At 38.2% G+C, this 124863-nt stretch overlaps 5 protein-coding genes across 5 annotated transcripts; 2 read left to right on the top strand and 3 right to left on the bottom strand.

The window, feature by feature from the left end:
- Positions 1-4590: 4590 nt before the first annotated feature.
- LOC140228813 (protein lin-54 homolog) lies at positions 4591-28994 on the bottom strand. Its single transcript, XM_072309087.1, has 11 exons — positions 28937-28994; positions 16119-16972; positions 14732-14945; positions 13541-13662; positions 12611-12790; positions 12132-12247; positions 10781-10855; positions 9649-9889; positions 8095-8294; positions 6275-6450; positions 4591-4690 (listed from the first exon to the last, which is right to left on the bottom strand). Exons 2-11 carry the CDS (start codon positions 16872-16874, stop codon positions 4674-4676), a joined length of 2097 nt encoding a protein of 698 aa, XP_072165188.1. The 5' UTR covers positions 16875-16972; positions 28937-28994; the 3' UTR covers positions 4591-4673.
- A 217-nt stretch (positions 28995-29211) lies between these two features.
- LOC140229230 (COP9 signalosome complex subunit 4-like) lies at positions 29212-43139 on the top strand. The gene is made up of 10 exons (XM_072309503.1): positions 29212-29291; positions 29831-29910; positions 30489-30640; positions 31605-31708; positions 34317-34470; positions 35090-35240; positions 37030-37200; positions 38352-38467; positions 40177-40261; positions 41042-43139. Exons 1-10 carry the CDS (start codon positions 29218-29220, stop codon positions 41170-41172), a joined length of 1218 nt encoding a protein of 405 aa, XP_072165604.1. The 5' UTR covers positions 29212-29217; the 3' UTR covers positions 41173-43139.
- Positions 43140-46189: 3050 nt separating this feature from the next.
- Positions 46190-69117, bottom strand: LOC140228812 (long-chain-fatty-acid--CoA ligase 5-like). The gene is made up of 19 exons (XM_072309086.1): positions 69040-69117; positions 68290-68404; positions 67552-67619; positions 66955-67056; positions 66442-66541; positions 64885-65099; positions 63369-63420; positions 62091-62164; positions 61320-61397; positions 60352-60486; positions 57474-57559; positions 57031-57085; positions 56135-56230; positions 54079-54240; positions 52736-52852; positions 51535-51678; positions 47171-47272; positions 46663-46734; positions 46190-46327 (listed from the first exon to the last, which is right to left on the bottom strand). Exons 1-19 carry the CDS (start codon positions 69115-69117, stop codon positions 46190-46192), a joined length of 1989 nt encoding a protein of 662 aa, XP_072165187.1.
- A 2894-nt stretch (positions 69118-72011) lies between these two features.
- LOC140229229 (uncharacterized) lies at positions 72012-83486 on the top strand. The gene is made up of 3 exons (XM_072309502.1): positions 72012-72874; positions 80948-81213; positions 81351-83486. Exons 1-3 carry the CDS (start codon positions 72187-72189, stop codon positions 82668-82670), a joined length of 2274 nt encoding a protein of 757 aa, XP_072165603.1. The 5' UTR covers positions 72012-72186; the 3' UTR covers positions 82671-83486.
- Positions 83487-96692: 13206 nt separating this feature from the next.
- On the bottom strand, positions 96693-114456 carry LOC140228811 (long-chain-fatty-acid--CoA ligase 5-like). Its single transcript, XM_072309085.1, has 19 exons — positions 114271-114456; positions 112207-112321; positions 111502-111569; positions 110679-110780; positions 110035-110134; positions 109385-109599; positions 108900-108951; positions 106295-106368; positions 105592-105669; positions 104853-104987; positions 103122-103207; positions 101399-101453; positions 100728-100823; positions 99878-100039; positions 99296-99412; positions 98662-98805; positions 97957-98058; positions 97738-97809; positions 96693-96836 (listed from the first exon to the last, which is right to left on the bottom strand). The coding sequence occupies exons 1-19, from the start codon at positions 114454-114456 to the stop codon at positions 96693-96695; spliced, it is 2103 nt and encodes a 700-aa protein (XP_072165186.1).
- Positions 114457-124863: the final 10407 nt, after the last annotated feature.

Genomic DNA, 124863 nt, shown 5'->3' with positions numbered 1-124863 from the left:
TGCAACATTGCACATCCGATTACAGCCAAGTAGCGAAGCAAAACTGGCGTGGACGAGACTCACTTCAACAACTTGTTGGACTCTAAGATGGGTTTAGGATGCTCTGAATATTAGCCGAGTGAACAGGGGAATGGTGCAAACAATTCCGATAACAAAACAGGACATGTCTGAATGCAAAGGACAAAAATTCTCCACCAAAATGGTCAATGACTGAAAATATCTGTATGCCTGCTCTCAAATCTTCTCAAAAAATTACCAGACACTTGATTTGCCTATTCTCCTTTCCTCCAATATATATAGGATCTACAAAAATTGCCCCGATAAGAGTACATGTACATTTCCATTCACATAATAAAGTTAGATTCTCATAACTATTTACATCTGGTAGTTATTTACATTATTTTTCAGCTGTACAAACTGGGCTTGCGTATTATTGTACAAGCCCTATGTTGCCAAAGCAACATTTCACTTTATAGACAAGTCACAGAAATATACACTTCTAGATGGTAAATATTCTAAGTATGTGAAATGCCACTGGAAAATGTCTTTATCAAGAGTACAATATTACATTGTAATCATACAAAAGACTAACAAAGCCACACATCTCTAGATTAAGGGTACTGGATTTGATGCAAAGAGTTCTGTAAAGAAAATGGAAGTCCTGCCAAAAACAAGAGTCACTTCTTGCTGACGGATGTCACTGGGATTTAGCATGTAAAATAGATGGCAATAAACTGGAGTATTTTTGTCTCGTAAGTTGCGCAAATGCTTGCTACTTACACAAACGCTGTTTACACGCACACAAACCTTTGGTACAAGTGCAACCCGTAGAACTGATTCTACTTCAGGCAATACTATAAAACCACAAATGTTTGTGTGCACGACACTATTGAGAATTTTGTGACAAGCCAAGATTTGCAAAAGTAAAATGCACTGTTTTGTTGGTTTTTTTTCATGCAATGCACTGAATCCAAGTGGCAAATTACAAATATTTCATGCCATAAATGGTTCTGGTTTTACAGTAAATGCCGTATCCCCCTCAAGGCCAGTCCATATTTTTTCATTATTATCATCACTATTAGGTCAAAAGAGTAATTGTCTTCTTTACAGTGCCTTTCTACATTCCATCATGTGGTGTTGTTGAACGCACTTCACGAGAAAGAAAATTAAATCAATGGCAGCTTCAAACATTGACTAAAATATAACATTGAATATAACATTGAATGTTATAGTGTTATCTCAATTATTAATTTTACTAAGACTATGCAAGGAAATTCAAACTGCTATCAGAACTCAAGAAGAATGCCTTCAATTTTTCGTTTGGGACCTAACATCCGGAAAGTCGGACAAAGTCATCCAGTGCACTATTTTGTTGTTTTCTCCAAATGCCACTGCCATTATGTGCAATGAGATGATTTTGTTGTTGTTGTTGGTTTTTTTTGTTGTTGTAAAGTAGGTAGAGTTACAATAATTTAGGTAATAACTCTCACGTACAAACAACTGCTAGGGACTTTGATCAGAAAAGGCCTCTACAACATGACAGCATACATGCTAGTAAATGCATTATAATACACTGTATTATACAATTGACTGTGTTGGTGCACAGAAGCTAACTGCCATAGTACAACAGCTATCAGAAGGTCAGTAAAAACACTAATAAGCATTCAAAGATTTCACTGTGAAAGTCATTCTTTTTTACCCCTGCAAAATGCAGAAGTAAATTGAGCGGACATACATCTTCTTATTGAGGTATCCAACCCAACCTGAGAGAAATATCTGGTGGGAATTGGGAAAATTGCAAGTGCAAATCGTATCACCCTGAAGGACAGAAAGAGTTTTGCTATCTTCTCTGAGTCTCCTGATGACAACTATAAGGTGCATCAACAGAAGACACTTCTCCCACGCATGTTTATTACATTCAAGAAACACTTGACATCTTCTGTTCCACCTTGTGTATCAATTAGACATAACTGTCCATGAATTGCATGCTGAATGCCTTATTCTTAAGCTTTCACAAACAAGTAATGATAATACAATAATGTAATTTGATACAATATACAGGCTTCAACAAAGTGGCACATTTATGACTGGGTTTGCAGAAATAAAGACACCTACACTTTTATGATGGGGTTAAATTCTTTGTGTGCTACGTTGTAAACCCACAGCCTGCCACATATTTCTGAGACCACAATGTTAAATGCTTTTGGAAAACATTCTGTGTCTTACAAAGCCATGTACATTTTCATACAAGCATTCATGCTAGAAATGCACTACAGGAAAGTTATAGAGAGAAAAATTTGAAGATTTGCTGTAATGTAAATATTCGTGAGGAATGGAATTGCTTGTGATGCTTTCAATGTACGGTGCACTCCTGTTATAACGAACACGGTTATAACAAACTTCTGGTTACAACAGTAAAAATTCAGAGCTCAACATTATCCGTTCTTTGTTTTTTATCGTTTATTTGTTTGGTTATAACGAAATTTCGATATAACGAAAGAAAACTGTGGGTTTCGAGGACTTCCTTATAACGGGAGTCCACTGTAGTGTGGTATATAGTGATTTATCAATCTGTTTGTGCACTGTTGTGTGTTTAAGCAAAATATGCGAGGCTGGCAAGCTGTCAACTGAGTCGAGCGTGCAAAAGCAGCACACAAAGAGTCAATATGCTTTGTTATTAAAATTATATTGTTTGTCCTTCTGGCATGCAACTTCTGGTGAATGATCTCTTCCTCTTTTCACAATGAATGATATCAACCCAAAGCCCAGATTTTATCTGGACACAATGTGGGCAATTGAAAGGTCACAATGTCAGATTGACATTGTCAGAAGGAAAACTTTTCTGCATATGAATCCCAAGCCATGAACATTAATAGGGCTGCCAAGTTTTACTCAATACAATAAAGGAGATTCCAAAGGGCATTCAGGGAGATACTTGTGTATCACATGCATATCAATGGACAAAAAATGATCGTCACTCAGGGAGACTTTAAAGGGATGGTATAGTTTCAGTTGAGATGGGGGAATCAGATATTAACTTCTTGTGAGATAATTAGAAGCCACTTTTGAAATATGAAAGAGCATACAATTCTAAGAGGTATTCAAAATTTGTTGGATGAAAATTGATTTTGAAATGGCTGAGATATCCAAACACAAAGTCAAACAAAATGGTCCTAATAAAAGGTGTGCCACCTTCTATTAGGATCTCTTTGTTTCTGGATATTTAATTCATTCAAAACCAATTATCATCAAATAAACTATGAATTCCTCTTAGAATTGTATGCTCTTTCATACCTATCATAAATGATATCTAATCATCTCACAAAAAGAAAAAGGTGACTCCCCAATCTCAGCCACAGCTACATCATCCCTTTAATGTGCTCTTGCCAGGACATGACGAGAAATGTTCAACTTTTCTGAGAGCCTCCTGCACAATCAGGAAGACCTTGGCAGCTCTGCATTACACTTGCACAGAGACACTGTAAGAACATATTTGTTCTCCTAACAAGCCATATATTATAAACAATTCATTCCCATCTTCATGTGTGGGCCCTCAAATATACTCACTGGAGAAGCTTATTCTCATTACATGTTTCACATGCTAGAAGATCATGAGAGTGTGACATACAAAGCCCCATGGAAAGATTCTTTCCATTTTCATATCATGTACATACAGTGGGAGTACAATCGCACCGTTTCCCTGTTTATCTCAAGCGATCAGGCAACATGCCTAAAGCTGGTTTCCCACTGTCATGGAATCCGCTACGCAAACCATAATTGGCCATGAGTAGCCAAACGAGGAGTTTTTGTTTAAATGTGTATCACAATTTGCGCCACAATTGAAATTGTGGTCTAAATCGTGGAGTATTCATGGTGATAGTATCAGATCTTATCAGATCATTTCAGATCTTGATGTCAGTTGTGGCAATCGCGATGATCGTAGCTAACTTTTGGAAAGTTAAAAAACTGTCTTCAATCAACACGACTGCCGAGACTGACCTCAAGATCTGATAAGATCTGGTACGATCACTGCAATTTCTCCACAATTCAAACCACGATTTCAATCGTGGCGCAATGATAGACATAAATAAAAACTCCATGATCAGCTACTAATGGCCAATTGTGGCTGCACAGCAGATCGCGCAACAGTGGGAACCCAGCATTAGTGTGTATGAGACCAGTGCTATAACACGCGACCTCCTCACAGAGTACTGTACACAAAGAAATTTCAGTGCATTTAAGTTTGTCTGATTTGTAGTCAGGGCTCCTCAACTGGTTTTTCCTTTGTGCTCCGCCAGTGGGTATGGCATGACTTGTATTTGAAATAGCACAATCATCATAGTCCAAGGGAGCTACATATTGGTGTCTTGATGTTAACTTGGTAAAAAATGTGCAAATTTCTCTCAGTGTTTCCACTGCAAGAAATATTCCACATTAACACATTTTCCTACATGAACTTGTCAACAGCACAAGGGTGCATGAACTCTAATCCTAATCAGGCACGGGGATATTGAGCAAATCATGTCCAGTGATATGTACTCCTGTCCTCAAAATGTTGACGAGGTTCCTGGTAGTTACAGAAAATAATTCTGTATCATTTGCCTCCAATTCTAGTCATGCTGCCATCTCTTTGAGAAAATTGTCTGATGCTGCATTTTCTGAAATGCATGGGCTTATTCTGGATTCATTCCTGCAAAGACAAGAAAAGATAAGAAGAAATAAAAAGTGCAACTGGCAATATACAAATTTTTAAACTAGAGTTTGTAATCATGTGACACATTGCATGGTATGGTGTAACACTATATTTACCTCTGCCACGGGAGGAAGTTATGTTTTTGTTACCGTTGGTTTGTGCGTGTGCATAATAACTCTCTGGCCCGAATTCACGAAGGTGGTACAAATGAAACCATGGTTTAAACCATGGACAAAAACCATGGTGCGCCAAGTGTTGCATGGAATATTTCGTTACGAAATTGGTAATTTCGTCAACAAAATGACCGTTTCATTAATGAAATTATCATTTCGTGGACGAAATGTTCATTAAGTTACAAAATGTTGTCATTTCGTTACAATATAATCATTGCATCGACGAAATGACTGATTTCGTAACGAAATATTCCATGCGACACTTGGCGCTCCATGGTTTTTGTCCATGGTTTAAACCATGGTTTCATTTGTACCACCTTCGTGAATTCGGGCCAAAAAGTTGTGAATGGATTTGGATGAAACTTGCAGAAAAGGTTGAGAATGACACAAGGAACAGATGCTTAAATTTTGGTTGAGATCTGGGAATTTTTATGGATTTAGTGAAGGATTTTTTATATTATGGCAGGTAGGGTTCAAGCTGCATATTTTTGAGGTTTTCATACATGCATTAGAGTGCGTGCTTTAGTTTCTGGTCCAGGGAAAGGTGCACCGCATAGATGACACTGATGTAATAAAAGGCTTCTATTTTATTGGGAAATCAGATGAGTTTCAGCATGTATGGGAAGAAGTCACTGATCTCTGTGGAAGAACAAGATCAGTGGTGGAAATGAGCTGCTTGGTAAAGGGCTGCGCTCTCAAGAGTGCTTCTCTGGTTTTGTACGTTTTCTTGTATACTGGGTTATGATTTGCTTTAATACTGAAAGTCACTTGCACTGCCTGATATCAAGGCACACACAAATCAGATGTACCATGGCCTACTTGCTGTGTACAGCAAACAATCATATTGTTCCTTGAATTCTGTTAGGTAAGCAAGATCTTTATATCTTATATTTTCAGTGTGGGGGCAGAAACCGGAAAGACAATTTCTCTCAAGTCTGTTCAATATACCAAGTTTGTAAACCAAATTTTTGGATTGGTCCCCAAACATAAATGGCAAATAAGACAAGACTATGCATACTGCCTAATGGTGTCTCCACATGTATACCTAATTCTCAATACAAAGTGGTTAGAAAGTAAACATTGCACTTATTACCCTACACTTGTTTAAATTTGTCAATAACTGGTTGAGTCTTTTTATTTTTCCTCCACTGTAATTGTTCTACGAGTCACACTGGCACTTTTGTGACAAAGTCTTCATATATGTTTCTACAATCATTTAGTATATCACTGGGGACTGGTGTGATCCCTTCATACTGGATCACCTGAAGAAAAGACACCTCAAGAATCAATCCACTTTGAATGATACTCAGAATCTTTCTCAAATGTACCACGTAGGTTAAATTCCTGTGTTGGATGTGGACATAATATCACCCATCCCAACTAACTTCTTCATGTAATAATATCCCACCTTTAGTTTTACTAGCTGAGTGGATAACTTGGAGGATGCATCTGCCGAATTCTTCCAGGATGAGGGACTCGGCCAGATTTGACGGGTGACTGCTCCTCTCGCTCTCATCAGCCTGGGCCATCAGACACTGCAGCGTCGCCTCGGCAACCTCCTTGGTGATGAAGGAGAAAGGCAATCTGTGGAGAAGAAGGGAGAAAATCTCACTCTTTCAGTACCATCAATGATTTCTGCCACCCCCCACTATTTTCTTGCACCATACATAGGAATACATAAGGTGTCACCACTTTGCCCCCCCCCCCCCACACACACACACACTTGTGGCACTTGAAAAATTAAACCTTGATGTGTGAGCGCGGTAAGGGTAAGGCCTTTGAGTTTGTGCTGAAGACCTTTTTCATTTTTGCCTGTCAACTGATGAAAAACGGAAGCGCCCACCCCCCCCCCCAACCATCACTTCTGAAAACGTGGCTGTATACCTATGAGGGCAAAGGTCAACTACCAATCACCCATCACGTCCTGTGATATTTTTGCTGTAGAAATTATCGCCTTGTCCTCATTCAACTGTTAACTCTGATTTTTTCCTCCATATCCTATGTTTGAGAAATTTCAGATGGAATTGGTTACTTTCGACAAATTTGCACAAGTAAAAATAACGAGAGACCCGGGGGTCTTGCGCTCACCTGAGTATCGCAAATTCACCTTCCACACAGTCTCTAATCTAAATTACACATAGCACTACCACAGCTTATTGCTTACAATTTGAGAAAAAGAAGACTTAAAAAGATTCCTTAATTTGGGTTTTGTCTGCCTCTCCCCCACCCTCTTTCAGGCATTATGCTCCAGTTCCCCCCTACCCCACCCTGGTGGGGAATTGTGCCCATGTATTTTATATCACCCAAGTGACAATACCTGCCAAGTTTGTGAAAATTTGACCATGCATTCTAAAGAAGAAGATGAAAATGTACACTTAAGGCCCCAATCTTTGCAGTACATAAATTTTTGCATTATTTCATGCTACTTCCGGCTAGTGCAATTTCTAGAACATGAAAAAATATCTTCACAATTTTCTCTGCACATTTTTAATTGGTTTAAACATGGGCATCGTCAGTGGTGCCTCCATGGTACGATTGCATTATTTCATGCTACTTCCGGCTAGTGCAATTTCTAGAACATGAAAAAATATCTTCACAATTTTCTCTGCACATTTTTATTTGGTTTAAACATGGGCATCGTCAGTGGTGCCTCCATGGTACGATTGCATGTGTGAAAGTGTGTGTGTGTGTGCAGTACTTGTAGATTCTGTGCAGGCTGTACACTCAAATGGATCAGGCAGCACAACTTTTCTGTGAATGGATGAAAATATACGAGTATAAAGCAACTGCACTGCGCAAATTCAAGAACTTGCGAATCTGTTCACGAGCTGCTCAGTGCAATAGATTAATCATGCCTATGCAAAAATATCGGCATCTATAGTAGTTATTTTTTTCCCCTCAATATCTACTGAATGAGGTGTGACAATATTCAAATGACGCACAGGTCTCAGTACGACAGTCGGAATTGTGCATAAGGCAACTATGGAATGCTTAACCCACGAGACAGTCGAGTGGGTTTAGGCTAAATTCCATAGTTACCGCTTACACACTATACTTTGACTGACGCAAGAAAAGACATGTGCGTCATATGCGTTATAGAATGGGTCATTTTCTTGCCAAAAATCAATTTTCCTGCACTGCTGGTACTTAATGACAGTAGACTGTGAGGACATCCTGAGAGGGTACAAAAAATATGTATCAACACTAATCACATCTACCAGTGCTCACCTCTCCCCTGCATCACTAAACTCCTTGGTCTTGGTTGGGTAATCCTGCAGCTGTGAGGAGAGCTTTGTGCGGGCGGCCGTCTGTTGCTGAACCCTAACCTCTGCTGCATCGGCCAGGTGCATCAGGGTCTTGCGCTCGGGGCTCTCTTCAAAGTTCTTGCAGCCGACACACTTACAGATCGACGAGCACAGGATTTTTGCCTGAGTGGAATCGATCATGAAGCCTTCATGTTAGCTCCACGTCTGGATTTATCTACTTACATCAGCCCTATGCAAGCTATGAACTCTAAAATTAAGTCCTCGGTATTGAATCAGTAACAGAGGTCCAACCCAGGTTCTGAATATGACAACATTATACATTTATAATGCAGGCTAGCAAAGCTGGAATAACTAGAACTATCACTCAATGTGATTAATACCCCCACCTAAAACTGAGGGAGTTAGCTCGACCAGCAATTATTTTGTATGCTTTTTATCTAATATATGTATTTTGCTTACTGTTAGTCACATGTGCCATATCTCAAGTCCAGTGCTCAAAAACTGAGTAAGATAAATAAACTGGAAATTTCTATGATTTTCATCTAAAAATGCTGTTACCATGGCAACACCATGCTTGACATTAACAAAAAATGATGCTTGCAAAACTATATATATCACAGCCATCACATGCGAGGGGCGGACATAGGCTATGAAGAACTAAACAAACAATGGATAAGTGGTATTATAATCATTATTGCTTGTTAAAAAACAAATTGTCAATGTGTTCCTGTCCAAACCTCATTCACATAAATTATGCAAGGTATCATCTCTCATTTTTGTAATGACAAAAATGTTATGCTATGTTTATCAAATATTTTCTGACTACTTTCACCAAATACACACCTGCTCTTATTCTAAATTGTCAACTGAAATGAAGCAGATCTTCAAACTGACATTAATGATAAAAAAAACAAACAAGGCAAGTGCCATGATGTGTCTCGCCCATTCGCGTACAAGAAATTGTACGTGAATGGGATACAACAGGTAAAAAAAAAGAGATATAACAGATAAAAAGAGACATAAAAGGGTAAAAATTTATGGCAAAAAAAGAAACGTGCCATAAAAACTTGACATTGGGCCCTTAAAGTTCATTGACCCCTGCCTGTGACCTTTGACCTTGTGGTGACCATCCACTCCCCAAGGGACATCTACCATCCAAGTTTGGTCACAAACGGACCTATGGCTCAAAAGTTATGACCCATAATAGAAACGCGCCATAAAAACTTAACATTGGGCCCTAAAGTTCATTGACCCCTGACTGTGAGCTTTGACCTTGAGGTGACCTTCATGTATGGTAAAATGTGAAACTTTGCATGACCCCTCTTCCCTCGAAGTTTGATTGCAATTGAAGTCCAGAGTAAAGAGTTATTGAAGTTTTTGTAGCGTTACGGACAGATGACGGACGGATGACGGACGGACAGACGCCGCAGGCGATCCGATCCCTTAGTCTCCCCGCACCTCCGGTAGGCTCGACGAAAAATTAGAGAAATCAATCTACTCCTCTCCATTCCTTTACCTCGTAGCATTCACAGTAGTTCTTGAGGCAGCCCGAGCGCTTGCAGTTGCAGCCCTTGTTGTGCCGCCTGTTGCTCTCCCCGTTCTGGCCCTTGCCTATCTTGGGATGGAAGGCCAGCGGGTTGCGATCCAGGCAAGCTTTGACAGCCTTGGTTCGCTCCTCTTCGTGGTCTAGGTTGTTCAGGCAGTTGTGGCAGTTGCAGTTGCGGCAGAACTCACCATTGGCAAAGCAGTCACAGTACCTGTGTTTTTGTAGCACAGTACGAGAATAGGATATCACTCTCACAATGGTCGACATCATTAAACCCGAAAACATTGCCATACTGGTATAAATTTTGTTCATCTGGGTAGGCACAGCTGGTGGCATTAGATGGAAGTGTTTTTCTTGAAATAAGCCAAACCTTGGCAGAGGTGCAGGTGCAACATTTTTACAAAGTTCATAGATTCTATTAGCTACAGTCTGTATCAAGATTAGGAGTCTAAATCATAAATTACAATCAGAGAGACAGTATTCTCCATCATCACACCTGATGCTGTTTGGGATTTTTTTTTCTCACTGCTATCTGATGAGTCATAATGAAGTCAGTGGAAATAAGATTAAATCCATAACTTCCAACTACAAAACATCCCATCTACACCTCTGCAGCATCACATTATGGTCAGAACATTCTCATTATCTGTAAATAGGTCAGGAGACTGAGGTATTTTGAGGGAGTTTCTTGACAAATTTGTTCCTTCTGTACTTGTCTCACAGTCAAAAAAGAAGTAAGACTGCTACTTTCATGCATAATAAAAAAAAAAAAATGGATATCCATACAGATGCCAACTGACAAGCTGTTACAACAGTCTGCATGAATAAAACTAAAAGATAGGACAATATTGAGTAGCATGATAATTTAAAACAGTTCTGCAGTACATGTATTGAAAAAAAAAAAATGGGAAAACACCATCTTAGCATATTACCAGAGACACATCAGAGAAAGAAGAAATGAAGAATCACATGTGAACTCTGTTGACTGAATTATATTCATATTGAATTTATTCAATTTTGATCAAGGCTATGTTCTGCATAATATTATAATCAGACAGATAACATATGATGATAAAAAGGTCTGCTGAGACATGAAACTTACAATTTGAGACAAGCTGACTTTGTGCAGTTGCATGGTTTTCGAGGCCGGTTTCCTGATGCATCAGCTGTAAGAAGCCTGTGGAGAAATACAACCAGAATGTAATAACACACAAAAAGATAATGATGATAAAAAAGTGGTTTGTTATGAACTTTTCACAACTAAAAGGTCTATCTGATTATTACTGATGAACAAGAAAAATTACATTTATCAGCATCTCATATAATGGAAAAGTGTGTAATACTCAAAATATGAGATGTAGTCTTGGCTGCTTGTGGTAAAAGATTAATGTTTTGGTTGGATTAGAAATTGGAACTCATATAATCTACTGTTCAAGAAGTGGCACATTCTGTCTTTTGGTTTAGGAGACATTCACTTACACAGTGAAAACCACTAAACATACATGTACATGTAAATTTATAGAGACATTAATGATGTAATAGTTATGAAATTAACCTTGTGATGTCTGTTGTGTTTAAAAGTGCTCAAATGATAGCCAAACACTCCCTTTTTAAAAATTTGTGGCTGAAGTTACGTACATCTAAAAGCAAAAATGACATTCATAAATCAAAGTGCTGTGACCTTTGACCTTGGCTGCTGACCTATCACCACTCTCATCATTTTCACATAAATGATTTTCTGTTTATTTCTACAATGCCTACCACCTTACATCACTGCTGGACATTTCTTACCTCATCACTGGCATTTTTTTACAAAGTAATAACTGGGAATACCCCCCCCCCCCCAAAAAAAAAAAAACCCAACAAAACAAAACAAAACAAAACAAAAACAAAACAAAACAAAACAAAAGCACTGTCATCTTGACCTTGACTTTTTACCAACATTATTTCACGGAAATAATTGCCTATTTACTCCTACTTGTTCTACTAAATCATATTATCACTGGATATTCCTGGATTAAGTTATTGCTGAACTTATGTAATTTGTGAGCAAAGTCAGTGACCCTTGACCTTTGACCTTGAGGGATTTTTGTCATAAGTCTAATTCACTCATGAAGAATACAATTGTACTTGGTCCAGGTATAACTATCTTTGTTGAAATAACCTTACATCCTTTTATCAAAATGATTGAAATTCAGATGCACGCTAATGGTATCGAAAAAAAAACACATTCAGACAAACAGCCAAACGATATGTAAAACACAACATCTGAAACATCCGTCATTACACAAAATTCAATAGGTAACACAGAAATATAATTTCCCCCTCTAAAAATGAACATCATACACATTCCTGCATAAAGAAACAATATAATCCGTATGAGCAAAAGCTACGATGTTCATGTATACACAGTGATGCCCAGAGAGGAAATATATTGTGATAAGGAAACTCACCCATTGCTTGTGGTGTGTTTAGCTGGCGGTGGTGGGGCTGGGGGCTGGCTAGGTGCGCCACTTGACTTGGAGGACGCAGCAGGGATGACTGCCTGGGAGGATTGATTGCCAACTTGCTGCTGGGTTATGAGAAAAAAAAAAATGAGTCATCACGTAAATATGACATTGATACATTGCTGACAGCTGACAGCCGAGAGTAGATATTGGTTTTGTCCAGTCAGATCTTCATTCAGACTATACAAATATGCACAGAAAGACAGGTTCATATTTGGAAAGAAAAAAATAAAACAAAACAAACCATGACATAGATAAAATACACCAGAACAAAACCTCACACAAAGTGCCCAAACTCTACCAGGTTTTACAACATCTCATGGCGACATTACGAGAAGGAGGTATAGAAATTCCATAAACATCGTGCCTCGAAGCCTCTCTGTGTAATGCCAGATTAGAAGCAACATCAATTCTTAACTACTCACCTGGGCGAGATATTGTGTGGGTATTACAGCGTAGCCCTGGAGTAGATTGCCACCTGCTGACATGAGAGTGGTGCCTTGCAGAAGCTTCCCTGGATTGATGATCTTCACTTGAGCGTTGGCAGGCATGATGAATCTCGGCTGGTTACCAGACTGAGCTGGTGCTGTGCTCTTGGCTGAACTCTGGAGTGAAAGTACAGAGAGCAGTACACATTGGTTTTGAGATGATTATTTTAAAAATACACACACATGAAATAAAACACCTCTTTATCTGAACCCTTTGTCATTCCTAGGAGATGGTGCCCGAGGGTGCCTCTTAGCTAAATACATATTTGGTATTGAAATGATTCTGACTGCCAATACAAAGTACGTCTGATTTGTGTCAGATAAATCTAACTGCAATGAAGATGAAGAAAAAAACAACAACAGAATTCTGATTACTTGATACTCAAATAACATATTAATTAAATAAAAGGTCTGTGTAGCCCCATAGATGCAAACTGCTGTGTAAGTGTGGAATTCAGTTTGTCTGCTTTATTTATCCAATTGCATGAACGAAATCATTATGACAAAATCAACAATGTTCACATCAAATCAATATTGCAAACAAGAGTACTTTAAAAGGCATGGATATGATTACATGTATAACACCCTGGTATATAAACATACTAATTTCCTCCCATCTCAAGATATAAAGGTGGAGTAGACCACAATTGATAAGCAGTTTGCTTGACTCCGATAAAGCCTCTAGGCGATCTTATATTCTTTGTAATTCTCCCTTATTTTTAACTGAAGGAATTCTGTCTTCATGGTATTGAGAGAGGATTTAAAGTCACCCTCCCAATTTCTGTTGTTGGCTTTTTTTAATGCAACAATCACAAGTGTTTGACGGCTGTAGCAGCTTCACGACAGGAAAGGAATAGACAGCCATACCTGGGCAGGTGCAATAGGGACGTTGACTGTTCTCTGTGAAGAGCTGCCGGCTGATGACACCGTTGTGACAGCAGGGGCTGGAGCTATTGGTTTAGCATTGGCCAGTTGTATCATGGATTTCGCTTTGTGTTAAAGTAAAATGCATACAACAATAATCATAGAGGCTTTGGCATACAAAACATTGGCAGTCCAACAATACACATACAGTGGAACAAAATTGATTCTTAATTCCCAAAACGACATTTGAAAAAAAAAATCTTTCCTAGATAATACACTTATTTAAATGAAAGGAATATGAAGCAACATAGACCAGACAACAAATGGAACAGGAAGGACCAAATGCTACAAGTACTGACAACTTCCTCCGAATCATGCAAATATAATCACAGATTCTAAACAGTGATGGGATACATATAGAATCGGGTACACTACTTCTGGAATTCAGAAGACACTTCCATCACTCAGCTGACTAAAGTTTCTTGAAGAAGGGCATTTTTGTCCATAATATCATAGAGACACAATTTTAAAAAGAGTAAAGTATAACACAGATATTCGGTAGATCAATTCAATCAAATGTTATTTCTAGTGCCATAAATCACTCAACATTAAGTGAATTGTAAAACAATGTGAGAAACTAATGGAAAGGTTCTATCATGACGAACATATCATCTGTATCACTACAGAACACATTCAGAATTGATTTTAAGGCAAATACTATTTGAAGCTGATCAAGAACTGTCACAGAAAAACCCTATCGGTAGGCATGACAGCATAGCATTGATGAATTTCTACTTGTATAACTTTGCATAACAAATAATTTCTAACTGAATGACAGTTGGATGATCATTCACAATTAAACATGAGATCCTCAAACTTGAAGTATTTACCTGAAGTATTTACTTCACTGTAGCTGAAACTTTGTAATCTTATTTTAGATTTAAACAGCTGACAACTGTAAAGAGCCAAGAAAAAGTATACTTTGAATTCAGATTTCCATCAATGTAAAGCACTTTTTTCATCTGGATAATGTCATTGCACCATGCATGTTCATGTCTGAGACAAACAACAGAATAATGAGTAGATTATTTTGTACTAAGAGTCAATGGTACACTTTTATTGCTGTCTTGATAAAAGTACAAGTTGGTTCTCATAAACTGCTTCACGTCATCTACTCAAGGAATGGACTTGTACCTTGTGTAGTTGTGGTGGTAGCATTCGTAGACACCGTCACAAGTCTGACATATGGGAACTTTGTCCCTGACATGTTGACCGCTTGGACATTTGCCGGAGTGGTCAAGTTTCCTGTTGGCCTAATTGCTGTCACTCCAGGAGCCAGCTGCTGCTGCGGTTGACCACTAGGGTGGATTTGAACTGGTACCGGTGATGCTGCAGCAATGCCAGGAACCTGAAAAGGACAGCATTCCCAGTTAAAAATGTGCAAAACATTTGTTATGCTGTTTTTTTTTTTTTGTTTTTTTTTTTTTGGGGGGGGGGGAGGAGGACATTGAATTATGTTTGTATGATATCATGTTTTTTTACACAGGATATTTTTTAACCATCCTTGTCAAAAAGATATCAACAACAACAACAAAATTCTATACTTAACCTGTTGAAGACGAGTCCTGGGTATACAGTTGAACCTCTCTTATCCGGCCTCCCTTTATCTGGATCTCTCTATTATACGGACGCAATCTCGCCGTGATTTTTTTTTTTTTTTATAATTACGGGAGGAAAGGGGGATTCCCAACTCCTTGAGAACTCCTACACAAACACACATGAATTACATATACTTGATACATTTCTTAATGATTATTTAGGGAAATCATCCCAAGAATTTATAAAAGAAAATGATTTCATTCTTGCAAACACAAACCTCTATTTTGGGGTCTGTTACTGAGTGTAACAATGAAAAGGTTGCAGTATACACATTACTACATGTGGTACTACAATGGGCTACATCAGTACATGTGTATGTATATGTACATGTATAAAGCATTGAGTCTCCCGTATCCGGCCAAATCCCTTATCCGGATGAGCCCCGGTCCCGACTTGTCCGGATAAGAGAGGTTCAACTGTACTCGGGTAAGCGTCTATTGGAAATGCGTGTTGTTACAAAATCAGTCTGTCCTCAACGGGTTAAAAGTATTAATTCACACTTTCTTCCCATGGCCACTATGGGGTACTACCAATGCAACATTTACAGTTGTACTATGACCAGAAAAAAATGATGACATCTTGAACTTCATATGACAAACATCATGCACAAAAGCCAGGAGCATCACAAGAAAACCACTGGTTGGTAATCCTATGAGTAAGGATGCCTTTAGGATAGGAATATTATGAAAGCGTATCTGGGCAATTACCCCCAGAGGGCAATTACCCCCCGGCTAAATATTGGTTAGTGGTAAGGTTAGAGTAAAGACTAGGGTTGGGTTTAGGGTTAGGAGTTTGGGTAAGGGTTAAGATTAGGTTCAGGATTAGGATTAGCATTAGGGCCAGGGGAAGGGTCCGGGGTAATTGCCAAGGGGGTAATTGCCCTAGACCCTGATGAAAGTAATGAGAACTTGATTGTACTTACAGAAGAAGCACCTGCTGTACTTATTACATTGACAACCTTGGCCACGGCTCCAGAACTTAAGGTGATTGTCCCTGGATTACCGGTAGTACCTTTCACAAGAATGGTCTGCCCCACTGGAGCGGACGCCGGCGCAATCTTCTTTGGCGTCGTCGGACTCGCCAGCGTGATTGTCTTGCCAGGGCTTTTGGCAGGAGGTAGTGCGATCTTATTAGCGAGGGTGCCAGTTTGTTTACCAGGCGACGAAGACAAAACAATGTTCTTTGGAATGGAGCTCCCTTGTGACACAGTTATGACCTTGATGGGTGACCCACTGGGAATTATTTGTTTTCCATCTGCAGTTTGCAGAATTTGGATCTTTGTCCCCGTGCTTGGTCCCGACGCAGCCGCAGCAGATGCCGAGGGTGCTTTGGTCCCAGGTGTCCGTGTGATAACCACTTTGGTTATGTTTTGTTCCGATCCCGAGGAGGCAGAAGCAGGAAGAGCTCGCTTAACTGCCTGCAAAAGGGCCTTCTGGTCACCATCGCTCTGAATGATCATCCGCTGGCCAGACAGATTTGCTAACATCTGGGGTGTCAGAACTTGGACCGGTGTTGGCTGTGATATTGGCACTGCTGCTGTTGCATTAACTGTGACTGTAGAGCTGTTCTGCACCGCTGCCTTGTTAGGACCCTCATCCTCGGTCTTTATGATGATATTCTCGGGCGCTTCGGTGCCACCATTCGTCTCTCCCGTCATGTTCTCATCCGCCGATGACATGCTGAACGCGTTACGGAAAAACGAAGTAGACTGGGACTGGTGCAGACTTGACAGATGTCATCTGGTCATTCTTCACCACAACTATCTCATATAGTTACCTGTAGAATGTAAGATGGAAAATCAACACGTTTTATGTCATTAATCACCATTTGTATTCATCCCTAGCCCAGTTTACTGTTATTCTACTTAGCATTGACCATTTTCACAGCTACAGAGTACATGTAGTGCAGTAGAAATGCAACCACGCAAAATTAATACTGAACCACAGAGAAGTCTATTCATATTTAAGTCCCGTTGATTAAAAACACACTATTGTACATGTAGGGGTATAAGTAACTCCTACCACAAGGGGTGAAAAGGCAGGTTAAATATGAATGCAGAGCACAAGATTCTGTATAAATTCTCAATGGCATCAGACTCTTGTAATGTGTGTGACGTGAAGTGGGGTAATCGCAGCAATCTATAATGGAATATTGTACACATATATATGTAATATCTCATTAGGAGCTAAATAGATCATGAATTTTACCTCCGCCCAGGAAGGAAGTTAAGTGATTATCAGCGTTGGTTGGTCTGTTTGCAAAAAGTTTTGAACGGATTTGAATGAAATTTGCATGAAAAGTAGATAATGAAAAAAGGAACAGATGATTAAACTTTGGTAGTGATCCAGGAATTTGTGTGAATTTTTAATCTTTTGGCATATTATATGTAAGGTCAATGAACTAGAAAAGTTCTAGGAGGTGTACTGGAAGTTTACATAAGCTTACTACAGCGTGTGCTCTGCTCAGGCAAGGCGCTGCATAGCTGGAAGCTGATGACATATTAAAACAAAAGGCTTCCAATAAATATATTGGGAAATTGCATGCATGTATGGGCAGAAAAGAGTTGCTTGCTTAATGGAGGTCTGCACCATCAGAGTGCTTTTCTAGTTTTCTTGGTGGCTTTTCTGTTTGCCAAAGAAGGAGATAAAATAAGCCATGATTCATTTCAATTAGATAGGGCGATCAAATTTCTTTGAAAAGAACTATTATGTGCATGTGAGATCTCACTACTGTCACTTGCACAATTTGTACTTATAAGTACATTACGTTCAATATGAATATTTTGTTCTATATCTTGGACATGAAGAAGAAGCATGTAAAGAAACAACTAGAAATGTTGCTATGGCTACATGTATGCCTCCAACATATTGTCGCCGGTCACACGAACCGACGAATCCCTCAGGTTTGCGTAAGAATGACAATTCGAGAAAATCGCGTTTGAAGTTAACCCATTTTTGACTTATGGTTGCTACACTTTCATGTCTATAATTTCCAATTATTTTTGTAGTACATCAGACTTCAATTCTTGCTCTAACTTGTGAAGTTTTTATCGAATTGTATTGTTAACAAATAAGCGGGAAATCGTCAAAGAGCTGCATGCATGTATTTTCGGTCTGCACAGAACGTTGTCATTTTCCATGTGTGTCCATATGTACATGTACATTGAGCGTTGTCATTGTCAACGCATGTATTACATAGTACGCGCACTGTGCGCGCGGTCAATGAACTGTTGAATCTCAAAAACTACACGCAAGTCAATGCGCACTGATTCGTCGGTTCGGTGACCGCGCGTACTAGTACGTGCGGTCACCGAACCGTCGAATCGCATGATTGTTTAACACACGCGTCTATGGGGAAAAAAAATAATTTTCACAAATGGAATTACATACTTCTACAAAAGTGATAACTACGTAAAAATTACACCGAATTACACACTGAGAATTTCAGAATATGTAGTATGGAATGTCTACTATCGAAATGAGCGAAAATCTCAAAATCGAAAATTTGACCCAAAATCGAGTGATTCGTCGGTTCGTGTGACCGGCGACGATATTGCAATCTTCGCGTAATAGGTCTACAGTACAATATATTGCCAATCATGTGGGACAACAATTTCACACGTTTTGCAAATAATCACTATCTGGTATTAAATTATACACCAATTTTCATTACAATACTTTGAGTCACTTTAATAAAAATATGGATAACAGGTAAAATTTCAGCATGTTCACTTGACCTCTGATCCCATGGGAATGGCCCAAAATTTTCCACACATAATCACCGTTTGTGCAGTAATGCACACACAAAATTGTTAAATACATACCAAATTTAGCTGTAACGCTGCTCAGTGTACACACAAACAATCATTTCCACAGCATGGGGAATCTAGTAAAATTTCAGCATCAAACAGTGTACGATTTCAGCCTGACTTTTGACCCTTGATCATTGACCTCTGATCCAAACGTTCAAGGAGAATCAATGCTAGGAATGTCAGGCAAATACAATGTAAATGTATAAGCACCAAGTGTCATGAAGATACCTTGAGCCATTTCAAAGATATTGAGGAAAATATTGAAATTTGGCATTATAACTTGACCTTTGACTTGTCAAGTTTGACTTTATGACCAAGAGCTTTCCCAAGAGAATCCCAATCTGATAATACATTTACACACTAAGTTTCATGAAATTGCATTCAAGCACTGTTGAGATATTGATAAGCATAAGAGGAAATACTGAAATTTGACCTTGACCTCTGACCCTATTACCCAAAACTTCCCTTAAAGAATCTTGATCTGGCCATACATAAAAATAGCAAGTTTCATGAAAAATACATTAAGGCACTGCAGAAATATATGGGAAATAACAAAAATTTAGCACTGGACCTTGATCATTGACCTTGAGCGTGCATGCCCAAAATGTACATACAACTTTGTCCATCCATACATCCTCTGTATACAGTGTACATGTGCGCAAGTTTCATTTGGATTCCTCAAGCAGTTCATAAATTACGTGTTAACGGTGTATATCATCAACAAAATCAATTACGGACAGATGGATGGACGGACAACCCAAAAACATTATATGCCACAAGCGCTACTTTGTGGTGCAAACATTAAAAAAGGGGAGGGGGAGATCCAGTGAGTGTAGCACTCACCTTGGAGTATTGCCAGTTCACCTTCTAAGCATTCTTGCAGACTGATACCCTCAATAAGAACTTGGAGTTTTTGGTGTTTTGTTTTGTTTTTTTTTTTGGGGGGGGGGGGGGGGGGAGAGGGCCTCCAGGGGGCATGGTGTCCATTCACATATTGTACCACACTGTTGATACCTGACAAGTTTGTAAAAATTTTCACCATGCATTCAAAAACGAAGACCAAATGTGAAAACTGGTCCCCAATATGGTGGTAGCTGCAAGGGGTTCACCCCTGGATCCATCATAAACAAGCTCCAAAGTACACTCTCTAGTGTACATTTTATTTCTTCAGAGCATTTCTGGTTTTAAAGAAAACAATTATTTTTATAGCTTCTCTACTTTGGGGGCTCTGGGCTGCCAAGGAGGTTTTCAAGAAGAACTTTGTAAATGTGAAAACTGGGCCCCAATCTACTCCCCTCCCCCTCAAACCCGAGGGAGGCATCCAGAGATCTGCCATGAACAAACTTGGAACTACAGTCATCAATGTACTTATTCAAAAAGCACTGACTTAGCTCTACTTATAGATCACTCCTAGTTCTTTGGAACTTTAGAGCTTTTTTTTTTTTTTTGTGGGGGGGGGGGTGCTACAAACTTGAACACATTGAGATCTTATCACCATAGGGATGCTATATGCCAAGTTTGGTGAAAATCCATTATGGGGTTTTCAAGAAGCTGAAATTGTGAAAAGTCTATGCACGCTTGACAATGCATTAAAGGCACAACGCACAACACATACAACATCAGACTATGAATGATTGCAATAGCTTGGCTTAGGACAGCTAAGAACCAAATCTTTCACTGTAAGAACTTTATAACTCAGCTACCACTTCCCAATCACATTAAGATATTCACAAATATACATTTACAGTATCAGTAAAACAGGCTGCAACCAATGTCATGCAGTTATTACCATAAAGTACAAATGTACCATACAGTCGAGTACATATTACATTTCTAAACTTTGCACCAGTGGCATGCACCAAACTATGAATGCACTGAATAGTTTCCAGTATGTGAATGCCACCATAACGTGTATACTATGCTATCAAGTACCTCAGACTACATTTGTTTGATGTGACAATGTACTGTGCTATAAGATGTAGTCTCAGCCATTAAAGTGATAGAGAAACAATACTAGTAGCTCAGTTTTCAGTATCTACAATTACAACTTTGTATGCACAGTGCAGTACACTGTACAATTATGTATGTGTATACATGTACATGTAATTATGGAGGATCCCACCTCTGTGGTACATCTGTATGTACTGTACATATTATGTGTATTAATTCATCTCACTACATTGCCTCTTTTCCAAAACTAGAAATGTCGCTGTAGCGACTGGTTATACCCCCGCCAAACAACATTTCATAAGCTTTGGTCAAAAAACTGAGGAAGTAGTTAAATCCGCAAGATCTTTCCTTGATCTTCTGCCATTAATATGCTGTTACCATGGCAACGTACTTTCGGGTACTGTCGAAAAATGCGTCTTGCACATCTACAACCAAAGGCACACATCTGTACCAAGTTTCATGGAAATTGGGCAAAAACTGAGGAAGTAGTTTGCAACACAAAATTTTCATTCATTTTGGCTCATAATATGTGAGCTGTTACCATGGCAACATACTTTTTGTCACTGTCAAGAAATGTGTCATGCTGACCTATATCCTAAGACAAACATTCAATCCATGAGAATTGGAAGAACACTGATGAAGCAGTTTTGCCATGAAGCATTTTGCCCTATATTTTACCAATAACATGCCGTTACCATGGCAACACACTTTTTGCCACTGCGGAAATATGTGTCTTGCACATTAACATATTCAGATGAACATCTGTACCTAATTTCATAAAAATTGATCAAACACTGTGGGAGGAGTTCGCGACGCAAGATTTGTACCCATTTTTGCCCATAATATGCCGTTACCATGGCAACGTACTTTTGGGTACTGTCAAAAAATACGTCTTGCACATCTACAACCCAAGGCACACATCTGTGCCAAGTTTTATGGGAATCGGTTGAAAACTGAGGAAGTAGTTCGCGACGCAAGATTTGCAACGGACCGACCGCCCGCCTGACCACCCCCCCGACCGCCCGACCGTCTGCCCGACCATCCGCTGATTCCTATATACCCCCTTCAAACTTCGTTTGGTGGGGGTATAATGATAGAAAAAAGAAATTTTGCAACAATGCATCTTATTTGGATTACTGAGTATACTGGGTGATTCAAATATTCCACCTTGACCTCGGATCACAACCTTCACAAAAATGGGTTAATTAATTACCTCCACAAAGGGAAGAGGTCATGTTTTCATTGGCATTAGTTGGTTCGTTTGTCTGTGCGCAAAATAACTCAAAAAGTTGTGAATGGATTTGAATGAAACTTAGGGCGGACGTCCACTTGGGCGCGGACAAGCCCCGGAAGGGTTGCGGAAGCAAATTTTGTTATTTCGGCATCCTGTCCGCGACAGACGTGGAATAACTTTGTGAATCGCCTTGTCCTGGGACATTCCTAGGACTGTCCGCGGACTGTCCGCGGACTGTCCGCGGACTGACTGCGGACTGTCCGCGGACTGACTGCGGACAGTCGTAGGAATCACTCCGGAATAACGCGAAATACCTCGGAATATGCTAATCGTAGCCGGGCAGCGCGGAAACATCTAGGAATGCACCAGGAATGAACGCGGACAATCAGGATACCTTCCGGACAACACAAGTTAGGCATGCGGACAAACTGCGGACAATACCAGGAAAATGGAAAGGTATAAATTTGGGGCTGAGTTTGACTTTTCCTCATTTGACTGCTAGCCGTCATTGATACTCCTTGTTGTGCTTCCGCAGTAGCTGCTGATATTATTGATAATGATTGGTCAATATTATTTTACAAATATGACCACCAAAAGTCGAAGAATAGGATTGTCTGCATGTCGGCTGAAGACTCATTTGTATTGTTTTTTATTTCATCTGGGAGAGCAATCTTTTCTCTGCCTACAGTCACATGAATGATATTCGCAAACTTTTTGAACCATATACGTATATATAATATACTTTATTCCCTTTTTTTAGACCTGTGCTTTATTCATTGTGAAGTAGATACTTGTTTTGTCTGATACTTCTGCAGAGCATGCCAATTAACTGACCCTAATCATAAAATTTGTTTTTCTTTCTCTCATTTTCACTCTTGTGCATCTCTAACTCTCTCTTATTTTGATCTCTTTTGAACATTTTGCAATGATTCAAGTCCGAGAAGTTTTTTTTTTTTTTTTTTTTGTTTTTTTTTTTTTTTTTTTTAATTCTGAGAGCTTACTAGCCTATTGTCAATGAATTGTAAAAATGGAGAAATATTTTTAACTTACTTTAATCGACTTTTTTTTTTTGGGGGGGGGGGTTCAGGTGGGCTGTCAAATTGGACAATCGAGTTTATTTGCAACTAAAACAAAAAGAGAACATAAAATCATTAGGTTATAACAACTACAAAAATCATTCAGGTAAAGAATATTTCTGAAATGATTTGTGATGCTTAGAGTGTACTTAAGTATATACACTAAGCAAAAAAAAAAGAAAGAAAGAAAGAAATTAAACAATTTTTCGAGTTCATAATTTATTGCTTTTTCTCCCATATTACTTGAATTTTATTTGATAATAAATTCTTCATTTTCCTACATTATCTTTAGCTTTCATTGTTAATTTGAGCTTCAAAGATATTACATTGTAATGAGACCACAGGTGTCTTTTTTCAATTGAATTCATGCTTTTTATTATGATGAATTTGTCTTTTGTTCTAATATATTGTATCATTAGAGAGCATTTACGTATGAATAACAACTTGTTCATCTTTATATAATACATTAACATTTAGCAAAAAATTCTATGCTTTTTTTTCCGAGTGTATTTCCATCTACTTTTGTGATTTTTCAGCTGGGCTAGCTGTCACATGGGACAGCCTATTTTGTTTGCAAATAAAATAAGAAAACAACATGAAGGAAAATGTACCATAGTAAGTAATGGGAACCATGAAAGTCACTCAGATGAAAAATAATTTCTGAAAAGATCAAATCAACATAAACTTACGAGGAGGTTAGGAGGGCTGATTTCACTTCATTCAGGTTGCTATTGGCACAGTCTCTACTATACCTTCTTCTTTGCCTTCTGGGACCGGGAACTCCTTAGATTTACCTGTTCTTCATCAATAGACGACAGGTGTGCCTGTGATGGGGATATTTGCATGGGGGCCTCGCCTCCCGCTTTCTTGCTCTTTTTGCGTTTCATCGCGGAAAGTGTCGACACTTTCGTGTCTGGATCACAAAATTTCCGCATCGGTTCCGGACACTTGCATATATAGATCCGCATCGGCTCCGCGCTGTCCTAAAACATTCCTGGTGTCTTCCGCTTTCATTCGCGAAGCTTCGCCACACCGCGGGATTCTTTCCGGAGCGTGTGCGGAAGGAGCGGAAGGGTTCCGGACATGCGGGACATCCTCAGGACATTGTCAGGACAAGTCGCCGAAGGTGTCAGGAAGTTCATTTCCGCGTCCAAATTTTGGTCTCGATCAAAATTTGGACGCGGAAATTTTTCTCTCTCCCGAAGGTGCGGAAACGCCCGGACATGTTTAGGACAGTGAGCGGACACGTTCAGGAACGTGCGGACAGGTTGCCGAAGGAGTGCGGAATACCAAATTTGCATTCCGGGTCTTGTCCGGGTCTTGTCCGCGCCCTAGTGGACGCCTGGTCTTACAGGGAAGTTGAACATGACACAAGGAGAACAGATGATTAAATCTTGGTAGTGATCATGGAAATTTTATGGATTTTATGAAGGATTTTCAATATTTTGATATATAGACTTAATGAGCTTGTGAGTTCAAGCTGAATATTTTTTTTAGGTTTGCATACTTGCACCAAAGCATGTGCTTTAGTTTCTGCTAGGGCGAGGCATGCCCATGCAGCTAGAAGTTGATGTAACAAAAGGCTTCTACAATGTATATTGGGAAATCAGGCGATTTTCAGCATGCATACATATGGCATACCTGCCAACATTTCAAGATGAAATATCTTACTTGTGGATTGCAAAAATCTTATTTTATATGCAAACTGAAGTTAAAAATCTTACTTTTGGTCAAATCTTCAGAAAATACACATGAAAGGTATATCTAAATATTTTTTAAAAATCTGATTTCTCTGACAGAAAATCTGATTTTGCTATTTTTAACGTAAAAAATCTTACTGAATCTGATAAAATCTTACTAGTTGGCAAGTATGATATGGGTGGAAATCACTGATCTCTATGGAAAAACAAGATCAGTTGTGGATATACATGTAAGCTACTTAGCTGAGGTCTGCACTCTCAGAGTGCTTCTCTGGTTTGTTTTGAAATACTGTTGCTACAGTACTTACAAAGTTGTAGCATGCATTGTGAGACTTCAACATACACTGTACTGTACATCTAATGTAAGATTGTAATGTAAAATACTTTGTATGATACACAAGATATCTATGGATTTATTTTGCCAAACAACAAATGACATGGAAGAATTTGATTTTTTTTTTAAATATATAATTGCTTGCCTGATTACATAATAAAAAATATTGCCCAAATTCTGAGTGCTAATGGCCTATTAACATGTTCATAGCCACATGCATTACACAATGACTACATTAAAGGACAAGTTCACCTTCATTAACTAAAGGCAATGGGAATAATATTACCCATAACATATATCAGTATTGAGTCAAGGGAATGTGTACTTTTTTCAAAAGATGAAATTTTGTGAAAATCTCTTTATACTGTATTTTCCTTACATTGTTGTACGCATGTGACATCATACACTGCAGTAGTCTTCTCATCCAGCGGTGACTGCACAAAAACTTCAAAAATTCATAACTTTTGAACGGATTGTCCGATTTTCCTCAAACTTTTAATGATGTGTTCTACTAATATTGCTACATTCTCTCAATCCTTATGTTAATGAAGGTGAACTTGTCCTTTAAAGACTCTTATCACTGCACTGATATGTATACACACTGTATCATCAAGGGAAATTACAGGATTTGCTCTCAATACTTGTACCAGTATACAATCGTACCCCTTGCTTTTGCCATAGTTTGTGTCATGGCCAAGGGTTAAATGCCCTGTTATTATACCATGTGCATTATTTTCCGAGTTTGAGTCTGATTGCATGGTATAAAATACTTCTTGAGCAATTGCACATACAGTAAAATTTGGACCCCAATGGACCAGTGGAAAGTTGTGATCTAGGCTCGGAGGTAAAATTACACACAGTCAGGAGTGCAAGGCCGAGTATAGAATATTTGTATGACACAAACATGTTCCCAGGGTGTAACTTCATGCATTCACAATCTGCAGTGAAGCTCCAAAGTGAGCAAAGTACATTGTACATGTGAGTATTAAAAGACAATATTGTACTTTGTTTCCCTGGTAAGAATGGGCAAGTAAAATGTTGCTACATACAGTAACTGTACTTCATCAACAATGAGAAAATTGTAAAGCACTGGCATATTTCACGCCCATATAGACTTGTAGTTTTTTTGGAGGGGTTGCAGGAATTTAGTACAATGTAGTACAACTTTTGATATGATGATGCAGTTTTCTACAGCTTTCTTTGGTTCATATTGCCTTCATTTTTTTTTCCATTTAAACGATGAACATTTGTTGTTGCACACTGAATTGAACATGGTACAAACAACATCCTTCTTTTGTTTCTTCGAACCTCAGAGGAAATATCAAGATCTTTACAAAGGGGTATAATACCTGTGCTGTGTGAAGTGATTCTACAAAGATAGATTTACAATGTTGTATAAGTACACTGTATAAGTGAATGGTCATCTATCACAGAAATAACCAGGTACATGGCAGTTCAACTGGACTGGATATTTTCTTTTCAGCATTTAAAAGTCTCAATATTAAATGAAAGCAAGATATCATTCAGAGGGGTGAAGATTTAGCATCAGTATTTTTCAAACAAATGGGAAAACCTGTTAATTACTGCATAAGTATCACCATAGTCACTAGAGAAACTTCAGATCAATATTTTATATTAAAAGCAGCAAATACAAAATCAGTGTTGGTTTCTCTGCATGTGCATGCTGCATAGATGCATAATAAAATTAGTCCAAATCATCACTATGTAACATGAAATCTGGACAGGGTATTGGGCACCTTGGACTCTTTTCATGGCATTGGTACATGAGGTTGCTCATACAATGTACATCTGCACTCAGACAGCAGTCTTAACATCTAATTTATCCCTGCCTGTTTCAGCAATGTACAATGTTTAAACATCAGAAAATGTTAGGTTGACAAACAAATGCAATTAAAATCTGAAAGATTTTGTTTTTCATAAAATTGTGTGGTTTTCTTTTTTTTTTCTTTTTTTCTAATCCAAAATTATGAGAAAAGGCAACACTTTTGATGGAGGTTGAGTAAAAATGGGGCTTGATATACATTGTATTTAGTGGAAACACTACTAAAGATCAACTCAAACCTACCATGTAAGTCTAAAAACTAAGGGGTCTGGAATCCAGCAAAGACTGTATTCTTTTTTCAAGTTTCTTACCTTAATACAAATGTAAGCAATATACGTGTACAGGATTGGAAATGTTACTTCTAGCTCTGTGTGTGGTACTTTGTGTGTGTGTGTATGTGTGTGTGTGTGTGTGTGTATGTGTATATACATTATACAAAATATGTACACATTTGAGTATTTCACTTTATGGGGAAGGAAAAGGTACAAAGGGTACTCTAACTTAAAAATCTAGTACTGGAATATTTCTGCCATCTGAGCCACTGAAGATGGATAGCAAACAATTATATTTGTACCCTCTCTCCATAGGACTTTAATACTATTAAATAACTCCCCTTTTTAAGGCTTTCCGTCACCCAGGTACCCCAACCCTAACTCTATCTAGATTATCTACATATGTAAGTACAGTAGATATCTAGAGATCTATATCAGAGTTGTCCAAAGGACTCAGAATATTGCATGAAACTTCTCACCTTTTTCTGTTGTTTGTTTCAGTCTGAGATCCACTTAGAGTGTAGCTTAGGCTCCTACACTACATTTACAAAGTTTTTTTTTTAGGCCCAGTTACACTGAATATGATTCTTCTTTTTTAATTCTCCTTTAATTTGGGAAGACACCGCAGCCCATACATGTGCGAGATCTTCATGGTCCACAGCCTGGACGTGCCCTGGCCTGGTGGTTGAGAAGTACTGTCCCAACGTTTAGGTCGTTAGAACACTACACTACAGTCACTAGGCGCATAGGCAAGGCTTGAATATTGTAGGGTTTTTCTTGAAATAATTTTTAGATCTCATGTTGAACCTGTACCTGGATATGTAATTCTAGACCTCTTGCCAGAACATTCTAATATGTAAACATCAACCTTGTTCAATTTTTGTATTTACATCTATACATTCAAAACAATGTAACACGTTAGTCGTTACATGTCCCTACCCGCTTCTTACAGACAGGCAGGGATGTATTATTAAATTGAATTTTACATGTGAAAATGGTTTGTGATAAGAAATTGAAATTGAACTGAATTGAATTAAATTTTAAAGATTAAAAATGCGGACTTATATGGCACAACCACAAGCAAGGGACCACAGCAACACTCGAAATGATACACATTATATTAGCAGTGGGGAGGAGAATACCCTCGGCCTCGGTGTCTTCTTGCACACCAGTGGTCACCAGACTGATCAGTACAGTACGTTACCTACCGACGGTCTATACACGACCTGCTGTGTCACTGCCGGGTACCACCGGTGCAGTCACCAACATGACTGCGGTCAGTTCGCTCCCTCGCCTTCTGGGCATACACAATACAATACACTCGATGCACTCCAACTTCCTTTTACGTGGCGCATAAGGCACCATAAAAAACGAGCAAGCCAGTTATTATTTCATGAATATTTACTTTCAGATATTACTGATTAGTATTTTAGTAGGTGAAAGCGGTAATCATATCTATGATCAACCAAAAAATAACACGGTAAAAAATAAATAATATGAAGACAAGGAGAAAATCTTACGGAATTTATGGGCATCATCGGTCAACATTTGTTCAAAATCACGCGCCGCCTATTGAACATATCCCATTGTAATAATGTTGAGGGTACAGATGATAGTGTAGCCTCGAAAGAAATAGAAAATAGTTATTTTTTGTAATTTGAAATTAAGTTTCAAACAAAATTCTCACATTATATAATATAAAATGTTTCGAAATATTAATTTCATTCGATTTCTTTCAGTTTGTAGGGGAAAATGATTTTATATCTGACCAATTTTTCCCAGAATTACAGACTCGTTCAAGATGGCAGCTTCCATGAAGCAACAATTATCAGCTCTTCTTACTGCCGGTGGTGCTCCTAAAGATCTTACTGACAAGTACGTCATGATTTATAATCTTTTGTAAGGCAGAGTGTATAAATCTAAGGATTTTGAGTATATTAAGTCATTTTGTCCTTTTGTTTAGTGATACTACGAGATTGTATTTGATATATCACTTCTATGAAGGCGTTTTAGCTAGTCCCATCAATGTAAATATTTGTTGTAATCTAATATAATATTGCTGATACATGTGTACATTGCATCTTTTTACATTAATCATTGACAAGATGTTCACGGTTTTAGTAGGAAGAAAATGACAGCATGTGCTTGGTTTCCTCCCTGTAAAGTTACTATCTGTGTCTCTTTTTATACCAGGACTTAAATTGTAATGGCAAGTTGTTCAGTTCCCCACTTTCACACAAAGTAGTAAAATTGTACTCTGACTCGGAAGAGTTCCGAAGAGAAGATATCTCGATAGAGAAGAGAAACAACCTTGCTATTCAGTAAATTATTTATTACCTAGGGTCTATAGGATGCGATTGACTGTCATGTAGTCATGATGACTTTTGACTTTGTATGACTGTTCACTTTTGCAGGTACAGAAAAATTTTGCATGATATTCTACAGCTGGCAGAAGATGACCTGGTCAATGGATTGCAGTTTTTCATTGAAACAAGTGAGGCAGCTTTTTTTTTTTTTTTTTTTTTTTTTTTTTTTTTTTTTTTTAATAAAGGCAGTAGGGTTTATCATTCGTACAAAAATGAATTTGCATTGAACTTATGTAATTTGTTTTTCTGTGCTCATGTAAGCATAGTACAGATTAGAATGAACAACACAGGATTAATAAATGAAAGTTGATGGTGTTTCTTTTCTCTGAACCACCTCTTAGAAATTCAAACATAGGCCGTCTATGTGTAAATCCATTTAGTAATGGCATTTATGGAATATTCTTTTTTATGTGTATATTATCAATTATTGAGATTTATACTGATCCTTATCAGGGGAGGGGGTGCAGTCACTGCTGCTGGTACTTATTTTGTTATCTCTCTTCTTTTGTAAGTTTTCATTTTCCTTGAACACATGTATGTTTAGTGCATGATGAAATCATGTCTTCTCTGTGAAATCATATTATAGTCAGAGGGCATAACAGGTTTAAGTCACTTTTCTGTCATGACTCCTTCTATCATCCACTCTTACTAATTCCAGTGGCGGAGTCACAGTGTATTAGTATGCATTTTGTTTTCTATTGACCAGTGGTGAAGGAGAGCGTGAGTTTGGTGATTTCCAGACAACTCCTACTGGAGGTATGCAACCAGCTCCCTGAGCTCCCAGATCCAGTGTCACAGAGAGTGTCACATTTCCTCTTGGAGAAGGTCCATCCTCGGGCAGTGTCTTTTGAAGAACAGGTGACTTTACGTTTCTTGATGTGCAGGTACAGTTTCACGCTAGGTTTTAGAGCTCGGCAGACAGGGCATGCACATGAAGAAAATATTCTAATAAATCGATTGAAAGGTATAAAAAAGTAGGTAAATTATGTTTTATTTGTATACCAGTTCTTAAACTACAATTTAAGATAAGAATCCATAACATACAAGTAGAATATAGAGTTTTAGGGGTATCTTTCAACTACTTCACAGGGAGAGGGTACATGCAGACATGCTCAGACAAGATAGTCAGCTGTGAAAGAGTGCACCAACAGTGAACTAACTTGCATTTGTAGAGATATCAATAGATAATCAACAGATATGTCACCCTATATTTCAAGCCTTGAGTCAAATAATTTCAGCACTCCATTCACAAGAAATCTGGATTGAATCTGATCACAGGAACTTTTAGTATACCAATTCTCAAGAAATGTCAATTCAGTCAGACTTTTCCTTCTTTGGTCATGTGTTAAAGGTACTAGCCCACATTTGCAAACCCATGAAAATCAAAACTGCATAAAACAGGTCCAATATGACTTCAAGTACAAGTTATAACAGTAACATACCTCACTTGTTGCTCTTTGTCTATACCATTCGATAAAAGAGAGAAAATCATCGTTTTAAAATCAATTTTCAAACCGGGTCAACCCGACCCAAAATCAAATTACGAGCGCGGGCTAGCTACGCACATTAACTTACACATGTATCGCATGCATGTAGTACATGCGTGGACCGGAGCTAGCGAGCGTTTTTATACGCATGCATACGGTGCATTTTCATTTATTTTTATGAAAGTAATGGACTAATTGGAACGAAATTTTGCACAGGTGTTACTGCAATCATACCCAAACTCCATGCTAACTATGAGACCAATTGCTGCAGGTTTACAAAAGTGGGCTAATACCTTTAAGATGTGTTTGCATCTATGCCATTTCCTTCATGTCAGATGGGAACAGTGCGACAACACTTATCTTCAATTTATGAAAAGGAGCAGAACTGGAGGGAGGCTGCCAGAATTCTTGTAGGAATTCCTCTTGAGACAGGCCAGAAGTAAGTTTCTGTTGTGTCAAGTCAAATCATACAACAAAGTGTCACTTAGCCTATCAGGTATTGGGCATTTTGTAGATATATCTACATAATCATGCACACACACATTCATGTAGATAGAATGATAGGTACGTGGATATTTGGATAGATAGATAAATAGATAGATAGATAGATAGATAGATAGATAGACAGACAGACAGATAGAAAGATTGAAAAAAAATAGATTGAGAAATAGATAGAGACTTAAAGAGATGTATCTTGTAGATAGAGGAAAAGATATGTACATAAATAAAGATATGTAAATATTTAATCAAATAGTTTGGTAGTTATCTTGATGGATAATTTGTACAGAGAGAGAGAGAGAGAGAGAGAGGCTGGTAAATTAGCGAGAGAAGGGGGGATACAACAATCAATCTGAAGCAGCCAAATGTTCAGTTTTACGGGATTTGATGTGAGACTTTAACTGCAAATGTATTGAAATTGTAATTTCATATTTGAAAATTATATGGGGTATTAACCTCTTATGATATGAAAAATGCATACATATATGTATACAATATATATGACCTCACATAAGTCAACATTGCATGAGTCAAGAGATCACTTAACCCTAAAAAGACGGGGGGGGGGGGGGGGGGGGGGGGCATGATGCCCCCCCCCCCTGGATATTTTGCAATAACTTCCAGAATTTATAAGATCTCACCGTGACACTTCATGACTTTTTTTCTTTAGAGTCTTACACATCTTTTGATACCTAATTTGCACATAAACCTGCAGTGGTTATGGTGTTAGGTAACATTTTTACGATTACATGTCAGTCAAAAATGGCTTATTTGTATGTGTTTACGTATGTGTAGAATAAATGAGGTTTTACAAGATTCTAATGTGTTTCTTTTGTTTTGCGTGCACAGTCTCTTTTTTAGCTATTAAAATCTGACCTGAAGTTGAAATTAATTGTTCTGAATATATGAAACCATAATACAATAGAAAACATAAGAAATAAAAACAATAATTAACATAAGAAATACCAAGATACTCGAGCTTGGTATGTACACTCATCAAAAAAAGAAAGTAAACGCTTTTTCAAGTTCAGATTTCTCATAGAATATTTGGCTGAAAGCTCATGTATTATGTACCATGTTGAAGGTAATTTAATTGGCTATCAACCTGGTAGATCATCAAAAATGGAAATTTTACGCAAAACTGAACAATTTGCCATTCATGCGTATATGCTCTTCCATATAACAATAAGAACAAACAACAAATTTCACACAAAAAGAAACATAAATTAAGTTGCAAAAATAAACATTTGATCTCTATGATATCTTCAAAGACCAAAAGATCAATGAAGACTAAAAATAAAGGGGAAAAATAAAGCATCGTATGTCAAATATAAATTGAAATGAAATGAGAAAAGAAGTAATAATTAACAAAAATGGTAGAAATTTGAGCTTTTTTTCAAATTTGGAAATTGTAAATAATGTTTGGTTCTTGAAATTGTCACATGGATTCTAAAATCACTAGATTGAAAGAAACAGATAAAGAAATTCTGCTCATTTAACCATCTTTATGCTTATTATTCCCTATGTCATTTGAAGTTTGACTTGACAGAAAATTTTTGTTTTTCCCCTTTAGTTTCCCACTTTGTTTTCTTAGAGGTTATGAAGAGATAAAGAGAACAAAAACTTATTTTTCCTATTTCATTCATGTCTGTCATTGTGTTAAACTGGTCTTTTTTTTTTGTCAATGTTATCGTGAAGGGCATTTGCAAATGAAAGAGAATGTGTCAATTTTTTGCAATTTTTAATTTTGTGCCTTGGAGGACAAAAATGACTGTGCTTACTCATGCGTAAAGTTTTCTTTCTAATTAACCTATTAGCTTAATAGGCAATTAAATTACCTTTAATATGGTATATAATACATTGATTTTCATAAAAATATTCTATGAAAAATATGACCTCGAAAAATTTTTTACTTTCTTTTTTTTGCTGAGTGTATAAAGAGTATAATTGTCTAATTACAAAACCTCCAAAATAACCCAGTCTTTTTAGGGTTAAGTCAAAGGAAAAAATGAGTCCCAATTTTTTTTTTTTCTAATTACTTCTCATGAAACTCTCTGTGTTAGGAAAATTGATATCAACAAGTCGACAAATCACTGGTGTTAACATGATTTCTTGGTCCCAAGTGGAGGAATCCAATGTTAATTGCCCCGTGTGAGTCAACAAACTTGTATTTTTTGCTTCTGTAGGACTAACTAGTAACAGAAGGCATAGCAACATGTTACATGTAGATACTCAAGAGTTTTTGTGTGATCGTATCAATATAAATGCAAATGTGTCTGTGCGTAATGCTCCTTGACTCACACTGCAAGATCAGCCATTTCTGACTCTTCTGAAACCTGCTGTCAAATTGGAGTGTGGGGAATAATTAGAAGAAGAAAAAAAAAATCTTGCTCCTTCATCTGTGATGATGATGACTTAATGTATCATGTGACATGCTTATCAACTTAGATGAGGTTTATGTGTGTTTACTTAGATATGTTTGTGTGTTTACCATTGTGAAGACTAGTTACTGTTCTGCAACATCCATGCTTACTCACATGCTTATCCAGGCAGTACCCTGTCGACTACAAACTCGAGACATACCTCAAAATAGCAAGACTGTACCTTGAGGATGATGACCCAGTTGAAGCTGAGGTCTACATCAAGAGAGCCTCCATGCTGCAAGCAGAGTCCAAGAATGAGCAGCTTCACATACTCTATAAGGTCAGTCTAACCAACACTGTATTGAACTTTGAACTCTACCCATAACTGTGTATGTCATCCTAAGGCAAAATGAATGCCTTATCGATAATAGATATTTGCCTTTCCAATGTTGCTACATTTATAAGTACATTTATTATGCTCATTAGGTAATTATTTAACTTTTAGCAGTCAGTTCAGATGAGTTTAACAATTTGTATGTTTTTACGCTTGCTTGGATTTGTAATGATTGTTGAATTTCATATTTGTTTGGTTGTTGTTTTTTTTTACCTTTATTCATTTATGTATGTGTGTAATATACAAACTTGTTGAAAATAGCGTCACTGCTGACTGCAAGCTTTTAATTCCTATCGAAATAAATAGAACAGGTAAACCAATATTATAATCTGTATGGAATAATGAAATGCCATTTGACTCAAGAAGAAATGATGACTCATCAGATTAATACCGTGCCTAAAGGTTATTTTACTTGTTGCACATAAGAGTTTGCACAAAAGTTGAGTTACTTATTTGCATTCAGTTACATGTGGAATGAGTACATTTTGTGTAGCATTTAATTGTGTGTGTTTGTGTGTGTTTAAATGTTGCCATTTTCATTTTTCATTTTCCTTTGGAACTGAAGGTATGCTATGCACGTATGCTGGACTACAAAAGGAAGTTCATAGAGGCAGCCCAGCGTTATAACGAGCTGTCTTACCGAACCATCATAGCCGGGGAGGAGAGGATGGAATCCCTCAGACATGCCCTGCACTGCACCATCTTGGCTTCAGCTGGTAAGTCATCAACAGTGCTGCCCCTTACAATGATAGTAATATTCATCATCAGTGATAATCATTGTCATCATTTACCTCCTTCCTTTTTTCTTTTTATACCCCCGCCAAACGAAGTTTGAAGGGGGTATATAGGAATCAGCGGACGGTCGGGCGGTCGGGCGGTCGGTCGGGCGGTCGGTCGGGCGGTCGGTCGGGCGGTCGGGCGGTCGGTCCGTTGCAAATCTTGCGTCGCGAACTACTTCCTCAGTTTTCAACCGATTCCCATAAAACTTGGCACAGATGTGTGCCTTGGGTTGTAGATGTGCAAGACGTATTTTTTGACAGTACCCAAAAGTACATTGCCATGGTAACGGCATATTATGGGCAAAAATGGGTACAAATCTTGCGTCGCGAACTCCTCCCACAGTTTTTGATCAATTTTTATGAAATTAGGTACAGATGTTCATCTGAATATGTTAATGTGCAAGACACATATTTCCGCAGTGGCAAAAAGTGCGTTGCCATGGTAACGGCATGTTATTGGTAAAATATAGGGCAAAATGCTTCATGGCAAAACTGCTTCATCAGTGTTCTTCCAATTCTCATGGAATTCATATTGAATGTTTGTCTTAGGATATAGGTCAGCATGACACATTTCTTGACAGTGACAAAAAGTATGTTGCCATGGTAACAGCTCACATATTATGAGCCAAAATGATGGAAAATTTTGTGTTGCAAACTACTTCCTCAGTTTTTGCCCAAGTTCCATGAAACTTGGTACAGATGTGTGCCTTTGGTTGTAGATGTGCAAGATGCATTTTTCGACAGTACCCGAAAGAACGTTGCCATGGTAACGGCATATTAATGGCAGAAGATCAAGGAAAGATCTTGCGGATTTAACTACTTCCTCAGTTTTTTGACCAAAGCTTATGAAATGTTGTTTTGACCAAAGCTTATGAAATGTTGTTTGGCGGGGGTATAACCAGTCGCTGTAGCGACATTTCTAGTTTTCTTTGATATGATTCATTAATGCATCTGAACGACATCCTGCTATATGTCCTGTTTTTATCCTTGGTGTATGTCTGCATTTTTTTTTTTTAAAGGGAGGGAACAGATTACCCTCTTATGACAATATATGACAGATATCAAGAGGACATAAAAATCTTTACAGGTGACATATACAAGCAAGTAAGAGTCCTTTCTTCCACTCATTTATTTAGAACACTGCCATTCTCATATCCATTACACAAGCAAACCCATTTCCCTCTTATTTCTTTTTTTTTTTTTGGGGGGGGGGGGAGAGGGGAAGGAACACTATGATGGCTGCTTGGCAAGGAGAAAGGAATTAAAGTTATTAAATACAATAGCATCAATTCATGTCACAGACTAGGGATTTATGAAAAATGCAAATGGTGTCAAATTTTTTAAAATCAAGTCCTGGAATGATCACCAGGTTAACAGTGGTTCAAGTATCTTGACATGTGTTTACTGCAGGATAAGATGTTCCTGCCCTGAGACCTTGGTAAACTATGCCTTTGGGATTGGAATCATTAGCTCATACACTGCATTGAGAATACTGCAAATTATGTGAAAAATTCTTGTGACTACGTCATCGCCAACATGTCTGTGCATGCAATCTCTGATTTGAAAATCACTACAATCTTTCATTGACCAGAATTAAAATACACTGATGTTTTTCCTGGGTCAATTCTGAAGTAGTATATAGGTGATGGGAAACTCATACCATAGAAATAACAAAGTTAAAGAAATGCAATGCAAAATGACTTCGGTATAAAACTTTGTGATGCAGGTCAGCAGAGATCAAGGATGCTTGCCACATTGTTCAAGGATGAGAGATGCCAGCAGCTCCCATCCTATGGGATTCTGGAGAAGATGTACCTGGACCGCATCATCAGGGGCAACCAGCTCCAGGAGTTTGCCTCTGTCTTACAGGAGCACCAGAAGGCTACTACAGCTGATGGTATGCTATATTCAAAGAATACCAAAGTGATGATGTCACAGTCTTTAGAAAGCTACAAGAGCTGATGGTATGCTATGGTCAAAGAGTACAATAGAGTACCAAAGTGATGATGTCACAGTCTTTTGTTACAGCGTAGGTTGGGACCAGGTGCGAGCATAAACACTCAGGCCAGATGAGGTTGTTTAGAACCAGTTACCATGGTGATGAATGGCTGTGACATCACACTTTGGGACTCTCTGGATTGGTGGTACTGCTGGTTTGTGAGGAGGAAATGCGGTGATTACCGGTATATGCAAGATGACAGTGTATGATGCAAGTGTGTATAAAAGAAATAGGATAATGCGAAAGAAGAGTGAAGAAGAGTAAGCCTGAAACAGAAAATTATTTTGAATGAAATTGGTCTCATGACCAAGCCCAGTAGAGATATTCATTGCGAGGTTTGTTAGGTGTTGTTTTAACATTCATGATGTCCAAACTTTCATGTTATTTATGTAACCTTTTTTATCTTTTCAAACTGGTCTGTTTTGATGTCATTTCATGTGATGTGATTAGTGTAAGCTGAAAGGATGAGATATTTTGATGATAAGGAACATTGTTTAGATGAAATTGATGTGATTTGATAGTTGCTGCAAGACTGAATATGTGTTTACATGTATCTGTTCATTGTCTGAATACATACTGTGGTATTGCTGTAATTATATGTGGTGATGCCATGTAGCACTGATATGATATGATTTGATGATGATTTCACACACGTTCAGGCTGCATTGCACTGGTGAAGAAATATTGATGGATTATGATGTAACAATGGATGGAAAGTGATATCACGGGGAGATTAGTCGGTTTGGCGAGAGAGTTTTTCTCCGGCTTTTAATCTATGACCAGTAGAATCAGTAGGATGTTAAGCATTGCATCCAGCCCTTTGAGTTAAATCCCTTCTGCTATATATCTGACGAAATCCATATGGATTTCTTTACAAATTGCCTTACTTTCTTAGTCATGTAGGTGCAGAATGCTATAACTGGAATATCATGTAATTCTTACAAGTGATTCCACCATTATGTAATGCCCAGAACATGTGTAGAGACTTTGAATGTGCAGAATTTCTTAATGATTATTTCTCACTGACATATTATTTTCTTTCTCATCAGGGTCAAGTATACTTGACAGAGCTGTGATTGAACACAACCTTCTCTCAGCTAGCAAGTTATACAACAACATCACATTTGCAGAACTCGGCTCTTTACTTGAGATTCCTCCGCCAAAGGTATGCATTCTATTTTTTCAAGTAGGCAGAATGCTCTAAGGATGTATGATTTTTTATGCCTCCGCAACGAAGTGGCTGGAGGCATTATGTTTTCGGGTCGTCCGTCCGTCCGTACGTCCGTCCGTCCCGTTTTGTTTTTGTCGATATCTCAAGAACCGTGTGGTGGTTTTACATCAAACTTGGTATGAGGGTATATCCTTGGGGGATGATACTTTGTGTGGATTTTAGGGTCACAGGGTCAAAGGTCAAAGGTCACAGGTTATTTTGTGAAAAAAACATTGAAATTTCATGTTTTTCTCCATATCTTGCAAATGGTTCAAGGTATTCTCATGGAACTTAGTATATATGCTTGTACCGATGGGCAGTGATTATCTAGGGAAGTTGGGGGTCATGGGTCAAAGGTCAGGGGGTCAAAGGTCAAGGTCAACTCCTCAAAATATCACTACTTTTCTTAAAATGCAATATGCCTGAAGGTTTTTTGGTTTTTTTTTTAACTTGATGTATGGCATGTATTACCCAATATATATTTTTGGGGAAGTTTCTTGCCAAAAGGTCAAAGGTCAAAAGGTAAAAGGTCAAGTGAAAGTGCTAAATTGCACTTTTTCCTCCATATCTCGAAAGTAACTCAAGGTATCATCATGAAACTTACATATTTATGCATGTTTAACCTAACAGTGATTCTCTTTGGAACTGTGAGGTCAAAGGTCAAAGGCCAGGTTTAGATAATGCTATTTTCCCATTTGATACTGAAATTATACTTTTTCTCAATACCTTGAAAATTACTCAATGCATAAACTTATAAAAGGGTCCATAGTCAAGTAAAAATCATCAGTTCCCCAAAAATCTGCACTCTGACATTTTAATCATTCATCCAATTGAACCTAGTTCTAGGAAAGTGAACATTCAGCACATTTGTGTCAAACCTGTCATTTTATTATTTTGCCAATTATGTTAAACTGTCATCACACATTGTCAAGACATTGTACTATAGACCTATTAGGAGAACCATGCATTATGGCGGAGGCATATCAGTAGCCGTAGCGATATATCTAGTTTTTTAATGCATGGGAATGAATAAAACCTGATAACAAACCCTATATGGGCACTCTTTCAATGACTGCAAAGTATATAATGATAATGATAATAGTTGATAATTGTAAAGGGCCTTTTCCTCTGGATACAAAGCACTGTGAGATGTCATCCGTATCCCTGGTCACCGTAGGAGATAAAATATGTGCAAATTATGAGGCAGGGACAGTGCAAGTCCAGTGCATGCATAGGGATTTCAGAATATGTAGGTCTTCAAATTTTGATTGAAGTAATCTAGTGTTGGTGATGCTTTCAGAGGATGATACAGAATATGTACTTTATTTTCTATGTATTGTTCTGACAGTAAAGTACAGAATTTGATTACTCTTTGTCAAGCCTAGATACCAGGATCAAAGGATTAGTTCTGAAAATTTCTATAATTGCTGACACCTTTCATAAGATTTTGGAATAACTTGAGCACTGTGAAATATTTTTTGCTAGGGTTAATCAACATTGTGGTGAATGTGAAAATAACATTTGATCTCTGCAGTGCTGGTGTTTTCGTTCCAACCTTTGTAGCACAATTTCTATTAGAAATGAGGTACACTCAGGGCTGACATTTCTTAGTAATTTGCTGGATGTTCTTTTGTTTTTTTCTTTTCTGTTCTTTTATTTGTCAGGCTGAGAAAATTGCCTCCCAGATGATCTCAGAAGGCAGGATGAATGGCTATATAGATCAGATTGATGGCATTGTTCACTTTGAGTGTAAGTCTGCTTCCTATAATAGTATACTCATTGTAATGAATACTGTTGGAACAAAATCTCATTATAACAAAGTGTTTCATTAGTTTCAAAGTTTGAAATGTGTGTGTTTTTCATTGAATTTTTTTCCCCACCCTCACGTAACAAAATTTCATTAGAGCAAACAAATTTCTTAATCCCAAACAGTTTGTCGTAACCACACTTTACTCAGGTAGAGACCTTGTTAGATGTACTATTGTTTCAGACACATATGTCACTGTTTGAGTATCACTAGTTGAATTGACTTTTTTTTTTAATACCGGTACTCATCTTTATCAAATACACGTGTGTCATGTGTGATAGAAAAGATTTGCTTAAATAATGTCCATTTGCCAAGTTTGCTTGTATTTCAGCTCACAAGTAGGCATAGATGTAACATCAATTTTACTGTTTTCCATAGTTTTCTCAGGTCTTTCATAAACATTTTAGAAAATATGAGAGAATTTCAGTAGTAAAAATCTGTTTGTGTTTCTCTGTGTCAGCTGGAACATTGAGCATTTCACTGAAAAATACCCAGCGATTTTCACCATCATTGCCCATTACGTCATGTTGTGAAAACTTGCTCATTGACTTAGTCTTTTCTCTTACTTGCCAGAATAGACTTTCCTATGATCGTTAAAACACCTTTGGTGCATCTTACAATCTCTTTCATGTAATGTTTTACTTTTTGTGATTCTTTTTTTTTTTCTATTGATATTGTAAGTTATGTATTAGTAAACAGACTCATTGTACTTTCCCTACCAGCAACGGATGTCTTGCCCCAGTGGGACAAGCAGATCCAGAGCCTGTGTTTCCAGGTCAACAACATCATTGAGAAGATTGTCCAGACTGCTCCAGAGTGGACCACATCCATGTCTGAGAACCAGATGCAGTGAACCGCGAGGAGCTTACAGAGCAGGAGAGATATCTCCACCTTTAATCTTCATATAACAAATCCATCAGCACAGAACTAATGTGTACTGTAAAAGTGGATATTTCCATGTGAGTATTTCGTGTTTTGTTTCAGTTTTTTGACCTCTACCAGGTAAGATGAATTTCACATGTTTATAATTCCCTGAAAACAAGATGTTAAATACTTGAACATTTATGGTGAGCAAAAATATTTGCATGGCTTTATTTTCACAATAGTTTGTGGTAGAGCGAAATGTGCAGAAATTCCCGTACCTTGAAAATTTCCACTTATACAGTAATCTGAATCTAGCTTGTGTTGATGGTGTACAAATTCAAGTTGTGTTTAGTGCAGCCTGAAGCAATGTAGATTTGCAAACTAGACATTGGTCTGCAATGGTGACTAGTTATGGATGAGATCTCATGATTAAAGGCCATCCACAGACATAGCTGCAGCAGACATAATACACTTGTATTGTTATCAGGTACAGGAATATTTCATTTATCGACATGAAGCATTTTAGTGCTCCTAGTTATTTATACATTTTCAATAACCAGAGGCAAACTACAAAACAGCTTTCTCACCCTATAAAGTTATTGCCATGGATTCAAGTTTCAATTCCTGTGCTATTCCATTAGTCAGTGGAAGATTACCAAGCAGTCCAGTTGTACCAATTCACATTGACAAATTATGCATGTTTGCTTAATTTTAGTCCAAACAGTTATCACTTGCATTGTGAGGTGAATGGTGTACACTCGAATGGTTATTTCTGAAAGATATTGCAAATTTTAATAAACATATTAGATGTCTGTATTGATAAAGTGGAAATGCTAAGCCATTTTGTCCAATCTAGAATTATCTGTGTCACATTCAACAAAATCTTAAGTTGTAAATCTTAACCTTTTCTTGATAAAGATAGCAAAGTATTTTCAAAGAACAATTTCATTTATACAGCCGTAATTGTCCATCTACATGTGACATGAACAAAGCTCTAAATGCTTTTACAGAAATACCCTGTAGAATGATTTGGAGTACGTTCACTGAAATTTGTGGCCAATCTTTCAGATCATTTCTATTGACATAAGTTGAGAAGAGACTGTCTATATACTGTAATCACTTTACTATGTGCATTTGAGTTCCCATCCCAAATACGCTGTTAAAGATTTCTCCTTTTTGTCATGGTTGTTTGTACCATTTATGTCAAAAGTTCATTGTCTTCAACCAGATACATGTACTGAACTTGGTAACAGGAACTCAAACAGAAAAATTGACATTGTGAAACACATGGCTTGGTCAGAACAATACGATATACCAAGATGCAATTTGTACCATTTCTGTGATTGAGTATGTTAGACTCTTAAGCACTTGGTATAGAAATGGCTGTGAGAATAACTAACGTGCTATGAAGGCTATGAAGTCTGTGGCTTTGTTAAAGATGCTATCTCATGTCACACAAGCTGAAAAATAATTATTGCCGACATGTGATGTATGTATTATGTATATGTAAATTGATGAGTAAAGTTTCTTTCAGAGAAATGTAATTTGCAGTCTGTAGTACTTTACTTGAGCACATAAGGGTATGTAAATGGTGAAATCCCACTGGGTTGGACTACAGATTGTCATAAGTAATCATAGATGCACAGTTGAATGTAAATAATTGCGTGCACCATTAGGTTGCTAACATTAGGTTACCAACAAAAAAAAAAAGAGGCAAATACCACCAAAATATGTCATAAATTGCATTGTATATAATATGTATCTTGCCATCCATTCCATTACCTGTACATTACTGTAAACAAATTTCCAATGAAACTTCATTGCACAACAATTTTAAGTCAATCTTTAAATACAGTCAACCTTGCATAAGTCGATTTCACATAAGTCGAATAATCACCTAACTCGAAGGTCTTTTCAAGTCCTCTTCTCTTTATATTCTATTGATTTTAATCCCTCATCATAAGTTGAATTTTCTCTAAGTTGAAGCTATTTCTTCAGTCAAAATGAATTCGACTTGGGCAAAGTTGACTGTATTTAGACTGAAGAAATGGCTTCGACTTTGACTTAGGAGGGATTAAAATCAGTAGAATATAAAGAGAAGAGGACTGAAAAGAACCTTCGACTTATGCATGGTAAGCAAGGTTGATTGTACATGTACATTTGTATTATCAGATTTCTATTCAGACACACAAACTAACAAATGCACTCATGCCCTTGGACACACTAGCACTCACACAGTCATTTTGAATGATGTAAATATGTGTATGATGAGATGGAAGAGAAAGAGAAGACTAAAAGATTTGAATACGAAGTAGAGAATGTAAAAGCATTATATACATTACAGTATATCAATAAAGTACTCAGTAAAACACAATAGTGGTGGAACCCCAGTCCATCTAACTTTTAGTAAACAAATTATTTTGGAAAAGCTTTCATTGCAAGTTCAGTCGATATGGTCATGCTAAGACTAATACTGTAATTCGTTATGCTATTGAACATGTTCAAACTATAATTCTACAATTCCATGAGGCACACTTGGTATGATACAATTGGCTTGTATGATAGGTGGACACCTGACTCCACTGAAACAATATCAACACAATGCTAAACAAAGAAAGACATACAAAATCAGTGATTTTGTATGAACGCTTTGGAAAAAGCAAGGTACTTTTCAGGGGCAGATCCAGGAATTCTGTAAAGGGGAGGCACCTTTACAAAATAAAAGGGTGCGCACGCCCCCTCCCCCCCTACACACATTTTTTTCTTTTGTATTTCTTCTGTTTTAACGAAAAATAAAGAGGGGGCTGATGCGTCCCTCTCTGGATCCGCCACTGCTTTTAATCTATAGAACATTTATGCAATGAGACAGAAGACAAACAACTTGTCATGGTTGACAGAAGACAAACAACAGTCATGGTTGTTTAGTTGTACTGCACTTGGGAGATATAAAAGAATAAAAAATAAACACCTAGTTTACGATGTTGTGTACATACCAACCCAACAAATCATACAGAAATAAAGCCAAATATTTAGCAGCGATAGCAACTCTGGAAAAAAGACAAACTTTTGAAAATGTGTGACAGTACTGCACACACGAATACAATTTTGTTTAACTACAGTATATTGTATACGAAGGCTGTGAAATTCTATATTTGAACACACACACACAAAACACTACTCTTTGAATACGTATAAATGCCATAAAAATAGCATGTACAGTATTTAGAAACTCACACTTGCCCTGCATGACTTCACGTGTTGTTTCCGACATTTGGTAATGCTCAAACACCGATTCATGACACACACGGTAGTGGGTTGAGAAATGAATACACAGTGCCAATGTCAAATGTCTGAATACTGAGTACACTGTCTAACTGAGACTTGACAGTGACATACACTGTACCTGGTTCGCCATTTGCAGAAGTCATCACAACCTTGTTATATCAGTACATTTTTACATATGGTAAGATAAAAACTCCACCTAGTTTGTCTATACACCTACCGCAATCAGAATGCTTCTTTGTGCATTCAAAATATGAAACTTAATTTAATTTGCCAAAAAAATATTTCAATGCATTACAGCATGCTATTAAAGAACTTACATGTACATTGTTTTCAATATTTGACCAAACTTTGTTACTGCTTTTGCCTTCTTTTTTTTCTTCATTATACTTATGGTACATGTGTATCAGTATGATTTTCCCCCGACTCCAGAGTGGCCATGAAATTTTATATACAAAACAGACAGCTCTTTTTTAATTTCAGCTCTCAACAAAATAATGATGGCTACATATAAAAGTAATAAATCATATCACTGATTTATGTCGGTGTAATTTTATGTAATGTAAAAGTAATAAATCATAATCATTGATTTATATCAATGTAATTTATAGGTGTTGTGATGTTCAATGCTTTTACCTTGCTCACTTTGACATTTTTCAGTACTAATGATGATGTAGATAGTATACTCAGTATAGTACCTGTTTGATAGTTAAAATTTTTATGTGGGCTCGAGTATGAAAATACACAAATATATATATGTATATATATGTTGTTTTTTTTTTTTTTTTACAAGACATGTTTCTGAAGACGCGCCCTGAATACAGTGCAATAATTATCAATATCAAATTTTTACAAAATTCATTACTCAGTACTCAAAACACACTGCATTATTAAAATATTACGCAATATTTGTCTGTGTGATTTACTAACATTAACGCAAAAGAAACAGGGGCATTGCATAACCATCCCCAGTGAAAGCATTAGAGATATTTCAGATCTAAGTCACGGTGATATTGCATTGTATTTCAGTAATACCAAACAAACGCACTCATCTTCTGTCATATTGCTAATGTCTAAACATCACGGAAAAAGCACTGTGATCCGTGCCACGCAGGAAATAATTCAAAAAAGACAAAAAACAAAAAACAAAAACCCACAATTTCATACAAAAGTTATCATTTTATTTCACAGGCGCTCTCATAAGAAAGACTTTATCCTGATAATATCAACATCCTTATCACAGCTCCTCGCTCGCATAGAAACTACTTTATTTCATTAAAGCTACTTCGAAATAAAAAAAAAACCACATTTACAAGTTGTCTCCTAGTACTTAAAGGGATGTATATAAATGGATTATTCCGATGCAATGTCATGAGGTTGCCATCATCGAAGCCTGAAAAGGTTGTCATCGATCACACATTACCTCCGACCTCAGTCACAGATTCTCAACAGACCGTCATCTCACGGGACTTCGTCCAAACTTAGCAGGTATAGACTTATATCCCGTACTTTACTTGCCTAGACAATAGTTTCCCGCTACACCCTCCTCTGTCTGCTCGACCGCACTGCCAATGACGCTCGACACCTGTGGACTTCCTTCAAGAACTCATACATCTCCTCAATGGTATGACCCAGATGGCACAACCCGTGACCTGGTTGCCATGCAGCCTGACCGTTCCCATCATTCATTGCTATAGCCTTTCGAGGTCATTATTTTTATCACATTACTTGCTCTCTTCATATATTTGTGCTAACTCCTCGGCGAATAATTTCTCGATTACGTTTCGCTTGTTCTTCATCGTCGGCGTCTGTAGTCCGTTGCTCTCGCTGAGTAGTTCCGAGTGCAAGTGGATGTTTTTGACCTGCAGGGGAATATGACGTCATATATCTCTTATTAATTGCGACCTTCTTGCTGAGCGTTAATTGTTTATATAAGGTACGTACTTTCAACCCTTGAATATAGTATATCGAATAAGCCAGTTCGTAATTAGTTCATGATGTGCATTGCGTGGTACAAATCAATTTTCTTTTTGTTCAGTTGGTTAGGCACTTCACTCGTTCTCAAAGCGACATCATTCATATGCTTAAACAGTTAAAACTTATGAAATTAATGCACCACCACCACCTATTCGCCAACACTTCTTACAATATGTTTTCTGCTGTTACGATTCTCGATGCGATCATCTTAACAACATACCTGTTCATAGGACGCCAGACCACTAGACTTCGCTTGCTTCTGCATGCGAGTTAGGATGGCTTCCTTAACGATCTGCACGGAATATATAGAAGATAAGGAAGAAAGGAAATGAAGAGTTGGAATCACATTCAGCCGGATTGTCCTTCACTCTTGTCGTTTAGCTGATCCGATGTGTTCATTTTGAAAGTGACAGTTTGAGTTTATAAACTAAAATCATGGTACAGCGTGTACACATTTACCCGAGAGGAGATCGCTGCTGACGCACCTGAAACTGTCTTTTCCATTTCACTCCAATTCCACGGCCATTATTTTGTTAGTTAGCATAATTACCATTTTTGACACCCCACACAACACGATGAAATAGATGAGAGTGAGAATCCTTCATAATTATAGACCAACTGGCCTAAAAGTATCTTATTTGTAAACCCCTTAACTATTCCCCAATATATATTATGATATATATAGAAAATAGAAAATAAGTGAAAAGTGAAATTATAGAAAGTCTTACCTTATTCTGGCACAAATCCTCGAAAGTTCCAGGAATGTTATTCTGCTTGGCAAACTTCTCCAGTTCCTCTTTGTCGGGTATGGCAATGCCAACGATGGAGTCCTGAACAGGTGATAATATATCGACTTCAATGATAGCAAAATAATTGTAAAAATTTGATCTATGGGCCATCTGCTTTTCATTGTCGTCAGGTAGCAGTAAAGACAAGACTACATCGTCTTTGAATAATTTTCATACTACCAGTGATAATGTTTATACTAAAGAAAACAGGAGTGGAACCAATGAATATCAAAACTATGTGAGGTTTGAATGAATTGTTGCTCTAAACTGTTGTAAACGGGGTGTAGGCCAATAAAGAAACGCTTTTTTAATGGACGCATAGACCGGCTCGAAGGCGACATAGATGATACACCTTAGCCTCCATAACTTACTCTTTCTTTGGTGTTGATACTATAGGCGTAAATCCCGGGGGGGGGGGGGGATGGGGGGGATATATCCCCCCCCCCCTGAAATGGAGGAGGGGGGGATGGCCTGTACAATCATCCCCCCCTGAATTTTGAGGAAAAAAATGGAGGAAGCAGAAATGTGATTGTAACAATTTTGACATAATCATTGCATGACGTTTGTACGCCGGCCTTCAGGTAACATAGCTGAACAGTATTCTATCTTGTAGGAAAATGTATACATAATTTTCTCAAGCGCTCGCCCGCTTCGCTCGCTCGCGAAGAAAGTAACATCGACATACAGTCACTGTAAGGTATGGCTCAGACGTTGACAACGTCAAATAGTATAGGCCTACATGTAAACATGCTATGACGCGAGTAACTGGGGACCATCTGCAAAATATGTACGAAAACAAACAAACAAACAAACAAACAAACAATAACAAAAACTACATCGTCATAATTGAACCCCCTCCATTTCCTGAATCATTCCTGAGAAACGACAGTGACTGATTACTCAGTCAGGATACATCTATGAGCATTCCCAGGGAAGATCAGGGGCGTCAAATCTATCTCGGGGGGGGGGGGGGGCAAAGGGGCATTTGCCCCGCCCCTTTGGAAGTGTTTAGGCAGACAAATCATTTATCCCCCAGCAATTCCCGAGATGAGGACAAATCTCGAACTTTCTTAATGGAAAATTGTCCAAATATCCCCAGAACTATGCACCAGATCGTTGTATTGCAATCGTAAGCATGCGAAAGCTCCGCTAAACAGGATCCCTTTCGATAAACTTTGTACACTTTTGACATTGACGTATATATCCCTAATTCATCAAAGAGTGCGCAGCAGATCTTTCACTTAACAAAAGCACCCTCACATGCAGAGGCGTCGATCGGGGGGGGGGGGGGGATGGTTCTCCCATAAAAGTGGGACAAACAAAAGCGAAAAATATAGCTACAAACGGCAGTTTTTGGAGTGTAAAATATCAAAATTTTAAAGCTCGCTCGCTCCGTTCGCTCGCAATCAACCATAATGCCATTCTCCTGATGTTGCTGCCAGTGACTGACAGCAGTTTTCAGCCGGTGCGCCCCCCTCAATTTCCAAAGCGAAAAATATAGCTACGAACGGCAGTTTTGGGACTGTAAAATGTAAAAATTTTGAAGCTCGCTCGCATTCAATCATTATGCCATTCTCCTGATGTTGCTGCCAGTGATTGACAGCAGTTGCGCCCGGTGCGCCCCCCTTAATTTCCAAAGCGAAAAATATAGCTACGAACGGTATTTTTTGGACTGTAAAATGTGAAAATTTTGAAGCTCGCTCGCTTCGCTCGCTCGCATTTAATCATTATGCCATTCTCCTGATGTTGCTGCCAGTAATTGCCAGCAGTTTTCGCCCGGTGCGCTCCCCTTTATTTCCAAAGTGAAATAATATAGCCACAAACGGCAGTCTTTGGACTGTAAAATGTCAAAATTTTCAAGCTCGCTCGCTCCGCTCGCTCGCATTTAACCGCTATGCCATTCTCCTGATGTTGCTGCCAGTGATTGCCAGCAGTTGCGCCCGGTGCGGCTCCCCTTAATTTTCAAAGCGAAAAAGTATAGCTACAAACGGCAGTTTTTAGACTCTAAAATGTCAGAATTTTGAAGCTCGCTCGCTCCGCTCGCTCGCATTTAATTGCTATGCCATTCTCCTGATGTTGCTGCCAGTGATTGACAGCAGTTGCGCCCGATGCGGTCCCCCTTAATTTCCAAAGCGAAAAATATAACTACGAACGGTAGTTTTTGGACTGTAAAACGTGAAAATTTTGAAGCTCGCTCGCTTCGCTCGCTCGCATTTAATCATTATGCCATTCTCCTGATGTTGCTGCCAGTAATTGCCAGCAGTTTTCGCCCTGTGCGCCCCCTTTATTTCCCAAACGATAAAATACAGCCACAAAGGATCAGTTTGGGGGACTGTAAAATATCAAAATTTTCAAGCTCACTCGCTTCGCTCGCTCGCATTTATTCGTTATGCTATTCTCCTGATGTTGCTGCCAGTAATTGCCGGCAGTTTTGCCCGGTGTGTCCCCCTTAATTTTCAAATTGAAAAAATACAGCCACAAACGGCAGTCTTTGGACTGTAAAATGTCAAAACTTTCAAGCTCGCTCGCTCCGCTCGCTCGCATTTGACCGCTATGCCATTCTCCTGATGTTGCTGCCAGTGATTGACAGCAGTTGCGCCCGGCGCGGCCCCCCTTAATTTCCAAAGCGAAAAAGTATAGCGACAAACGGCAGTTTTTAGACTGTAGAATGTCAAAAATTTCAAGCTCGCTCGCATTTAATCGCTATCAAATAGCGGCCATTCTCCTGATGTTGCTGCCAGTGATTGACAGCAGTTGCACCCGTTGTGCCCCCCTTAATTTCCAAAGCGAAAATATAGCTACAAACGGCAGTTTTTGGACTGTAAAATGTCAAAATTTTCAATGCAAGAAGATTTATACCCCCCCCCCCCCGTTTGCTTCGCTCCCTCACATAACCGCTCCTCCTATAGGTCAAATCCTGTCTACGCCGGTGATAGGTCTCATTATTTAGTAGGCCTTCACAGTGATGTCGCACAGGCGGAGCAAGAGCTGAAATACCACGATTTAGTCTTTCACTAATATATTGTGAATATTTCATTTTCTTATTTTTCTTTTAAGAAAAGAAAAGAAAATTTTCACCAAAAGTGTGCACCAGATCGCTGAATTTCAGGTCTGAAAATGCAAAATCTTCCTCGTGTGGGAGAGGGATACCCCCCTACACACCTTCCCCCCGTTCGGTCGCTCCGCTCCCTCTCACAGATATTTAAAAAAAAAAACAAAAAAATGTCTTCATACTTTTAAAGGGTGTGTACAGTTCTGGTCGAGGTGTAGATTTAGCTTTTAACGTTTTGCGAGATATCCAGAAACCACTCTATGAGATGTCAAAGAGCATGCAGTTCTAAGGGGTATCAAAAGTTTATTCGATGAAAATCGGTTTTGAAATGGCTGAGATATCCAAAAACAAGATGAAACAAAGAGATCCTAATAAAGTTGTGGCATGTCGCCTTTTATTATTAGCACTTTTTTTGATATCTCAGCCATTTGAAAACCAATTTTCATCAAATAAACGTTGAATCCTTCTTAAAATTACATGCTCTTTCATATTTCATAAGAGGCTTTTCATTATCTCACTTAGGAATGTTCAAAACATGAATTCCTACCTAAACCAGTACTGTACAGTCCCTTTAAGGTCTGATTTTCCGCCGAAAGTCATCTGACAAGCAAAAAAAAAAAAGCAACAAGAACAAAAAGTCTTCATATTTTTGCTGCCACTTTCCTCCCACTTTATATTTCATGCAAAAGATTGGGACATCCGGTCCCTGTAAAGTGTGTGTGTGTGTGTGTGTGGGGGGGGGGGGGGGGCACCAAGCTTCTTCCCCCCCCCCCCCCGGGTCCGGTTATGGGCTTGTAATCGTGGTGATGGTGACCATCCCCCCCCCCCCCCACTCCTCAGTACGGATTTACGCCGTTGGTTGATACCTTTTTACATCCCTGTTCATTTTAATACGCACAATAATGTATAAACTTCTAAAGCCGTAGTTACTTAGTGTGAAAATCAATATCAATGTAAGTGCATTTGTTTTCCGGTCCACACATGTACCTGCCAAATTTGCGTCGTCGTCGTAATATATTGTGGGAATATCGGCTCAAAATAACACGATGAGGATCGATGCATGGGACTTGGTACTATTAAGTTGAAAGGTACTCGCAACTCGGAGTAGCATGCGTTGCGATAGATTCATCTCAGCTGGCAAATTCTTAGAAACGAGGAAATGTTTGAATAATATGACCATGGTAATTGTGAAGCATATTCCCTGTACTACACCCTATGCATTGCTTGGAACAAGATGACGTTATTGGAATACCCAAAGGCCATTTCCTGTGACGAAAACCTGGGCCAAGAGCGGCTCCCTCAGATAAACATTTTCCACTTTCTCCGGAGCGACGAACACTCCCTGTGAGAGCTTGAAAATGTTCCTCTTTCTGTCAATCACCGACAGGGTGCCATTCTGATGGGGGAAAAATAATGGGACAAGATCACAAGACTGGAATTTGAACAATATAAGAGTGAAAATACCCCGAGGAAAAAAAAAATCGGTGAGGCATCTGGGGACTACATTTTGGCCTCCTGACTTCCATTACCGAAACATTGCTCGACTATGATTTATATATAAACATGCATAAATGAATAAGCTTGCAAGAGAATAAGTCTTTACTATATTATCTAGGACGCATCTGTACACTTTCGCGCAGATGCTTGTTTCCTAGTAGCCTGTTCCGAAACTCTTGAACAATACTGACCTGTTTGTGATACACTATTTATTCCGAAGGATCTTAATTCTTAACCACTGTCGACGTACCATTTTTCCAGATATTAAGTCTGAAAACCATTAAAGGAAACCAAAACCCAAAGAGAAATGTGGATTGAGTGAAAGAAGCAACATTAGTAGAACACATCAGTGAAAGTTTGAGGAAAATCGGACTCTCGATGCAAAAGTTATGAATTTTAAAAGTTTTGGTATTGGAACCACTGGATAAGGAGACTACTTGAGTTTATGACATCAGGTGTGGATAACAATATAAAGGAAATATTAAGAAAATTCAACATGCTTTCACTATTCTAGCGTAATGAAAGAGCACTTGACTGACCACTTTTAGAAAGCAGGGGGAATAATTACTACCCTTAATATATGTCAGTATCAAGCTGATGGAATGTGTAATTTTCATGAAAAATAAATATTTGTGGAATTATCTTCATATTTTCTGTATATTGTTGTCCACACACGACGTCATGAACTCTAGTAGTCTCCTTATCCAGTCATTACAACACAAAAACTTTACAAATTCATAACTTTTGCATCGACTGTCCCATTTTCCTCAAACTTTCACTGACGTGTTCTACTAATGTTGCTGCTTTCACTCAATCCACATTGCTCTTTGGGTTTTGGTTTCCTTTAATGATATTGATAATAACAGTGCTGTATTCTCGCAGGGTTTGAACAAATTTAAAAGATTGAAACAGATCCTCCTTTACGTACATGACGTAGTTCTCCAATTAACCCTGACCTTGTTCCATTGTCCGATGTCTCCAGTGTGCAACCAGCCGTCACTGTCTAGGACTTCCTTCGTCCTTTCGGGATCTTTGAAGTATCCGCTAAATATGCTGCTACCCCGAGCACACACCTACATTACCAACGAAATCATTTGCATTATTTCGAAGTATTACGTCCAGAATAAACTTTGTCGTCGTACTTGTCACTTTGTGCCAAAACAATTCCTCTGTCAATAATTCCATATAATGTACCATTCAGGATTTATGCACCCTCTTTCCCTGGAAAATAAGTATCCACCACTCTCACAATGAGAAACAAAATGTGAGTATCGGTCTCATTGTCAAGATCCATGTTTATAACACATTTTTATCAAAGTGCAATCATATTAGAAGGAACAGAAGGACACCTTATGCATTCAAACAAACAGACAGAGATCAACAAGCAATAATATCTCTCACATCTTGACCAGTTCGCGTTTTAAGATTTGCCATTGCATGAATATCAAGTTTCACCGCCAGGTGAAATACTGCGATGGATGATGCATGAGAGAACGTGAAGGGGAATAGATGTTCCACCTCTAAAACATAATAATTTTTTTTTAGCAAATTAGCCTGTATGCATGGGATACAAGTCCACGGAGACGCACTTAAGGACAAGTTCACCTTCATATACATGTGGATTGAGTGAATGCAGCAATATCAGCAGAACACATCAGTAAAAGTTTGAGGAAAATCGGACAACCTGTTCAAACGTTATGAATCTTTAAAGTTTCTGCGCAGTCACTGCTGGATGAGAAGACTGCTATAGTGCATTGATGCCACATGTTTAGAATGATATAAGGAAAATATAGATTATAGATACAAAGAAACTCCACAACATTTCTTTTCTTTAATTAGGCCTACACATTCCCTCGACTTGTCACTGACGTATGTTAAAGGTAACATTATTCCCCATGCCTTTTGAAATATAGGTAAGCTCTTTTATAATGCGAGAAAAGTGAAAATATGTTGAATTTTCATTATATTTTCTTTATGCGTTCTACGCATATCACATCACAAGCAGTCTTCTCATCCAGCGATGACAGCATTGAAATTTCAAAAACTCATAACTTTCAAACGGATTGTCCGATTTTGCGACTCTCACTGATATGTTCTACTAAAATTGCTGCATTCTCTCAATGCTTATGCATATGAAAGTAAACTTGCCCTTATATTAATTTGTCAACATTGTCTTTACGTTTTAGAATAAAGACCACACATTAACACACACAGCATACTCATGTCCGCCAACGTCGCCACGGCCATAATCGTCACAATGAACACCATCATTGTTGGTCTTTCATCTTAAAACATTCACCTCTCCCTGGTCATTCTTGGCGTAGTAGTTCAATTCGGGAACGTCGATGAGTTTCAGCTGACAGTCGCCTCCGGGGATACCCACGTGACCACACGTGAGGTCGTGTTCCACATTGTGAGCGAGACTGAATGTGCTTTCTGTCTGTCCGTAGGCCTCGACAAACTGCGATTTGGGTGAAAAGGTTAGTAAGTTAAACAACGTGAGTTATAGTCCTTCACGTGAAGAGGTGTATAGAAATTGAGATAACAAGAATACTATCTGAGATGTGTTCATGTAATAAACGTTCAAGTGAAGAAAAGGGAGATAAAAGAGAGAGAAAATGAACATTCTCAGATGGCTTCTTGCTTTCTTTAGAATTTCCTTCTTTTCCAGCAAAGTTATTTCAAGCCAGCACGTTCAGTTCCTTGTTCCTCAATGAATTCATGTTATTGTGCACAAGTATATGAGGTTGATTGTTGACTGGTTGAATGGTTATCCTTCGTCGACCTTTTTTTTTTTTCATTGATTTTCCTCCACATCGTTTTTAGCCCTTTTCCTTTTTTGTGTCCTCTTTGTTAGGCTGCAACGCTAATCCTACGACGCACCTATTGGGTTGAAAAAAAAAAAAGTTGTTCTGTGCATGTGCGAAACGGCTGTTCCCATTAGAGCTCAAGTTGTCCAACCACTTGTCATATCATATAAGCGTCTCAGGTCTACAGCTGCATGAAAAAGCTGTTCTGTGCTTGGCTTTTTTCACTCTCTTTCTCCCTCCCATTTTTTTCTCAATTCATAATTATGTTATCATTACCTTTAATAACAAAAGTACCTTAGAAATACACGATTTATATGACTGATCTCAAGTAGCGTCTTTGTATCTTATATGATACAACGTATACCACCATCCATATATTACAAGTCTACACCTAAAATAAATTCGTTCCATTATGATTTGTATCTAGGACATGTGTTTGCTACAAGTTTTTATAAAACTGAGATGCAGTCTAAATCCAGTCACAGTAAAATGTTCACATTCTTCTCGCATATGAATATCAAAAGGTATACAATTTTGATAATACGCTTAAGAACATTTACTGTTTACCATATTATTTTGACCTTCTGTTTAGAGTACACACACACACACACAAACATGTTTATATATATATATATATATATATATATATATATTCATATATAGGGGCCTTTTTTTTGGGGGGGGGGACTTGAGAAACTATACAATTTCATAGCTTTTTTGGGTTTTTTTTTATTTATGGAACTTCTTCCGTTCTAATCGTTAAAATTTACTTTTATCATCTAAACCAACTAAAACGTGTAGCGAAATCTTCTCCTGCCGGGGGCGTTAATCCCAGACACCCCCCCCCCCCCACCGTCCGCCGTTCCACAGCAAACTAAAAAACAACAACAACAACAACAAAAAACAAAGAACAAAAACACACACAGAACTGTCAGTGGCTCGGGGTAGAGAATTCTAATGATAATAGTATTAATAAATAGTCTATAGTCTTTTCATAGCTCATTTGCAATGATGATGATGATAATAATAATAAAAGGAAGAAGAAAAGAAGAAGAAGAAGAAGAAGAAGAAGAAGAAGAAGAAGAAGAAGAAAGTCTAATTTACTCAGGGTAGCCTCTTCAGTGTTGCCACTGCTCTACCCTGCCATTATTATTACCCTATCTAGCGTTGCTAGGTACCCAGTTATACACCTGAGTCGAGCGGGACGTGGTGGGTAAAACATCTTGTCCAAGGGCGTAAGCACTGGGCAGGATTCGAACTCTCGTCCTCTGATCGGGAGTCGGGAGTCTTATCTGCTATGCTACAATGTGCATAAACTGATCAATAAACTGATCATTATATTCAAATCCGTCTCAACAACAAAATAAAAAAGAACAAATGAACTTTATCAAAATGTTTCTGAATATCAAAACCGAGGGTGAAGAGTTCCTTTTGGCAAGTTTATCAACATTTATTCATTTATTTATTTATCTATTCGTTTAATCATTCATCCATTTACTTATATAGTTATCTATTCATTTATCAACTTTGATAAATTTAACTCACGGTACACCCCATGGACACCCTGAGGAAAGCGGCGATTTCTGGGGCCAGGGGAGCAGCGCCAGAAGCAATTAGACGCATCCGTCCTCCGAGCATGTTCTGACAAAAAAAAAAAAAAAAAAAAAAAAAAGAGAGGAAAAAATAGAAAAGTAAAGACACTTCACTGATCTATGGATGAAAGGTGAACTCCATGCATGTGACTCAGAAACAAAGTCCAGTCCCTTTACCACTGATAGTACTACTTATATACTCGAACATAAATCTCAGATCTATTTTTGTTCTCTTTTGATTTTGTTAGATTACACCATTGAGAGAATTGAATTCCCAGGTGTCCTATCCCAATCTAAATATTGCCTTCATAGATGAGCAACACTTTAGAGCAAAAAAAGTAAATAAATAAAAAAAAATAAAAAATTGAAAGGAAATTGAAACTATAACAGGGGTGCAGCTGCAACATGTTTCTTACTGTTTTTCATTTGTGGATTCAATCGCTCGTATTCTTTCACGAAGCTTGCCAGTTTTGATTACACTTAAAAGAATATGATTTTGTGCTTTCGATTTCGATTTCGCTCACCATGAACAACGGTCAGACAAATAAAATAGAAGACAAAAAAAAAATCTCAATTTGTATTAACAAAGAGCAAGACACTGAATTGAAGAGTATCGTATATCACCTTTATAAACTCTTTATATCTGATAGGTACTCGACTGACTTAATTATTTTCATGGCTCTGGGGTGATTGAAACTTAATGTGAGTAAGACATTTTGAAGAAAAAAAAACAAAAGGGGTAGCCGTCGCATTAATTTGTTTTTTTTTTTCTGCTGTCCAATTCGCCTCGTCTTCTCTTATCACTACAAGCTACACCATTCACACTCCTGATGAAATATTGTAACTTACCTGCATCTTGCTGAACACCAGTTTGTCCCAAATGGTATCTTTGCCAGAAATTCCTCTAGATAGTAAAAAGAAATGGAACCCAAGTGATATTATTTTGATTTTAATGTGTACGACTTCGGCATTACAATAGCCAGAAGAAGTGGATGAATTGACTTCGATAAAGGTGAACACCAGGGGCGTGACACAGGAAAGGCGCAGCAGGAACAACCCTCCCTCCTTGCATGGGCCAAACAGTTAAAAAGCATGCTTTTGCGATAAATCAGGGCATTCGGAGAATGAGTGAGAACTTTTTAGCTCCTGCCCCCCCCCCCACCCAACTCCTCCCCCTCCCCCGAGAATTCGGTAAGCGTTTATCTTCTCCGTCGTTAAGATACATATAACTCTATAAGATTACGCAATCAAATCATACAAAACTCGGGTATTTTATTCTACACATCACTCACCTATCGAGAGCCTTCAACTTCTGACTGTACGCCAGCTTGAATATATTCCTCCTCACTGCATTGCTCGCATTCACCGTCGACATGACCTGTGCAGAGGGCAAAAAAATCATGCACACAGTATCTTAATATCCACATGACAATGCATGAGGGAGAGAGTGCAGCTGTCATTTTATGACGCTCTGATTCATGTACCAACAAGCCTTGACAATTTTTAATACAAAACAGCACTCTTCGATTGCGATATATAAAGAGGCATGAAAGATGATGATGATGATGATGATGATGATGATGATGATAGTAATGATGATAATGATGATGATGATATGGTTGAATTTGCAGATGACCATTACAGTTGCGCCGTTATCTATTATAGTAAAAAGTATTCCAATCTATATCATAACAGTGAGAGAAATAAAAAGGGTTATACAAAAGGGTATACAGAACACAAAACTTTAGTTGATACACATTATTTCATGCATATAATGACATGCTTTCGGAGAGAAAAAAATCCTATTAGGCTTAGAATCATCCTCTTCTTTGTTGGATGCAAAGTTCGGAAAATGGATCGATCGTAAGGATCAATGTATGCAGGTGATATTGTCTGCAGACATACATAATAATTATATGACAACCTTGACACTCTGTCCAACAACGCCATATAGCGAAGTCTAATTTTCTTTGGTAGAAATTTAACGCTACGCGGAGCTGGTATGATATGCCTCTGGTGGACGAAATCGTGACTTGAATCATCTTGTCAAAATCGTGTCATCAAATCGTGACTTGAATCATCTTGTCACGGTCCGGATACATGGAACACTCTTCCTGAGGAGTTGAAACAGTGTGCCTCCTTGTTTTCATTCAAAGCAAACTTAAAGAAGCACATTTCATTACAGTACACTTCAAATACGAACTAAAAACAAATAATTTATATGACTAATGTTGGTCTCCCAATAGCAACATCGCGTATCGTTCCCTCTTCCAGCAAACCAATTCTATTATTCTAAATTTCAGCTTATCTGCCCTCAAGCGCGCCGGAACACTTCTGGGTTTTTTTTTTTTTTTTGGGGGGGGGGGGGGCAAAATCTCAACGGGGGCACATTTTGTGTGACGACGTGAGATCCTCGGCGCGGGAGCGAAGCGAGCGAGCGGGGGGAGGGGTGGTGGAAAGGGGGATACCCCTCCCCCACCACTGTAGGGAGCTTTTGTAAAATAGGGTACAAAAGTCGCGTTTATAGACCATTTAAAAGCAAATTTCGAAGGAATTAAACAAAGTGAAAAATAGTGCGAAGGACTATGATTATTACATATACGGGAGTACATAATAATGTGATGGTGTGAGATCCTCGGCGAGGGAGCGAAGCGACCGAGCGGGGGGGGGGGGGGTGGGAGGGGGGATACCCCGGCCTCCCACGGTAGGGACTTTTTGTGAAAACAGAGTATAAAAGTCGCGTTTATAGAGAATTTAAAGTAAATTTCTGGGGAATTAACATATTGAAAAAAATCAGTTGGAAGGACTATGATCATAACATACGGGAGTACATTAATAATGTGATGGTGCGAGATCCTCTGCTAGGGAGCGAAGCGACCGAGCGGGGGAGGGTGTGGGAGGTGGGATACCCCCTCCCACGGTAGGGACTTTTTGTGAAAACAGAGTATAAAAGTCGCGTTTATAGAACATTTAAAAGCAACTTTCTAGGGAATTAACATATTGAAAAAATCAGTTGGAAGGACTATGATCTTAACATACGGGAGTACATTAATTATGTGATGGTGTGAGATCCTCGTCGAGGGAGCGAAGCGACCGAGCGGGGGAGGGTGTGGGAGGGGGATACCTTTTTGTAAAAACAGAGTATAAAAGTCGCTTTTATAGAGCATTTTAAATTAAATTTCTGAGGAATTAAACATAGTAAAAGAAATCACTGCGATGGACTATGATAATAACTTATGAAAACTTTTCATTTTACTATAAGTACGGGCAGAACGAGCGAGCCACTTTCACTTTGCAATAAATCTGAAATGTATTCATTAAAAGCTTAAACGTGATCGCATCGTTCGAACAATAAAAAATATTCTTATGCTGCTAGAAAACAAAGAAGAAAATGAAAAATGTAAGGCTTACTAAAGGTATGTTTCAGCGGGCACACTCGAGGACACGAGGCTACCATCTATACACTAAATTTACTCATAAGTTCCTATTAGTGTATAGATACAATAATGTATGTTGTTAGTGTATTATAATTTTTGCCCCGTTAGGGGCGAAAATTTTTGCATTTTCAGTTATGAAATTACCACATTTAGACAAGAAATATGCCTTTTTTGTTCATTTTGGTCTTTAAATCAGTGATTAATTATTTGTTACAGGGGGCACTTTGGGGGGGGGGGGGGGCAAAAACTCGTTTTGCCCCCCCCCCCCCCCAACATTTTGTTTGGGGGGGGGGGGGCAAGTGCCACCCCTGCCCCCCGCTTCCGGCGCCCTTGTCTGCCCTTGTGCACTTTCAAGCACCTGCACGCACATTCACCACCATCATACACATCAGAGTTTATCTCCCCCTGCTATCTTCGCAGCAGAATTTGTATTGTTATACGAATCTATTACGTCCCTACGTTTTCCTCGGGCCGGCCATCTTTTCAAGCAATGCTTATAATGGCGGCCCTCTGCATAATCGCTTCTTAACTACAATTGTTATTGTAATCCCTACTGCATAGACATGCATGCTGTATATTATATCATTACTTTCCTTTTATATCGTTGTTTATGCAAGTCAAACGACTCTGTGTAAAATTTACTTTGTATATTTCCTACATGTTCATGATTATGTAACTTATGTATATTGATTTGCAGAAAATAAAGTATCTATCAAACAAAAACATAACTCACCCTGTCGTAGATCCTGTTGAAGACACGTGGAACGCCGCCCATGAGAGTCGGTCTGAGGGTCTGAATATCATCAACTAGCTTCAGGGGATCTCCCCTGAAGAAGCCCAAGGGAACTCCTCCGATCATCAGCGTGTGCTATTAGTATAAAGATTATGATGCATTATACATGATTGCATGAGTCATGCTGTATCTAAAGTATTAACTGAAACACTGGAAACACTCGAATCACTTTGGATCACTGACATCATTTTTAAGATAAATAAGACTTCATGCCCAGAGCACAATATTAACTTTTTCTTTTCCTATAGTGACCCGTTCGTGTTACTAAAAATCATTGATTTTGAAATGTCTGTGGCCCGAAAAAGAAGTGTAGTGGCGTTAGAAAAAGCAGCATAGCAATCTATTTTGAATCGTAGTTGTCCGATCGGTCCATCAAAATAATATGCTTTTTGAAAGTTCGGTGGCCCGATTTCATTTAGTGGCCCGGGCCACCCAGCCACCGCTAATGTCGAGTCGTGATGTATTGTGCCTCGTTGAGGATTTTGCTGATGTCATACCACCACTGATGATTCATAGACTAGATGATTTTAACCAATGTAAAATCTATCATTCTTCATTCTTTTTTTTTTTTATTATATACACACTCTCTGGTGATCATGCAAACAAGAAAACACTCCCCGAAGTCTAAAGCTATAGAGACACGTAGTTAGACATAATAATTGTTATGTTTCTGGAGGAACGGCGAAATGTACAGTGCAAAATGTCGTCCATATCTTACCATTCGTAAATAGCAAGTTGTTCATTCCCGGACATTGTTATGTTGCATACAACCTGCCTCTATAAAATCTGCACTTGTCGTATATCCAAGGAGGTACGAGAGGTGTACCTCCTTGGTATATCCAAGTAAATTCAACAACAACTAACAGAGAAATTAAGCCCGTTTACCCTTTCCCAAGTGCAATACATACCAAATTTCCTCGCTCGTAGACGTGAGGTAAAGGAAGATACGATATGTGGACGTCATCTAGCCTGGGTAGCAAGTTTAGCTGCATCACAAAAATGGAAGAGATTGTGAAAGGTTAGCCAAGGCATGCAGGGATGATATGACCAGGCAGTCGTGGCCTGCATCCCGTTTGGAATATATGCTAGTGATTTTGATTGGTTATTACGGAGAAGGTTGTTTAGCCATTAATGACATTTTTATAGGCAATCTTACAATCATGCCCGCAAACATATATTATATCACAAAAAATGAACTTTCCCTCATACTTCTGTTAACGCGTGTCATTAGGCATCATAACAGTGCAAAAATCCGAGAGAAAATAATAAAGGTAGAAGGATGTTTTGAGGTCAAGAGAAAACACATGACTCTAATTCATCGACAGGGACTTCATCGTGTAAACTTCAAAGGAGTGGCATGATTAAACATTGAAAAGTCGGAAGATACAAACAAAGGGTGGGACTATGTCAAGATGACAATCCGCGGGGGAAATGTACACCATACGAGATAACCCATGGTGTAAGATAGCGCTCTAAAGTGTAATGAATTTGACTATTTCTTTTTTTTCTTTTTTTTTTAAAGGAAGGGGGGGGGGGGGCAGAGCGAGGACATTCTGTGATTAGTAAAGATCACGCGATTACTATCATATCACAAGCGCTACTTACGATCTGGCCTTTGTATAGTGATAATCTTGAACCGATACCCGTGGGGCGTAGTGGGTCACTAAATCGATTCTTACCGAGCAAAGCATCCAGGCATTCGCGTGAGCAGCTGTGTGGTTTTTGTGCGTCAGGATAACACCTTTCGGGATTCCTGAAACGCGAATAATGAATTGTATCTTACATCAGCATCAAATTTTGTATCATCAAGAAAAACAATGATGTACAGTACATTAAATTTGAATCAATCATTTACCTCGTTCCAAGTATTTCGACAGCTGTTAAATTTGAATATCACTTCATAACTCTTTTCAATTGACTTTGATTTGTGCAAAATGAATGCAGAAATATAATAAAATGAAACAAAATATCGACAATGATGTTTTGCGATGTACTGCATGAACATTATCATTCCAATGTCAATATTGTATAATCAAACTTCACCCGATACGCAGAAGGTCCACAGAAGGGGAAAAAAAAAAACTCGGAACATTTTATGACAAACATAATAAACACAAACGCAATTTTTTTTCTAAACACGCACAACCAAACTACCCATTTTCATGTGGTTTTACTACTAGTACCTGTGAAGTCGTGAACAAGGCAATAACAGCCTACGTTCTGATACATACAATTGCAATGTTATTGTGTTCTTGGTTTATATATCTGGATAAACTTTCATACAATATGAAACTAACTCCATTCTGAATATTCCTTACTCTCTGTGAATTGAACTTCATTTTAGTGAATCAAGTTCTTTCTGGTTCTAAAGCAGGTATTAGATAATTATATAGGATGTTGCAATCGTAGTTATTATAACATCTTTGCTTTTTCAGTTCAGATCAGTTTAATTTCTGCATTCCATTGTTTGCACAATGTAACAAATTTAATAAATTGAAGGCATACTACACAAATAATATATCATACATTATGTTTACTATTCAAAAATATAAAGCAATTCAATATTGCATGCATACTAAAGAGAGGAAATGCCTAAATAAAAGTTTTAAGAAAATAATCAGACTGCAGGGATCCATGTTCACAAGCAAAGTTTGACCAAGAAGATGGTCAAAGGTAACGTACGTTGCAACATGAAATAAAGTAAACCATCATAAAGTACATTATAATCCTTGTAAATTACTAAGCAGCAAGTGTAGGCCCTACCTTCCAACTTTTAAGTGCTACGTCTCCATCGTTATAATTATGTATGTACGTGTTGTGATTAAGCATGTCTACTACATTCAGCGTACAAGACATTCATTATGATGATTGAAGTGCAATGTATACCGTTCAATATAAACATTTCCATTGATATTTTCTACATCATTTATTTTTTTTTTCTTGTTTGATATACTCACCTGTGGTTCCACTGGTATAGACCAGAGTATTGATCGTCTCCGGCTTTGGAAGCTAAAACAATAAAATTGCACCAAGATCCATGGGAATTCTCCTTTATCAATTTGCTGCAGTATACAGTCATGACAACATTGTTCACACACGTATACACACCCTATACAAATGTATCATGTATACATGTACATCCACACCATATTCTGTTCAGCATTTTGAACATACTGGATTTTGTATAGTATAATGATAATAATGGTGATAATGATAATAATAATGACAAAAACAACAATCACAATAAAGGTTATATTCATCCAAGGTAGCATCTTCGGTGTTGCCACTATACTCTACCAGAGGGCCCTGCCATTGTTAGTACCGTATATCGCTGTCAGGTACCCATTTTTACACCTGGTTCGAGAGGAACATTGTGGGTAAAAAGAAGGATGTCCAAGGATGTAAGCATTGGGCGGGAATCGAACTCGGGTCCTCCCATTGGGAGTGGGGAGTCTTATCCACTATATAAAGTCCCCTCATTTCATTCATTCATTTCATTTCTTTGTCTGTCCTAATTATGTATAAAAACATTGCATGGATAACTGGATTTGTCACACATTCATAAACATGCATTTTATTGACAACAGATAAACAACAAATAACATTGAATATAACATCAAATAAATATTCCAAAAAAAAAATGCAGGCAACTAAACATACACCAAAACATAAACTACCATCATGTGATGAACGTGCAAAGAGGGGAAAAGTAAATAAAAGTACATACACAGAAAGCTATGGAAGAATCAACTGCTGCATAAGATATATATAACCACAAATTCTAAAACACCTCACTTTAATCAGACTATACCCTAACATCATACAATCTGCTTCCTTTCACCGATGCCCTGACACGCCTGATGGGCACAATCAAAAACTATTGCACATTAACATACGGAAAAACCTCTGTATGTATATTTACGTTTATTAATCAAATGTTTGGAAGATATTGCTTTGATACTGTTTCATCTACTGAACTTGGGGACTGGATTATCCACTGGAGTCCCTTCTTATCCACTATGCCACAGCGCCCCCAATCGATGAAGTATACTTCAAGTTGTATGGGTGATTTTCGCGACGCGGACGTTCAGAGGGGAAAAAAAAAAACTGTTCTGGCCATGCGCAAATTTGCGTCTGAATTTGCACGGTCGGTTCTGTGCAAAGAGATTTTTATTTTTGCGTCCGCTCAAATTCCCACCGCAGAGAGCTAACTGATGCAATGATCCTAAGAGGCGCCATTGCACTCTGTATAGGCTGCGTCCTCGGGTAATCTAAAGCTACTTTGCAACACGACGCAGGCAGAAAGGAGAACGGCCAACGCAATCATCCGCGTGGCGAATCTAAAGCTCCCTAATATCTTAGGAAGGAAACCACCCAAATTCTCCCCAAGTATAGTAGAGGAAACAGTATCAAAGCAATATCTGACTTCAAAAAGCAGTTGTTACAAGCAAACAGTATTATAGTGTTCATTACCACTTTGTCAACCACATTCTTCCCACCGAGGGCAATGGCCTCATCAAAGGAGACCAGCTTCAGCCCGTCTCGCTCAAACTGAGCCCTCTGCTCCTCGATGCCTTCTCGTGGCAGGTCCATAACAACCACCGTCGTCAGGCACTCATGGGAGGCGTGGTCCCGACGGAGGCGGTCCGCTTTCTCCATCGTATCACAGATGATCGTTGACATAGAAGCTTTGCAGTTTTGATTAGAGAGAAGAAAAAAGAAAAGTCAGAAGACTATTCGGGTGATGTTCGTTATTACGAAGGTTCGTTAATCAGAAAGTAAAAATAAGGTTCGCTAATCCCAATATCTGTGGTGTTATTCGGAAGGTCTGTTATTCCGAAGGTTCGTAAGAAGGTGCGTACTATATTCAATTCAATTCAAATCAATTCAATTCAATTCAACTCAATTCAATTCAATTCAATTCAATTCAATTCAATTCAATTCAATTCAATTCAATTCAATTCAATTCAATTCAATTCAATTCAATTCAATTCAATTCACTCTATAGCGAACCTTGGAAAAATGCAGACCTTTTTTTTTTCCATTTTCGTATTAACGAACCTTCGGAATAACGAACCTTATTTAATTTCTTCCATTTACGAACCCATGGGATAACGCACCTTGTTTCTTTTTCGGATGAACGAACCTTTGGAAAATAAACCTTATATATAACGAATTACTGTAACCGGCTATTCTGTATCCCTATTAATTTAGATTTGTCATAATTATAGAAAATAATGAAACAGAAGATACTTTTCTTGCATGACACTTTACCACTTCATGATCACCATAGGAACGAAGAGTATTATAACTCCTCGAAATTTAATGCTCCGGGGTTTATGGAATTCCAGCAGCATGAAAGACAACTGAAGCTCTGAAATGTAATTCTTAAAAGCTAAACTTCGTATACTCTCGTTACACCTGGCAATCTACATAGGTGAGGATTTCTACAAACTAATGGAGACACTTTTTGAATAATTATATGTGCTTATAGATGCAAGCTCCATTAGCTTTGTAGTTCCTTACAAGACATCGTAAAATCGTCTCATACGAAGAATATAATCATGTTTCAAGCAACACTGTCTATATGCATGCAAGGTATACTATAGAATACATAACCTGAATCTCCAGAGGTAGGTATATACAAGAAGCAATTTCATATGATCATTAATTGCATGAATGGTTTTCAACGAGTATAAGGGTAGCAGTAATATATTTTTGTGTTATTCTTTGGCTATCGATTTTTTAGCTGTTTCGTTCCTTCATGAATGCTACAAGCGATATTCTGTATTCAGATCTTCATTGTTTTTACTGTCCATCTATGGAATAAACAAACAACCATAAATTAGTGAAGTGAATAAAATCAAAATGAAACGTAATGTCACGGATTTACAAAACACACACACACACACACACAAAACATGGATGGTATAAAGTCGAGAAAAGAAGGTCGGTAACAGAGAGCCAGGCACTGAGAGACGGGAGTGAAATAATGTATCAAGGAGACTCGATTTCAACAGAACGACTTACTTTGAGTAATAATGACGTCACCAGATTGACTGCTTATAGTGTTAAAGAACGGGACCGAGACGAGGGAATACTGCATGCAGGCCACATCGGCTATGACCCACTGAAGGAGAGAGAGAACCATAATGACGCGAGGTTGTTGGAATTTGAATAGCATTTCTCTTCTAGTAAACAAAGACGTCAACATCCTTGAACATAATTATGACCTATAAGAAGTAAACTGTGCGATTACGGACACGATTAAAGATTGTATAAAAACGACGTCATGACTTCTTATCTTTAGCACACACACAAAAAAAGCTCTCATAAACTTACACAATAATTATGCAATGTGCATGTGTCCTCTGTGTGCGATGGTGTGTATGCGCGCTCGTGTGTGTGTGAGTGTACATAACTCTGCTCTAATTTCAAGCAGGGTTTTTATTGTTGATGTTGTTATTTTGGCTGTTGTTCTCTAGGTCGCCCGTGACAAATCTAGTAACACAAAGAAACAAATGAATGGAGACATTTTTATACCTCTGGCCTATTTTGAGAGAAAATGCCCACGAAAGAATCACCTCCAGGTTGGTTTCCGAGAGCAACGAGTCCGGAGCCAAACAGAGTCGCCTTCTCTTCAACCTGAAATGAAAAAAAAAAAAAACCAAACAAACAAGCAGTTCTCCAGTCTCTAAAACCATTTCGTTCTACTCAAACATGATTAAATAACGATACAGTTTTAGCATTAATGTTGAAGTCAGAGGTCGACAGTACAATAATTGGCATTTGTTTGTTTTTGTCACCATTGATCACATTTTGATTAAAAGCATTCAACACTCACATCTATCTCCCTCATCAGAATTATAGAATATTATCGGTGGCATCACTTATTTGTAATGTCATCACAATCACCAAACCTCTCGATTATGGTGTATTTTGTCGTCATCATTGTAGGAACAGGAATGGTGTAATGTCGTATGTGACAATGCTGTATTATCAGCTATGCAGCATATTGCATATTCGCCTCAAGTATATGTGACTTTTTAAACTTCATGCCTAAGGTATAAGGTATGCGACGTACATGATAAGCATTGTCTTGGTCTACTTATACCGCGAGAAGACAGTCTGGTAACAAACCTGTGAAAATGTCAGCCATTTATATTGTTTGTCGTCGTTGGGTCGATAGCCAAGAAAGTTGCCATCGTCTGCAAGAATGGAATCACATTGAATAATATTTAAGATTATAATAATAATATGATAAATAATATATAAGATGATGATAATAATAATAATAATAATAATAATAATAATAATAATAATAATAATAATAATAATAATAATAATAATAATAATAATAATAATAATAATTAATTATTATTATTATTATTATTATTATTATTATTATTATTACTGCTACTACTACTACTACTACTACTACTATTACTATTACTATTCAGGTAGACTCTTCAGTGTTGCTACTGCTCTACCAGAGGACCCTGCCATTATTATTACCCTAGCGTTCCCATGTACCCTACACCTGGGTCGAGAGCTTCTAATCCAGTAACTCTTACTTCTAGAAATAACACTTCTTCTGCTTCTGTTGCTATTGACATAGTGAAAATGCAATGATAGTTATTAATGTATCAATACTGGGAAGTAAAGAATGACAACAATGAAATGCTGATACAGATAGCGTCTACTGTACTTCTAGAGTCATTAATCTAGTGTCATTCATAAGCACCATGCAACAGTGGTAACTTAACCGTGATGAGAGCGATAAGTTGTGATGAGGGTTGATGACTCCTTTAATTTTTATACATAGATAGAGATACCTTAGACACGAGCAATTAAGTATTTGACAAATACACTGCTTACTGGATACTCGTTTTCCCCGAAGGAATCCCTCGTACATAGTAGTGACATCACTGTAGTACTGGTCCTTGCTGTGAGCTAACTCATTAAAGCGACTCATACGTATCCGTTCGTCTCCCTGTAGCACAGCAGGAAATAGACGGCACAAAACGATAATAGGTTCCATTGTTAATCCGTGCCCTAGAACGACAGGCGTAATCATGTTTATATAACCGACAAATTCTGCGATCATGGGATCTTTAACGACTGTAATTTCAGACCGAATAATGACGTTTGAAATAATGCTTTTCCCTGATACTGGGCACCTAATGTCTAATGGTTATCCCATGTTTGATTTACGCAGAATTCCGATATGATTATGCTATGATAATAATAATATCTATATTTTTCATGTACAAAGTACTCATAAATGTATAACTTTGTGACATGCGTATGTGTCTGAGTGCGTGTTTGTTTGGTTTGATAAAAGAATACATGCATGAGAAAGGATATTGATGTATATCTGTCTATTACATCGCAGGTTTTAACTGGGTACATAATTCTCTCTTTTTCCATCTTATTTCGTTAATTATTCATCAAGACATTTTCCTTGCCTTTTTTCCCATCCCTTTAGCGCCATTAAATGAAATGAATCAAGTTTGAGTAAAAGAGGGGGGAATGGGTGAAGGCTTAGGAGAGAAAGAAGACGAAATCATACTGGCAATATATACGTCTGTCTATCGAGTGGAAAGAGTTCCTTTAGGTGCTCTTCACTTCCGATGGGGTGCTTCGATGACGTGTGAGCTTGACGTAGACGGTGCACCATTGGTCCCGCTGTTCTCCTAATGCCATCGTGGGATGGAAACAAGACGCGGACAGCTGATGTACGCCATGCAAAGTATCGACTCGCGTTGTACGCCATGCCTGCTAAGACGGCGAAAGGAGTTGTTGCTGCCGTCAATATACTGGCGTAACTCTGATAAGCTTGCTTTGATTAGTCTGCGATGTGTCATGTACCGAATACGATGCACTGCTTTCTTTCCTCCTGGATGAAGGGAAAGCAAGGTTCAAAACATTACTAGACAATACGAATGTTTTAAACTATATACCTTGTGCCAGGAGGATTATGGAGTCAAAAGGGACATGCGCTGTCGAAAGCTCGATCACTTAATTTCACTCCTCTGACTGACCACTTTTGGATAACCAGATTTCAGCATTTTGTTTTTTGCTACCCTGTAGCCTAATATAATCACGAGAGCATCGTCTATAACCGTTGCAGCATTATCAACAAACTGAAAAAGATGATCATCAATATACTTTGATATCTAGCAACAGAAATCTTAATAGTATATCGATACCCATAATAGTAACAGTGGGTAATAATATTATATCATCTGCATCGTTATCTTTACGGTATTTATTGATTTGATGGAAATATTTTTTTTGAACCTGGATGTAGGGCCTATATAATCATGATACCAGAAGCTAGACAACTTTTCCACCAATCTATAGTAACTTCTCTCTTCCTTCATAAATCAATTCGGTGTATCGGGCCAATGATGTGGAATTCCCTACTTCCATCGTTATGCAATATCCAATTCCTGGATTCATTCTAAAACAAGTATAAGTTTTATCTTTTGTCTTTTAATATTTAACTCAGCTTTCTGTCAAATATCCTTTTTATATACACACATACACGCACACACACACGCACAACAAACACAGTAATTTTTGTGCTGTAAATCATTTTATGCTTTATGGGTGTATCTACCTGTCAAGCCACATAGGCTTTTTACTGAAACATCCTATTTCATTCTTCTTTATTACAAGTAATGCACACTGTTGTTCTGTTGTATTTGTTTGCTTAAATATTTTTTTTCAATATTGTCATATCCATACATAATTAGTGAATATTTGTTAGTTTGCTTTTAACCTGAAGAATGTAATAAAATGAATGAACGAACGAATGAATGAATGAATGAATGAATGAATGAATGAATGAATGATAGTGCCACCACTATTCCTGATTTGCAACTATATTCCTATACAACTGCTATTCTTACACATCGTTTTTTTTTTCAAAGCGTCAAGTGTGATACGGTCAAAATGTTCTCGTGCATATCACGAAACAGACGAAAGGATCAACATATTTTCTCTTAATAATGTTCTGAGTTCCTCGCCCACACAACTCTTTAATAGTCTTTCCACTAATTGTGAGGCAAGCATTATGCACTCTATAGCCACCATAAGAAAATATAGTTACAACTCACAACAATCCCAATCGGTAAGGCAGAAAAGCGATATTCTCGAGAAATCGAGTTCGACCAAAGCGTGGTAGTTCTTTGCTGGGTACTGATAATCTGTAGAAAATTACTATGTTACGTTTGGACTGGATTTCATTGGAAGTCAATTATGACCGTCCAGCATCCCATCGTAACTAAAAAGGCGGCTGGAAATTATTTGAAGATTCACTCGTAGATTATTTATACGAACATCAAAAGTCAATACAATGAAATCGATAACTATATTAGGCCCGACTCTATGTCGAGATGTACATGTGCTGTAATAGTCAATTACTTTAGTCAGTGTAATCATTGATTGATAAACAACTGATCTATATAAATGAGTATGAATTTCATGTGTATGTACTAGTATATGATGCATGTAAGGCCTACGCATGTATTAGCATGCATTTTGATAATTCTAGCTAATAACGCGAACTTGATGCAACTGCGTGAATATATATAAGCTCTCTTTTAGGGAATTTTAGATGAAAGAGAAAGAGAGAGGGAGAGAGTAGAGGAGAGTGCATGGAGAGGGAGAGAGAGAGAGAGACCAAGAAGGAGGCATATGAAAAGAAAGACGGAAATATGTTATCGAATGGGTAACAGCGCGAATACAGGAAATATATTAATCAAAGAATGCATTTATAAAACGATCCAGCGGAGGGCAACTCTTTTGTTTTCGAAATATGCATGCACACTGTCGAGTTGCACTTCAAACATCTATAATTTCCTGCTTGGATTCTTATATGCCCGGCTGAACATTTTGAAGCATGTCGTAAACGTTTATTGATGGCGTGTGTCCACTTCATCAAACGACAGTGGCATGCTCTCGCTCATACATAAGTTTACCATCCGCAGACGACTCTAAACATAATGCTATACAAACTATAATCCCTAACGCAACCCGCACCGAGTCTTCGAAGTCGCTCAGAAAGAGATAATACGAGTACTTTGTATTACAGCGTACACGTACGTTATAATAGGCCGACAGACCTTTTTATGCCATGACCCCCGTGTGGCTAAATAAGTCCGCACCGCGCGGCATAAATTAGAGCTTGATAATTGCCCCGTCTGAATGGGAAGTAGATTATTATAAGGAAAAGGAGCAGATCCGCTGGGGCAATATACACACCACATGCATAGGTCGAGGTACTCGACACACACCATATTGCGAAGCGAATGCGTTGAATAGATGTACACACACACACACACACACACACACACACACACACACACACACACATGGCTCGGCAGCTATAATGTCTAAAGAGTCGAGTCGCTCTAATGGAACCGCTAGCTAAACACACAGCCATGCCCTCTCGATACCTCACGATGCGGACATTTCAAGCGCTCGGGAACTGTAGCTTCTATAGAGTATCCTATATCGGTACGTGTGGTTTACGGGGAGCAGTGTGTATACACATGCATCATCGCGTTAAAGCAAGACCCTTAGCGTTCCTGCATGCTGAGTTTTTATCCTTGCATGCACCTGCCGTATAAATGTCTGGTTATATATTTTCGAGCAATTGCCGAAGGCTGAGATTATGTTGTTTATAAAGTCCGTCATCGATTAGAAATCGAAACACAGCTTTCTAATTAGCAAGTGCAAATCCGTATTATATCCCGGGTGTTTAAAATGGCGTTAAAAAACACCTCTTTTCCGAACAACCCTGTGGATACGGCAGAGATGTCTGAACGGGTGACAGCTGCTCAAGACATTGGTCTAGAAACCGACTGGAACACAATTGTTCCTCCTGCCATTGCAAAACTTGTCGATATGTGCTCGAATGGTCTCGGGACAACGAGGGAAGCGTTCTTCTACCCACTCATCAGTGCAGCTGCGGCCATGTTGGGCAAAAACGCCTGTATCGCGCTGAACGATTTCTGGCCCGAGCCACCCATCATCTGGACCGCACTTATAGTCGATGACACTTGTCGCAAGAAGTCGGCTGTGCAGAGATACATAGTGGGTGCCATTAGAGAAGTCGAGGAACAGTTAGCAAGCTATCACCCTACACCACAACTTTTTGACAACGCGCCAGACAACATCCTGCGACAATCGTCTGCAACAATGTTGATATCAGACCTTGAGTTCAGCCTGGCCAGATTGGCTGAGCGAGTAAGGGAAAACAAGGAGTGCTTTCTCTTTTCTAAAGACCTTCACAAAGTGCAGCACGAGCTTGATGTAAGCCGTGACAGCAAGGAGCAGGACGCTCTGAAGAAGATAAAAGATCGCGACGCCTTCTTCGATCTCCACTCGGGTCAGAGCCCCTGGACAGACGACTCGGATAACTACTACAGCGACGCAAGGTTCAACATCACAGGTATGTGCTTGGCTCTTGTAATTTCCTTCTTATAAATGCCTATGTCTGCACGTATCCAGCTATTGGATGTGTTTATCCTTGCTATCATATTGAAAATACGTTGAGAATAAAAGAAGATCAAACAATTAAAAACGTAGCACCACAAAACGAAATGTACGCTTCGCCACTTGTATTACGTAAAGCCAATTACTAACCGGGACGTGTTTATATCCCCCCCCCCAAAAAAAAAAAAGAGTAATCTGATATCAGAGGGATACGATATCATAATATTGTCAACTATGGAGTGCAAGTTTGTTGGTTGTGAGAACTTAAAGGAGAATTCTGGAGTTTCTTAATTATTTCCATTAGCACCTACATTGTTTGAATAATCTGTGTTGACAATATTGCCATGTATAACTGAGCACATTAGCTTTGCAGAAAACAATGTTCCAAAACGTTGCACTTTTTCCAACTTTGATTGTTATTGTGAAGGAACATTGAACGTCTCACTGAAATGCATGAGATCAGTCGATGAAAGTGGTTAATAAACAGGCAAGCCTGGGATCAGCCTGCACGACTGCACCGGTTTGTGTTTATGGTTTCCTCTTACATGTACCTTATATGGTGCATAACCTTCAACCAAGGAGGTTCAAGAGATGGAGTTCAAAGTGGCTGTACCCGTTGTTCAAACAGCTGTCAGTCTTCTATCGCTGCACAAAAGAATTCCACAGGTGCATTAAATTGTGCCTTTCATGATCGGGGTTTAGTTACCGCCATCTTTCTGAGCAATCTGAAGATTTATTTTGAGCTCTAACAGGTTATGTTGGCTATATTTTGCTTGCTTTTATGTATTAAATCAAATGAAATTTCACTTTATGATAAAGAGTGTGAAACAAAAGTCAATTCTGACCAAAAATGCATGCATGTGCAAAAGTGTAAATCTGAGCTGTATGTTTGGAAAGTATTTGAAATTTTACCCTTCTGAAAAGCTGGTTTTATGACGTTTCCAATCATTTCCGTCAAATGAAACTAAAATGGTATTATCTTCAAGTACACTGTATAGTTCTTTATAAATTGATTTGTCAGATTAGTGTACAGAGACATGTACAGTCGAGTGATTTGGATTTTTATTTCATCATTTTTTTTTTTTTTTGCGCAAATTTTATTGGCACATTCCTGTGTCTGCACCTGCACATGCACAATTTTGTATGTATCGCTTATGTTTTATAAAAAGGACGGCGAAAAGTAATGTCCATCATAAAGACATATCTTCCTCAGAGAATGACTAGTCATGATGCAAACACACATGAATCACAATTGTCTATCTATCTATGGGGCAGCTCCAGTTTAGCACATACTTTAAATATTTCTGAGTGGCGGCATTTAACATTGGATCAAAAGGAATCAGTGGCATATCTAGGGAAAACGGCGCCCCGGGCAAGCACGAAAATTGCGCCCCTAATTTCTGAAAAAGTGTTCAACTCCAACCCCGTCCCGGTAGGGACTTTAAACAAAGTCCACATGATGCTTTAAAAAAAAAATGAAATTTGTATATGTCCTCGTCATCATCACGTATTGTTCCTATCTTTTTTATATAAATTTTGGCGAGCGAGCGCGGCGAGCGAGCCGAAAATTTTTGTATTTCAGCTTACAAAACATGGAATTCTTGTCATTTTTTGCTTATTATATCTCACAATTATAGTGACGACCTTATAGATAACGATTTATACCAACAAACTGAAGACTTGAAAAAAATACTCTAAATTAGTACGAGAGAATGAGCCGAAATTTGTATATTTCTGCGTCATCATTACGTGTTTTTTTTTCTCATCTTTTTTTATTATTTTTTTTTTTTGCGCCCCCCTCCCCCGTATGTTCGACACCGTTGGCATCCTCTGTTGATCCAATCGGCGATCGCTTCAGAACGAATGAAATTGCAGTCGCTGCTCCGTGTAACATTTTTCCTGCTAAATATAAAATGACATAAGTGAACACAATAGACATTATCATTTTGTCCGCGTCATTGTCACGTTTTGTTCTTATCTTCTTCTCTTTTTTATACAAATTTTGGCGAGCGAGCGCAGCGAGCAAGCCGAAAATTTTTGTATTTCAGCTTACAAATCATGAAACTCTTGTCATTTTTTGCTTATTAAATCTTACAATTCTAATCAAGATATAGTGACGGCCTTATAGATAACGATTTATACCAACAAACTGAGGACTTGAAAAAATACTCTAGATTAGTACGAGCGAGTGAGCCGAAATTTGTATATTTCTGCGTCATCATTACTTTTTTTTCTCATCTTTTTTGAATTTTTTTTTGCGCCCCCCTCCCCCGTATGTTCGACACCGTTGGCGTCCTCTTTTGATCCAATCGGCGATCGCTTCAGAACGAATGAAATTGCAGTCGCTGCTCCGTGTAACATTTTTCCTGCTAAATATAAAAAATGACATGAGTGAACACAATAGACATTATCATTTTGTCCGCGTCATCGTCACGTTTTGTTCTTATCTTCTTCTCTTTTTTTATACAAATTTTGGCGAGCGAGCGCAGCGAGCAAGCCGAAAATTTTTGTATTTCAGCTTACAAATCATGAAACTCTTGTCATTTTTTGCTTATTAAATCTTACAATTCTAATCAAGATATAGTGACGGCCTTATAAATAACGATTTATACCAACAAACTGAGGACTTGAAAAAATACTCTAAATTTATAGTACGAGCGAGTGAGCCGAAATTTGTATATTTCCGCGTCATCATTACGTTTTGTTATTATTTTTTTTGATTCGGGTTTTTTGCGCCCCTCCCCCCCCCCCCCCCCCGTCTGTTCGAAACCGTTGGCGCCTTCTTTTGATCCAATTGGCGGTCGCTTCAGAACGAAAGAAATTGCAGCCGCTGCTCCGTGAAACATTTTTCCTGTTAAATATAAAATGACATGAGTGAACACAATAGACATTATCATTTTGTCCGCGTCATCGTCACGTTTTGTTCTTATCTTCTTCTCTTTTTTATACAAATTTTGGCGAGCGAGCGCAGCGAGCAAGCCGAAAATTTTTGTATTTCAGCTTACAAATCATGAAACTCTTGTCATTTTTTGCTTATTAAATCTTACAATTCTAATCAAGATATAGTGACGGCCTTATAGATAACGATTTATACCAACAAACTGAGGACTTGAAAAAATACTCTAAATTAGTACGAGCGAGTGAGCCGAAATTTGTATATTTCTGCGTCATCATTACTTTTTTTTTCTCATCTTTTTTGAATTTTTTTTTGCGCCCCCCTCCCCCGTATGTTCGACACCGTTGGCGTCCTCTTTTGATCCAATCGGCGATCGCTTCAGAACGAATGAAATTGCAGTCGCTGCTCCGTGTAACATTTTTCCTGCTAAATATAAAAAATGACATGAGTGAACACAACAGACATTATCATTTTGTCCGCGTCATCGTCACGTTTTGTTCTTATCTTCCTCTCTTTTTTTATACAAATTTTGGCGAGCGAGCGCAGCGAGCAAGCCGAAAATGTTTGTATTTCAGCTTACAAATCACGAAACTCTTGTCATTTTTTGCTTATTAAATCTCACAATTGTAATCAAGATATAGTGACGGCCTTATAGATAACGATTTATACCAACAAACTGAGGACTTAAATAAATACTCTAAATTAGTACGAGCGAGTGAGCCGAAATTTGTATATTTCCGCGTCATCATTACGTTTTGTTATTATCTTTTTTGATTCGGGTTTTTTTGCGCCCCCCCCCCCCGTATGTTCGAAACCGTTGGCGAATTCTTTTGATCCAATTGGCGATCGCTTCAGAACGAAAGAAAGGAGTGGCGCCCGGGGCACGTGCCCCCCTTGCCCCCCCCCCCCCCCCCCCCAGATACGCCACTGAAAGGAATAGCAGACTGTTGTTACTCTATCTCTTAAAAAACACCTTGCTTCAACCATGGACCTACTACACATAATGGGTGCGTTCGAGCGCTCTTCTAAAGCGAGCTATACCGTACCGTACCCGCGCCAGAGGAGCGCTCGAATTACGCTCGTAAAGTGTACCGTACCGTACTGTACCGAGCCAAAAGTGGACCACGGGCGGGCCCGTTTCATAAAACTTGTTATCAGTGACAACTGCCACATTTCTATGACAAATTTTCTCTCAGCCAATCAGATGCAAGGATTTCAGTAGCTTGTCACATCTATGACAACTTGTCACTGATGACAAGTTTTATGAAACGGGCCCGCCCGTGGTCCACTTTTACGCATGCGCGTATCATGCGCATACGTCACAATGCAAAAACATCATTCTCTTTGTTCGGGACAGCTGTAAGTAGTTCAAGCGCCAGGTGGATGACATTCTTGCTACAAAAATGCGTGACCTTTTCTAAAAAATAACTAGGAGGTACGCTTTCCCGACAGAGCGCTCGAATGCTTCAAATCTGGTACCGTTCGGTACGGTAGGCCTACGCCTTGGTTCAGTTCGCTTTGGTTCGCTTTAGAGCGCTCGAACGCACCCAGAAGACATACATCGCTCTTTAATTAATTCAAACACCTGTTTCTATCAAAAGCGTCACAATGACATTTTAAAGATGCTTTCCTGCTTTGATCTCATCGTGCATCACCGACAGCCAGCCTGGAAACGAAACAAGACGGCGCGTTGAGATATCTAAAAACTACATGCGGAGAAGATAATAACTATCTCAATTAAACAAAATGCATGTGAAGTTGTGGAGTATCAGTATTGGAAAATCATCGCTCAGTTAATTTTATTTGCGAAATGCACGATATTTGTCATGATTTGAGGTTTGCTGCTGCACATCATTGTTGTTTGCCCAAAGGCAGTTATGTCTGAACACCTCGGCGAAATAAAACCGAAATGAGGGAAACGTTTTTGTTTTTGTTTTTGTTTTTGTTTTTGTCGGTGACCATGCATGATTTTATCGTCATTGTCCAAACTCTGAGTGCAACTCATCAAGATTCACATAATCAGGTGGCGGCGATGCTGGTCGGATCAAAGAAAGACCTCCGTTCATCGGTATTCATAGTCCATGTGCGTAGTAAGTCCATGCTTCACAACCAAGGAGGTTTAAGATTTGGAGTTCCAACTAAATGTAATTATTCAAACAGTATTGTCAGTTTTCTATTGATATACAAATACAATAGAATTCCACAGGTGTATTTGTGCCTTTGATGATCGATGTTCGATGCCGCCGTCTTGCTGAACAATCTGAAGATTCATTTGGAACGTTAACATAAATTATTATGTTGGCTATATTTTGCTTGTTTATTTATGAAATGAAATGAAATATCACTTACTAATAAAGCATATAAAACAAAAGTAAGTCCCGTCCAGAAATTTGTGCAAAAGAGCAAATCAGAGCTGTTGTAATGTGAAAGTGTACACATTATACATGTAGCCACTTCAAATGATTTCATTTGCAACTACATGTATGTACCTATCGATGTAGATCTTTAAATTTATGCAAGATGTAACGAATATGACTGTGATGTACTGATACGGATTTCATTTATTTTCATTTGTTTCAGCATGGTTTTATTACTGTCATGTATTTATTGTATCAACAAACGCATAAGTATGGATAAATATCTATTTTGTGCTAACATAATTTAAATCCAACTATATTACTCAATAAAATATAATCGTAGTGATGGTAACAGTAGCGAAAAAGGCTTGTGCATACCGATGATTTCCAGGGGCGGATCCAGGAATTTCGTAAAGAGGGGGCGTGTTTACAAAAATAAAGGGGGGGCGCACGCACCCCTCCCCCCATTTTTTTCTTTTTATTTCTTTTGTTTCAACAAAAAATAAAGGGGGGGCGTGCGCCGGTTGTGGTCCTCCCTGGATCCGCCCCTGATTTCAACAAATACTGATTATGAAGTTGATAATTACACATATCTTTTAGCTATAGTGGCTCCCAAATTCATGTAAGACTGAACGTGGCAGCGATTTCATGTATCGAGTGGGGAAACGGATGAGCCGCTCAGTGGAATGACAAGGTTGATACAGTTCGTTATTTCAAAGGCTTCTTAATCCGAAAATGAAATAAGGTTAGTAATTTCGAAGGTTCGCAAATCCGAAAGTGAAAAAAAAAAAAAAATGGGGGAGGGGTTCTAGCTGGTTATTCCGAAGGTTCGTTAGTACGCACTTTTTTTTTTTTCAGATTAACGAACTTTATCTTATTTTTTATTTATTATTATTTTATTTATTTTTTTATATTCTTTTTTCGAACTCTATCTTATCTTCGGATTCACGAACATCTGTACGTGTAACATTTCGGAATAACGAACATTTTGTATTTAGTTCAACTGAAATGCATTGATCCGGTGCACACTTGATGGAATATCTGCAAATTGTTCAATCAACAAAGAAGAAAGAAGAAAGAATATTCAGGACAGTGTGAATGATATGTGTCACCTACTGATCCACGTGTGTGTCTTCACTGTGGACACCATAATAATAAGTTTGTGTGGAGGTGGGGGGGGGGGCGGCTGTGGGAGGTATGACCCCTTCCCAGCGCACGAGGGGACTTTTCAATTTGTAGAAATGAAATTTAACGATCTGGTGCACACTTTTAGCGGAATACATTGGGGTTGAAGAATTTCAATATTTTTTTTTTTGTACCCCTTCAATGTGTTGGCAGATATCTATCTAAGTGTTAGGAAAATAATTCAAGCTTCACAAATTGCTTAAATACTGTATATTCATTGGACTGGTTGATATGAAACATTCATTTATTTTGCTCTTGAGTCTGATTTCAGTCTTTATTGATAGCATGGTATAGTAACTTGAAGGTAGACGGAGTCTTCAAGAGGTATAATCCCTGCATATAACGACGCTTCTTTCGTAAAAAGGAAATAAATGAATAAAAATGAAAATTGAATAGAACGTACCGAGATATAAGCTTTGAATGTTTTTCTGAAGATATTTTATAATCAATAGTGATAGGAGTGTTATCTGCATGCAACTCAAAGCAAGTTTGAGAGGTGAATGGTCGAGGATCACAAGTCAAAGTTGTATTTGCTTTGGAAATTAATTTCCTTTGTTGATTCCCGCGGTCCTACAGCATAATTGTTGGTATTGCACAGTCTTTTATTCCTCAACGGATGACAGAACAATTCGGATCAGAGTTTTTGGCAGCTATGCCATATAAATATCTGTGTTATTTTGTTTGTTTTGTTGTGCATTTGACATGCTACGTCATAACAGGGCATTCTATGTTCAATTTGGCTCCAACAAGAGTAAAATCGAGTGAAGAAATGAATTGTTGAAGCTTCATAAAACTCGGGAATGAAATTTACACTGCAAGTTTCAAATTTGTAGAAATGATGTACACTTTGTAAACTGCGACCACATTATGCAGATTAGATGGGGGTGATGACTTCATTGCCCCCAAAGTCTCTACATTGCACATACATTTTGACCAAGGTTTATCACTTTTTGACAGGAAATTTAACAGAAACAAAAACAAACAAACAAACAAACAAACGAACAAATCTACATTCACTTGTATTGGTGGATTGAGATAACTTTGAAATTGTTGTATTTGGTAAATCAGTGACTTAAAAACATGATCACAACACAGATACAATTTTTGTGTATTAACCAATAGTTGGGATCTGTTAAGTTTATATTTGAACTTCTCTTGTAGTTTGCATTTTGATTGAGACCAGTGGCATACGAAATCACAATGTTAAAGATTCCACGAACGTCTTTTTCATATCCGATTATGACGAAATATTTACTATTTTGATCGATTTCAGTCTCTTAAAGTTAATACCGAAGTCACTTAAATAGAATGTTATTGCACGTTAAAGAGACTTTCGGATGATTTGCACACCCCCATCTGGACACTTATGAATTGGTCATACCAAGAGATGCAGTCTTATTAACTCCCTTTGATCCATGTGCGATGCCGCCATCATGCACCTATGTCTGAAGTATGTGCCAAACTAGATGTAACTTTCATACATGTAGATGTAATGACCAATATTGTTGCAATGCCATTGCAACTATACAATGTCCGATTACCGTATTGCTCTGTCAGAATATCTCTCTCCTTTGTCTCATCCGTCATTCAGGATTTCTCAATCACAAGGATATCCTTCCGCGTATCAACGAGTCTGCCGCATTCTCTGGGTTTCTAGAGACCACCGTAGCGATTGCCTGCCCAGTGAATCGTAGAGTCTTCCACAATCAACTCGTCGGTGCCAATGGTCCTCTTCTCGCTCCAATCTTCCTTAAACTTCGACAGGACCACGACAACTTGCGGGTCTACACTCTCGACTCGGGCGCTGATGCGGCGTTTGCATCCTATTACAACGAAGTTGAAGAAAAGCTTGACCAGGTGGGTTATAGTAAGAGATTGTGTGTGCGAGGAGTCCATCATGACCGATATTAGTAACACGCGTTGTGATCATGAAAACTTTGTTGTTTAATGAGACAGATATAAATTCCCAGTCATGTTTCTGTTCTTCTACGCAGATGGCCAGTGAAAATCGCCCGTTACGACGCATTCTGTCCAAGAGTCAGGGTCAGGTGGCTAGGCTCGCTCTCGTCATGCACTGCCTGAACCAGAGTGCTGGAACCATCTTCACCCAGCAGGGACAGATGGTTCTGAAAAATGAGACGCCCGAATTTGTCCAGACTAAAATTTCGGCAAACATCGTGAACAATGCTGTCAGTCTCATTCGGCTGTGTATTCGCCACAAGGTAGCATTACTCACACCCTCTGTTGCCATCTGTGAGGGTGTTTCCAGTAGTAAGAGCACACACATTCCAAAGTCAGCCTCTGCCCAGAAACCATCACCTGCCGCGGCTGAGACCAGAAATAATATGGAGCACAATCGCCGGCTTGTGGACGTTGTTAGACCCCAAACGTTCGTTTCTGCGACCACCCAGGGACCCACTGCGCCAGTAATTTCTCCAGCGATATCAAATAGGCTTGTTTCTCGGAGAGATGGTACTAATCGCGTGGTCGCAGGTGTTGGGCCTCACACTCAGTCTGTGCGACAACACAGAGTTCCTCTGCAGCAACAGGTACCAGTGGAGACCCTACCTACAAGGCCATCAACGGCTCAAACCCTTGTCCGCCAACCACTCAGCGTACCGGTGCAAATGAGCATGGCGTCAGGGGATCCTCAAATAGTTCAGGTGTCATACACTCCCCCAGGGTCCAGCATTCCAGTCTCTGTCCATTCCCGGGCTGTTGCGACATCAGAATCGGTTTCCAGGGATAATAGACAAGGTATAATTCTCCAGCGAACAAATATGTCTCGTCCTCTGCCAAAGCTCTTGCCCCGCCAACGGGTCGGCAACCTCTCTATGCCTCCCAGACCATTGTCGCGGTCAAGTCAGGCTTTGGCCAGGAGTGTAGCACGGCGCGCAAGGAGAAAAGGTGCATATCAAACAGTGACTTCCATCCACAAGTACCCAACTAGCGTGGATTTCGAGAACTTCGTCGAGAGGTATCCCCGGAACGCCATGCGAGTCCTCACCAACGGCAAGAAGCAGCTTGAGGCGTCATACGTTGCTCAAAGGAAACTCGCTCCGCCGTTAGCAGTTGGCATCGTCGTGACTCCGGGAAAGAAACCGAACAGGTTTCCCACTCCAGTGGCTCGGGCTTTCCTCACTGCTCTCGCTGATGCGGGTTTCGGGGAGATGATATCCAGATCAGGTTCCCGTTCGGGAAAGTCCGCTCTCAGAAAACACGACTACAAAGACCTATCTCCTGCGGCAAGGGACATGCTCGTCAAACTGAATGTTACGGAAGAAGAATTCATGTTTGTGAACCTGAATTTATAGTATCTTTCCGGGCATACGATGGTTGTATGGAGGATTTAAGGAGAGCACGTGTTCTCCTTCTAAGAAAAGTTTGTCTAAACAGCATTTCATGTGGCACGTGTGATCGCCACTGAGTGAAGATACCCGGCAGAACTGAGACACAGAGCACAACAGTGCAAGACAAGGGATACATATCTACTTACAGCCCGCTAAGTGTAGTTGAAGAATTATTTTTTTTTTCATTTATTTATACGTATACAAGGAGTTTAGATCTTAGAAATACTGCCGTTGTTAAATGCTTTTCGCTGCCATGATATTTGAGTTAAAGAAAATTGATTTCAAGTGATTAGAAAATATCCGTCAGTTTATTAAGATCATATAACTTTCGCATTTGAAGTTTAATTACAATACAGGCATTGCACTCATCGCTTCCGAGGTCACAGGTCACAGGAAGACTTTCATGCGGAAAGACGTCCTAAACGACAGCAAACGGAGATATCATGATTTCACAGATGCGATGAGTGTCAATAATTGGACAGTAGTAGCATACAGTATAGCAAATGTTCCCAGAATGTTTAAGAAGTTACTTTGTGGAATATACAATAGTATCTAATACAATTGTATATCAATGTAATTTAAATATAACGCAGATGACGCCAGCTCTCGTGTAACAGATAGAGTATTAACGGGTATTGCAGTGACGTCCAATATAGCATAACTATTTTCATCTTGTAAAATCAACCAAGAAGGTTTTAATCCGCAGTCAATCACTTTATCACAGCATCCGCTTTCAGATTTTTCAGTAACCAGAACAGTATTTCATTGTTATTCTGGTGGGGGCAAGGGGGGGGGGGGGAAGGGGCAAAAACGTTTGGTGTCTGTTTTCTTTGTTGTTTTACATCTTATTTCATTCCTACCGTAGATGAGGTTACTAGTTCCAAACGCGATGACGAAATGAGAACACTGTTGACGATCTCAAATAGGGGTCCTAGTGGTGTGTAAAATCGAGAAGAAAACCCTGTCCAGATAGATCATGAAAATCGCTACATTTGCCTGTCATTAAGTACAAACTGTCAATACACACATACAAACTGTATGCATATCACCAGATACAGTAGCATACGATAGACTTGGAGTGCTTTGGTCGTTGTACTGAGCTGCCAGCTACCGGTAGGCACAGTGGGTATGCGTCGAAAGAAAGCAGTATAACCAGTGCGCACGACGAGGGCGCTATACTGCACCAAACACAGTGTGATCATGCTTTTGTTTTACTCGTAATTTTGTTCGCGGTTACTCTGAGCATCATCAGTCATGGCAGTCATGGCAACTTTGGCCAAATATGTTGTTATTCATGAGGGCAACGACGTGTGCTGAGTACAGTACTAACCAAAACAAAACAAAAAACCGTCATGATAAGGCGATTGATGAAAAAAGCCTTTCGAATAACGTAATCGAGACAGTAGTTGACCTTTTTTTTGTACTTGCTTTGTCATTGTGTATAAGTTTTTAGCTTCCTATTAGTTTTGTTTAATAAACACCCATACTCATTCCTGAATTACATGTACAGTGTGCTTTTGTGCCATCAAAATATTGTTTGCATGTATTCTGCATTCTTCTTCATGTCAAATTTATCACTTTCGATCGATATGTTTGTTTATTTGTTTGTTTTTAACCAAATGTACCTGATATTACGAATAGTGTAAAATGACTACAATCTGTATAGGTTTGGAAGAATAATTCCTTGATGAATTCTACCTTGTAGATTTTATGGTAAGAAGAGCTCCCCATATCATGAAGTCGTTTCATGTATAGGGTCAACAATGCTTCATGCATATTATACCACTGGAACTTACTGCCATCAAATGCAACATAACAAGCGACAGTGACATGATTATGCAGTCATTGTGGTGGTAACAAAAATAATTTTCAAACACATAAAGAACTGAGCTTAGAAATACAAAAACTCTCAGGAGATGTAAATCAGGTCGAGCCATTGCAAAACATTTTTGTTTGGATAGACGATAATAGTAAACATAAACATCACTATTATACAATATAATCATATATTTCCTTCCTGTCTATCATCATTTTGGTACTCTATGTGCCACTTTATTTTATACATTGAAATGGAAATTTGATACCTCCTCCTCCCCTCCATTTCCGGGAAGTTATTCTGTTTTTGATGAAATCAATCCAGTTCAATCAAGATTTTATTTCCAATATCACATTTTTTTTCTTTCAAATTCATGTACAATTATTACAGGAAGTCAATGTAATATGAAATATAAGTGCATATCCCTGAAAACGGAATAGGAAAATAAGCAAGCACCGATACATTGTACATATATTACAGTGTTTGAAAAGAAAAGAAAAAACTGTTATTGGAAAAGAGAGGACATATATATATATATATATTGTTTTAAAGAATATTTTATTTTTCATCAACGGGAAACACAATGTACAAACAAATTAATACAAAACTCTTTACATTAACTTCGTAGTCATTTTCATCAATGGAAACAAAATTTATACCGAAACTTAACATGAATTTGATACATTTTGATACACTCCGATACATTTTTTTTTCACAATCCATATACACATCTCTTTTTTAAACTATTTTGACACTATTAACCCCTTGTTCTCTTTATAATTTTTCCTTCCTTACATTACGGATTTTCTACGAATCTAAATCACTAACCCAAAGATACTTTCTTTTCAACATTCATTCAAACCAACTTTAAGTATCAATATCCATTGATTGAAGTTTATTCTTAAAAAAAAAAAACAGACCATCTTTACCCCGTCCATTTCCCCCTTACGACCCTACCCCATTCCCCCTCCCCCTTCAAAATCCCCCTCACAACAAAAACCTCAGAAACAACTAAAACATGTATGTCCTGACATACATTATAACACATATTTCAATACGAGTGCGTCGAAAGGCATTTCCTGGTGGATGTACAATACGCCCTACAATTCTCAATTCTTTTTCCAGTTTTCCCACTTTTGCAAATGTATTGACAACGCATTACGTATAACTGCTAACTTTTCTTCTAACTTATCTTGCTCTACAAACCTTTTAATGAAATATTCCTTTGGGGTGTCTTATTTTTCCTTCCTAAAGGATAATATAGAATGTAAATCGATACACATGTACTGACACATGTACCGACATCGATTTGGTCACCAGGCGTGCTGCGAGCAAAAGTCGGTTGAGACTATTTTGCAGGTCTTCATAAATTCTATCAAGCTCTCGATACACAAAATTGCCTTTATAGAGAATAAATTTTGTTTGTCCATGCAAACACAGCTTTACAGATCTAACAGCACATACTCTAACATTTTTAGAAGAAGATGGAATTCGGTTACTCACAGTGAGCGGCGTACGCTAAATATGCAGTACTCCGACTCACAAAAAGATCTTGAATTTACACTGACTGCTCTTGAAAATAGTCATCCCGTCACCGGTAAAGACAGAGGTTAGACTTCATATCCCTACTTTCTAGAAGGAAGGCCAGATTATTACCGTTCGTAGCTGTTCCTGACATAACTTGCTGTGGGCTGAGATGGCGCCCTTTATCAGATGCACCTAAAATCTGCCAGGCACTCTAGATGCACACTCACCCTCGGAGCGAAAAAAAAAATACATGTCGCTGAAACTGTCAAAGTTCCCTCGTTTAAAGCAACTGTGAACGACAGAACTACCTCATCAAAATAAATCCGTAAGCCGTCATAAATGTACGATTCAAATTCTGCAAGATAGAAGATAGGAACACTAGCTGTTACATTACAACATGAGATGAAAGCAGATTTTATCAACAACGACAAAAAAAAAGTAAAAAAGAAAGTACGTGCGTATGCCGTACAGTTTCAATTTCGTTGAACTAGGTTTGTCTCTCAAATTTCCTTTCGTCAGATTGCATTTTGGATTTTGCACTACATTACATCAGTTGAGTGTTCTAACAAGAAGGGCGTGACATGAAGTAAATGAGAAGTCGCTATATAACCCCAACCCCTCCAGCACAATTTTTGCAGAGTGCCAAGCATGTAGCCAAGATCAGAAACCCTTTATTGATGGCTGTGCAATAACATCAACAATAAGATCTGACACACATTTCCTCGAAGAGCTTAGATTCGTTTTCAGGACAATCTTTCAGAACCCGTGTTGAGATATCAATATTGTCATTAACTAGTTACTCAACATCGAAAATTCGCAAAACCCTAAAATCTTCGTAATCAGATTTATGCACTGGTTTGCACCTGATCGCTGAACCTCTCGGAAAACCAGCGTATGATCGCACCAGACCCACAAACTCTGCTCAACCCAAACTCATCTATTCAAATCGAGAACCTCAAACCTGACTCGACACTTAAGACCACCCCCCCCCCTCACCTGATTGACAAACTTTGTCTCCGTTCGACATTCATTTTAAGCTGTGCAAATATTGGCTGAAGTCCTTGTAGGCCTAAATTAATGCGGTCTTTTCTAGTCTTCGATTATTGAAGGAGATAGACTTGCACCTTGCTCAGATAGGTCAAGCGTTTCTTTCATCGTCAATGCTAGAATGTCCTTGTGAAAGGACATATAGATATATGCATATATATATGTATTGAAGTTTAACATACATTATATGTAAATATATATATATTTATATATATATATATATATATATATATATATATATATGTAAATATATATATGTAAATATATATATATATATATATATATATATATATATATATATATATATATATATATATATATATATATGTAAATATATATATGTAAATATATATATATATATATATATATATATATATATATATATATGCTATCACATAGTCTTCTTAATTCATAATCACTTCGAACAGAACAGGTAGGGTAAACTGCCATATATATCTGCATAAATTGCCAGTAACTTCGTAGACTTTCTAGCATCACCATTGTTGCTTTCATACTCGCTCCGTCATTTTGCATCAATATTTTTATCACTCAAGCACACAATGTACAATTTTCAACAGACAGGTGCGTTGCATTGGTGCCTTCGCTTGATATTCATTCACGGCGTTGAACAGGATATAGAACGCTATAGTATGCATTGCTTGCATGATACATTGTAGAAAGTGATCTTTCACATTCAAGATGTACACTAAAGTGAACACAGTACACAGTGTCTCATAGTGTGTTCACAGTGTGTTCACATAATCGGCTATGTGAATATAATTTCGCACTGTGGTGTGGTTTTTCACAGTGTTCACATCGTCATGTTCTGTTTCGCACTGTGAATTGATGATTCGCATGCAATGTGTTCACAACGCTCGTTGTTGAGAGGTATCACACAGTGTTCACAATGTGTCTCACTCTGTGGGACACTGTTCTTTCCATCAGCAGGGATACTGAGCTTCTTTGTTTCTTCCTCCTAACTCCCCCACCCCAAAAGTCCTTTTATAAGATTTAAAAAAAATCACGTCTGTGTACAACTTGTTGATAACCGGAAGGGAAAAAAGATCCATCCGAGAGAAGAGCTTGAATCAAAATGCATAGTTCTCTCTGATAACACTATCAAGTCAAGAGGAGCAGCTCCACTTATTAAATACAGCGGCGTATGAAAATGTACCACGTTCAAAGTACAAATTTTAATTACATTCTAAAATACACATGCGTTGCTGTAGGTGATGTTGCCCTGTCAATCATTAAAGCATAGTGTATGCAATTATAAGGTATACTGTCCATAGTAGCTGTTGCCTCGGCTGCGTTATCAATATTCGTCCATTTTTTTAATATGATGTGTATACGAATCTAATACCAGTGACGATTATGACTCAAGTAGGGCCGATAGACGAACTTTTCTATTTCAGGCGTATGATAATGAGGCCGTGAAAAAAAAAAATGGGACCCGATTAGTCGAACATGAATGTAAAGTTGCCCTAACTGACATAAATCAAAACAAAAACACAATTTACAATAATTATATTTACAATATCTTGAATCTACAATATTACAGATTTACAAGAAATTAGATTTGGTATTGCATTTTCTACTTGAAATATTCTTCCAACATAAAGTTTTTCTTTATTTTTTCCATCCAGGACAGATAGAAAGAATCGCTATTAGACCTACACAAATCTGAGGGAATTATAAGTGTTTACTCGAGAACTATAACAAGATTCACGCAATATCACGTTGATGCTTTTGATGTATGAAATATTTTGATTTCGAGAAGACATTAATGGCGTAAAGTCGAGAAAGAATTGTGAGATCGGAAACATTGTTCAATCGCGATTTCACTCTATCATGGTTTCTTGCGATTAAGCTGCTCTTGAAAATTGTTGATACAGGTGTTTGGTTTTTGCGATATTTTCAAGTACTTAATTATACGCATGCATTCTTAAAACACCCACGATCCTTTAAAGCAATAAATCGATGTGTTTGCATTAAACAGAAAGTGGAAGAAAAAGCGTTGCATGCCTTAATTTCTCTACAAATGCCACAAGCTCAGATACACACTTAAAAATACCAGTAGTCTTGATGTTGTTGTTTGTACAATTGAAGTCGATAGTTGATGTATTATCATAAAATAGGGCTGTAAAGTATCAACCATCTTCGATTCATGGAATGAAATGCATGAGGTCGCTTTGGTTCTTTGAATCACGAAGACATTATAGATGTAGATATGAGAAGAAATTGTTCTTACCAGGCAAGGAATGGTTCACACCTTCTAGCACGGTCAAGTCGAAAGCCAGTCACTGGATAAACTGTACCTTAATCCTCGTGGTAGCTATCATCCAACGCTACCAAAATGTGTATCAAAACATAATGTCTGCATCAATCACTGTACACGTGGCGAATCTCAGACAGTCAGTTCAAGATAAAGGTTGTATCCAAACACCCATTTCTTGAAGTTACACCCATGCATCATTAAACACTTCGCATCATCTTAGTTTTTTTTTTTTTTTTTTTTTATTCATTAGAATTACTCGTGGAGCGCAAAATCAGCTATAAAGTTTGTTCACCTTTGCGTCGTCCCAAATCAAACGGCCACATGTACCTCGTGCTTGAACTTTGCAACCGGAGGTTATAGCCGCGACGGGAGGTAGAGGAAGGGTCAAAATACTTACGAACGGCTTGGTGATATAGTTTGAAGCGATTAGCATCTGAAAGAACCTTATCTCCAGTCACGTTTTTTCATATAGATATTATAGTGATTGACGCGGATGGAAAACAAGTTGAAAATTTGAGTTGCAAACTAAAAGGATTTAATATACCAGCGAAGTTTGATTCCATAAACTTGTATGTCTGTGTTGATCATAATATGATTATCATAATCATTCACTTATCACTGCTACAATTATTATTTTCACGGTGACATGCACTCTCATCGTTGTCGCTACAATTTTCTTTTTATCATGATCATATTTCTTAACGTCGTCGTCATGAACATTTCAAGTCTGATCAAAAAGGGTATCTTGCTGAAAGCCATATACTAAGCAGGTGACATCCTCCCATTGTTGCATCCAATCAGGGAGACGGGAAGCTTCCCACCTCCCTGGCTTTTCACCTCCCTGATCAAATGATGCAGCAATGGTGGAAGGCACGAGGTACGACTTTTTGTTCTTTTGTTCCTTGGACGGTGGTCTATATCTTCGGAAAAGTGATCCGGACACGAAAGTCTATCTCTTATCATTTTCTGCTTGACAGGATGTTTTCAGACAGAGCAGAAGTAATTTGTATGAATACATCAATCAAAACAAGGCAATGAAATGACTCTGAAAAATTTTCAAGTGTGATTTATAAGTCAGGGGGTATCCTGTCATTGCTGTTTTAAATGATGGATGGTATATGTTCATACGGAGTTTGTGCGTTCTATTCGATTTGTAGGTGTCATCCCACGAGCTCGACACCAACGAGTTTTACAGTCCAGGAGCTCTATATTGAAAAAAAAAAGGTCCATGAGTCATAAAGGCCACAAGTCATACAGCCCATGAGTCATACAGTCCACGAACTCGACACTAGGCAAATAAGGCCCACGAATGCGACACTGCGTACAATAAGCCTTTTTGCCAATGTCGATCTCGGGCGTGGGCCTTGTTTGCCTAGACAAGTGTCGGGCTCATGGGCCTTATTAGCTTATAGTGTCGAGCTGGTGGACCGTATAGGTCATGGACCGATTTTACTTGATGTCGAGCTCATGGGTCTAGTTCATACGTACATTCCCTGCACACACCCTGTCCACGCTGGCTCTTCACTACTACCTCGTTGGCTGTATGACTCGTGGGCTGTGTAACTCGTGGGCTGGATGACCCACGGGTGTCGGGCTCGTGACGTGCACCCTATTTGTCTTCCAGGTATAGTGCTGCTCATTTGGAAATCATCTATCGTTTGTAATAAGAGTAAACATAGGCACGCATTTCCCTGAGTGACAGGTGAAGTACCATGCCAACACCGGGTTATGCAAGTTATCTATGGAGACCCTTTTAAATTGACTTTAGGCAAACTTGTTCATGGAATGAGGATAGCATGTCATTTGGCTTTGACGGGAGAATAGACCGTTTCTGTGATGTATTACAATTCATGCATGCTTATTTTCCTACAGCCTTAAAAACGAGTCATTTCATTCACCTGCTACCTCCAATAAAGTTCCGTGGGCAGAATTCACTTAGTTGTTGCTAGGTAGGGCAAGCCTCCGACAAGATTTGTAGTTATTAAGGGCATCTAAAAACACACACACACAATGCTTTTTAATCATATTTCCGTTGTTTCATTCCTTAATTGTTTTGGTTTTCATAACAGCATTTCTTTTTTTTTTTTTACAAGACTTTGTAATTGAACGATAGTGCGTGGACACAGTCTGAGTAAAAAACTTTTTAAAAACCGTCGACATCACGTTTGCATAATTATCTACCTGGGTGGAGAACTTTCAAGGGTTAATCGATCACTTAATCAATGATATCATTATGCGTCAAAGTAAACGTGTTGGATTGACAATGTCAGTCGAGATATATCACACAAAGAATTATGCATCTATCAGCACAGGATCAACATACAAAACCAACAATATATGACAAGATGATGGAAGAGAAGGGAAGGTAGATCCAGAGGACAATACACAGGAGTAAATACAAAGAGACATGCATAAACACTCTAATCTATCATTCATGCATATATGGATACATACAACAGTTACTATTCAGTCGTAGTACTGTAACCATGACGATTTTGTTAGCATTGACAAAGTCAAACGGATATCTGTGAGTGGATTGTATGAGTGAAGTAATGTTGCTCAAGAGGCATATTAACATCAGATTACGAAGTTTTTAGAATGAATTCATTTCGTTTATAGAAAAAAAAATGAAATCAAGGTTTGTTGCAGTGTGTCAAGATGTAGAAACAGGTCTTGATGTTCACAAATCACATCTTCATCTGCGCAGAATCTGCACTATATTTATAAGTTGCTCTAACTTCAATTGGGGCGCTGGACGAAAAAAAAGACAAAGTCGTCTGACCCTCTCAGAATTGTTTCCTGGCTAAGGAGCGGAAATGATAATATACAGACTATTTCTCTACAACTATCATTAATAGTGATAATTATTTTAGTGATTATTTTTGTATATCTTAAGCTTTTCAATGTTTAAGTTTAAATTAATATTTTCAGTTTTAGTTAAGTGTATTTTGTAGGAGATTCAATTTTCTTGTTGTTTTATATGAATTAATAATCATGATTGTATCTTTTCTTTGTAAACATGTGCAATTCAGCCACATGATTGAATAAAACCTTTATTGAATTGAATTGAATTGAATTGAATTGAATTGAATTGAATTGAATTGAGCTAAACATCAAACATGCCTAACTCGGGACAACTGTGAAAAGGTTTAGTTATGAAATTAACGAGGGAAGAAGCGATATCTTTACCCTTGTAAAAACAAACAAACCATAAACATAATATGCATATCATGGTTATTTTAAGAGGCGAAGTTATCTGGGTGCACTATACAGCAAACAAACTGCAGATAAATATAGTACTACTTGAAAATCAAACTATTTTTAAATCATAGATAGTGAAAATGAAAACTTGATAATTAGAGCTTAATCAAACATCACTTTTACATGACTTCCTGACAGCCCTTTATTTTTACAGTTATTTGAGTTTGACGACTTATCAATATTAAGCCAATAAGGTTTTATGCCCGATCTGTTCTTATTTCGAAAGAATTGATTTTCATATAAGGCATCATTGTCATAGATTGATAATACCTAAAGTACCGCGTCATTAAAAATGATAGCTTCATTTTACCCGCACTCATCAGCTGCTCACGCTGTCAGTATTCATATTGCATGAGTTTTAATCCCTTGTGACTGCACGGTAGAATTGAGCTCTATATCCTCAGTCATAAAAATCATGATAATTAATTTGCCCATTCAGTATCTATTGACATCTCATACATTCTTCGCCATGTGCTATATATACCGTAGACATATTTTGACCTTAGTGTTTAAAGTATAATCAAACAAGGGGTTTGGTGGCCATATCGCCGCCTCCTATACATTAGTCTATCTCGTGATATAAAAATAGAGCAGACAAAAGTCACAAGTATGAAGTAGTGGAGCTATCAGGGAATATCGTAGAGAAGATCTTAACTCTCGGAGATAAGACTTTTATCTGCCTGCCCGTCTCTCTGGAGTGCTCTTTTACTGAGAATCCGATCAGCAGAATCCATGGAAACATATTCAAAAAGAATCCGAAGTTACACATGTTCGGTTTAAGTATTTATTTGTTTATGTATACTTAAAATCATAAACACACACAGGCACACACACACATACACACACACACACACACACACACATACACACACACACACACACACACACACATATATATATATATATATATATATATATATATATATATATATATATATAGTGTCAGTAAAAATTGCACGAGAGACGTGGCTGTGACGTTGAGTATAGCACCACTTCAATTAAGCTTTCGGGCTACATATTGCCCTTCTTCAGAATCTATAATGACAATAACAACATATTAACAAAATCAACCTCGGTGTAAAATCATACTTAACTAACCTTCAATATATTGATTCTATGCATTCAAAGATATACATATATATATATATATATATATATATATATATATATATATATATACATATATATATATATATATTATACGGTGATGAAGTGCATGTATCATGTGTAGAACGTAATGAACGTGAAGAACGTAATGAAGAAAATAATTGCTTGTTCAATGTATATCATTTTGTTGAAGATTTGAAAGCGGAATTAACACTCTACATCATTTTGAAGCGCAACCAGGCAAGATTTGATGAAAGCGGATTAAGAAAAATGCGTAACTATTTCGGTTGGTTTCATTGGTGTACCTTTTGTTTATGTTTTTCTGTCAAAATGATTATGTTGAGTGTATTTGGGTTATTTTTGGATGATGCGATTGTAAAATGATTTACGTGACGTTAGATGGAAAATAAAGTACCTCAATGTACGAAAACAGAAAATATATATTTCTATATCTCTCCTTTGTCCTTTCCTCCCCTATACAAACTGTATAAAAGTTCGCTCTATGCCCCTCTGCGCCTTAGAATTGGTCACAATAGATTGATCGATTACAAGCGTTGTGCTGTAATTATCTATTGATATCATTGTTGTTGTTATTGTCATTACTACTACTACTACTACTACTACTACTACTACTACTACTACTTCTACTACTACTACGCCTACTGCTTCTACTACTATTACTGTTATTATCATTATTATTACTGTTTTATTTTATATTTGCTTTTTTGTTCAGTACTGTATCCTATAGCAGTTAATTTTTGTCAAGATCCATCCATAGCGGTGTCCTATTGCAAAGCATTTATATTTGTTGTCTTATCAACACATTTCCTTTCATTTTATTATACTTCTAATTTACCTACGTATTCATTTGTGCATGTATTCCACTGAATTGATCTTATTATATGCCCTGCATGCTTTGATAATCACCCTATAAATCATGAGATGATTTTCAATGAACTGCCACGTAATCAATGTTTGTTTGTTTGTTTGTGTGTGAGTGTGTTTGTGTGTGACTGTGTTTGTGTGTGTGTGTGTGTGTGTGTTTATGTGTGCATCGAGCTGGCGGATTACACAAATCGTACGATATAAAGATCTAAACACGTGAAGCATCATACTATTTTCCAGTACATACGAACAGTCTGTATGGATACAAAATAACTAACAAGACTTCTTGTAGAGGACATTTAGCAATCCGAATATGAAATAAAAACGACAATCGAGCTGTTCCGTTTCTTTGTGGAGAGGTTAACTCCACTTGTTAATTTGCATGAACAGAGTTTAAAGAATAGCAAATCTTTGAAAAAAAAATCTTGTCAATTATCAACCTCATCAAAATAAGATGTTATTCGTTGTGTATCAAGGATCCGTAGAGAAAATTCCTAATGAAAATGTCTGGCTGACTTGAATGATTAATGCCGTATCGTATATTATGTTCTTCATTGTATTCGTCAGTACTTTGCTTCTAATTTACACAACTTCCTGAAAACTTGGAAAAAAATTCTATGGCTGTCCTCCAGTGAGTTGACTTTACCCTGCATAAACCATCAGTAATGTTTTTGAATACATAGTGCCCAGACATTTTGACCTGAGCTACGTGTTTCTTTCTCTCTTTCTCTACGATCGCTATCAAAAGGTTGAATTGCACACATTGCAATTTCATAGAAGAAGCGCTAATACAAATCTATTCTACAACCTGATTATTTCCAACCACATGTACAAAACGTTACAATAAAGTCACGCTAGCTGAACTTATCACACTCGTGAAGCCACATCACGACCTCAATACACATCATTCTTACGACCCAGAGAGCAAGAGAACATGATATACAACCGTCTTACTTCATGAAATTGTCGTAAAAGCAATACATAAAACAGTGTCAAGTTTACTTTAATTCATTTCACGGCTATCGTTTTCAATATCGCCAATCAATGGCTACATACGGATCAAATTTCTAGCGAAATCGCAGTATTATACACCATTTGCTTTAAAAAAAAAAAAAAAAAAAAAAGTCCGGACTACTCTATCTTCTGTAGGAAACTATTTTTATTTTATTTTATTTTTTATTTTTTATTTATTTATTATTTTTTTTTTTTGGGGGGGGGGGGGCACAGTATCTACAAGTAAAATCATTTCTGTGTGCGTATGCTTTCAATTTGTTATATCCAGAAAAGTATACTAAAGAGTATTTGAAAAAGTATTCTACGCCATTTGGAATGATTAATATTCGCCGCCACATTTGTCACTTAGACATAATGAAGAAGACTCCCAAGGCAGATATTTACCGGTAACTGACCACGTTGAGTGGAAAAGGTTTCAATCACTTAATTTTTCCTCTGTTTTGTTTTGTTTCTTGCTAGCCACATTTTACGTAACATCAAAAAGAAAAACGAGGACATTCAATGTCTTTTTGACTTGAGCTTTATATGCCAAAATTTGACAAATATAGTATCGAGTATAAGAAATAACTTTTGTGTTTGTCACTCTGTCAAAATGTTCTGCATAACTAATGCTGTTGTGTGCCTATGTACAGTATAATATGTCCTCACATATTTCGTGATTTCGTGTTAAGGCTCATGTGAATACAACAGGTTCAGTCATCAGTATGTTACGCCAGGCAATTTTCCAAGATACAACAAGGGCGCACACGGGTATACATATATTTTATGAAGAGATTGCAATCACCAAAGGTTGTGAAGATCAACGAGACTTTGAGGCACACACACACACACACACACACACGCACGTGCCACATACATACATACATACACACACACACACACAGCCACACAACAGATCAAAACAAATCTGTCAACATTTTAACTTGGTATTGTAAAGACTGTAAGGATCGCAAATGGCAACACGTTCAGCTGACACAGTCTCTATAAAGAACCTCACGATATTTCATTTACGCAAGTTCTTTAACTGAATTCCGGGCATGATATCTTAGACTTATGATCTTTCCAAGTTCTGGTTAAGTCGGTCCAGCTCATCCTGGAAATATTTCTTCAGTTCCGTTCTTCTTGACTTGAGGGTCGGGGTCAACAGCCCGTTTTGCTCACTGAATTGTTCCGGGTGGAGTGCGATGGCCTGCACCTTGAGTGACAGAAGAGTAAGATAACAATAATCTTATTATCACTATAACTGTATTTGAACTTGGAGTAATTGGGTCTGCAGAACAGAGGCGCGAAATGAAATTTGTGAGACTATATACATAAAATACCGCGGACTGATGGCACGAACGTTTTGAACAATGCATTTTCTTGGTGTAATGTTTGATTAAATTTTATAACGAACGGTTACAGTTCCTTATCACGAAGGTTCGTTATTCCGAAGATTAGTAATTTCGAAGGTTCGTTAGTTACGAGGTTAATCCGAAAATAATGTGCGTTATTCCGAAGGTTCGTTAGTACTCACCGTACTTTTGATTGATTTGATTTGATTTTGATTTTATTTCTGAATTTCTTTCTCATACATAAATGAAATACAAAGTTGATTGAACGAACTAATTGAGCCCAGTATAATTTGAATCTGACAGTTACAACAAATAAATGATTAATTCAAATATCCAATTTTTTTTTATTTCTGACACAATGCAAAATGAAAACAAACAAATTATTTTATGCATACATGTATGCAAACATAGGTTCCGTATATCTGTTGTTCAAAGACAAATTAACCAACTCTTGACGTACAGAAATTCAGGAGATCGTCATCAAAAGCAAACGCTTGACGAGGACAATGGCCTCAGAAATGATTGTCTAAACAATACGACATTGTAAGAAAATTTTCGGATGAACGAACCTTCACGAGAGCCCGATCTAGACATGACTTGATTAAGTTATTGTTTGTGTATGCTCAAAGTATATTTTTCTTCGTCCATAAATTTCATTAAAGTTTCAAATTATCGGGATGGGAAATGGTACATTTAAGAGATGCATAAACTATACCGGTAAACATCGTGACAAATTATAAAGAAAAAAAAAATCGTGTGTACCTGTTCAAATCCCTGAAGACCGTCATCTTTACCATGTTTCTGCAGAATCTTGAGAACAGTATTGGTCATTATCTGCGTACGGACGAAAAATTGAATCGAACAAAACAATATCATGACAGATTAAAATTGTTCAGAGTTTGACAAAACTCGTGCTTTCTCATCGGCAGTGCTGTGTAGTCATTATTTATTATCGTGAACTGCAAGATTCCTGGTTCTTACCTCGCTCTTACACAGATCTTCGTATGATCCCGTCACACCTTTACCCTCGGCGATTTTCTTTAAGGCTGTCGGATCAGGTACGACTATCCCAATGACATGAGGCTACTCCGGGATTATTAAGAAGAAAATGAATCATCAAAATTATCATGTGTTACAATAATCAGTGGGGAAAAAACAGAGAGGTGAATGTCCTATTCTTGGTTGGTTGGTAGACCTAATCTACTCCGTGGCTCTTTATGTCCCGTTTGTTATCGCTCAAGAGCCACACAATAAACTTAAGTGATCTCTGTTCCGGTCATGTTGAAAACGAGGCAAGTAAAGGTTCGGTAATCAGACAAACATATCATGCGTGGCACTGCAGCACAAGAGCGCGAGAACGTTGCACTGAAGTAGGCAGTTTCTGAAAAGTTTTCATTGAGAGAATTCATGCCGTCCCATTCAACGAAGTCATCCCATCACGTGCCCACTGTATCTGCACCCATCACAATACATATTTCGCATTTGATACCTTGCACCTATCCAAAATTTTGTTTCACGTGGATCAGTGACAGCTTTTTGCACCGTTAAGGTGCTGAAGTAAACGTATAAATGAAGGAAAATACATGACTAAATTTGATCATTCAATCAGTAAATGTAAGAATGTGAGGAAACTTCTATCCTTCTTTCTTTTCCGAAGAAACACAAGTTAAGTATACTACCACTCGCCTGTAAACTGTCTCCGTAGATGAAGATCTGCATGACAAGAGGTAGTCGGATGTACACATTTTCCACCTTCTCTGGTGTCACGTAGACTCCTTGCGATAGCTTGAAGATTTGCTTCTTGCGGTCGATAATCGACAGCGTCCCATTCTGGTAACAGATAGAAGGCAGGATCAGTGACTGAAAACTGTATAAAGTGAAACTCTTTTTTTAAATACTTTTACTTGGGCTTCACAAATCTTTCCAACCTTGAAGTAATCCCATGTGATATTGCTCTATTTTGCTCTATTGCTCTGTAGTTTGTGATCGTGCGTGTCGAAATACACGGATGCTCCTATTTTTCTCTTTCGAAAGGTGCTTAATGAACGAATTTTAGAGTCGCTTGCTTTCAAAGTTGCCATTAACATTTTGACCTATTCAGATAATATACTACCTAAAATTCATCTGCAGGCATCTTTATCACACAAAAACCATTAACGAACACTGGAGCAGTGCAAAGTAGAAAGAAAAGTAATGGATTTGCTGTAATTTGTCTTCTCACGAGTTGAGCATAATAAGCACATTAGCCAGTCAACGAACACGCCCATGACGACTAAGAAGCCGTGCTCCATCTCAACCACGAGATGGACGCGTTTCGTACCTTATTCCAGCGACCGATGTCTCCCGTGTGGAGCCAGCCATCCTCGTCAAACGCCTCCTTCGTCTTCTCTGGCTCCTTGAAGTAGCCGTCAAAGACATTACTGCCTTTCACACAGACCTGGGAAAGCCAACGTTGAGACTATACTTTGCAATGCACATGGACAAGGAAATAATTCTATCAACCCCAGGGCCCTTCCCTACAAAATACTATGCTATAGTAAAACCCATGTCCATTTACGTACGCAAATATATATCGCGTATATGCATGTATGTATGTATGTATGTATGTATGTATATGTGTATGTATGAATATAATATATAATATGTAAATGTATATGCAACTATATATTTACATGTTTATGTATAAACCATATCGTTCCCTGCCAAAACTGAATTATTATTTTCTCACTTCCATGATCATGAACTAGACAAGTTATACGTTTTTGGAGCTGGAGACCAAACACGCTATGTATACGTCATCTCGTTGCTGAGAAACCCTGATATAATTTATGATATGACTGTATATTTAAGTTTACAGCAATGTGTATAATGTTACAAGTGTGACAAATGGTGAAATCTGTACCTCACCCACGTCTTCCGTTGATAAGTAGTTCAGTTCAGGTACATCCACTAGCTTAATCTGCATATCAGCGCCAGGAATGCCCACGTGACCTGCAGTCGTATCCGTGTCAATGGTATGAGTGATACAGCTCGTTGTCTCCGTCTGTCCATACCCCTCGAAAAACTGAAAATTAATCAAACAATTCGAAAAAAAAAATATCACGGGATAAAGAATATTGCGTCTTGTCAGTTACAAGTGGAGATGTACGTAAACCTTATGTCTGAAAAAAACAACAACAACAACACACACCCATTAGTAACTGAACTGCCCGAAACCGCCCATCTGCATTTTTATAGTTTTACGCTTTACTATTTTTATTGTGTTGTATAGAATATTAGAATATATAATTACGTAATTTGAAAGAGGTCAAAGATCAGCAAAGGTATGCCAGAATTACTTCTGTGACAAACCGTTTTCTCTGTAAAGTCTCAATAGGCTTTCAAATAAACTTTACTTATAATAGACAAATAGCTATTTTAGGTAATTCATAAAGTTGTCGAAATGAGAGTAATGTTGCTGTATCTTCTAGGGAACCATGGATGGCCATTACGTGCGGAATCTTCAGTTCCTAAGAGGTTAATCCATTGAGGCTGAAATCCTTGCTTTCCCGTTATCCGTACATGTATTTTGTATTATATTTCATGTCTGCTACATCTTTGTTTTAATTGCTCAACAATGTGAGCTGATCAATGAATACTTTGTGTACATTACTTTTTTGTTTGATGGAAACAAAGTATAATGGAATTGAAAATTGAATCGAAATTAAAAATCTAATTTTCGCAAGCTATGATTGAGCGGCTATACAACTTACCACACAGCCCATTGTCGCACGATAGAAGGTGGAGACTTCAGCCGAGATGGGCGCTGCCCCGGAGAATAACAATCGTATTCTGCCTCCGAAGATGTCCTGTTCGGATTCAAAATAAATGTACATATGTTTGCTTTCAGAAGAGAGAGAGAGAGAGAGAGAGAACGTGATTTAAGTACTCCAGTGAAGGTGAATACCGATCCTTATCGGTAGAGAACTCTTGTTTTGAAGATCAGATTGTGGCATGTTGTTGCCATCTTGCTACCAGATTTCATTACCATTTAAATACTTTACTCTGACAATGTTTTGTCGGATCTTTTAAGCACAGAATTTTCACAGTTATTTCACTAAAGATTGCTTGATAATCTCTCTCAGCTTAAAGGTTCAAGAAACCACCGACATCCTGCATCACTCAAACAGCACGATTTGTATTCCAGCATTTACACAAGACAGTGTGCTATAAACGAAGAGTAAGGATTCCCGGGTTTTTTTTTTTCTTAATTTATGTAGATGTTGTGTAACAATATCTAACTTCTAGCAAGATATGACCTGTTTTTCATCAATATAAAATATTATGATGGATTAGACTGAAGGCCTGCGATGTGAAAGACGAAACATGCAACACATTAAAACTTGTTACTTTTTTCTACTTTTTTTCTCAAATCGTCTCTCACCTGAATCTTTTTGAACACGAGTTTGTCCCATACTGTGTCTCTCCTTTGTACTCCTCTGGAAGAAAAATGATCGAAGTTTGACTTAGGATCTCGACACTTGGAGGTAACTTTAAAAAAAAAAATAATAACTCTGTTATGCCATAGGCGTGGCTGTCCTTTCATGTGGTGATCTCTCTCTCTATCCCTCTCTCTCTCTCGTAAGTTGTGCAGAACGATCAAGTACTCTCAACCAAATTTAAAACAAACTCTGTTCATCCCTGAGTGTGAGTGTTCACCTTTGTCCAGTGATGTTATATTGGACACGAAGTGGCTTTTCATCTTGGGCATTATGGTGTAACATATAGCATTACACACAGCACAAACCAAGAAGCGATGTCCACGTGTCTACGTATTTGTTTCCTTGATTTTATCCCGCGGGGTTGGCCAATTAAGTTGTGAGATATAAGACAATCCTTTTATCAAAATTATTCGTGCATACTTATTCTGAGTTTCTTTTTTAATCTTATTCTTATGGGTGTGTTACATAGCTTATTTACAAATGATGTACTGCATTAATCAATGGAAGGTAAAGTCGTGGCAACATAAAAATTCTTCTGTCGGTTTTATACATGACATAAATTCAATTCAATTCAATTCAATTCAATTTATTTCCACAAATCTGATAAAAGAGGCAATTACATTGTACATGACAGCATACAAAGGACATCATAAAGGCAAAAAAAAAACCCAACAAAAAACATAAAAAACATAGGCGTTATATCAAGAGAAGTGGAGGAATCAACATAGGCTTAAACCAGCCTTTCAAGGTCAATCCCCAAGAAATATACATTCAATTATACATTGACAAGACAAAACACACATCATAAAAACTTAAACAGAAGACATTACAAAGTACAAAACTGACAAGAAACAAAACAACAAGGCAAGTTAGCATAATATGTTAATCCTTATACATAATAATTTGATTAAAAATCATACAAAAGCAGAAAAATTATTGACTTAATAAATGTATTTTGTATCTTTTCTTAAATAAATTCAAACTGTGGATACACTTTAAGTCATTTGGCAAAGCATTCCATAAAGAAGGACCAGCATAACATATTGTTCGTCTGGAGTGATTATATCTATAATTTGGGATATACAAATGATAAAATTGCCGAGTATTGTATGTATTTCTAGCCTGAGTAAAAGTAAAATAATTACCGAGAAATTTGGGGAAAATATTATTAAGATAAGAGTACATAAAAATACAAACAGCAAATTTATTAATATCATACACTGTTAATAACCTAAACTTTTTAAAAATGGGCTGTGTATGAGTTAAGGGTTGAGATTTTGTAATAATTCTGATTGCACGTTTTTGAAGAACATAAATACGTTTAAGTAGATAATTGGCACAATTTCCCCAAATAATGTTACAATACAACATATGAGGTAAAATCATAGTATAATACAAATTTAAAAGAATTGACTCTCGTAATTCAATATATCATATCATGCACGTGCGAGGCATTTGACCAATAACTTTTGAAATAATTATGTTTTTCCTATATGTCATAGTAGAGTCAAGTGTAATGCCTACATATTAAAGATTATCCTTACATTTTCTATGGATAGGTTTGGGTATGTGTGTTTTTCTTTCTTTTCTTGTGTGTGTGTGTCGAAAAATGGGTTTTCACGCGTGCTTGGAAAATTACGGTTAAAATCTTCTTCAGAGACTCACCTCTTCAATTGTTTCAGCTTTTGTTGATAGGCAAAGTTGAACAAGGCGCGTTTCACTGGGCTGACATTTGAAAGACTCAACATCACCTTCAAAAGTAATGGAATAGAGACGGTCATGTCTTGTAGTAAAAGGAGGAAAGTAGAAGATTTATTATGCTCTTGATTTACTGACATCATGAATTGTCACAAAATGTACACACAAGTAGTTATGTACATGTATCAAGGCTGTATGCATGGTTGTTTTAATGTGTATGTACACATAGGTTGACCAGATTAATGGAGAACATTCTTTATGATATAGATATAGTACATACAGGCTGACCAGATCAGTGGAGAATTTTCTACGTGGTATACAATGTAGCTACAGTATACATGTATGCATGTGACAGGAAATACATTATAGCTCACTCAGTCTAGAATGATTTAACCCATTCCAGAAAATTCTAGGAAGTGATTACATATTTGGCTGAGTGAGGCACTGTCCCTGTATAGCCCAATGTGATTGGTAGTTAATTTTGGCAATGATGTTATGCACATAGTTAGGCAGTGAGTCATCCAGGATTCCTGGAACTTGGACTTGCTAGTATGTTCAGGTATGTCGCCCCAGGTTGGAGAAAATTATAGGAACAGAATGTTCAAGAAAGGGGTGAATGGATAGTATATAAGCCGGAGAAATTCTGAGGTAGGCAGAGTACCCAACACCTCTACTCTGAGAGTTACGTCACTTCTGGCTCTGAAGCGACTTGTTATAGTCAGTCCTGTATTACCTACTGACCTGTTACGTTTGTGGAGATACGGCCTGCGAGACATTTTGCCTGCGGAGAATTAATTTGCCTACATTGGAGATAGACTCCATATTTTAGTGTCAACGGACATTGTTACGGCAAAGCTGTGACGGGCTGGATTCCTAGCTGGACATTATTAAGTGAATCATCATTCAACGCATCAACTGGACGTGGTCATCATAATGTTTGGATTCTGCACATTATACCGTGGACATATATCGTGGATTTTACCGCAGATTTATACTGTGGATTAATGCAACCTGTGCCTCTGGAATTACGTCGGAGGAATCATTCATTGGTGCGTCATGGATCATTCATCTGTGCATCGAACATCATATCTGGACATATTCAAAGGATTACTTAATACGTGTAAGTGATTCCACTACCGATTTATAACTGTTTTAGTGATCATTATTGTACTGATGTGAAAACCGATTACGAGTCTGTACCCACAATATCACTGTTAATAAACCGCCAGAACATTAGTTGATTGTTTCTTTTGTGCGATCATTCTCAGAGTGATTTTGGTCGTAACAGAATCTACCAATACGTGGAGTACCGACCGATCACGTAAAAAAAAAGTTGAAGAGATATAATTGTTTTCAAATAGTAATTCCCAAATGCGTGTCCAATAAAACAGCAATGTTATTTTTTGATGTAAAAAATAGAGTATCAACATTCAAGTTTGAGCAAAAAATGGTTTAAAAAATCGAGGATCTACATTGTCTCCGATATGTATATATGTGTTATTAGGTATGTATATATCGTTGTATTCATAAAATATGTTCATAAGACTCCATGTATGGAGGATTCAATATTCAAAATTACGTTTATTTCATCTTATACACACACAGCGCATGCGCATACATGCACACCACATAGGCTTACTCACACAGACACTCACAAAATATGAATGCAGTATGGAACAAAAATCATGTGATACCTACCTCGTGATATATCTTGTTGTATACCCTGGGTACACCAAAGAGAAAAGTTGGTTTGAGCGTCTGTATGTCATCGAGAAGGAGCAGTGGATCTCCCCGAGAGTAGCCCATGGGCACTCCATGGATCAAGCAGTGGTACTGTGTGCATTACAAACGAAATAAAGTTTAATCGGACACATCTACTTCAGTGAAACAAAATCAATCCTTCAAACGTGTTTAATATCAATGAAGCAGTAGACCCGGGAAATTTGAAAAGGTAGATGTATTATCGTTGTTTCTGTTTGTTTGTTTGTTTTTAGTGTTTGCATGAAAGGAACGTGTCGACATTACTCAGTCGATGATAAAATCATGATGTTTTACTCATGTTCAGATTGCAACTTCAAAATCAACTGAACAGCCGGTTTAATAATATAGTCAAATCGATTTCCTTTGAAAACATTGTTACTATAGCTATACATCCATTTGTGATAATCAATGCATTCAAAATGTTATACTGAAATCTAGTTCACATGCATTAGGTGTTTGAAATCCTTGAAATTGAAATTTTAGGTTGATATTATCGTGTGTGAATTTCTGTGCAAACGTTCCTGCTGTCATGCAGAACATTTTTTTTTTCTCTGAAAAGTTGGAATGAAATTTGGATATGACAGATCTCAACTGGTAGGGCCTATTTTTTTTTTTCTTCACAGTGATAAAAATGCAACACACGTCTGCATAATAGAGGCTACATTACGTAATTTACCTGAGTTGCACGCTCAAAGACGTGGGCCAGTGGGAGGTACGACAGATGTACGTCTTTAGGGGTGGCAAATATGCCAACCTGAAAAGAATAAATCCTCAAGATATAATTATCATGGATGGAAAAGGACAGTAGAGTTGCCTCGTGGTATACTGACGGGGGAAACAGGAAGTAGAATGACACAATGCAGTTACAACATTATGGTCCTACAGCATATTATTTTTGATACACTTTTAATGTGTCCCTTTGGCTTTTCTCTCGTTAACTTTTCTTCATCTTTCTATCTCATTCCTAATGAAGTTCGTATCTAATCCTACATCCTCATAAGATGGGTGTCTGTGAATGCATGAGAGGACGTCAACAAGAATCAAGCTGTTGCCTGTAAAAATGTTATGAGGTTCGCGTCCTTTCATATCATTTATTGCATATTTAATACAAATCAGATCACCACATTCGTATGAATAACCCAAGATTATTACATACTGCAAAGAGAATATTGAGCTATGACATTGTGGCTGCCATGCAATTAGACTTAATTCCACATTCTTATAAAACGTACGCCGAAACATAGGTAGGCGTCTACTTTATAGTAACCGTATGGTCAGTGCATGTATGGTAAAACGTATTTCTATCCACTCATGTCGAACATGCATTCCTGTTACGACCAACTATCCATGAGGCAATAATAAACTAACTTGAGTCTTACATCGAAGGTAGAGTGAATGTTTGCATGGTTAACGATGTAGTGACGATGGGTGAGTGGAACCCCCTTTGGCACACCTGGAAAACAAAAGATGACAAAAAAAGGAAGAAGATTTGCAACAAGAATGGCCAGGCAAAATAGCTTCAAAGAGGGATGGTGTAATATTGGTTGAGATGGCGCTTCAGATTTCTACCTATTATGTGAGAAAATGAGAAATCACTTACTGCATATAAATGTGAAAGAGCATATAATTCTAATGGAATTCAAAGTTCACATAATATGTGAACATGGAAACCTTGAATTCCTCTTCATTGTCATCATACGTGTAATTCAAGAAGTCAGCACGAATGGAAACTACCTCAGCTTGTCGTTTTTGTTATAATCATTGTTCAACCAGGGAGGTGGGAGATATCTTCTACCTCCCTGGTTCTACAGGGTGCCGTAATTTGGCTGATTGATAGCTAATCAAAGTTAAGGTATTGATATTCATTTCGCTTGCATATAGGCCCATTACTGTGCGCATATTATATCTGTGGCAGTAACATAAACAATCATATAGCGGCATCCGTCTGATTACTTTCATTAAATACCTTATAGGCCTACAGCTTGATGAAGAGCGCATCAGGCAATAAATGTTCGACCTACTTCACATGTCAGCATGCATGCTATCTTCCGAATGCCAATGTACATAATGAAAAGCATGCACCGGATGGGGAGAAATTCTATCTTTGATCTATCAAAGCGGTCATCAACAATTGCCTCTCAGTGGAGCATGTAACAAACCGAATGTACGCATAAAACGTCGGTCGCTTTTTAGTTTTTCCAGTGAATTTCTTTACAATTATTACCAGGGGCTGCCATGTGAAACGGACCATACAATCGGCGGCAGCTTTTAGTAATCAGAATAAATTACAGTCACAGAAACTGTACATATTACAGCTCTGTGGATTCGCGTCTTTGCAGCCATATGGTCAAAGTTTAGAGAGAACGGCGCTCAAAAGATCAATCAAAAATTTGCAATTAAAGGGGGAAAACACATCAGTTTTGATACACATGCACAGCGTGTTCGATATCTGGTGATATGCGAGCTTTCTGCTTTCTGTAGGGCCTGGTCACTCATACACCAAGACTGGTCGCCGACCTCCAGCAACCCAAAATTTCTGGAGACCACCGTTTGCAAACGATATGACGACATGTGAGAGGGCATTTTGCAAATGTTTTACAACAACAAAAAGATAATGCTGAATTAGCAACTGCTTGTAGTAAGGTTTGTAAATGATCAGCAACTGGTCAGCGACTATTATGATTATGACGAAGACCATCAGAAATTGGTCGCCCATTGTTTGGTGATTTTTGTTCGGTGATCGGCAACAATTGCTCCAGGATTAAATATGTGTAGGACTGCTCAGATGTACTACTAACTGTCAATAAAGAGTCAATATAGTTCTTCCCATAAAAGTCGAGATAAAGGAGGAAGAAGAAGAAGAAGCCTGTCGTTGCATTGTAGGGATCGCTTTGTGTGATCGGGAAACAGTGCATGAATGAATGTGGACTGAATCGAAGACTTATGGTACCTATATAGCACATAGAGGCGGCACATGGACGCGGCACTTGGACGCAGATACTCTACAGTGCTCTCTCTCTCTCGAAAAAAAAAAAGTTTTTGATAGTAATTGTTAAAGATATAATCCGGTCAGAGACCACTTGGAAAATAGTCTGCTTTCAGTCTTTAATTGGCCGGCAAACGGGCAAATGGTTGGCAACTGGTTGACGACCAAAAATCTTCATGCCAAGAACCAGAAATCACTGAAGATTAGTCCTTAATATTTTGGCGACCTGTTTCCGACCTTTCCACGACCAATTAAGTACAAGAAGAAGAAGAACAAGAAAAAACAAAACGAAACAACTTTCCTCGACCAGTTTGGTCAGCAGATGGTTTTGATGCAGCATCGAAAACCTCTAGCCAACCAAAACCGGACGCCGACTGCTGACAAACCATTGGACTTTCAAAATATTTTTTCCGATCTGTGACAACCAACTGCCGACTATAGTGATTTCAGAGGTCGTAGAATGGTTGGCGACCGGTCTTTTCTTTAATATACTAATGTGTGACCAGGACCTTAGCAAAAAACCAGCCGAGTGACCAAAGGGAATAAATCTTTTCCTTGTTACTAATAAGAGTCTTGTTAAGGTGGTAATATGAAGCTTCGGATTCGTTTGTAACTTCTTGAAACCTGCGAAGACATGCACAGAAATTACTGCTATCGTTTGTCTGTGTCTGTGTGTGTGTTTGTTTTGTATTGTTTGTTTGTTTGTTTTGGGGGGAAGGGTCCTTGCTGGGATCATTTTGTCGCTAAATATCGACAAAAGGCAGAAAAACTTAAACTGCATATTATTTATGCCGAACAGAGAAATTTATTGATTTCGACTAATTTTGTGAATCTGATTTGTAAGGCGTATTTTTCGGCTCAGCTGTGTCCGACTCCTGTCCCCTTTTGTCCCGGCGGGTCACACATAACTTTCATATATTTTGTGATAATTCTAAAGTACAGTTAAGGATAAATCAGTTTAAGTCGCACATTGCTGCAGAGTACAAATGAAAACTTACCGGTTGTTCCGCTTGTGTAGACTACTGTATTCAGAGTGGCTGGTGTGGGGATCTGCGAATGGAAAATGGACACAAGACTACAATATCCGATTGGCCGTCAAGGTAGCGATAAAGAACTAGTTGTTGCTAATTATGACAGTGACAAATAAAAATGTCGGCTCACGATAAAGAAGAAGAGAGCTAGTCTAGTTTGATTTGTGCGAGATCGTTTAGACCACGGGCAAAGGTGACGCAATGAATTCACACTTTTACAGCAGAGTAGGCCTGTTAAAGATTTCCTATGAACATCCATATAGATTGTTTTGCATTCAAAGAGCTAGGTTTACCCAGTTCTTTCGACAATTCGATGAAATATGGCGGGGAATAGTGTTTTGAGAAGTCATTTCACTTGATATTACCCCAAAATTGTGTGTGTGTGTTTGTTTGTTTGTTTTTTTTTTCCTCCAAAAATTACTACAGCAAGGTGCGGAAGTCAATGCTCTCACCACCAGTTCGCACGGGTTAGCAGTCCCCGCAGACAGCACGTCGTTGAAGGATAAAAGCTTCAGTCCCGCAGCTTCGAATCTGCGTTGAGTGTCGTCTGTACCGTCAGCTGGAAGGTCGCACACCACTACTGTTTTTAGGCTCGGGAGAGCGGCGCTTTCTTCGAGCACAGTTTCAGCTTTTTGCATAGTGTCGCATATCAGTAAAGACATGTTGGCTGGGTTGGAAAGTAGTGTACATGGAATTAATGTTGATTAATAATGGACAAAAGTAAGAAAAGAAGAATAAGAAGCACAGACCGGAAAAACTGATATGAATAATTCATTAAAGTTCACTCATGTTAAATTGTGTACAACTTTAGAACCACGACTGATGAAAACACTATTTATTGTTTGGCATATAGCGTAATGATTGATTCCATTCTATCGAAAAAGGGGTTAAATCATACACTTTATTCTCTGGCGGATCCACTGCTGTAATTTAGAAATGACAATTATGATAAGTATAACTGGTAATATGCTCATCTGGAAACGTAGGCATACTGCTGAGGAGTTATTATCAGAACTCATCTGATATGCAACCCGACCAACATGACTAATGAAGTGAGACAAAGATTTAATTTTAAATTGATCAGGTATCTAAGCAAGCTTACTCTGATTGACGATGTACTTGATGGCGTCTCTGCCAAGACTTGTGTAGAGAGGCACGGTGACGATTGAGTGACAGACGCAGGCGAAATCAGCAATTGTCCACTAAACAATGCACAGACGAAATTACAATCATTTCAATCAATTCCTCCAATTTTTCTTCAGTCAGATAAAACGTGGCAAAGAGGATTCTTCAACATTTCGCAGTTTTGGTGTGTCTCAGCTGGTTTATAGGGACATAGCTATATACACCTTACAAGGAAGGGTTTTGTGAAAAAAAGAGAACTGGATACTCAATCAAAGACATCTCCAAACAAATCAACATAAGAGAACAAAATGAAAAAACAAAATTAAGACTGCATTTGCTAACTGTAAAGTCTATTAAGCGTATCCGAGTATAATTATTTTATGAACAGACTCTTTTTTTGCGTTAATTGCATGCCGCCACTACTGAGGTGTTGTAGTGTTAAAGGTTATATCTTGACAAGAAAAGAAAGATAGATAAACGATTTGTAGAATGTTGAGCCGACCGCGAATATTTCAATCTCTCTTTTTTTTTTCTTTTTTTTTTTAGAGTGGAGACAAATTCTATTTGACTCTCTTTGTCATAATACATAGTTTCACTCACTCATATAAGATGTTGACTTACCTCTGCTCTGTTTGTGGCAAAGATGCCAACAAAAGATTCTCCGTTGGGCAAAATACCGAGGGACATCAAACCAGCTCCAAAGAGGCGTGCTTTCTCTTCTAGCTGCGAATAGAATTTAGCGGAAATACTTTATGGAGCAATGAAATTAATAGCACTGCGATAATGATGAAGTGAAGTTATGATAGCATATCTGTGATCATTTTATCGTTATCAAATCGGCAAACATGGCTTCCATCAAAGCATTTAACCATTTCTTGTTTTTTTTTTTCTCTCGTAGCCTATTTCTATCTGCTCTAGGCGAGAATTAAATGAAAATGATTCGACTGACAATGCGGTTATTTGAGGCTCGTTCGTTCGTTTGTTCGTTCTTATTTATTTTGCTTCTCAAATCAAATCAAAATAAATTATGACCTAACATGGGTGTGATAGATTTGAATAAAACATATACCAAATGACAAAGGAGCAATACAAAAGTGCAGTTTATACTACTTGCATAATAAAATAACTGTAAAACATTTATGGTTGCATATAAATCAGAAAAAGCAGTACATTTGATTCAACGAGGAAGCAGGAGACCGCCAGCATAAGAATTGCTTGACTGGGCTGATACTACGGCCTCATTGGGAATACAGTACAGGCTTGCCTCTAACGAAAAGTGTTTTTTTATTGCAATACCATGTTTTAGAGGGGGAAAAAAAGTTCTCAGAGGAAGTTAACTTTTTTTTTAACATGAAAGTGTAAGATTATAGCACACTTGATAAATACCTCTCACTAGCAAAATATTTTCTTTGCAAATGATTGGAATATACCGTTAGTTTTATACCTGTGAAAAACTCATCCACTCGTAACAATTATCCGGACCTGTTCGAGAACCGAGAAGGGGGCCATCATCTGAGGATGTTAATAGAGAGGAGTATACTTCATTAAGACAAGACTCGTATTTGAAAAAAAAAAAATGACTCACATGATGCACGCATGAGTTATATGTATTTAAGTACGCATATTTCATGATTATATTATAATGATATGTCTAGACATCCTAAACAACATGTTTATCGTGTCTGAGAGCCTATGGAACAACATAAGGTGATATTGTCTAAGAAAAAAAAAAGTTGGAGGGACATTAATAATCAATAATATTCCTGGTCCACCGTTGCTCTGTTAAACCCGTACATATTCGCCTTCTCATGAAATTTCTATCTCCATTTGATATTGATATACTTTCTCCACCATAACTAAAGGTGAAAAATATCATTATGGTTTCAAAAACCATTACGGAATTTTAGTGCAGACAAAGTAGAAGCTGTTCGAACAGAGCACACTGAATAGGAATAGGAATCTTCTCAGGAATTTCCAACAGCACCAACTCCTTCTGTATAATCATTATAAGCAAGTGGGAGAAGAACGTGATGGATCAAAATGAAAATCCATGGAAATGAAATAGAATTGATTTGATTCATATAACGGAATAAGACGCGGTCCTCCTTTGGTATAGTCGGCTGAGTCAAAGGCACAGTAATTATCGTACTTGAGTATTTCTTTCCACGATAGAAGCCCTCGTAGATGGTGCTGACATCACTGTACTGCTGGGTAGGGAGATACTGCTCTTCGTTTCGCCTAGTAACCCTGACTCTCTCTGGCCCCTGCGAGTAAAAGAAAAGAAAAGTAAAGAAAAAGACTCAGTGACGCCATGATTGAATACTGTAGGGAGTAATTCTGTTGAAATACATAATTATGGAAACTTCCCCTCTATCCAGAAAAGTGCATAGCACATACCCGCACGGGATGCGTGACAAATTTACGATTCGGTTACAAGGTTGACACAGTTCACGCAGTATGGAGTATGAATGAATATTTTTGTTTGTTATTGTTTGAATCAGTATAACAATTTTCCCTCCCTGTCACTCTATCTGCAGGAAAAATGAATTGTTTTACTGCCTGATGACTGTTTTCTAATTCTATTCTCGATCCCCTCCACTCTCCCCCTGTTCTACACATCTGTTCTGTTCTATAACCGCTGTTCTTGTTATTGCCAGATCGAAGCCCATGATTATCAATGTCAATGCCCGTATGTATGTCCCTGTCTTTGTCTCTGTTTTTGTCTCTGACTTTGTCCTTGTCCTATCTCTGTTTCGTATCTCCATCTATCAAAAGTCTGTATAATGCACTTCATATATTGACTCATGTTAAGGGCACATTCGCCACGAGTTCTTTTCTTCTAGAGGACGCCCCCTCCCCCCCGGCAACGTTCAAATCAGTCTTATTGTTATTTGTACCGTATGCCCCCCCCCCCCCCAAAAAAAAAAAAAAAAAAAATACAACGGAACCTTTCGCAATGATATCTTTAAAAACAGGGAATCAATCTAAATACAAATTCAGAGAATTCAGAGAAACTACACTAATGTGTATAACTTATTGCCCACATCTTACAGGAAACCCCATTCGATTTGCTTCACTGGTCAAAGAGAAATGAGGAGTTTTGTAGAGGATGTCAGAAATCTCTTCCCTCCAAATTCTGTCTATTGTATTCACACAAATGAGCATCGAAGTGCTAAACTTGGAAGAATCAGACTCAAGACATGCTTTACAACAATCCACATTTCTCTGTGACGGCTTATCTAAATTGAATGGGGTTTTCTGCAAAACAGAGCTAAGATGGTTATATTTTAAGACTCTGAAGTACATTTAGACAGTTAAATCATATTGGGTGTTATCAATGCGAAAATGTGACTGTAATTTTTTTTTTTTTTTTTTGGGGGGGGGGACATACTATATAGTTTTATGCATTTTATTTGCTAAAAATAAATGTCATTGCATTCAACTAAAACTGGTGAGTGGGAAATAACTAGCCAGTACCAGTATAACTTTAATTTACACATTGATATGCCAAAACCAAGTGTTTATCTTTTTTTTTTTCTCTTAAAAAACTGATTGAAACAGACACGAAGCAGAACAGGCCGCGGAACGCCGTTGCATGCTCTTGACGGAGTGGTATGGGTATGGAATCTCTGGACTCCGGAGAGCCTGGGTTTCGTCAGTTTTTCGTGTCTGTTTTAAGACCTTTTTTTTAATGCCGAACGTTGGATGGATAGGAGAGGATAAACCTCAACATTAATCAGCTATGCCATCTATTCATTCTACAGCACTGGATATGTGCATTTCTATTATACAGAACTATACAAAAGCCCGGGGGGGGGGGGTTCTCTTCCATTCGCAACTGTTGTCAGTGTTTCTTTGCTACGATTTCGTTCCTTCATAGGGCAGACTGGCACAACAAAACGTGTCTGTATTATATATATAAGGCGCATTTCATCACTATCAAGCGCTATCAGATATATTCAAACATGACAATTTAACATGTTACTAATGAAATTTAGGAAATAATACATGGAAAGTTGAAGCGAGTTGAAAAAAACAACAACAAACAAACAAACATGCATTTAGCCAGAATAGGGGCCGCTTGTACTTTGGGAAAGTTTACGTTCCGAGAGTATAGCAGCCCTTTCCATCTCTTTGAATTATCAACTGCATGATATGCATGTATGATATCATATAGGAATCGTTGCAGTCTGGAAGTGACCTCTATTCTTACTTCCTTAATGATGGTTTGATCGTCAACTGGGTAGACACTATTAAAGTACGATGAACCGTGCCTCACTGTCCTGGTCACTCTGGTTGAGTTCGGCCCAGAGCAGGCGATAGGAATCCTTCGTTGGGCGAGATTCGAGAGCAGACTGCGTGGACCGCTGCGAAGCAGACGAAAGCACCGCTCCGCCATGGTTGAGGTCGGTTGATGTCGCCTGTCAGTCTAACAAGCTATATGGGACGTTCGTGTCCTGCCAAGAATAGCGATTACACAAAAATCAATTGCGATGACACACTTCATTGCGGTGACCAGTGAACATGAATCATGAGTTGTTGAGCTTATTTATACAAGCAGAATATCAACGTTGTGAAAACAATGGCCCGAATTCACGAAGGTGGTATAGGACTCACACCCGTAAATACAATGGGATGTCCCAGACCCCTTCACAAATTCGTACCAAAGATACCAAAATAAATGAAAAAAATTAATTAAAAATCAATGATGTAGTTTGGCCAAAAATGAATAGCTGTAGATATTGAGTATGAATTCCTCTACAAATTGCATTTTGGATGGAAGAGCTTTTCTGGTGGAATTTGAGGGGACTATATTTCATTGGGTACGTGTGCGGAAAATGGGTGATTTTTTGAGTGACAAGAACTCGTAGTCTGGCTTTGCGGACCCCTGGACAGAATTTGGACTGAAGAATCCACCCTGAAAATTTGATGGATGGAAGGGTATATCTCACTTATCCAGGTTAGTGAAGCTGAAACACCTCATTTCTCCCAGCTATTTTACAAAATTTTTTGAAATTTGATTTTTAACACACATCCCTATGGGGAAATATTTATGGGTGTGAGCCCTACAGAAGATTACTGCCTGCATCTAGGTATTCATCTTATGAAGAACTGATCAACACTACATTTTTATTAAAAAAAAAACCCTCAAAGGGCATGAGTTTCAAAAGTGTCCCTTTGAGAAGCTTTATAACCCTTGAATGTGTAATTTCCCATATGATATAGGGGCAAATATCATCAAAAACACATTTATGATGTTTAAAAGTCAAATGAGAAATATGACTTCCACTATAAATGAAACCATGGTTTAAACCATGGACAAAAACCATGGAGCGCCAAGTGTCGTACAAATTATTTCGTTACGAAATTGGTCATTTGGTCAACAAAAATGACCGTTTCGTTAACGAAATTATCATTTCGTGGACGAATAAAAATATTGTTCATTTAGTTACAAAATGTTGTCATTTGTTACAAAATAATCATTATCATCGACGAAATGACTGATTTCGTAACGAAATATTCCATGCGACACTTGGCGCTCCATGGTTTTTGTCCATGGTTTAAACCATGGTTTCATTTGTATCACCTTCGTGAATTCGGCCAATGAGTAATGAGTGTATTAAAACGCCTGTGCTTTTCGTTATAAACAAACACGTACGAGTACACGCCGATCACTTTGGCGCAAGTGGGTAAAACACCATATTATGTGCTCTTCTGTATGAAAAATATGGCAATGAGAAAGTGTATTACAATCATTTAGATCATTGATTTATCTATACCTATTCTGATAATGGTGATGTGTACCTAGCGCCATACGGCTTAAATTGAGCTTTTGATTTTAATCTATCCATAATGAAAGTAACATGTATGTGAGTAAAAAGACTGAACTGTCAATGCTACGATAACGTTGGAGATGGCAGGGAATAGTGGGTCGTTCAAACAAAAATGTTTGCTTAAACGGTTATTGGTATGCATCTTGTATAACTCCTATGAGCTCGCTTTACTCTCGAATTAACAATATCCATTTTGATTAAATTTTTATTTTAATCAAAGTCCATAATGTACTTGCCCTTTGAAAGCGTGGGGGACATAATTATGATGCCCAAGCTCTATCAATAAAATAAATTTCTCTCAATGCGGAAGATAAGTTCTTTTTTGTTTGTTTGTTTTGATGAATAATGAGGACAATATTACACCGAAGCATCCCGAAGCTTTGTTATCACCACCTATCATGGCCATGGCGGGTGCGTCTCATGCAAATAGGTCCACCGCTTTGCTGGATTGCAGACAATCTCTATCATATTTTGTCCCTAGTCTCCTTAAACTGTTGTTTCAGATACGATGGTTTCCATACAATGCAGTTTCCCCTTCTCCTTTCTTCTGCTTTGTCTATTTTACACACCCTACTGAAAACAAATATCTTGGTTCTACAAGTGAAATCGTCGACATGTGGTATGATGAATCCAGGGTTTCGCCGGAAAACAATTACTTCGAATGACATGTCTATGGAGATAAATATTTCTGCGCAAGACTAACTGGGAACCGTTTGGCTTGTAAACGTGTTATTACACCCGTTGAGCGTTAGAGCGCATTAGAAGCATTACAATTCAAACTTACGCCGCACCGATGGGCGCAGGGGAAGCGGAACGATCCAAGATTTATCTTTGATATCTCATGAAAATGACTTTCAGCTTCAAAAATTGCTGACGAGATCTGAAAAATACGCTAAAGGAAGCTCTGCCTGAATGAGAGAAGCTATCTCTCTCCCCCCCCCCCCCCCCGTGGGGGCAAAGGTGGTCAAAACTCCCCACACGTGACAGCAGTCGTATAGTACTCTGACACCTATCATCGTGCCTGATGATTCACTCTTTTATTTTCTTTCTTTTACTTTATAAGTTGCCCTGTGTCGTGACGATAACGATGAGAAGAACCAACAGATTCTTATTTACAAGTGATTCATCATTGTGACAAATATATCAAAATGTTGTGCAGGAAATTTGATCTCGAATAATTTGTTAATCAATATAAGAAATCGAAATATCGAGATTTGGGTTTACGTTCTTACAAATATTTTGCAAAGGTCAGCCTTATAAAATATTTAATGAACGCGCTGAACTTTAGTCTCATGATGTTTGCTTAATGTGTCTGGATCATGGTGCTGGCCTTTTATTCAAAGACAACGACAAAGGAGAAAAATAAGTACCGTAAACGTTGCTTTAGTATGCAGAACATTCCCTTATCTTTTTTTAAAGTATTTTTCGCTCGGTGACCTGTTTATTTTCATGGATATCACAGGAGCTAATATATCGGTAATACTTATCATCTTCTAGCAATCAAATCTTCACTCGAGGTAGCAATAATGATTTTCTCAGTTGGAGCTGTGGTACCTTAAGAACTTTTAGAAACATGAACATAACAGATATTGGGTCAACTTACTTTCGAGAGCCACATTATGACAGCTATACATCGATGAATATGTGTATAAGCAAAACGTGTCTTTGATGTTGACGTCAAAACATCCAGAATTTACGGGAATTACAGAGCGCAGATAGATGTATACTCGGTATTAATGTCCCTGAAATAGCAGCTTGATACTCGTCCCTACAAAACACTGAGTCAAAGTCAAGAGTCGTAGAATAAATGACGTTAAATTATATAATCAAAGATTACAAAGTAAGTGAGCATTACATCCCTGAGAATTATCTGAAGTTCTCCAATGACGAGGCAGAAAAAGGGGAGGTGGAGTTGACAACCGTGTTGATGAAACACAAACACAGAGGAGTTCCCCTCCCCCGATATACATGCAGTGATTACACAGTATTCTGTGTGATAATTTGGAGAATTTAAACAGCAAACGTGATACAAGCAGTGTTTTCAGGCTATCAGTCGGCTGGCGCAGGCTCTCACAGACCAAAATTGGTGCTTGCTCGTGCTTTGATTTTTTTCCCCCGAGTGAACTTCAAGCTACTTCTGCTGGAAAAGAAAGGTCAAAGTCCATGTTTACCAACGTGTTCGATGACAGGGAAGGAATCAGCACTCTATTCAAGCACGTATATAGCAATGCCCGAGGATAATGTCGTTTTTGTCTTTCTTGCCTTCTGTTACGGTAACTTTAAAGTCAAATGAATATATGACAATTTCTATGCCGGATTAAAAGTGGATATGCCCTTTATCTTATCCTTCAAACATAACGTCTGCTCCTAAGCAGTACAACAGTGTCGATAGATATTTCAGTGGTTTCTTATGTCCTATAAGGATGCAGAGTTTTACATATTTTGTTTTCGAGAGATATTTTCTTTGTGTGCATGGAAACAAAGTGTGAGAGACGGAAATATAATACATGTGCACTAGAAAGTTAACACGGTCGGTTATTTTCAAACTTGATAGAAAACAGGGGCAAAGAATATGTGCAGTCATGTACATGAAGTCCTACCAGTAATAATTCTCACCGTGTTATGATAAACATCATGAACTTTGGGAGCATGCACCCCTACATAGTAGCTACGGTAATGATAATAATAATGATATCATTATCATTGTCATTACTACTACTACTACTATACTACTACTACTACTACTACTACTACTACTACTACTACTACTACTACTACTACTACTCCTACTACTACTACTACTACTACTACTACTACTACTACTACTACTACTACTACTACTACTACTACTACTACTACTACTATTGACTCATACAATGGAAATCCCGACTTCAAATCCTACCTGGTGCGAAATCCAGGATTCTTTTTAACCCTCACTGTGACATTGTCCCTCTTGACCCGGGTGTTAAATGGGGCACCTGACATGGGGTTTTTCAGAGAACACCATTTGCTAGAATAACACGGAATAGAGAATAATAAGGTATAGAAAAGACCTTATCATTGCTGCATTGAACATCATGCTTTTAAGATGGTTACCAGACTTGCTAAACAAAAATAATTAAATTTGAAGGATTTTCACATTTCAGGCTTTGGTACTGGCAGTAAAAAAGAAAACAACACAACGCTTTGCTTTATGCGGCTTCGAAACCTAAGCTCAGCATGCATAACTCTCATATACGAGAATAAATAAAACGGCAATGGAAGAAAGTCTTACCGCCCGAACATGGCAAAAAGCTCTTATTGTTTAAGATTACTTCCCTTCCTGAGGAGTCGCTGTAATGACAGGGAGGCAAGCTTCACAACTGAATTATGAAGCCCTGGAAATCTCTCTAAATCTTGAAAAACGTACGCCGCTGAATTACGTTGTCAATGTGATCAGCCCAGAGTGAGAAAACGTTGGCGGCGCACTGCAATACTGATGGAAATAATCCATGGCCGTCAGTCAGGTAATACCCGCACCTAACCATGGTACTAAAATCGTCATCCTTGGTAAAATTCATACAATGAAAATGACCATGATAATGATTTTACATACAAAATAAATTGAAACAAAATAAGCCGAAAAATGAATATTTACAGAATTATCTTACAGATAAAAAAAAAAATGAGATACTGTAACACAAAATAATTATTGAACTACATCAGTTCAACAAAGAAATGTATTGAAGTCAGTGAGTATTTACAGTAGTTACAGAGAAACAATTTATGAGATAATATACAATAAATAATGACTGGTTCGAGGGAGATGGTTAAAACTCTTTGCCCAGAGGTGATTTCTCAACAGTGATATGCCCCTCGACTTCGTCTAGGAGCATAGCACTATTGAGAAATCACCTCGGGGCAAATAGTTTCAACCATGTCCCTCGAAGCAGTCAATATATGTATAATATACCATTGTAGTATGTACCCACACTTGATGAATCCTCGATTCTGATTGGTCAAAGGTGCCATCACTAATTTTCGCTATAACACGCTGCAGTCAGCTGGCGGTATTTCAAGATGCGCGTTTAATGATCGAGTTGATCTGATCGGCAGTGTGGGAACCCAACTTTCTCTGACCGGTAGATAGGTAGCACGACAACTTCATAATTTAGCATTAATATTTTATATCACGTGGGATGCGGTATACAAAACATATATTGACTGCTTCTTTTCGGGTCACCGTTAAAACTATTTACCGAGCTCGGTGATTTCTTAACACACGCTATGCCCTCGACTTTGACTCGGGGCATAGCACTGTTAATTGAGAAATCACCTCCGGGCAGTCGACATTGATGTGCATGTCAATGCATTATTTTGTGTGTGTGTGTGTGTGTGTGTGTGTGTGTTTTCTAATGTAGGCGTGTTGGTTGCAAGCAAATTGTATATTCCAGAAGTTGTGAAGGTAAACTGAATAACATTTGAGTAAAAACCAAACAACCCCCATCCCCGCTGATTTGTCATTTTTATAATCTCCCCCACCTCTCTCTCTCTCTCTCTCTCTCTTTCTCCACGTCTGTGACAGTAATTGATTTGATATTTAACCCTTGCAGTTACTCTTTCACTCCACCTGGTCCCTATGCTGTATTAGGTGCCGTAAAACCTACCGTTAACCTCAGGGATATGGAATATTCACCCTATTTCTTGGGGAACCCAGGGAAAGTCATGGGCTTTGTTGTGATTTTTGGATCATATTTTTTTTTCTTACTCAGATGATGTTACTCAGATGCAAATTCCTTCATTTCTTTCGATTTTTCTTTTTTAAGAACTAGTCCCCTCCCTCCGGTTCCGCGGCCCCTAAACCTGACATGACGGTAAGTTTTAGGAGTGCTACAACAGCTGTCATACGTCAACAATCACCAACTACAGAGGAACATAATGTTGATTAATCACTCTAAGAAAAACAACATCAACTACAATTGTATGCACCTTTACCAATGTCACACTGAAAGCACCTTTGAAAGTGCACCTTTGCACCTTTCTGGTCTGAAAGGTGCAAAGTTGTACCCGTAAAGGTGTGATACTGGTAAAGGCGCCAAGTTAAGATAATAATCACAAAGACTTGTAGGTTTAAGTTCTTATACATATTTATTTTCTGTGTTTTTATGACCACCCATCTATACAAACAAACATCATCGAAAATGATAACAATACTCACAAGAAATCTGGCACATATTAAACAACGTCCGATTAAAATCGTACTGCCATGCACATCATCATCAAACCATTTTCATTACAGCGCTGCGGCGTTTTCTTACAAACAGATCAAGAACAAATGCCAATCCGGTATAAATGACTTTGACACTAAATAGAGGGACCAAATCAAGAACCCGCAGTCAAACGCTATATTATAAAATTGGAAACATGCTAACGACGAGAAAGGCAAAATACGCCTTTTTCATCATGAGTTTTTTCACAATATAGTAAAACGAGCAACTATATACAGTTGTACAGTGAAACCCCGTTATAACGAGGTCCGTGGGACCGGCGATATTACCTCGTTATAACCGGTACCTCATTATAACCGAACTCGTTATAACGGGGTTCCACTGTAGTTAGAACATTACCATTTAATGTTGTTGTCTACTTCCTCCTCTATAATGTCTTACAGGAGAGTTCTTTAGTTTTCGCATTCATTTGTTCTCGTGGAAAAAAAAATGACAATGCGACTTTGTGAATATGTGTTTCAAAATACAGTGTATAAGTAGAATCTACACAGGTATTTACAAGCTCTTGTAAGGCCAGTCAATGAGGTTATTTCTTTTTTTTTTTTCTATGAAAGACAACCTCTCTATCGGTTCTTTCTGGTACAAATAAGAGACGCGCTCATGAGTCATGCCTTCTGACGGGATTGAAACAAGACCGACACCCACGAGTCATACAGCCCACGAGTTATATAACACAACCCATGAGTTTGACACTTGGCAAATAAGGCCCATGAGTTCGACACTGGGCAAAAAATAGCCCATTATGTACATCACGGGGCTTAATGCGTCGGTCACGTGTGCCTTGTTTGCTTAGTGTCGAAGTCATGGGCTGTATGACTCGTGGGCTGTATAACTCATGGTCGGTATGACTCATGGACTGTGTGACTCGTCAGCTGTATACTCATTCGTGCGTGTCGGTCTCGTGACGTGCACTCATTGAAAAGAAGTGTCACTGATCCACAAATAATGAATACAATTACAATTGCATAATCATCTCTCTTCAACAATATTTATCAAGACATAGGGTATTGCCTGATTTCTATGGAACAGAAGCTGATTGAACCGTGAGGATGCTCTCTTGTTCACTCGGTCATTTCCAGTCGATATCCAATCTTCCAAATAAGACTATTGAACCCCCCCCCCCCCATGCTGCCGCAGGGGGTTGAACATTCACATTTTTGCAAGAATACGTTACGGTTGCGTTCTTTTGATGAGCCCATGCAATAAAAGCCGATGGGTTAGTCCTCACAACCACATCGTTTCCCATGTGTTTGGTTGTTATATACATCCAATGTAGGATGAACTAGTCTGCTTAAAAAACAAACAAACAAACAAACAAAAAACAAACAAACAAGAGACCCGCGGGTCTAGCGCTCACCTGAGTATCGCAAGTTCACCTTTCACGCAGTCACTAATCTAAATTATTCACAGCTCTACCAAAATTTGACCAGGCATTTTCAAGTAGAAGATGAAAATGTACAATAAGGGCCCAAATTTTTTAAGATTCCTTAATTATTGGGGATTGGGGCCCCCTGGGGCCCTCTGGGTGGGGCATGGTGCCCATTTTGATAAATTTGGATCCTGACCCCCTAGGGATGCTACCTGCCAAGTTTGACGAAAATCCATCATGAGGTTTTCAGGAAGAAGATGAAAATGTACAATTCAGGCCCCCATTTGGACATTCCCAACCACCCCCCCCCCCCCACCCCTGCCCCCAAGAGGGGCACCCCTGGATCTCCTATGAACAAACTCAAAACTACAGTCATTAATGTACTCACTCATAGTATTATCTTAGCTCTATAACTTCTGAATTCTAGAGAAGATTTTTAAAGATTCCTTCATTTTGGGGGTTTGGGCCCCCCTGGGGGCCCCCTGGGTGGGGCATGGTGCCCATTTTAACAAATTGAGATCCTAACCCCTTAGGGATGCTACCTGCCAAGTTTGGTGAAAATGGGTCATGGGGTTCTAAAGAAGAAGATAAAAATGTACAATTTAGGCCCCATTAGGACCCCTCCTCACCCCCCTCCCCTGGGTCCCAAGGAGGGCACCCCTGATTCTGCCATGAACAAACTGGAAACTACAGTCATCAATGTACTAACTCATAGTATTAACTTAGCTCCATCACTTCTGGTTCTAGAGAAGAACATTTTTAAAGATTCCTTAATTTTGGGGGGTTTTGCCCCCCTGGGGGCCCCCTGGGTGGGGCATGGTGCCCATTTTACCAAATTGAGTTCCTAACCCCCTAGGGATGCTACCTGCCAAGTTTGGTGAAAATGGGTCATGGGGTTCTCAAGAAGAAGATGAAAATGTACATTTTAGGCCCCATTAGAACCCCTCCCCACCCCCTCCCCTGGGTCCCAAGGGGGACACCCCTGATCCTGCCATGAACAAACTTGAAACTACAGTCATCAATGTACTAACTCATAGTATTAACTTAGCTCTATCACTTCTGGTTCTAGAGAAGAAGATTTTTACAGATTCCTTAATTTTGGGGGGTTTGGGCCCCCCTGGGGGCCCCCTGGGTGGGGCATGGTGCCCATTTTAACAAATTCAGTTCCTAACCCCCTAGGGATGCTACCTGCCAAGTATGATGAAAATCGGTCCTGGGGTTTTCAAGAAGAAGATGAAAATGTAAAAAGTTTACGCACGACGCACGACGCACGACGCACGACGGACGACGGACGACGGACGACGCACGACGGACGCCGGACGAAGGGCGATCGCAATAGCTCACTTGAGCCTTTGGCTCAGGTGAGCTAAAAACAACCAAAAAAAAAAAACACACAAACAAACAAACAACAACATAAAAAAACCGACTGATTTATACAGGTCGATTTACAAATACATTCAAATCTTATGCAGATATAATTAAGGTTATATCTGACCGCCAAAATATTTTGCCAGATGCATAATTTGGCACAGTGACAACCACAGCATGTGGTTTGATATCAGTGCATGTTCCGTGAGAACAAGCAAAGTATATAGTTCTACTGTAGTCAGTTACAAAGTGTTCAATGAGAAAAGGCGAACATAGTTATAGGTAACAGGCCTTTCAAAGGAACGAATTACAGAACAGCAACTAGTTCATCGAAAAGACGATTTGGGTTGATAGCCCCCACTGGAGGGAGCAGAGGTGTAAAAGAAGAATCAGCATAACATTTTTATCTCAGCGAGCGTAAATACCAATCTTATTATAGTTTCTGGCGCTGATGTCCAGAAATCGAAAGGTTCCCATGTTATCTGTTTCTTTCCCTGTTTTCTGCTGTGGAAACGTATAATACATAACATTGTCACTAGAGAAAGGGGCACGTATTGTGAAATGCTTTTGGATGACCGTATGTAACCTTTGTGAAGAAATACGCATAACGTATCATGTGCATGGAGTATCGTGGTATGTACATGAAAATGAACTAGAAATGTCGCTTTGGCGACTGGTATGCCTCCGCCATAATGCATGATTTTCCCAATAGGTCTAGATAGTACATGTGGACACTGTGTGATTACATTTCCACAAAATTGGCAAAATATTGGAATGACAAGTTTGTCACAAATGTGTTGAATGTTCACCTTCCTTGATGTAGGTTTAATTGGATGAATAGGAGAGCATGTATCTAGGGATTTAAGGACTTTATCTTGACTTTGACCCATTCATACATTTAGGCATTGAGTAATTTACAAGGTACAGGTGTGGAGAAAAAGTGCAATTTCTGAATTGAATAGTAAATT

This window comes from Diadema setosum, chromosome 5 (genome assembly GCF_964275005.1).
Source record: "Diadema setosum chromosome 5, eeDiaSeto1, whole genome shotgun sequence".
NCBI lineage: Eukaryota > Metazoa > Echinodermata > Echinoidea > Diadematoida > Diadematidae > Diadema > Diadema setosum.
This window is presented reverse-complemented; position numbering and strand designations above follow the sequence as displayed.

Bases quoted from the DNA above. Each gene is read 5' to 3' on its own strand.
- LOC140228813 (XM_072309087.1), bottom strand. From the start codon at position 16,874: ATGTCATCGGCGGATGAGAACATGACGGGAGAGACGAATGGTGGCACC. The intron at 10,856-12,131 runs GTGAGTTTCCTT...ATTTCTCCACAG, and splicing joins AAACACACCACAAGCAATGG to GCTTCTTACAGCTGATGCAT. The intron at 6,451-8,094 runs GTGAGCACTGGT...TCTTCTCCACAG, and splicing joins TTTAGTGATGCAGGGGAGAG to ATTGCCTTTCTCCTTCATCA.
- LOC140229230 (XM_072309503.1), top strand. From the start codon at position 29,218: ATGGCAGCTTCCATGAAGCAACAATTATCAGCTCTTCTTACTGCCGGT. The intron at 31,709-34,316 runs GTAAGTTTCTGT...ATGCTTATCCAG, and splicing joins CCTCTTGAGACAGGCCAGAA to GCAGTACCCTGTCGACTACA. The intron at 34,471-35,089 runs GTCAGTCTAACC...TTGGAACTGAAG, and splicing joins AGCTTCACATACTCTATAAG to GTATGCTATGCACGTATGCT.
- LOC140228812 (XM_072309086.1), bottom strand. From the start codon at position 69,117: ATGGCATTAGGAGAACAGCGGGACCAATGGTGCACCGTCTACGTCAAG. The intron at 67,057-67,551 runs GTTTGTTACCAG...TTTTCATTTCAG, and splicing joins AATGGCTGACATTTTCACAG to GTTGAAGAGAAGGCGACTCT. The intron at 51,679-52,735 runs GTCAGGGTTAAT...TTCCCCCATCAG, and splicing joins ACATCGGACAATGGAACAAG to AATGGCACCCTGTCGGTGAT.
- LOC140229229 (XM_072309502.1), top strand. From the start codon at position 72,187: ATGGCGTTAAAAAACACCTCTTTTCCGAACAACCCTGTGGATACGGCA. The intron at 72,875-80,947 runs GTATGTGCTTGG...TCCGTCATTCAG, and splicing joins CGCAAGGTTCAACATCACAG to GATTTCTCAATCACAAGGAT. The intron at 81,214-81,350 runs GTGGGTTATAGT...TCTTCTACGCAG, and splicing joins TTGAAGAAAAGCTTGACCAG to ATGGCCAGTGAAAATCGCCC.
- LOC140228811 (XM_072309085.1), bottom strand. From the start codon at position 114,456: ATGGCGGAGCGGTGCTTTCGTCTGCTTCGCAGCGGTCCACGCAGTCTG. The intron at 109,600-110,034 runs GTAAGCTTGCTT...TTTCCAACCCAG, and splicing joins CAAGTACATCGTCAATCAGA to CCAACATGTCTTTACTGATA. The intron at 100,040-100,727 runs GTAAGTTGTATA...ATTAATTTTCAG, and splicing joins GTGCGACAATGGGCTGTGTG to TTTTTCGAGGGGTATGGACA.